At 41.9% G+C, this 144,179-nt stretch overlaps 2 protein-coding genes across 3 annotated transcripts; both read right to left on the bottom strand.

Moving 5' to 3' along the window:
• Window positions 1-36,887: 36,887 nt before the first annotated feature.
• On the bottom strand, window positions 36,888-110,588 carry LOC147602839 (small RNA degrading nuclease 1-like). 2 transcript variants are annotated; one of them, XM_086797469.1, is made up of 12 exons: window positions 110,376-110,588; window positions 110,107-110,283; window positions 109,636-109,725; window positions 109,327-109,395; window positions 83,485-83,625; window positions 83,269-83,385; window positions 81,274-81,343; window positions 81,055-81,155; window positions 38,021-38,155; window positions 37,823-37,930; window positions 37,625-37,729; window positions 36,888-37,406 (listed from the first exon to the last, which is right to left on the bottom strand). In XM_086797469.1, the coding sequence occupies exons 1-12, from the start codon at window positions 110,433-110,435 to the stop codon at window positions 37,041-37,043; spliced, it is 1,539 nt and encodes a 512-aa protein (XP_086653595.1). In that variant the 5' UTR covers window positions 110,436-110,588; the 3' UTR covers window positions 36,888-37,040. The 2 variants fall into 2 exon arrangements, with proteins under 2 accessions (XP_086653595.1, XP_086653596.1); XM_086797470.1 differs by lacking the exon at window positions 38,021-38,155 and having other exon boundaries at window positions 110,376-110,586.
• LOC147602840 (uncharacterized) lies at window positions 72,881-74,732 on the bottom strand. Its single transcript, XM_086797471.1, has 2 exons — window positions 73,719-74,732; window positions 72,881-73,007 (listed from the first exon to the last, which is right to left on the bottom strand). Exon 1 carries the CDS (start codon window positions 74,605-74,607, stop codon window positions 73,834-73,836), a length of 774 nt encoding a protein of 257 aa, XP_086653597.1. The 5' UTR covers window positions 74,608-74,732; the 3' UTR covers window positions 72,881-73,007; window positions 73,719-73,833.
• Window positions 110,589-144,179: the final 33,591 nt, after the last annotated feature.

Below are 144,179 nucleotides of genomic sequence, written 5' to 3'. Positions count from 1 at the left end.
GTCCATGTCTTTTTGTTTCCATCTAGGTGTACAGAGCTCTACTTTCATCCTACTGACAAGGTACATTTCGGTGTGACAATGGAGTGAGGACACGACAGACGAGCTCATGCACCCACACATAGGGCAGCTGCAGTTGCAGCTCTTAAGCAATGCCCAATGAACAAGGCTAATGTAAGATCTTGACTTAAATATATTGCTGCTATTGTCGGGGACTAGTCTAGGACTTAGCTTTGTCCATCCGTCCCCTCCAAGCTATTAGGATAACCTAATATTACTCGGTGTTGATTATGAGGTCATATTCTAAGAAAAAAGCTTTGGATTCTTAGATGTGTTAGTTTTGTTTCTTTTGACTTTGATTTAAAGTTTATTTGCATTAGAGTATTCTATTTTCATATCTTGGAAGGAGAAAACCTTGGTTTCTTAGTGATTTGCATGATTTTGGAGCCCACAAGGCTTAGATTTCATTACATTGAGCCAAGTAATAGCTTATCAATTGTTAGCAATTGTGATCAAGAGTAAAATCCACTCCAAAATTATAAGGATCAAGCTTCATTTAGGTGTAGATTAGAGCGATGTAAATTTTTTTGCATGCATTATTTGAATTAGCAGTTTAAAAACATGTAAATTCAACAAAACAACAATAAAAAACACTTAATTACTTACGTAATAATCATTAATTAAGAATAGGATCTCTAATCCATGTGTAACCAACTTGGCTTAGTATTTTTCAAGCGAGCCATGAGCCTTATACTTAGCTTTGCAAACCCATTCGGTACCAATTACCTTTCTATTTGGTGGTCGGTCAACCAGCTCCTAGGTGTTATTCTTTATGATGCTATCATACTCAAGCTACATCATGGCTTTCCACTTTGGATGTGCTAAGGCTTCATCCAAGGTGGCTAGCTCCTTCACTATTCCCATTATCTCAGACATCAAGTCCATGTTGATGATTAATGAGATCAGATGCTCTTCTATGCTCCTTTATTCTCCTTGATCTGCATGGTCCATTTGCTAAAGATTATGGCATCTCATGTGCTGGTTACACTAAGAGCTATTGTGCCCACTTTTTTGTACGTGACTTTCCGTGTGGTGCAGTAGGCTAGTGTGATGTGTGAGTCTTTGTCCTCTAAAAATTCCTCCTCCTTAACAGGAAATCTGGCTGGTGGGGTTGGGCTCATGATGGCGGATTTTTTCTTGGGCTGATGACAGAGTGGATGGACTTGTCTCCTCCACTAAGTGTGGCTGCTCCACAAACATCACATCTCGACTGGTGATTATCTTCTTCACCTCTGGATCATAGGGTGGATAAGCCTTTGACTCTTGATTGTATCCAATAAAGATACACTTCTTACTTTTGGTCTCAAGCTTCTTCTTGGATGCATCTGGTATATGCACATAACATTCAGCCAAATGTTCTAAAATGAGACATTGTTACCAGAATAGGCCTCTTGTGGTGTGATTGAGTGCCTTTGTGTAGCTCCGATTGAGGATGTAAAGTGTTATGCTTTACTACTTCAACCTAGAAAGTATCTTGTAACCCATTCCCTTTTAGCATGCATTGAGCCATCTCCAACGGTTCGATTACTGCATTCTACAACATTGTTTTGCTGAGGTGTGTGAGCAGTGGCGCTTGATGCCATTCTCATTGCAGTAACTATCAAATTCTGTTTAAAGGAATTCTCTAGCTTTTTCACCTTCTTTCGTGTCTCATTCTCCACAAGCTTATGCCACTGTTTAGACTTGCCAAAAGCTTCAGCCTTATCTTGAAGGAAATAAACCGACAAATTCTAGGATATTTAACCTGACAGTGCTAGCATCAACATGAGGCAACATTTGTGAGATTAAGGGAGCATTCTGCCCCCATGATACGTTGTAGACCGCACATGTTTTAGTAATTTTAAGTTCCCACATGACTAGTTTCAGATAAATGTGCAGGAAGTTATACTACCTGTTGGCTTACAGCCCTGACAACAGATATGAGAGGCTTGCTAAATCTACAAATAGCACTTCCACAACTTTTGGAGAGTAGACATGGATTCCCAATCAATCAAGACATCTTTAAATATATCGAGGAAGTACACAAACTCTCTTTTTATTATTTTACTTTAAATTCTTTTGAGATTAAATAAATAAATCGATAAGTGTGTATATGAGAGAATTAGAGTCAATGTATGGCACGCTTAACGACGAGTAATTTTAGAATTTATTAATTATACATGATCGCCTTAGTCTAAAGACTCATAGAATAAACACTTTTGGAGTTAAGAATTAAAAGATAGAATATTTTACTAGTTTATGACTAAATTTTAGGTATAACCTTCATTAGGGGCTATTTTACAAAGCGTTTATCTTTCCATGTGTTTAGAATCAGATGTTGAGGCAAACACAAAAGTTTTAGAGGACAAGAAACTCTACAAGAGTGTATGAGACTCTAGAAAGCCAAATCCCTTTTTATTTTTGAGTTATTTTTGAGTTATTCAAGTGCAAAGTGGGACACTTGGCTATTTTTTATGCTGAAAACACAACTTTGGCCATTTTGAATGCCATCAAAGATACCTTAGAACTCATTTTTAGAGAACCATCACCAAGATATGTTTTATACAGCATTAGAACTCCTACAACTTTGTAGTTTTCTTTTCTCTAATTCCAAATAGATTGGAAGATATTAGTCTCCTAAGAGACCAGTTGTCAGGCTTTGCCTTAGTAATTGCTTTCAAGTTTGACTATCTTATCTATATAGACTAGATCGACTAACACATAAGCATAGTTAAGATGTAGCTATAGTGACTACCATATCAAAGCTACTCATCCAAGGCATGAAGCCTAGTCATCTTCATGTGTTCGGCTTACCCTGACCACGCACCATAGCAATGGCACGACACCGACAAAATTTGGCTATTCTATGGTTCATAGCTAAATACAAACACATTTACAGTTTAATGACTATAGAGAAGCCAAAAAAAAAGACATCAGCATTCAAGTATGACATGTATAATAACATATCTATAGATGTTAGAAGGGTCCAACCATGGTGAAGTTTATCAATGCACAATAGAGGACTGTGAGGGTAATCTTATTTTTGCTATCAAGCTTGATGAGGCACAAACCCTAAAACATCATAAAATGGAAATAATCAGTATACGATTGATGAACATAGCTTAAATTACACTCAAGTTAAGGGAGACCAACCATTACATAGTGCACAGTCAGAGATAGAGCTATGGTACCTAGGGGTAGCTACAATGCCAAGATGAGAGTCATGATACTCTTAAGTGGTTGTTCTAGTGGCACATAGAAATTCCAAGCATCATTGTGCTGAGAATAAAAGTGAGAAGCTCATGGTGGATGGGGTAGGAAACTTTACAGTAGAGTGGCACATGAGTGCTGATTTAAAAGCACTAAAGTGCATGTATGGGGTGTGCGGTGGTCCTAGATCAGCAAACCCATGCCTTTATTGCATGGTAGGTATGAACAATTTAAAATAATACAACCCTATAATAGACTATACAAAGCCTCTATCCAGAGAAAAGATAAAGGAAGTAACTGGAGATGAAGACCAAACCAAGGCTAAAGGAAAATCAAAGACCAAGAGCAAGGGAAAGTTTTAAAAAAAAGCCAAAGTCAAGGGTAAACCATGTATTATGCCTAAGGATCCCAATTGGGAGATTTCGTACTTCCTATAAAGCTCTGCCCACCCGTATACCGGAGGATAAGGAGCTTTAATGGTAATCTAGACCGACTTTGGATGGAGGATATCTTGCTTACAAGAGTGCTTGAACACAATAAACACACACGCATGTTGAGATATCGAGCTCATCTAGTGAGGCGGTGGACATTGATGACCCGCCTGGGGGATGGGCCCCACACTTACACCACTGGCATGGTTGGTGAGATCATGGGTGATATGCGGCCAGTGGGATGACAGCCATTCTAGAGAGACTTGCATAGTTATAGCGCCAGCTCATTTAGTTGGGTTCACACTACTATAGAGAACCCTAGTATGTATTTGGTTGAGTACCTTTTCATATGTGTGTACTCTTATCTTTGTATATGGTGTGTTGAGTGTTGAGTGAAGAAGAAGAAGATTTTCAGCCTCTCACCTTGTGTCTTGTGAGTGTGTGTGTGCTTGCAAGAGCTCAAGCTCTCTTCTCCCCTACATCTTTTCATGGTATCAGAGCCTGGTTCATGCTAAGGGCTAAGCTGCAAGCAAGAGAAGCACAAGAAGCAGTACGAGGGTAAGAGCTTCAACTACTCTTCCCTATTTGTATTAGGGACTACACCCTTGTCAAGAGCTCTGCGAGAGGCACCGACAAACGTTACGATGGTAAGATCTTCAACTACTCTTCCCTATTTGTATTAGTGACTACACCCTTGTCAGGAGCTCTACGGGAGGCACCGACAAACGATCTCTGATTGAAGAGCTTTCTTCACGGGAGTAAAGCTATAGGGCAACTATATTGTCCTATCGGATACCTATCGAACAAAAATTTTTAGGCCGAAAACGCGTTTCGAGCACGTCAGGACCTCCATTTTTCAAAAAGCAAGCGATTTAGAGCACTGCGCAGGTAAGTCATCGAGTCTCTACAGAACTCTGTTTTAAGAACTGCACAAAGACAAATTGGCTGTGCAGACATTGTGTGTGCTGCAAGGAGGTCAACAATTGCCATTGGGTGTATGTATGCACATTGAGGTCACTGGTTGTGATATTTGAGTTTACTAAAGTACCGCTGTAGAAAATACAGCAGTTTTGTGTAGGACAAACCAGTGTTGTTTCTGGTAAATTTGTGTGTCTAGCAAGATGTCAAATGATGGCATAAACTAGATTGTTGTTGAGAAGCTTGATAAAATCAACTTCCATGCTTGGAGGTTCAGGTTGATGAATTTCCTGATGGGAAAGGGTTATTGGGACTATATAGAAGGTGATAGAAAGGGTTATTGGGAAGGTGAGCATGAAGAGGCACCGGAGATACCGGAGATCAATCCGACTGCTGTGCAGATGTGAAAGAGTCTGCAGATGTGAAAAAGTTTAAGCATTGGAACCAAGGAGCCAGAAAAGCTATGTATTGGCTCTCTATCAGTATATACGACACCATGATTGGGCACATATAGGATGCCAAGTCCCCCAAGGAGGCATGGGACATCTTGGTAAAACCCTATGAAACAAATACCAAGGCACGAAAGATACAGTTGAAGAATGAACTTCATACTGTGGAGAAAAAGAGTATGTATGTGAATGACTATGCATTGAAGATAAAGGGTATTGTGGAATCCCTTGCATCTATTGGTGTTTCAATAGATGATGATGATAAGGTGGAAGTCTGTCTACGTGGTCTCGGGCCACAATACAAGGCGTTCAAGATGTCTATTCAGACTCGGAAAAACATTCCCAATTTTACAGATTTGGTGTCTATGTTGATTATAGAAGAGAAGAGATTGGGTGAAGACCAACAGTCTTCACAAAACAAAAAAAGTTCAGAGCAACAGGCCTCCTACACAAGTTCAGGAAGAGGATGAGGTAGAGGAGGCCATGGATGCGGTCAAGGAGGTGGCCGAACAGGTAATCAAAATTATGGCCAGCAGAAAGCAGCAACAACAACAGTCCCAGAATTCACAACAACAACAATAACACGCAGGTGGAAGAGGCCAATTCAGAGGCAGGGGGAGTCAAAGAGGTCATGGAAATTGGCAAAGGCAGTATAATGATACACGTGGATGCTGCTTTTATTGTGGTAAGCCTAGACATGTGCAAGCAGATTGTTATCAGAAGCAAACTGACATGCAAAATGGGAAATTGCAGCAAAACAACTATGCATCCTCGAGCAGAAATAATGAGGATAATGAAAGGTTGTTTGTTATGCAACATGTCGTTAATGCCATGTCTGAAAATGTAGAAGCAGCACATAAAGATGATGTATGGTACATTGATTCAGGTGCTTCAAATCACATAAGAAGTCATGGGGAGTGGTTCAAGGAGATGAAAAACCTTGAAAGACTAGGTTTTGTGGAAACAGGGGATGACACTGCTCATCCAATTGCCCATGTTAGAGATGTGCCATTGTCTATGCAAGATGGAAAAGTGAAGTGCCTTGCAGATGTACTTCATATTCCGAACATATCAAAGAATCTGGTTTCAGTTGGTCAGATGATTGAGGAGGGTTTGCAAGTTTGATTTAACCTTGATGGTGGTTGTTATGTTGAAGACAAGTGCAGGTTGGTTTGGTTTAACCCTGATGGTTGTTATGTTGAAGACTTTAAAGATAAGTGCAGGTTTGTTGCAAAAGACAACAGAGCACGGGTAGAATGTTTACATTGAATGTAAACATGCCTGAAGTGAGTGCTGCGATGTTTGCAAATGGATCAGGAATTGTTGCAGACACAGACATTTGGCATAAAAGAATTGGACATGTGAATGTGCAGAGAATGAAGTCTATGCAGACTAAAGGAATTGTGACAAGGCTGCCAAAATTTAAAGTTGAAGGTATGCAGAGAATATGTGAAGCATGCCAGTTTGGAAAGCAAACAAAGCATGTATTTACACGTAACAGAAATGTGAGCAGAAATGCACTAGATGTTGTGCATTCAGATGTATGGGGTCCTACGAAGACCATGTCTATGGGAGGCTATAGGTATTATGTGACATTTATTGATGACCACATAAGGAAAGTGTGGGTATACTTCATGAAGGAGAAGGGTGAGGTGTTCACTCACTTTCAGAATTTTAGAGTTATGGTTGAAAAGCAAACAGGAAAATATGTAAAGTGCCTAAGGTTAGATGGAGGGGGAGAGTACTTCTCCAATGAGTTCTCTGAATTTTTGAAGAAAAATGGTATTCAAAGATAGTTTACATGCAGATACACTCCACAGCAAAATGGAGTTGCTGAGCGAAAAAATAGGCACATTACTGAGATTGCACGAGCATTGATGGAAGAGAAGAATATGCCGCATAGCTATTGGGCTAAGGTTGTTTCTACAGCAGTTTACATCATGAATAGGACTCCAACTGTAGCCATACATGATGTAACTCCAGAGGAGAGGTTTACTGGCAGAAAACCTGATTTATCTCATCTAAAAGTTTTTGGATGCATTGCATATGTGCATGTGCCATTTGAGCTGAGAACTAAGCTAGATCCAAAAGCTGAAAAATGTGTGTTTATTGGATATTCCCTTGAGCAAAAGGGATACAGGTGTTATAACCCTGCTACACGTGAGTTGAGGGTAAGCAGGGATGTTGTCTTTGATGAGATGAGCAGCTAGTATGCTGCTGAAAAAGAAGCTATTGGGGCTTATGTGAGTGGAAGTGTGGTTGCACAGATGCAAGTCAGCAATCACAATCTTTGAGTGGACCAGGAGAGTCCTCATCTAGTGGTTCAGTTGATAGACCATGGAGTGGCAAGCTGCATCATAATACCAGTCCTGCAAATGTGATTAGTACATCACATAAAGGCAAAGAGAAAGTGGTTGAGCCCCTTAGTATGCCTGACATTTCTGCAGGGCATTCTCATGTTGATGGAGGGTCTAGTGGCTAAGAGATGAGCCTTGATGAGGAGCTTGGGATCCCACCTATGAGAACACCTGGTGTAAAGAAGGCTATGGAAGCCATGAATGCAAAGCTGCGAAGATCTGGGAGAGTGAAGAATCCTGTGTAGAGGTTTACCTATGATGGTTATGTGGCACATCACTATGCATACATGGCAAAGGTTATGCAGGTTATAGAGCCCACATGCATTGATGAGGCTATTGGAAATGTGTGTTGGGAGGAGAAAGCTATGGATGAGGAGATGGATGCACTATATGGAAATGAGACTTGGGATTTAGTGCAATTGCCTAAAGGCAAGAAAGCCATTGGATGCAAGTGGGTGTGCAAAGTTACATGAAGAAATTAGAATACTGGATAAGCTATTAAAGCTTCATCTTGACTATGCTCATTCAATTTTGCCATCAGAGCTACTGGATGCATGTTTAGAGCAATGTGAGATATTACTCTCTAACATGGATTTTCATGGTGGGGACATGTGCAACTTAAAAAGGATGACAAGAAGTCAGGTGTGCCACTGGTGATGGTGTAGTAGATGTGTTAATGGGACGAGCCAAAGCTAGGATGTTCTTGTCAACCTATGACAACAAACAAGTTACAACAGTATGGGAATTTTGGAAAGCTCTATGCGAGCACACAACTAGCCAAGCTAGTGATCCAATGATAACAAAGTTTCCCATGAGAGTTTAGATAGAGTTTGATAATTTTATAAAACTCTTACGCAAGCAAAGGACCTTAGGTGATTATATAAGTTAGTTTGAAACAGTAATCAAGACACTCGTGAAAACAATTGTAGCTGCATGGGGAAACAAGGACATACCTTTCTACTTAGTAAGATATTTTGATCCATGTAATTCGTACATTGATTAATTAATTATCTATCAATTACTAATATGTTATTTTTTCTTCTTCTCTGTGAAGCATATTTTTTTGCATATGCCCATAATTTTTGAAAAACCAAGGGCCTCTTGCTACTCAAGGTATGAAAAAATCACACTATGCCGCTCATATCAACTATTTTTGTACAACTTGACACGGTGCTGGGAAAACAAAAACAAATGCATTACGAGAGCTCTTCAACACATTCTACTTGAGTAAAATGCAATGATACAACGTAATTCTTAAAATCCAGGTTAGTTATAATACCTCACAAAAATATAGTCACTATTATTAGCATCAATATATTATAAACATTCATTGTGCTCAATAAATCGTATCTTTATGTAGGATGAAGAAATAATCGTGGTGACGATGCAAATCTTATAAAATTTCGGAGAAATTCTTGGCTTTGAAATGAGTAGCCCACACTATGTACTGAGAACTACTTTGTATTAAGATACACTATGTAACATATTTTGTTTTTCAATACAAGTAGTGAAAGTTTCCTTCTTCTTTTACCCTTCTTCCTCTGTTTCTCTTCCCCTTAGAGAGTTTTTCTCCTTTTCAGGGTTCTCTTCTTGGGGCAGTTGTTTATCCTCCTTTTTAGGGTTGTCCTATTTAGATAATTGTTTTCCCTCATCTTTAGGATTATCTTCCTTGGGTAGCTTGCCTCTATATCTAATGTTTGGCATTGATAGCCTCCAAGAGCACGGTTTTCAAATCAAAAACTACCTTAGCATAAACTACATAACATAAAAAATACCCTACTCTTGATGCCCAAAACCCTGGACCATATCCAAACATACATATTGCGTCATTATTCTCTGCCAACATGGTATACATATTGCGTCATTATTCTCTATACATATTGCATCATTATTCTCTACCAACATGATCTTTTCTGCATTATGTTATATCAAGTTAGAATATCCTAAGTATGTTGATAAAACCTTTAAGAAAATTAATGGAATGTGTGGATTATCTGAATACTTCAAATGGTAAATGATCAACACATTTGGAGGTATCTTTGAAATATAGTGTTCGAGGGCTAAATCCTTACTAACAAAAATACGTTTACCTCCATCTCAGCCAAGGAATCCATCGTTATCTGCTAGCTCAAGCTGCAAAAAGAGGAAAGATAATTACTCAATAAAAATAAAAACTTAAAGTAAATAAAATATTTATTCTTATAAATACCTTTTTGTTTTCATCTTCAACAAGTCATATATATCCTCCCACAAGTCAATTGAACATTGAGGAGGGATCTCTCCTTCTGACCATGGGGTCTTTGGTGGATATCTTTCCATATTAGCAATTCTCATGCTTTCTTGAATAGCTTCAAATTCTTCTTCTGTGGGGAGAGTTTTTTCTTCCTCTTCAATCTTTTTTAGGAACATTTCTAAAGCCCTTGGTGAATCAATGAAATTGCTCCTTGCTTCTGTATCAAGCATTGAAAAGTCATCAATCTCATTTGGATCTATAAAGTTTGAAGAAACTTCATAAGCGTATGTTATCAATCCAAGACAATAGTATTCTCTTAAATTCATGAGATTTTGGATATCTATGAGGAGTACAAAATATTTATCATCCTTGAGTGGGAAGGATGGTAGGCATAGGAGAGTGGTCTCCTTCTTTGACACCTATCACTACAACAGAAAGAGGAGAATAGAAAGAGGAGATATCGACGTTTATAGTGTGGCTTTTATAAAGGAAACTAGAAAAATGTCGAGGTGTAAGCGTCACTATTTTTTGATGCTATAAGTATCGGTATAATAGACACTATAAGCACCGATATATACAACGCTATAATCGCCGCTCACATTAGCACCGCTAAGAACCAAAAAAAAACAAGAGAAATTGGTGTATTATCCCCAATCTACCCCATTTTAATTCAATATGTTGAACAAATGATGGATCCAATTTGTATATACAAACATATCAAAATACATTCAAAAAATAACTCAAACACATAATTAATTAAAACAAGTGAAACAAACATATCACAAACATATCAAATATATGTAAAAAAATAACTCAAACACATAAGTATTTAAAACAAGTGAAACATATATTCGAAATATATTAAAACCTGAAAACTTATTTATATCACATCCTCAAAATACCATGGAAGGAAAGTTACATCGAGTATGAAATGCAAAATGCCATAAAAGGTGGGTTACATCTTGTGTTAAAGCCAAAATTCCATAGGCAAGCTACATCGAGTCTTGAGTTACATAACAAGGAATACACAAAGATAAAGATAAAACACATAATAATAAAGTAGGTCGGTCTCTAAGTACTATTCCTCATCATCATCTTCGTCCTCCTCCTCACCTATTTCCTCTTCTTCATCTTTCTATATCACATAATATTAAGTAATATTAAAATACAAATAAGATAAATTTCTAAAGCTTCTAAAACCAATCAGCTTCACATCTCAGCCCAACAGCATCTCCTCTCCTTATATGATGTAGTCCCCTCTCCTCTCTCCTTCTTCTTTCCCACCTCCTCATGATAGCTATATAATGGCCATCTTCTCCACACTCTATCTCCTTATAGGATCCATAGAATCGAGCTGATTTCACATATAAATAGAATCTCGATAGATTATCAGTGGTTTCTAGATTTGCAACAAGGAGAATGGTTGCTGCCGATTTTCTTTGCCTTTGGGCCACTAAGGTTTTACCTTAGTTTTAAAAAGGTATGAAATTTCAAATATTCTAAGGGTTGTTCTTGCCCCCCAACACCACTCAATACCACATTATCTAGAGTTCATGTGCCCAAGACTCCTTTGCTTGATTGCCCATGAATCCACCATGTCCCAACCATCAGCTACACCTCCATATTAGCCACTTGTCCAGTTGGTAAGCCCATTATGATCTTGAGCTAGAGCGGGCCCACAACATCAACTGCATCTCCCAATCCTTTCCTAAGCATCACCATCTAGTTGAAAACTTGTTGTGCATAACATCATGGTGCCATCATTCATTGGACCAAAGGCAGTTCACAAGGAGGATACAATACCATAAATATATCATCATTTCCTTTCAGCCATTTTACTCACACCACAAACATATGCTATATTTTGTACAAGGATGAGATTATGCAACTCTTCAATACATCATGTAAGCACACTTGTCACTTGCGAAAGCAAGGGAACCTAGTACTACTCCAACAATCACACTTAGCAAGATACATTGAGTGGACTAAGGCCAGATACACATGCCTTGACCTCTCCCCTGTACATGATTTTAAGGTTTTCCAATTTCTCCTAATAGCATCATCTCTAATTTTAGAAGAAACAAGAATGAAGGCAAGTTCATCATCTCAAACTGCACCACATCTCTTGGGAGACCAAGCATTAATTGGCAGATCAAGATACAAAGAAGGCTCCAAGAATCTACCTATTATTGCATAAAAAGGGCATATGGCTAGAAGAAGAAGAAAGATGAAGAGAAAGGGAACTCCAACAACAAAGACAAAGACAAAGATAAGGACAAAGGCAAAGCCAAATCTGAGCAGGAGGAGGCTAACATGGTTGAATCTGATTGGGCTTTTTAGTCCCTTTGTGGTAAATTTTCTTTGTGATACTATGTGATTGTGTGACTCCTTGATCTACACACCTTGTGTGGTATATATATAGATCAAGAGAGGGTGTTGAAGAATACGTTGGTCTACATCCATCACTTAGTGTGTGACATTGGATTTAATACATTTATGCTAAGGGTATAGGCAAAGCTGTGAACCATGGGTTAGCTTGTAACCCATGGGTGGTTACTGACTAGCATTAAAGGCACCTCTTCTAGGTGGCAAGAGAGTGGAAAGTGGTCAAGTGGATGACAGCTAGGCACCTTCTTTCAATGAGCCTATAAAAGCAGGGTCCCAATACCTTCTCATGTGTGTGAGAGCTCCAGCATTCTTGTAAGTTCTTTGTGCTTAATCCAAGCTTTATGCTACTTTGTGAACCCTTGCTCTTATCATCATTTGGCTCTTCTTGGAGCTGCATAAGATTAAATCTTAAAAGCTTTATGTATGCATTAGCTTAAAGCTTTATGCATAAGCTTAGGCATGTATAAAGCTTTTACATGAAGCTTAGGTGTAAGCTTTATGCACTAAGAGTAGGCATAAGCTTAATGCATATAAAATTAAAACCTTGGTGCGCCCAAGAGTGCAATAAATATAAATGAAAGAAAATAAGAGCATTAGACTTTACCTCAAGATATAAAATAATGCTCGGGGTACATGAGTCACCGTATGTAGATAGGGCGTAGACCTTTTTCACCTAAATAACATAATAGCACTAAACATTAAAAAAAACATAAAGCTTAAATAACATAAGGCATGCTTAAAGATTTATGCATAAGGATTTATGCATAATCTCTATGCATTCTTTAAGCTTAATACATTAAGCTCTATGTGAATAAAGATTTATACATAAGCGTAGGCATGCATAAAGGTTTATGCATTATCCATTAGCTTAAAGCATACATTAAGCTATATGCATAAGGCTTTATGCATAAGCTCTATGCATATGCATGCATTAAGCTATATGGACTATGCTTTATGCATAAGCTCTATGTATGCTTTAAGCTTAATGTATTAAGCATGCATAAATCTCTATGAATAAATAAAGCATAATCTCTATGCATGCCTTAAGCTAAATGCATTAAGATGCATTAATCTCTATGCATAAAGCTTTAAGCTCTATTCATAAGGCATGCACTAAGTTCTATGCATAAAGCTTATTCTAGAAAATCAATACAATACTTAAGTTTAGTCTACTCAACCTAATTCTTTAGATAATCCTATGGTTCACATGCTAAGGTGTAGTTAATTGCTTTTTTTGGTTTTTAGGATATCATGCAAAACTTTAGCTTATTCCAAAAAATCAATAAAATACTCAGGATTAATCTACCTCAACCTAATATATGCCTCCTTGAGAATAAAGGTCAATATAGGCTATTAAAGGCTTACTACACCTGTAGCTTTAATAAAAAATTACCCTAAGGTGAAAATAGACCTTCCTAGAGTGCAATGTCTTAAATTAGGTAGAGAACTCTTAAATTATTTATTCAATTGAAATCAAGGTATCAAACTCAATTAAATTACAAGAATTAACAAGGAAAACATTAACTTTTATATATGAGAGTTGATTGTACCTTTTTGGTCTAGCATGGGAGTTAGAGTAGGGTCAATTTGTGAAGTAGAGAAGTTTCAAGTCTTGACTAGAATCATGAGAATGTATGATGGTGCTAGGCTAAGTCTATGGATATGGTCTAAGTAGAAAAAGGTTCAAACACAAGAAAGTGGACGGTAGGATGGGCTCCAGTTTACGAGTACTTTCTAAAATAAGATGAAATTATATTTTAGAATATGAAACTTGGTATGAGTAGTCGAGACGAGAAATCATGAACGAGGATAGAGGAATTGCCTTCCGAAACAAAAAGTCAAGGAATCTTGTTGAGCCTTAGGGACTTGATGTGACCTACTTGTGAGAATTTTGAAGGAAAAACACTAGAAATCATTCACTTTTTCTTATGTAAGGATCGTTGTACTTAGATTAAGAAGAGCTAGCAAAATAGCCAACCCTGTTAGGATATTGAGTCGCCCTTCCCTTATTAGTATGATTTTGATGCCAAAATATTTATAGATAGAGGGGTAGATCTCTCATAGTCATTGCCATCTAATCTTACACATTCTTTATTTGTGAAATGAGCTACTCTACTACTTCTTGTTCACGATTCCTTTCTATTGCAAGTTAATTCTCAAGATTTTGAATCCTTATCTAATTATTAGTTCTTAAGAATTTCCTTACTTCAGAAGCTGTGGTAGTATACTAAATAATCAAGGTCATCATTGAATTAGTGAGACGATGGTGTGATGATGGCACATATCATATCTATGTTCCTTTGCCTCCATGCTAAGGATATGATAGTATGGTCTATAATGGATCTTCTAGATCTAGAGTAGAACCCATCTTTGCATCAATTCTTATTGTGTGGTTTCTCATAACTCATATGGAGGGGATGGGAATATCCACAACTACATTATTTGTAGGTTAGGCCACTATCCAAATCTACCTTTAAATGGAAAACTACCAAAATAAGATTTGCAGAAAACACAATAGAAAAAGCAAGATCCTCAAAATACAAAGCACATGAATTGTAGAAAGATGTGGGGCTAAATAATATTACTACTTGGAAACTTTGATTTACAAACTGATGCTTGTCCACCCACCCATGTGCTCCCAATAAAAAGGTGATCCAAATAGACTATGAGGATGTCTCATTTATTAATGCTTGAACACAATGAACTTAATGATGAATAAAGGCTCCCAAACTAGTCTATGTATAGATAGACTCAGTGATCGAGACAGACTCTGCACAGAGGATGTCTCAAACATAATGAACTCGATGATGAACAAAGGCTGCCAAACTAGATAAACTTTACATGGAGGATCTAGACAGACTCTACATAGAGAATGTCTTGAACACAATGAACTTGATGATGAATAAAGGCTACCAAACTAGTCTATATATAGTACCAAGGGTCGACATAGATGTTAGCCTAACTTGGTCCAAAATCACAAATCAACCATGTCATCCAGCTAAGATCATTATTGACTACAACTCAGTCCTATGGGACTAAGCATAGCTCCCATGACTCCCATGGCAATCTAAGACCATCTAGATCCTCAAATGGACCACATAATCGAGTACGGTGTATTGTGAGTTTGTTGTCCACTCTCATGTATATAAGTGAATATCTCTCATAATACAACGTACTCTCCCATTGTGCAATTGAGTCTTGCTCTTTCTAATCCTCTACTAATCTCTCTCCCTAATGCATGCTAGGGAGTGTGTGAGAGTGAAATGAGGTGAGAGGAGGGATGAGTACTCGTAGTGCAACGCGGCAATGTGACAACGCTCGTGCGAGAGGCATAGTGGAATTGCTTCTTAAGGAGTTATAGAGCTTTGAGACCTTGAGGGTTACGAGCTCGGCCATTGGAAAGATCCTCACGACAGTTGTGGTTCATCGGGTAATCTCTTATTGGATGTGTTTCAAGGAGGGTTAGGGTGAGCCATAACATTTTTGGCACCGCTGTCGGGGAGCCATCCCTTGGCTTCTTCCATTGTTTTTCCTCTAATCTACACATTACCCATTGCCCATTATCTTGATTAATGGTTTCACATGAAAAAGATGTGGATTTATTAGTGATTTGGTGTAGAATAACTCTCTTTTTTTCGTAAGGAATGCTTTTTTGCTTAATTTTTAGCTTAATTTGTTGTTTTTATTATTGTTATGGTGGTTTTTCATGTTCGTAGGGCTTACACATAGTTTGTATCAGGCTTATTTTGCATGCATTGCATCAAACAATGCAATAGAATATAATTTTTAGTGAATGTTAGCTCTCTTTAGTGTTAAACATAGAACTAAGATCATTAATTTTAGTTTAATTGTGTGTTTTTTGTTGAAATTATTTGCATTAGAGTATTCGCAAGCATTAGGAAGTAGCTTAATCTTTTAAAAACTTTCTTCACACCATAAAAAAATCCTTGAATTCGACTAATTTCTCTTAATGGATTGGTTTTTGTCATTAAGGGTGATTAATCTTGTTCAAGAGGTAAAATTTTTAGAAAATATATTAATTGGGGTCTTAATTGATCATATGAGTAGTCGAAATTAGTGTTTTTGAGTGTTTTGAGAGTATCTAGATACATCAAGACACCTAATTACATCAATTTCTTCATTAATTGGAGAAATTTAACTCTCTTCGCTTAATTTTACCTTAAAAGAGAAGACCAAAATTAAGAGTCTAATTAATCTCCTATTTTAGATTAATTTACACATTTGTTGATGCACATAGATTAGCATTGCCTTGATCTATTCAATGATGTGCTCAATTGTGTGAATTAATTAGGGATTAGTAGTTAATTAGAGTCCTTGATTAGTGTAAAAGAGGGAAAGATTAATAAAAGGATTAATATTTAATTAGTTTTTAATCACTTTTTTACTTAAGGCTAATGAGCATTCAATGAGTAGATGCTCAGGAGTTCTCAAATTGTCCATTTTGGGAGTCATTTATGAAGGGTGTAAGGGGTGTCATAAAGAGGTTGACTTTTTTAATTCCCACTTACCTTTTTGGAAAAATGCCCATATCTCCTTAATTTTAAATTAAAAAAAATTCCCTCCAAAAAAGGAAATTCGTATTTCCTACTAGACTCCAAAAAAAAAATCAAATTTAAATGGTTCACGTCGTAACCATTTCTGCACTTTCACGGCCTAAGGTTTCACGCCCTAGGAGTTCGAGTCGAAAAAAAATATATTCAAAAAATGGTTCATGCCGTGAACCATTTTTGCACTTTCACGGCCTAAGGTTTCATGCCCTAGGAGTCTGCCCCCAGAAAAAAATCGAATTTAACTTTTTCGTGAAGCCTGCTTTTCACGGTTTGAAATGCTAGGGTTTCACGACATGAAACCCTTCGTTCTTCACGTGGCCAAAAAAATAAATCGATTTTGGTTTTTCCATGAAGTCCACTTCACAGTGTGAAACCGTAAGGTTTCATGGCATGAAACACTTCGTTCACGCCCCTGCCAAAAAAAAACAAATTTAACTTTTTTGTGAAGTCCACTATACACCGCATGAAACCTGAGGTTTCACAGCGTGAAACACTTTGTTCACATCCCTACCAAAAAAAAAAATCAAATTTGATAAAATTCGTGAAGTCTGCTTCACGCGGTGAACTGCACCCTGCTAGTTCATGATGTGAAAGGGGGGCCCGTCGGCCAAAAACAAAACACCCCTGCTTGGAGGCCCGTATCTCCTAAACTGTATATCCGCACTCTAGGGCTCATTGGAAAGCTGACATATCAAGCTCTTCAACTTTGGACTGCCGTTTGAGTCATTTTGGCCTCCAACCAGCAATCTCAAAATTTGACCCAAAAATCGAGACAAAAAACAGCTCGAAAAGCACGAAAAATCATTAAAAAAATAGCGTAAAAATGACGTCCGGGCTTCCTTTTGAGGGTCTTAACTACAAAATCACGAATGACTTAGGGAAACAAAGTTGTATTACTCCAAAAGTACTACAACTCTTTCATACAAAGTTTTTCAAAAACTCCTTTTGGAACACTCTTAAAAACGTGCTGCGAAACAGGGAAAAAATTCCCAATAAAATTTTCATCTTGACTACAACATACTCTCCCATTGTGCAATTGAGTCTTGCTCTTGCTAATCCTCTTGCTAATCTCTCTCTCTAATGCATGCTAGGGAGTGTGTCTGAGCGAAGTGAGGTGAGAGGAGGGACGAGTACCCATATGCAACACAACGGTGTGACAACGCTCGTGCAGAGGCATGGTGGAATTGCTTCTCAAGGAGTTATAGAGCTTGGAGACCTCAAGGGTTATAAGCTCGGCCATTGGAAAGATCCTCACGACAGTTATGGTTCACCAGGTAATCTCTTATTGGATATGTTTTAGGGAGGGTTAGGGTGAGCTATAATATTTTTGGTGCCCTAAACCTTCCACATCAACCCAAAAGAAAACTCCACCAAGACAACCAAAATCAAGGTATCTTAATAGTATCAATATGTGGGTGGAGAAGCAGCTACTTGTAGCTCAAGGCTACTATGAAGATGCCAATCAAATTTGGGTGCCTCGAAAGTCAAACCTCTTTCTCAATGCAGCACTCAAAGGCCAAGGAAAAAGAAAAGTACTCCAACACCGTCCACAAAAGCCTATGCGAGTTCCTCAAAGAACTCCACCAAGTCAACAAGTGTGGGTATCAAAAATATTACTGCAAGCGCAAGGGTACTACTACCAAAGTAATACCAAAACTAGGATTACCAAAAGCATCAGAAAGTTCCCTAATCTTGCACAAAGAAAGAAACCTTAGCACCAAGCACATCAGCCACCACCAAATTTATAATGTTCATCAAAGATGGGTACCTATGTATGTGTTTCAACAACAAGGATACTATGATGGTAATCCCATCATATGGTTGCCAAAATGGAACAACATGAAAAAAACCTCACCCCACCAACTTCAATCCCAACAGCTTCACCTAAAGTTTGACAAGAATGGAGTCCCAAACAACACCACAAGCAAGGCACTCAACCACTCTCATGCACCTACACAAGAGCTTGCGTTTAAGCAAGCCCAATGATATCCAACCACGAGTCTTACCACCTCGACAACATTTGAGACACAAATTCAAGAATCAATACCCCACATTTACAACAGACTTATGAGCGCATCAGATAAAAACTCACAATGCTCTTGTCACCCCTCTGGATGTGAAGCATAAGTGCACAAGAACCTCTATTGCTTACACTTCATTCCCTAGATGACCCATAGGATCATTTCAAATAAAAAACCATCGAGGTCAAAACCTATAATTTCACAGCCTGGCCTTAAACTATTTCACGGAATTACATTTCATGGAATTCCCTTTCACGAAATTACCCTTCACGGAATTACTCTTCACGAAATTACCCTTCACGGAATTACTCTTCAACAGAATTCCATTTCATGGAATTACCCTTCACACAATTCCATTTCACGGAATTAACCCATTTCCAAAACTAACTTTCATGGGTTTACCCCATTTCACGAAATTCCATTTCACGGAATTACCCTTGCACAGCGTGCACTTTCATGGAAACACCATTTCACGGAATTACCCTTTCACAGCGTGCACTTTCATGGAAACCCCAGTTCATGGGATTAACTTTCATCATGGGTTTAGGCCATTTCACGGAATTACCCTTTCACGGCCTACACTTTCACGGAAACACCATTTCATGGGATCAACTTTCACGGGTTTAGGCCATTTCATGGAATATCCCTTCATGGCCTGCAATCTCACGAGTTCATGGAATATCCCAATACCAACAAGTGGCTACTTCAACACAGAGAAATTCAATAAGAGTTTATATATGACTCAATTCTTGTACTTCACAAATCAATGATCTTCAATCCTTAGTGAAGATATCTATATTAGCCTTGCAAGTCATCCATAATTCTTTCAATCCTCACCAACAAGTGGCTACTTCAACCAATTCTTGTACTTCATGTATATTTGCTTCATCAGAGCACTTAAATACACATAAAAACATAAAAAGCACATGGGTAGAAGAAATCAGGAATAGATCCTACTCAACAGCATTTGACAAAAATCCTGCCACATCATCGAAGGCCAATTTCTTCAAATGATGAATGTCTCTTCAATGAATCAAATAAGGAATTGAGAATCACCATCTCATTCTGATGATTAAGTCTACATTCCTCCGGATCCTTCCCTCTCTTCTCTCCCATTAGTAACATCTCTTAGCATCCCCACTAACACAAATCACATGTAACATTGCGTATGATTGCCAAAAACAAAGTGAGCAAAAAGCCAAAAAAAAACATGCTCACACAAATATAAAAATGCAATCATTTGAAAAAAAAACCCACCCCTCCACCCCATTAGGAATTTCCAATAAACCACTAACCTTTTCATTCACTAACTAATCTTCCTCATTCCTTACGGAGGGACAAAGAACATTGAACGTCACTCAACATCAAAGCCATCGCCAAAGCTTGTCCATTCTCCCCGCACAGAGGTCTTCAACATGATCACGAGGACAAGATCACCATTTGGAAGGGGGGGATGTTAACCCAATTCTAGGGTTAAAAAGATCTACCACCATTATCTTACATCAAGGAGTCACAATAGATACACCAAAGGGTCATAAATTCAAGATATCAAGCAATAGTGTCTACATATCTCTCATAATACAACATACTCTCCCATTGTGCAATTAAGTCTTGCTCTTTCTAATCCTCTTGTTAATCTCTCTCCCTAATGCATGGTAGGGAGTGTGTGTGAGTGAAGTAAGGTGAGAGGAGGGACGAGTACCCATAGTGCAACGTAGCGGTGTGACAACGCTCGCCGGGAGGCACAGTGGAATTTCTCCTCATGGAGTAATAGAGCTTGGAGACCTCAAGGATTACGAGCTTGGCCATTGGAAAGATTCTCACACGATAGTTGCGGTTCACCAGGTAATCTCTTATTGGATGTGTTTCAAGGAGGATTAGGATGAGCCACAATAGAAAGTATGGCTTACTTCTGGTGGTGAAAAGTGGACATTAAAAGATGTTCGTGCAACATTGGAATGCATTCTAAGAAATGAATCAACAGAATTTCTTTTTCGTATAAACGAACAGAAAATTGGCAAAAGATTAGAGAAGACATCTTATTGCGCTAATATTCCTATATCAGTAGATGTATTTTTCTCTCACAGAAAGAAAAAAAAATTATATGATGTTTTAATGAACCATAACCTTGTAAACTATGATGCATGCTCATTTTTGAAGGCATGGGATGAAACTTTTATTTGATGGGTTAATTCTATTATGCCCTTTTTCCCTATATGTAATAAGGGGATTTTTAAAAATTCACCCTTTAATTTTTCGATGGCCTTATATGAAGGGTAAAATGGCATATAAATGCGTGAGATCTTATAATGCCACTTATGATCAGGACACACCACACCTGTACCACCACGTGGGTCTAAAACAACCCAAATATCCTTGGGGACATCGAGCTTTCTACCCTTCCTAAACCCTTGGCGTCAAGATCTCTTCCCTTCATGTCATCCCTCTGCATCGCCATCGTCTAACCTTTGCCTTGCCATTCCTTGTAGTGCCTTATAGCTTGTTCTTACTCACCCCCTTTTCTTTCACTTTGTTATCTAGGTCACTGTGAAGCGGTAAGGGGCTCACGGATATCGCGTTAGCCCCCTACTACTTGGTATTGACCCCATGATCCATATGGCCTTGTATTTACCCCCAGTCTCTCCTTTTATACATAAGGGATCAGTACCAAGCGGTACTGATCTCCTTTTATACATAAGGGATCAGTACCAAGCGGTACTGATCCATATGGCCTTGTATTTACCCCCAGTCTCTCCTTTTATACATAAGGGATCAGTACCAAGCGGTAGGGAACTTACAAGCATCATGCGTAAGCCCCTAATCACTTGATACTAACCCCATTTTGTTTTTTTTTGTTTTGTGGTCAGTGTACCAAGCGACAAGTTACTCGCATGCATCACCTAAGACCCTTATCGCTTGGTACTGACCCCTTGTATATTAAGTGTACTTATCTTAGTCAACTGAAATGTTTCTTTAGGCATGTCGGCAAATGAGTTGGACATTCTCTTGGAATCGGATGACGAGGCTTATGCAAAAAAGCTATATATGTTCCTATACAATGCACATGCCCACTACCGTGCTTCTAAATTGTCTTTAATGTTCAATGCAAAATTTTCTTTTGAGAACATTATCAGAATTTCTAGGATTGTTCTCGGTGACCCGAGAGCAGTAATATGAACAAATTATTTTGGCAACATCGTGACATCTGCTGATGGTGAATGATATATTCATCCACCTCATTTTGCGATAGACAAAGTCATGAAAAGAAGGCTCAACCGTTGTCTTGAAAAGATCCCCAATTGCGGTAGTAGAGTAGAGGAGAATTGCCCATTATAGTCAAAGAAGCGTTGCCTTCAGATCCAATATAGTTCTAGATTTCTTTGTTTTCTGTATCTCCTTACTGAAGACTCTGAACCCCAAACAATGGATTTACCAAGCAGTCAAGTGCCAATCGAGGATGATGGAGTTGAGGAAGAGGTGGCTATCGATCCAGCATAGGAGATAGTGGAGGCTGAAAAGGAAACGTTTCCCACCAGTACATCCCTTGTCCAGTGTCAATGTAGCACCACCTATGAGTATAATGCCATTAGAAACCAGTTCACCTAATGTGAATGAACAAGGGACTCGTCACTTCCTTCTTTGCTGCCCAGCTTTACTATGGCAGACCAATTTGATTATGTATTATTAACAGACATTATGCATCATTTTAATATTTGTGAAGACTTGCTTGGCTGCTTTAGCAAATTATAGTGAAGCAGACATGGGGTGGGTAGAGCAAGGAGTTGACAAAGACCTCCTAGTTGATTCTGTAGTCTAGGACTTTGAGTATCTGCCTAGGAGATATTAAAGGACATGTTCAATGAAGCTAGGACATATGAAACCCAATTGCCTTCCAAGGAGGAGGATGCAGTAATTGCAGACCGTTTTGGTTTGGCAAATATGGGAAAATATATAGCAGTGTACATGAAGATAGTAAGTCTACAATCCTTGTCTGGATAAGAAAAATGCTTGAGGATGATGAAAATCAATAGGTAACAGTACTAAAAATTTTCTTAAGCTATTAATCTTTGTTTTACGTGTATTGCTTCCAGGTTTTTTGTATATGATGATGATTTTCTAAAGAGAGCAAGTGTGCCTTTGATGGGATCAAAATGAAGTTATTACTTGTTATAGTTACCTAGAAAAACTTATGGTGATTATGATGACCCATGGAAGTCCAAATTTCACCTCCTAGTGAGTCCTCCTTCATTGCATCTAGCAATGTGGAATCTAGTTAGATTGGTTCTAGAGGAGTAAAGGCTCCAAAGATTGCTCTTTTTATAGCTTCCTAAGAATGGTCACGTGTTTAGCTATGGCCTTTGGCACGTTTTAAAGTTCCCTTATTATTACTTCTATAATTTGACTTTGGAATAGGTTTTGGTGTTGAGGTATCGAGCTCAACTAGTGACGTGTGGACATTGATGATGACCCATCTTCCTGATAGCTTCCCCACTTATGCCATTGGCATAGTTGGTGCAATTATGGTTGATATGCCACTAGATCGCTAGATAGCTTCCGCACTTATACCCATTGGCATGATTTTTGTGATTATGGTTTATATACCGCTAATGGTGGGATGACAACCATATTTGGATTACTAAAGTATCACATAGTTATAGCGCCAGCTCATATAGTTGGGTTCACAGTATGGATAGACCATTGTATGTTATAGTAGGAGAGTAGTTTCCCTTATAATATGTACTTTTATCTCCTTAGCGTATATTTTGTAGAGAAGAAAAGAAGATATAAGAAAATTGATTCATCCATCTCTCTTATGTTGTGTTTGCTTACAAGGAACTCAAGCTCTCCCTCTCCCCCATATTCTCTTTATGGTATTAAAGTTGTGATTCATGTGAGAGATAATGAGGCAAGTAAGAAGTAAGAATTAGACAAGGAAGGAAGCGGTACACACGTAGGGGTATTTCCACCTCTTTCCCTCTTCAATTTTGGAGAAACATCTTTGGTAGTTGTGAGAGCTACAAGTAAAGAGGGAAGGGAAGTCACTATGTCTCAGATTCAGGCATCCTCCTCGGTGAAACAAGAAGACCTTATTGTGTGCACTTAACTCTGTTAGCTATAATTTTACGTGTTTTGACGTGATTTGGATGTGAATCAAGTCCCCATTTTGGCTCTATAAGCTTTAATTGCATATATGCCTAGTTTCTGGTTTGGTGTGCAAAGAGTAAGGGGCAGAAATCTAATTGTAAGATAATCTATGTAGAGAAGAATTAGTGATTTGCAGTAGGAAAATTTTCACTTTAGTAATTGATCATAAGAGCTTAAAGTGGATTTCCACTCAAAATGATCTTAACATGAGGCAATGCAAATGGATGCCAATTCTTTAAAAGTTTTATTTTGAGATCAAGTATAGGTGAAAAAAGAGAATGTGAAACTCTAATTTTAAATCTTTCTGAGATTAAGGAGAAGATTGGATTAGATAAATCATTTGCCCATGTCATTGCCTTGATTAAGTAGAAAACCAAAATGACTCATGAAATAAAGAAAGTTCTTGAGGATTCAAGTTAGAGGATGGGACTACCTATGCTTCAACAAGTTGTGTGTTCTTGAAGAGGGAGATATTAAGAGAAGAATTCTAAATAAAGCTCATGATAGCCCTATAGCAAGATAGCCTAAATATGTGAAGATGTTCATGGGTTGTAAAGAAGATTGTCTTTTCGCTTAAACTTAAGAAGGATGTAGTACAACATATTTGTCAATGCTTAGTCTGCCAAAAGATCAAGGCCAAAATAAAATGTTAGGAAAGTTGCATCGTTAGACATCCTGCATATGAAATAGGAGTGCATAAACATGGACCCACTAGATTACCTTTAGTTAATGGATGTGATTCTATCATGGTCATGGTAGATCATTTTGACAAAAGTTACTCATTTGATCCTAGTTTTAAAAAAAATGTATACTGCACTTGATGTTGCTAAGATCTTTTTGGAGAAAATATTCAGACTCCATGGATTGCCTAGAAGAATAGTCAGTGCTCGAGATGCTAAATTTACATCCTTATTCTAGATTGCTTTCTTTTAAAGGCTATGGGAACCTCTATTGATCTTAGCATGACCTCTCATCTAGAAACTGATGGGGCCACATAGAGAGTGTTCTATGGACAAAAACCAAGGAGATTAATGAACTATCTACATTTTGTAGTATTTTCTTACAATGCATCTCATCGTCAAAGCATTAGGATAAGACCATTTAAAGCACTTTATGAACAAGATTTTATAACGCCATTAAATTGGTCTGATACATGAGGAGAGTGGAAGTGTTAAAGCAGATGTTAGATGAAATGGATTGTTAAATGCAGACTATAAAGAAGGACATCAAGGCTGCCTAGGATAGACAAAAGTAGTATGTCAATCGAAAGAAAATTATCATGCAGTTTGATGAAGGTGATATGGTTATCTTCGTGTACAACCTAAGAGAAGTTAACTCTCATTGGGAAAGTACAAGACACTATCACCCAAATATTGTGGACCATATGTGATTACATGGAGAATCAAAGATCAACCTTATGAACTTTTACTTCCTCCATACTTGAAAGTCCACAATGTTTTTCATGTTAGTCTACTAAAGAAATTTATCCCAAATCTGAGTCAAATATTGGATGATGTGAGCAACTTGCATTTCTCACCCGAGGTGAAGTGGAATTAAAACCAAAGGTAGTCTTACAGATTAGAGAAAAGCCCCTTAGAAACAAGATCTTAAAAGAAAATCTAATCAAATAGAAGTTAATTCCAATTGAGGATGCTACTAAAGAGAAAAGGGAAAGAATTAAGGAAATATTATCTCAGTTTTTGAGATAAGGATATCTCAAATCTTCAAGTGGGAGAATGTAAGATCGCTCTTCCCTTATCTTAATGTAATTGAATTATTATTTTCTAAGGTGCACTTTCTAGTGAGAGAGTGTGAACATTTAATAAGATGTGCATTTTAATCAAAGAGACTTGAAGGTTCAAGTAATTTCAAAATTAGAAAAATAATATTTAAGAGTAATGGCCAAGTTGACATGCATATAAAACTAATTGAGGTTTTTCCATGTCTCAGGGAATTCACTTTAAGAATATGTGAAATAGCACGAGAGTTCAACAGAAGGAATTTTTTTATTTCTTTTTTAAAAATAAATTTACAAAAATATATCTACATAAAGGTATTATTTAAATAAATTTTTTTAAAGTGTAAGTTTATAAAGAAAAAGGGTATGTTTTATTTTACCAAATTCACATATAAGAGATTTCATATATGGGCCTTGAACGCACACAATAAATATGGTTTTTATATAGTGACCTCCCTGCATTAGGACATTTCGGAGGTCATTTGGAGGGCCTTTTAGAGAGGAGAGAGAAAATAGAGTGCAACCAATGAGGAAGAAGCCAACGTAACATTGAAAAATAGCTCAATTCATTGAAAACTTTTAAAAAATTATCACGTTCACATTTAATGAGGGTATCTTTTTTAAAAACGGTCTAGTACACATTCAATGCAGGTATCTGTTTCAAATGATGTAGAGTTACTTTATTAAATATGGCTTACGTCTCATCATTAGATAATAAAAAGCACTTCTAAGCTAAACTTTATAGACACCTGAATCTATACATTTCTTCTTATGGTATTTTGTTGTAGAATTTGGTACTTTTGACATAACCATTGCATCCGGAGCAGCCCAAAACCCCCAAAACAACTTTTGAATCAATTAAATTGGACACTCGGAGTAGTAGAAACGACCAAAACAAGGGGAGAACTGACTCATAGCCAATTGGCCAAGCCTCTATGCACGTCAATTGGCTATGAGTCAGTTCTCCCCTTGTTTTGGTCGTTTCTACCTCTCCGTGTGTCCGATTTAAGTGATTCAAAAGTCATTTAGGGAGTTTGCGGCCGCTCGGGACGCAATCGTGATATCAAAAGCACCAAATTCTACACCAAACTGCCACTAAGTGTAGATTGTTAGAAGAGTAGCATGGAATTTTTTAAAAAGGTGCCTTATGATGACGTGCCTTTTGCAAACCCTAAAAGGTGAGCGATGTGTAGCTAGTGCACATATTTCAATACCATGTCAGATCCACTTTTTTGTAACTTGCATTGTCAAGTACATATTTAATGACGGTATCTTTTGAACATTCTTTCTAGAGAGAGAAAATAAGAGTTTGTAAATTTCTTACAAGGCCCTACAAATGACCTCCAAAATTTCCTAATGAGTCCCATGTGCACATCGCTAAGTCGACATGTCCATAAAAATAATTGAGGTTTTCCCACGTACATAAAAAATAATTGAGGTTTTTCTATGTGCATAAAAATAATTGAGGTTTTCCCACGTGCACATGTGCACCCCTAAAAATTCTAAGGTTAGAAGACCTATGGAGTACTAAACTTAGGAGTAATTTTTGGGTAGAAAATTAAATATTTATGTGGAGATAAGGATAGATACTCATAGATAACTCTAGTCGTGCAGAAATGTAAGAGTTAACTTGATGTATGAGTGGATGCATGAATTTTAAGGTTGAGTTACATGAGATATTGTGGGCTACCAATCTCGAGTTAACCAAATGAGAATATAGAGTGGATAGCTATTATATTTTACTATATAAAGAGACCCTTCCTCTCATAAAAAATCATGAAATTTTCTCTTAAAGGAGGAGAGTACTTTATGCATAGTTTTCAGTGTTGCCCTTATCCCTTGGCTATATGTTTGCATTGCCTAGGCTTTAAGTACTCATTTGGGCTTAAAGGAGTCATAATTGGAGATTGTACAATTGCCTAGGCTGTAAGTACTCATTTGGGCTTAAGGAGACATAATTGGGGATTGTACAAGAATATTAGGATCCTTAGAAAAACTCATAGACTTCTGTGGAGGAGGAAGCTTCATTTGTTTACACACAAGGTATAGCACCTCCCTTACAAGCTAATCTACAAGGTAAAGCACCTCCCTTACAAGCTAATCTACAAGGTACAAAAGAGTGCTATAAAAGGATTTTTTTTATGTAGAAGACTCCTATAGAATAAAGTGGTGGAAACATGAGGTTGGTTAATGAAAGAACCTTTAATAGCACTAAAATGAAGAACCAACTAAGATGTGGTGGATTTTCTACCACATGTACTGCACTGCACACCAATAAATCAAATGATCAATCCAATGTACATTCCATTGTGTAAGCATATGCAGTGGAAAGAGTATGAAGCAAAAAAAGAAGATTGATCTACTCTACTCTCCTAAACTTTATAGAGTTTGAATCACCATCATTTGGAATGATCCCAATAGAGCATTGGATCACTTCCTATTAAAAGCTCCCTGACATCGCCATCCAAGCATCCACCATTTAGTTCTCTTGGACACCATTTGCCTCCAAGACTTCAAAGAGGAGAGGTCCTGCACATGTGCACAAAGATGATGAATCCTATGTGCAAGGCCTTGCCTTTGATATTAACATTGGGCCCACTCTTTTGAGTTGTTTGCACGTGTTCAATTCTTGGAAGCCTTCAGGATGTGAGGTTTTGAAGTTATGTACTTCTTTGAGTTCATCCTCTAGATACACCTTTTTGTTCACCTCCAACAATAATGAAAAGCCACTTCAAGAAGGTGGGGCAATACTTTCACATGCAGAGTTTGTTCACGAGACGAAGATGAAAGTTGAAGGTGCCACCACCAACAAAAAATCATCCTTCATAGCTTCTTCCGAAGGATGGAACTAAGACTAGGTAGGGGGCTTGTTGTTCACACTTTCATACATTAGGAAATATCTGCCTCTACTAGCCTAAGAGTATTTCACATTATGCATCCATTAATGTAACAATCTGCCTAGCCCCATAAGGTTTGTATGCATGAATAGAGAGATAGGCTATGGGAACCCACTTAAGTTTGGTGACCAGGCAAAGCCCTTATGTATATATATAACATTTGATAGTGTGAATGGGGAGAATCAATCATTTCTTTGTACAAAGCTTTCTTCTTATCTTGTGCTCTTACATTCTTACTTGTTTGTGGTATGTATGCTTGTGTGATTTCTTGTAGTATGAATGAGTATGCATGCTTGATAGCCTAAGTGAGGGAGTGATTGAGCTTGAGCGGAGAGAACATTGGTTTACTCAACATTGCCATTGGAAGGGTTACCTTAGAGGTTTGAGAGCCGATGAAGAGCTCAAGGGATCAACACTCCTATTGGGCTCTTTCACCTCTCCTAATGGGACATCCACCACCCAAGATAAGTGGTTTTGCCACTATCCTAATATTTCCTTGTAAGAAGTCAAGAAGGTTCTTTGACATGGAAAATTTCCCATAGTGTTAGGATAATGTAGATTGAACATGGATAAGGATTTTTATGAAATTAAACTTTTATGTGAGAATTGTTTTTCAAAGCCATGAAAGGAAAATCAATGTTCTATAATATTACCAAACTAGTATTAAAGCTCAATTTAATATGAAAGATCTTAGCATAGTTCACATATACAATATAGTGTGGGAGTGCTAGCTCAGTTTTTATGTCAAAGGATGCCGAATAAAGGAATTTGGTCCCATGGTGAGAGTTTAATAAAGTTAAATGGATTTTCAAACTCTGGTTATATGTGATCTTAACGATAGGATGAGTACCCATGGAGTTGCATTATTCTAGTGGATTTTTTTTTGCTTTCTAATAAATAATCCACTATTTCTTTATCGTATAAAGAGGCTAGAAGATGTGTTGGATATCGATGCTCTGCCCCCACATTATATTATCAAGGCACCAAAACTATGTAAGAGACTAATAGTCACAAAATAGGCATCAACTCTCTAGTACGATGCTTGTGAGGCATGTTTCAATTTATAGAGTGCCTTTCAAAACTTGCAAACTTTGCTTTTAGAATTTGAAACCCTTAACCTTGGTGGTGGTTCCAAATATACCTCCTCCTCGAGGTTCCCATTGATAGGAAAGCTAATTCAACATCCATTTGGAGAATAAGCCCACGCCACTTATGTCTTGGAGAGAGATCCAAAAAATGTTTTTTTAGGATGCTATAGGCTTCTAAATCTTGAGTACCTCTAACATTAGAACCTAGTTCACACCTTGTTTTTCTCCTCTACTAACTTTCTATGTTTGTAAACATCTTGATGCACATCCTCGATGGTGTTTGGAGGTTTACATGGAAATACCCTTTTGTAGCATAGCATGCCCTAGTTATTCATCTTCAAAACCTATATCCATAGGAAATGGTTTGGATTTTTCTCCATTAATAGAAAAGGAAGTCTATGCTATATAGGGTGGCATAGCATGCTGTAGTTCTTCTTCCATCTCCATATGAAATGGAGATGGGTTTTGAAGAAGTATAGCATGCTTTAATTATTCTTCTTGCAAATCCATCTCCATAGGAAATGGTACGGGTTGCTACATGCTTTAGTTCTTCCTCTTCAATATCCATCTCCATAGGAAATGGTATGGGCTTCCCTCCATTGGAATGCAAGGAAGTTCGTGCTATTTCCTACTAAGCATACTCTTTTTCATCTCCACAATAGTGTAATTCTTACACTAACACCATCTTATTGTAGAGTAGTAGTGAGCTACTACTTTTATGCGTCCTTCCTTGTACAAACCGTATTCAGTACCTCCTCGATTTATTCTAATCGTCTTCAATTTGGTTCATTTCTCAAGTTCAACCAGAGCAAGCCATTTCTTAAACCTTCCCAAATATTCCTAGCAATCAATGTGAAAAATAGGAAGAACTTCCAAGAACAATAGTGTTGCTTACCCATCATCATATGCAAGCTTGACATACATCTAGACTATTAGAAATTGGTGGCAAATACTCAAATAGCTTACCTTTCTATAGCTCTCAAAGAGTCTACATACATCATCATATGCAAGCTTGACATACATTTGGATTATTAGAAATTAGTTTCTAGTGTTGCTTACACATCATCATCATCATATGGCAAGCTTGTTGACATACATATGAACTCGTTGGCAAATACTCCAATAGCTTACCTTTCTATCTCTCTCAAAGATTCTACATATTGAGATTCCCATCTCGCTCATGCAAAAGTTTTTTTCTACCTAAATTAGTTTCTAACTATAAACGTCAAAAAACTCATACAAGTTGTTTCTTTGAATATGCCCTTTACAATGACTTTGTAATTCGCAACAATAATGACTACACCATTCTTGCCAAAGTGAACCAAGTGATGAGCTGTGATGGTAACCCAAGACACAAAGGAGATTCCTCTTCATATATGGAACCCAAAGAACACCTCTCCAAATCACCAGCTATCTCCCTACACCAACAAGGCATGACTTCTTACACCATAAGCATTTTTCATGTTCCTCCAAACAAAGCAAATCAGAAAATGAAACACTAAGAAATGGGTAAACAACACACATGTTCACTATACATGACCTTCAAGATCATATATGTTGCCTTGTCCTCTTTGTCTTCAAAGAGGTCAAGGTAACATGTACACAAAGAAATGACACATGCACAGTGTACATGACCTTCAGGTTCATATATGTTGCCTTGTTCTCTTTGTCTTCAAAAGAAACACTAAAAAATCAGTAAATAACACACATGTACATTGTGCATGACCTTCAAAATTTTTTTATTAATTTTGATGGTCCAAATAATTTTAAGCTATCAATTATTGAACAATGCATAAACAACAATTCACGATCCCACTCTAATTCAACCTAGTAGAGATCAATGCTCATGTTTTCAAAGTGAATTCCACTCTTAATCACAAGTGCTAAGCGAATCCTTGGATAAAGCGATGAAATCTAAGCCTCTTACATTTCAAATTCATGCAAATTACCAAGGAAACAAGGTTTTTTTCTACCAATAGATGAAAATATAATGTCCTAATTCAAACAAACTCCAAATAAGAATCAAAAGCAACAAACAAGCATATCAAGTGGCTCCAAAACCATATGTTTTTCGGATTGTGGTCCTCAACAATGCACAATATTGGAAGGAAAAGCAGAGCTAATTACTAGACTAATCCTCAACAACGACAAGAAATATGTTCAAGTCAGTAGATTACCTTAGCCTTGTCGAAGCATGTGTCGTTGGGTTTTTCCTTAAATCCAAAGTCTACAACTTCCCTATGGTTGAACTAGCTCCTCACTCAGTTGTCGCACCACAAAAGGAGTGAAGAGAGAGCTCTCTATTCTTAGATGGAGGCAAAAAGAGGTGGTCCTTCGCAATGGTTCTCTCACAAAAGGTGAGGAATGAGAGGAAGCTAATAAAACCTCTCTAGCATGCATCCATCAAGCAAGCAAGATTCAATGGCATACAAGAAAGCATGAAGAGGCAAGAAGAGAGCTCAGAAGTAAATTATTACAAGGAAATGATTATGTAATGTTTACTGTCAAAAATGACATATACAAATGACTAGTTTTCACACTAGGTTTACGCCCGTAGAATTTTCCTATTTGACATTAAGCGCATTGTAAGGTTGCTTTATATGTTCCAATGCTATCTTACAAAAGTTGAGTACCCGTTCGAGCGCGTAAGATGGCAAAGTACTTTACGATAGGTCAATCGGTCGAAACCATGTTATTGCAATGATTAACAAATGTCATCATCTTTTAGAAGCTGCACATAATCGATCAAAACCATGTGACATAAAGAGGGTACTTATACATTCCCAAAACACAAAAAATATAAAAAATGATGATCTTCACATGAACAACTTTATGGATATAATGGTGAACTTTAAATGTGTGATCATTTCTACTTTTGGAAAAAATTAATTGATCATTTTCATTTCAAGCATTGCATTTCAACCATGTGGAATTCTTAAAATATCTTAACAAGCTTAATATACAAAAAACCTTTATACACCAAGTTAAGAGTGACATTACATAAATTTATCAAATATATTACTATTTATCAATAAATAATTATCATTGTTAATATCAAATTAGAATATTATGTCATAAAGATGGCATCTACACATTCCCAAAACATAAAAAATGTTTAAAATGATGATCTTGATATCAACAATTTTATGGATATGAGGGTAAACTTAAGATGTGCACGCATTTCTACTTTTTTCAAAAAACAAATGATCATTTCCATTTCAGTTAACATTTCAACCATGTGAAGTAAGTCCTTTAAATATATCAACACAAATAATGTACAAAAACCTTATAGACCGTGTTGAGAGTGACAAAACATAAATTTATAAAATATATTACCATTTAAAAATGGATAAATGTCACTATAGCTGTCATAAGTTGGTACGCACACATTTCCAAAACATGAAAAATATTAAAAACGATGATCTTGACATCAATAATTTTGTAGATAAAAGCATGAACTTTACAGATAAAAGCGTGAATTTAAGAAAATTATAAAACCTCCCACCATGCCTGGGAGACCTTGAACCAACCCTGCACACAAACCTTGGCCAACGCGACACGTGACCTGGGACATTGCGACAACTTCTACCATAATCTAAAACTAATAATTCAATTTGCTAGTCATTCCTATTGTAGTCATTACTTCTTTCTTGTTATTATCACGGGAGGACGTCCATGAGAAACGGATAAAGATCTTTGGATGCTAATAATTCGATTCTTCATATAGTCAATAGACTATATTAAGAGAAGGTCTACAACCTGTTAAATACCTTCGGATACTAGTCTTCTCAAAAGCACAGGTGGCATCTAGGACTAGTCTTCATTGTTCAACATAACTAGTTTGAAAATTTAATAAACATAAAAAAACAACCCCCCTTCATCTTGGAATAAAACCACCCCTTTAGTAGAAAATCTCCAAACTTCCCCTCCTCCAATTGATGCATCCACTAGCACATCCCTTGTGGTCCCTGATTTCTTATCATCCTTCCTAAGCTCTACGTGTCCTCCATGTAAACCCATTCTAGAGAGAACTTTCAAAGTGTTCAATGTATGCATCTCATAGTAGCTGTAATAGAGTAAGCATAATCAAGATGATACCACAATAGCCTCTAAGTATCCTTATCTTCGCATGCATTGTTGTGCAATATGCATCTCTAGGCATACAAGTAACATTGGATCTACAGTAGGATCCTCGAGGACAAGTTGCGACTGCAATTGAGAAAGTTGCTCCATCTTTCTGGACTTCCCTTTGCTCTTAGTCTTCCTTCTTACGACTCCATTTGCTTTATCTTCTCTAGTTGGAGGTCTACCACCAATTGGTTGTGTTCATGTTTGCCATTCAATACATATAGCATGGATTTGTTGTGTACACATATCCACTTATTCCATATACACATTTAATCTACGCTTATATGCCACTATACTGTGAAGTTCTCAACATATTCCACACAAACAAGCTCCCCATTTTTTTGAGCATCAATAGTCCAGAGGGTTGTGTGCAAAAATTACCATTTGACAGTTTCATGACTCTCATTTGGAACCTGATCTGACCCTATCCACCAAAGTTCCAATTTTGATTGCACACGATACTAGAGCATCTCTTTCCTTGAGAGTAATCCAAAGCTTTATTCATCAATATAATACTAATCCATTTCATTTTTAGTGCATGGTTTTGAGTTTCATCAAGCTTAAAGACAAAAGACAATATAATACTAATCCGTTTCATTTTTGGTGTGTTGGATTTTGAGCCTCATACAAACAAGATAAGCACCATCCTCAACAAGCGTTGTTACTTGAACCTATACTCGCCTCACATCATATTATTATCAAATATGCTCCTCTTATTCTATGCCTTCTCTAATGGAATAGATCATTCAATGCGTTTATACTCACCTATTATTAGGTCTAGAATAGCCAAGTTTTCTTAAACTCACCTTAACCACTATGGCCGTGGTAGACCAAATACCTTTAGGTGACGAGGTTTAAGCCCTTTGAGCTATAGAGATAGCACGATATACCTTCCTACTATTCCAAAAGCCTCCACCATCTCCTCTGGCTTCACCAAATCATAAAAGAAAGATCGTGTGTGTGTGTGTGTGTGTGTGAGAGATATAATATATATATATATATATATATATATATATATATATATTAACGTCTACAAGAGGCCAAAGTGGCGTATGAGACAAAAGTATCAATACATCCAAAACTCAAGGAAACTAAATGTCCCAAGTAGAAAATGAAAAGCATTAACTAAAAAACAACTAGCTATAACATGTGGCCAAAGAGGAACTAGTGGCTTGATACAACTATCAAAAAAAAAAAAGCATATCTGATAAAATTGTGGAACTGGAAAAATGGTAGGCTATGGGATGCAGCTGAGATAGACTCATCCCATAATGTTTCACATTGGTGGATCCAACATACACAGGTTGAAGCGTCGAGGTCGTGCCGCATGCTGTCATGCCAATATCGCCTATATCCTTTGACAATGTCTCGGCTGGGACCGCAGCCTAACGGGTTGTGGACGCCATGCTCTCCATAGCTCTCCAACTTTGTCGAGGGTGACTCCTCGAGGTGGCTGTGTAGGCCCAGTCAACTCGTGGCGAGGTCTTTTTGCGGCTCCGAATAAGTCAATAAGGGTGGCATGTGTCTCAAACACGTCCCCTCTCTCTAGAGCGTATAATGTGGTCTCGGTGTTTGCACATCTCAAGGAGAAAAAGCCCAAGGCAACGCTAACCTGAGTAGTCCATCACTCTAGACAATGGCCCAAATCCATCTCGAAAGAGGCAATGAAAGCACCCCTGGATCTCGTAGTACACTGGGCACCGACATATAATGCTCCTCAGTGTGTGTGTGTGTGAGAGAGAGAGAGAAAGAGAAAGAAAGAAAGAAAGATATATTAAGCATCTACTAAAGACCCAATGGGCCTATGAGACCAAAGTGATACAATAATGTCCATGGCATATCTCATCATGGAATGGAAAATAAAACCGAAAGAAAACATAAACATAGCTATCTCACTTGGGTGATACAAAACTGTCCATGAAAACTCATCATGGAGAGAGAGAGAGAGAGAGAGAGAGAGAGAGAGAGAGAGAGAGAGCTACACTGGTCTACAGCATGGTTGAGTTTTGGAGAGAGACACCTATAAAGAAAAGAGAGAGAGAGAGAGAGAGAAATGAAATGAAATGAAATGATATATTAACGTCTTCAAAAGGCCAAAATGACCTATGAGACCAAAAAGGTTACAACAATTGGTGGATCTGATACAATGTCTGTGTAAGGAAAGCTAAAAACAACTAAACAACTAACTGAAACTGAAACAACTATGAGGAAAAGTACGGTACCAGGAACGCCTAATGGATAACATCTAGGAGGAAAACTCCAGCAACAAAGGTAAGCATCATACACATCACTATCCAAAGATGTCTCTCATCGGTCGATGGCGGATATCCTCAATGTCCTCCATGGTGAGTACTCTGACTGGACGTCTCCCATGCCGTGCTAGTATGATCCTGATCCTCTGTTGTAGTCTCCGCCGGTGTCGAGATGGGCCTCTCATCTTGGGGCGCCTGGACCGCCCCAGCTCTATAGCCCGATCAATCAGTGTACCTCTGGTGCGGCTGTACTCTGGGGCTAGCTGCAATGCCTGCTGACCTGACTGCTCAATCTCTGGTCGAAAGAAGTCTGTAATCTGCCTCTGTAGGTGTCTCTCCCTCTCTGATCCCCTCCCTCTCAGGAGACCCTCTCTATGTCTACGCAGCTCCAGCAAGTACAATCCGAGGCATCTCTGATCCTGGTATCTCATGACTCTAGAAAGTGGTCCAAAGCCCTCTCTGAACAGGCAGTGAAAACGGCCTCGTATCTCATAATATACTGGACAGTGACATATGTAATGTAACTCTGTCTCTGGCTCCATCTGGCATAGCTGACAAATCCTGGCCTCAGCTGGTACTCCTCTGAATCTGCCAGTCTCAATCTCTAGCTGGTGTGAGGATGTGCGCATCTGACCAATAGCACACCGTACCCCATGAGAAAGATGAGTAAAGGAGAGAGAGACGAGGAAAGGAGAGGAAAGATCCAAATTTCCCCCCAAAAAAGGACGTTTTTGAAAAAGGCCCGTTCTAAAAAAGTTAAAAAGGTCAAAAATCAAAGGGGACCGCCTTTTTATGCATTACCCTCCAAGTATAGTAAGGGGAACCAACTTTTAATGCACTAGCCTCCAATATAGGGGTGAAAGTGACTTTTTAGACTAATTACCTCTTTTCACCCTTGATTAATTAACTTAACTACTTCCTAATCGTTTCCTTACATGACCCATTTTTCCTCCTTTTTGGCCCTAACATTTGCTATTTATTTTACTCTGATCTTTGAAAGTACCATACAATCAACAGGCCAAAAAACATAAATACTGCATATGATGAAATAGCTTGAAAATGGCATAGGTTTTGACTTGACTTTTTACCTGGATGTAAATTTCATAATTGGAAACTTGATCAGCTAAGCTAATTCGAGCAAATAATGGGAAACTTGGGACGGCTGACTTGAAGCAACATCACAGCCGCTCCTTAGTTAGATCCACTATTATTTTCTGCAAAATCTGCAGTTCTTCAACCTTCTCCCTTAGTTGCTTCCTTAGAGACTCCACTTCTTGGAGACAGTCACAACAATGATCAGTCACTCTTTCAGCATCTATTCGAGAGTCTCCATCTACTAATTTTCTCCTCTTTGCAGTTACCACCCCATTTCCTTTGGGTGATTCTAATGAGACCTCAGTATTAATTTCAGCTTCCAAACTACCATCCCAACGTTCACTATCTCCACTCAACATTTTCCTCACCTTCACTGGTACTTTCTCCGCTTTCCCATGTTTAGATGGAACAGTGATTAGAACTGTCTTTTGTGGTCTACCATAAGAGTCCTACATAAGGAGGAAAAGACATTGGTTAACCCTTCACATACGTGCATGCATACGTAAATACATCCATGTGTGCGCGCATGTGTGATGTGAAACTACAAATTAGCTTTTCAAGAAGTCCAGGGAAAAGACATTGGTGAACCCTTCCCATACATGCATGCATACATACATACATACATACATCCATGTGTGTGCGCATGTGATGTTAAACTAAACATTACCTTTCCAAGAAGTCCCTTCAGTTCCTCAAATGTTCTGCTTGCATCATCGCTAGATCTAAAGACACCATATGTAGTCCCAGATCTATTCTTGACCCGAGATATGGCCTGTGAGCAGGATAACACGAATCATTTGTTGCGGCCATTTACAAACACACTTACACTGAAGTAAACTCTTAGGTAAATGGTGCATAATTTTACCTCAATCTCACAGGAATATTTATTCGGGATGGCTTTTTGCAACTCATTCGCAGATACTGAATGTGGAATGCTATGGAAATAAAGTTTGCAAAGCTGCCCTTCATCCAACTATTCCAAAGGAAGATTTATTATTATATGAAACCAAACATCAATTACAACAGCACAACCTGAAATTGCAATAGAAGTAATAACCCGTACCATTTTCTCTTGTATGTCAATGGGGCTTTTGATTCCATGTTCCAATGTATGAAGGACGATTCGCATTGGGATTGTAGCATCAATCAAACAGTCATGAGGCTTGCCATCTTCTCTGAACTCGTACCCAAGTACTCCCTGCATGATATCATGCAGATCAGCATGGAACCCATCCAAAGTAACAGCACCTTTTTTTTCGCGAGAGGATCCTTCTAAAGGCACCCTTATAAGCCAAGGGAGTTGTAGCCCAGCAGCCAGGTGCCCTTACTCAAGACTGAAAGGTCCTGGGTTCAGGTCCCAGCTGGTGCTCCCCCCCATGGCACCCCAGGTGGCTTGAGCACCCACGGAAAATCACCTTCTGGCGGGCACACATGATGCCGCTATGGGCGGAGGAAAAAAATTAATTACTGGAAGGATCTACCACCTGGAAAGAAAAAGGCACCTTTATAAGCACCTAACGAGCAGAATATAGAAAATACAGGCCAAGACACCATAAAATAAGGCATGCCACTACTGATCTCAAGTCAGCAAAACGAGATCCAGTAACAGATTACAATAATTTTTTTCGTCATCATACGTATATATCTTCCACGACATATGCATGGGTGTCCTAATCACTGTGAGCCCGTGCATGGTCTGGTCAGAACCCTCTAGGAGAATTCCTTGAATTCTGTAACCTTGATCCTCATATCAATTTAAAGGGTCTCTACTTAGTTTCAGATTTGGTGGGTGATTTGAGTGTATTTACTTGAACACCAAGTTCCGAAGAAGAGAACATAACCATGGACCTTAGCTTAGTTCATCCTAGGAGTTTAGCAAGAAATTTTTCACTTGGGCCTATCAAAACATTTACTGCCTGCTCAAAGTTCATCGCTTTGATGAATGCCTCTCTGGCAGTACACAGTTTTGCAAACTCCTAAGAGTTTTGGAGGAGAGAGAAAAGAATGAAAAGAGCTCATATTAACACCCACGAAAGTCCCGGAGGGTCTATGACACCGAAAAGTGTTACAGCAGTTCCATGAAGTAACCATATCATGGAAAAATGAAAATGAAACAATAGCTATAAACTATCATGTGAAAAAACAAATAATCATCTGAGTACAAAATTAGCCACCTGGCTAACATCATCAATATCAGGTAACACCTATGGTGTGATCACTGTGAGGAAGAAACATCTATGACCTCATCTAGGCTCTCTATGTCCACCTCCTGTGTGGGAGCCTCCCTGTGCCTCCCAAGGATCTCACAGGATCTAGACTGCCGCATGGACAATCCTCTGGGCCTTGTGGAACAAGGACATATGGTGCACTGCAGCTAATGTGCTCTATCCAGGGTAATCCTGCACGAGTGGTGCCTCTGATGCCACCTGTACATGCTGTCTTGTGCTCCAAGGAGCTTCTCAATGTCCGATGGGTAGTAATGGGGGCCTGTGAGGTATCCTGAGTCTGAGCTCTGCCATCTCCCTGTGTCTACGTAACTCAACCAAGAAGAGGCCCAGGTAGCGCTGGTCTGGAGAGTTGATAAACCTCAAAAGTAGGCCAAAACCCTCCCATAGTGCAAGGCAATGACGATGTAAGTGTCAAGGCTGACACATGTGTAGCCAAATTGGCCTGATCTGCACCTCTGGAAGAAGATGCCAGCTGCTTCTTTTTTTCACTCTCAATACGCTTCCTGCATTGCTCTATGGTGTGCCCTGTTTTCCTACAATAGTTACAGCGCTTTTTCTTTTCAAGCTTGTCCTCTATCTTGGGAGGATCTGATGGGCTAGGTTTAGGTCCAGATCTATTCCCACGAAAGGGAGCAGCCATTGCTGACTCAACAGACATCGTGTTGTTCTTGTTGGAATGAGATTGCTCTTCACTGAGCAAGAGAGTCACAAGGTTGTCAAAAGTGACCACATTAGGTGCATTGCCAGCCAACAACCGCAGAGTGGTGCCAAATGTCTGATAAGAGTCAGGCAAGTTGCGCAAAACTGTCTGAACAAAATAGCTATCTGTCAAGACCTCATCAATGTTAATGAGCTGCTCTCGTAGGTCCTTCACATGCGTAAGGTACTGATCGATAGAGTCACCTTCAAGCATGTAGCCAGTCTCAATCTTGCCCCGAAGGTAAGCTACATGAGCCTCATTGCGACCTAAATACAACGCCGCCAAGGTATCCCAAGCACCCTTTGCAGTGGTGCAAGAACGAATGTGCGGAATGATATGTCTGCGGCACGAGAGAGCAATCAATGCATGGACCTGAGCATCCCTAGCATCCCAAGTACGTTGCTGCTAAGGAGGAGGAAGGCGAGGAGGTGGACCTGCAGGAGGATCAGCGAGAATCACTTCACCTTCCACTGGAGCAGGTGCAAGAGGACACTCCTCACTGCCATCCACATACAGCCATACATTTTTGGCGACCAAAACATGACGCATTATATAAGCCCACATAGGGTAGTTGTCCCCATTGAGCTTGTCCTCTTGAGATAGCATTCCAAAGAGGTCATTATTACTGTTGGCCATGATAGCACAGCAAATCTGTCACAAGTCACCACGAGTATGCAATGCCCAGCAAAACCGTAAGAATGCAGGAGATAACTGGCAGGATAACCAATGGACTGAAAGGGAACTCCTTTACCACGAGAAATATATATGCATGTCCCAAATCTGCAAGTGTACTGCACGAGACGCAAATCTGTCTCAAAGTATCCACAATGGCATACATATACTGCAGCAAACCACAAATGTATACATGTGCCGTGAAAAACACAATCAACTAACACTTGTAAGAGCTGCAAGTGCACAAATCCTGTAAATCTGCTAACGCGATTGTCAACTATACCAAATGCTGTAATGCCCAAAAATTGGGAAAAATACACCAATGCCAACCAAATGTGTCGGTAATACCCAAAAATTTGAGAAAAATTCCCCAATGCCAACCAAATGTGCCTGTAATACCCAAAAAATTGAGAGAAATGCCCCAATGCCAACCAAATGTGCCTATAATACCCAAAAAATTGGGAAAAATGCCCCAATGCCAACCAAATGTGCCTGTAATACCCAAAATTGCCTGCAAATAGTGCCAATTTCTGCAAAATCAAGTCAATTTTTGCAAAATCCCAAAATTTCTAGTGCAATTATGCACCAAATATGTTGAAATCAATGCCAATGTGTGCCAATGTTGCAATTGCAAGCTCAATGGTGAAAAGCCCCAATTTTTAACAAGCAAAAGGTGCAATTTTAGATCAGAAATTTACAAATCTCTCAAACCTTGCCAATTTTGGGTAGATCTGAAGGAGAATCTGAAGTTGCTTTGGGCAACGCAGAGCAGGTACACCGGTACAGTTATACAGTACATGTGCGCGTACGATCGTACGGCGGTACAGGGCAGCTGTACGGGGCACGGTACAAGGCGGCGATGGCAGGGCATCATATGGCGGCGCAGGCGGAAGCTGCCCGTGAGGGCGACGGCACAAGCGGCGGTGCACAGGGTGGAAGGCACAGGCGGCGGCAATGGCGTCGAAGCAGGCGCAGATCTGATGACGGGCGGCGCAAATCTGGCAATGCACGGCACAGATATGATCGCTACAGTCAACGGCAGCGCACGCAGGGGCGACGGCGCATAGGGGCGGCGACGCAACTGAGGACACGACTGCAATACAGTACGATAGCGACGGCGGCAACGCCGGTACAGAACGTCATACGGACAGAGTGGCGGCGACGTGCAGAGGCGGCTGAGGGCGGCGGCAAGGTGACTGAGGGCAAAACCCTAACCCTAAACAGCAAAAATCTTAATGCTGCAAACCCTAATGCAATAGGCTGAAGCTCAAGCTCTGAGGGCAACAAGGGGCAAACCCTAATACTAACCCTACCCTAACCAGGCTCTGATACCAATGTTGGGTGTAGGAGGAAAGCTAGCTTGCACACACACACACACTCAAACACAGAGAAACGTGAGAGTGCTGGAAAAGATGTACTCAATAATGATATGAAATGAAAGTACAAGAGTGAGTACTAAAACGCCCAGGACAAAGTGCCCAACACACGTAAGTGTGTTCACACGGGAAAAAAACCTATGTCCAATCATAGGGAAAAAGTGCCCGTGAGTAAGCTGGGTTCACACCTGAACTAGCCAGGAGTGAACATGACCAACATCCACCCAGGGGGGTGAGACGAGACTCTTGATCTGTCCAATCGCGATCTACACATGTACCTAGGTCTCTGAATAAAGACATCCTCTGATCCGCAGATCATAGTAGAGCTGCATATATGAGGGCAGCTCTGAAGGTGCGAGCCATGTGGTGTGGGTGTGTAGGTAGAGGAGGTCATAGCAGATAATACGGTTCACCTCCCAATGGGTGAGATGAAGGAAAAACGCATCCAGGCTGTACTAGAAGGGTGGAAGGAGATCCACATGAACTCCCTTGTGTAAAGTCCTTCCCTTAATCTCCCTAAACACAGCCGAAAACCAAGGTTAGTCCTTAACCAAATCAAGGGGTAGCATGCTATCTCACCTCTCCCAACCATGACCTGCATCCACTGATCTCCCTCGAGCCAAGGCTAGGGCTTCTTGGCCCATGTCTAACTCCGGCATCTCACACCACCGAAGCTTGCATGTAGGCCTTAAACACGCCAACCTACGTACTCTCCATGTGTGTGGCACAAGTATGTCTACTCTCTTGGTCCAAGCCAAACCATTAATGGTGCATCCGCACAACTATATCTCATGATAACCCAAGTTCTCACTTATGTAGTGATAACTACGCCATAAATAAAAGGCCATTAAGCTTGTTATATAAATCAAGGAACCGTGACTAGGGTTTGAGAGAATCCTTATTAGTTAGACTACAAAGAATGGTGTCCAACCGCCCACTTACTTAGGGCTGGCAGAATGGGCTTTACCATCCCAACAACCTGCCACTTATAAAGGCCAATGTGCCTTTAAGTAATGGGGTGCCTATATATATATATATATATATATATATATATATATATATATATATATATATATATATATATATATATATATATATATATATATATATATATATATATATATATATATATATATATATATACATACATACATACATACATACATATTCATACAAAAATGGTAGAAATGATTATCTACCGAATGTCCATCAAAGTCCGACGACAATGTGCGAACCGCTCTGAAGGAAGCCCTTTTGTAAGAAGATCTGCAGGGTTTTCACCAGTGTGAACCTTGGCAAGTTGCATCTGCTTATCCTCCAACACCTCACGAATGAAGTGATACTTCACAACCACATGCTTTGTCTTCGCATCATGAAGCACTGGATATCCCTAATCCGCGCCAGGGGGGGGGGGGGGGGGGGGGAGGGGGAGGGGGGATCAGTTTCCTAATATGTAGATTAGTGTCCAGGTACATAACATTCTTTCCCTCTTCAAACATTTACTCCTAAATGAAATTAGGAAAGCGCTTACTCAAACTAGTTGCCGATTCCCAAGTCGAGTCCGAGTCCTCCTTCACCCTCTCTTTCCACTAAATCTTATATTCAGGGATCAATTGTTCCTAAGTTGTCTTTCCTCAAATCTATAATCCTTTCGGGTTCATGTGGAACATAGGACAAGTCATCAACTTCAACATGTTCCTGAGGGGTAACAAGGTATCGCTCACTCTTGGTCCTAGCATTGAAGGACCCAAGTAAGAAAACCTCACCTAGTGTCATGGCCCTGTGAAAATGGAACAGCACAAGTGTGGGCATGGTGGTTGCAGAGTCAGAATACTGAATGATTCACATGGGGGGTGCCCGCACAGAGTTAAAGATGTGTGGACATCCCTAGGTGTGAAGGGGGGAACTAGAACATTAAACTTTTAATGTTTATTAAAGTTGCCCCTAGGCCTTAGTTGCCCCTAGGGACTTTTAAAGTTTGGGGGCCCTAGGATTATTTTGGGGAGGGAGCCACTCCACTTTTGGAGTGCGTGCTTCTCTCTCCTCCCCCTCTCTCTAGCTTTTGGGAAAAAGAGTCGTGGAGCACTCTTGTGGGCTCTCATGCGTGGAAAAGCTGAGAAGAAGGAGTCGACTGCAGAATTTACTGGTTGCTGCTGATTTCTGTGTGCAAACCAACCGTACAGCACTGTACGGCCAGATCTGCTGCAACAGGCGGCGCACAGGAACTGTTGCGTGTACATCTGCTGCCTGCAGGTGACTGTACGGACAGGTTGCTGGTTCAGGTACAAGTCGTACAGTACTGTACGACTGCCGTACAGTGTACGGACAGGACTGACACAGGCTGCGCTGGACAGATCTGCTGCTGGCGGCGCTGGACAGGTTCTGGACAGACTGATTGCGCAGGTTCAGGCGAGTACAAGTGTAGACAGCAGGCGGCGTTTGCAAGTACAACTCCTGGCACGTATCCCGAGGTAGTACAGACGGGTACGGGACTGTTTTTCAGATCTGTATATTCAAAGACAGCATAGAAGTGAACACAAGGAGGAGGGTACAGACAAGTACGTGCATGCGTGTGAAGCAGGGTTGTGGAAACAAGTGCCTGCAGGTACAGATTGGTACCGTTGCTTCCTCCAAAGCAGATTCACGGGCTGAATTTGGTAAGCTCCGCTTCTGTTCATCTATCTCTCTTTCTATTGCTTGATGTCTCTTGCAGATTTGAGCTATCTGGCCCTTTGTGAGAGGAGGGGTATGGCAGATTGACAAGGGTTGAGACAGAGTTTGGACAGTACATGTATGTATGAGCTGAGATGTTGAATCATGCACTTGAGTTATGCCAGATGTATGCTCATGGCTGCCCTGCTTAGTGGCCTTGGCTGATCAGAGGGAGGCACAGTGTGTTATTGTGAAACACAGATCTGTGTGCATAGATCCTCTGTGCTAAGAAGTATTGTGGGCCGTCAGATTGGACATACAGGTGTAATCTCTTGGCTGATTTTTGTTGTACTCGGCCATTCATATTTTTGGAATTGAATGAAGAAATACCGCAAGGAGCGCCAAGCTTTGGGGCCAACAGGTGTCGCCTTGTTTTCAGATTTGGGCACTCTAGCCCCAATCTTTTCTGTTTTCATATCTAGACTACAAGTGGACGGGTGACTGCTAGTCTACTGCACTCTGGTTTCTATCAGAGGCCGGTTTCAAGGTTCCGTTGCCGGGACCAATCATCAACTTTCTGAAGGGGGTGAGCTCGTGGTTGCTTTGAAGAAAGCCATCACTGAAAATTCAGCAAACATGTCTGATACAGAGGATGAGTACTTCTATCATGAAGAGGAAGAGCAAGAGACTTCTCCTGAGAGAGATGTATCTGAGGATATTTTTGCAGGAGAACACGCTGCAGATGTTGAGCCTTATGAGGATGTAACACAGCCAAAAGATGTAAATGGTAAAGAGGATGATGATGCTCGGTTCAAAGATCGTTTGGTTAGTGTTATGGATACTTTTATGCAGCTCACACAGAGTGAGAGATTTGCTGAATTTATGAGATCCCGCACAGAACCCGAGAAAAAGGAGGAGGAGGTTCGTTCAAAGAATCTTCCACAGGGTCATAGTGGTGCCATCCCACAGGAACCATCTTTTGGCCAGTTTCCGAACATGCAGCATGCTTATGGTGCAAACTCTCAGAGTTCCTTCTCTGGACAGCCACCTATTCCTCAGCAGAATATGCATCCAGGTTATTTTGGTGGTGGCTCGGTGTTCCAATCTATGACTTGGGATTATCCTCAGGGAGGCATGGGTATGCACGGGCCTGGTATGCAGGGGAATATGTAAGGTGGTATGCAGTCCGGTATGCAAGGAAATATGTTTGGAGGCATGCAACCTGGGATGCAAGACAATATGTTTGGTGGTATGCAGCCAGGTATGCATAATGGAATGTTTGGAAACATGGCTGGTATGTATGGTATGCCTGGTATGGGAATGGGAAATGTTGACCCAATGATGGGTATGAATGTTGGGGGCAGCACTCTTGCGAAGCCACTTCCATATGATAATCTAACGCCTATGGGAAAGGCGAAGGATTACAAGGAAGGGGGAGCTGCAGTGAAGTTTGATACATTCAGTGGGGCTAAAGATAAACTTAAAGCACTCACCTTTTTACACCAGTTTGATGCTGCTTTTTCTGGTGGGAATTACACAGAGTTCTCTAAGGTGAGGAAAGCTGCCACTTTTCTCAAGGGCAATGCTTTGCAGTGGTGGTCTACTCTTCTTTTGCAGGGCATAGCACCCACTACATGGGTCCAATTTAAACAGGTTTTCTCTTCCGTATGGCTCACATCTACATTTGAGGTGGATGTTATGACCGCATGGCACAAATTGGATGCTTCAAAGTGTGATAGTTTGGAGGATTATAACAAGAAGTTTTGGGAAGCATTACTCCCAGTGACTTCCTATCATGCGGTGCCATTATCTGAGCAGGTAGAGAAGTATTGTTGTGGGCTGCCCAAAGAGGTAAGAGATTATTGTATAAAGACAAGAGTAACGAACATGTCACAAATGATTGAAAATGCTATGACAGCTAATGCATTACTCACTGGTGGATCATCTGGGTTTAAAGGCAGTAAGAAATTGGGCAAGAAAGCTGAAAAATTTGGGCATGCTTCTCGTGATGCTAAAGGATCTTCAGAGACGAAGTATAAGAAGTTGCCAATGCCCAAGAGGACTTCTGAGGAAACTTGAAAGACAGGCTTTGAGAGATGCTCATAAGTGTTTTTACTGTACTGAAGAGGGGCATATGTCATTCAATTGTCCCAAAAGAAAGTCCCAAAAGGACACTGACAATAAAAGAGAGCCCAAGCCAAAGAAACCAAAACCTTCTGCAGGGTTAGTTCCTGATCTTGTGGGGGAACAGCCAGGTGGTGAAGCTACAGAGTTGTGCAGGGCATGGGGCAAAGTGAGAGATCAGAATGCTTTGATCTTCTTTGACACAGGTGCTAGAGCCAATTTCATTTCACCAGATTTGGCTGGCCGATTGGGGATTCGCGCAGAGGAGATGGGGCCGTTACATGAGGCTAATATGGCTTGTCCAGGGTATGCAGAATGTTGGGGTAAAGGCATTATGCCCACCCTTATAGTGTGTACAAGCCCATAAGTTATAGTACATAGTACACTTAGTACTTTTAATGTACTAAGTGCACTATGTGTACTAGTGCAATATACATGTGTGATAGGGGAGTCACACACTCATTCCAATGAGTTGACTTATCCCCACATATGTCTCTCTCTCTCTCCCCCTTGTTTCTCTCTGTGTATGTCTCCCACATGAACTCTGATCCTAATTCTCTCTCCCATTCAACTGGTATCAGAGCCACGGTTGTGTCCGTGTGTGTGCGGGTGTGCGGAGTCGTCTTCATCGCGAAGAAGAAGAAGCTCGGCTATGGAGCCTTGAGCTTGGCACGAGCAGAAGAGATTGCTTGGAGCTTTCGGTGCTCAGCAAGGAGCACGTGCGCTGCAAGACAGTGAGAACTGTCGTACAGCTGTGGGTGAAGCGAAGGCTTTTATGACTTGACACGAGCCGGCAGAGACGGTGCGGTGAGCGTGTAGCGTTGGTGGCCACAAGGCGTCAGCAGACGTGCGACGGGCGCCGTGCTGCAGGTTCGCGTGAAGCTGGAGGAGTCTACGCCGTGCGTCGCCGACTCGTTAGCATTCGAAGTCTTTTTCCACGTAAGCTTCGTACGCTTCGCTTCACGTCACCTTCTCCTTTACAGCAAATTCGAGCGCGTTGAGGCATCCGGGTGGTGGTCCGCGTGACTAGGCGAGGTGGAGACGTGGGCTGCCCAGCAGCTGGGCGTAGGCAGTCAGAAGACTTGGGTTGCCCAGCAGCAGCCACGCTGCCCAACCAGGCAGCGCAGAGGGCTGCCAAGCCAACCAGGCGCAGCCAGCTCAACAGCAGTCAGCAGCACGTCGTCCTCGCATCAGCAGTACCTTCAACCTCCACACAGTCAGTGTGTGCAGCACCTCATCAAGAGCAAAAATCGACGCCCCCTTTTCTGCAACAGCATCAACATCATACATTCAGCCTGCGAATTGTAGAAAATCAAAAATTACCTGAGGTATTTGCTTCAATTTTTTGGAATTTCATGTCCAATTTGCAATTGAGCAGGTACAATCATCAATTGAGCAGGTCAGGTGCCGAATTGCTCAATTTTTGAGCAAAATTGGCAAAATTGGGTGACATTGGTCACAATCAAGATCAATTTGCAAGAAATCGGATGTCAAAATTTGGGGCTTTTGATGTAATTGTGCAATTAAGCACTCATACATGCTGTATGATGTGAGAAATCGCACATTCGGGCAAAATTGCAGCAAATTGCAGTGCAGATCAAAGGGCTTTTGTGCCGATTGGATTGATTTGCATGCAGGCAATCGCACTTGATGCTTTGGGCAACGTGTTGATGCCTGTCAAGCACTCAATGTGCCTGTAAATCAAGGGGCTTTCGTGTATTGGATGTATATGTGGCTAGGGGGAAGCACCGTGAAGACTTTGGATGCCTTCATGTGCGTCAATGTACCATGTATGATCAGCAATTGATCTTAAATCAAGGGGCTTTTCAAAGCAGCAGGCAAGACTTTTATGCCTTGAATCCTAATAAATCAGCTTGCAGTCAAGGGGCTTTTGCCCAATTTCTGTTCGGGACTGTTGTATGCAGTGTTCGGGACTGTAAAAGTCTAATTTTCACTTAATTGGACAGCCAGGAGAGCATTTTTTGCTACTGTACCTGCTGGTACAGATTGTACAACTTTGTACAAGTTTTGGCATGGCTGTACACTGATTTGAGTGAGAAAAAGGTTCAATTTCAGCTGCTGTACTTGCCGGTACAGGTTTGGTACATCATTGGTGAGCACTTGGTACTGTTGTACAGTACTTTGGAAGGGCAACAGAGCACATTTAAGGTGCTGTCCTAAATCTGCAGCAACCAGATTTTGGTGATTTCATCACATACAGTGAGAGTAGAGTTGCATTTGTGCTTCCGCAGTGGGAGATAAAGCTTGGGAGAACAACTGTGAGCACTTTGTGTGCTTTTGGTGCAGTGTTTGCACATTTTGCAGGGAGTCAGGCATTGAGAGGTTGCATATTGCTATGGCAACCACAGGTGAGAGCTCTTCATTGCTTCACATCAAGAAGCTTGAAGGCTCACATAACTATTATATTTGGCAAACCCAGTGCTATAATGTGTTGCTCCAGAAGAAGCAGCACAAGCCTATCAAAGAAAGGGGTGTAATGCCCGCTTCTCTTACTGCTGAAGAGTGGGAAGATATGGATGAGCTGGCAAGATCTACTATCATGTTGTCTGTGTCAGACTCTTTACTTTTCAGCATTCGTGAAGAGAAGACAGCTTGGGGAATGTGGCAAAGATTGCAGGACTCATATGCCCAGCAAAGTGCCTCAAGCAAAGTGTATTGGTTGAAGAAACTCATAGGTCTTCAGATGCAGGAAGGGGCGTCTATGGCAGCCCATCTAAATGAGTTTAATGGTATTGCCAGCCAAGTTATCAATCAAAAGTTGGCAATGGACGATGAGTTCAAAGCCACTTTTCTCTTATGCACTTTGCCAGAGAGTTGGGACACATTCAGGACAGCCACTAGCAATTCGAATGCTATGCTGTCATATGCAGATGTTAAGGGTGCTCTTCTTCAAGAGGAGATGAACAGGAAAAACAATTCTGTTGGAAAGTCCAATGCAATGAATGCACGTGGGAGATCCCAGCAAAGGGGTAAAAGCCAAGAACGGGGAAGGAGCAAGTCCCGCTCCAAAAAGAACTTGGAATGCCATTATTGTGGCAAGAAGGGACACATCAAAAAGCAATGCTACAAATGGAAAAATGATCAAAAGGAAAAGGGAAAAGGCAAAGACAAAGACAAAGATGAAGCCAAAGATGTAAAGCCAAAGGGCAAAAGTGGAGTCAAGATTGAAGAAATCAATGTGTCACATGCAGGTGACAGTGAGGATGAGGTCCTATTCACGTCTTCACTTGATGCCCGTTCACTTCTTACAGGAGATGGTCATAGTATGCACTCATGGATCATTGATTCAGGTGCCTCCTTTCATGTCACAGGTTGCAGAGACTTGTTTGTCAGGTATACTGCTGGCAATGAAGGAGTAGTTTATTTGGGTGATAACCATGCATGCAAGATTCTTGGCAGAGGTGATGTGAGGCTTGTGTTTTCAGATGGCTCACAGCTTATGCTCCATGATGTCAGGCATGTGCCTGAGATCAAGAAGAACCTGCTTTCTACTGGACAGCTTGATGATGCTGATTATGTTACCACATTTGGTCGTGGAAAGTGGAAGATTAATAAGGGCTCACTGGTTGTTGCCAGAGGCTCTAAGGTGGACACTCTTTACTTCATGCATGCACGTGTTTGTCACCATGCTAATGTAAATGCAACTGAGCTGCCGGAAATCTCTATGTGGCATAGCCGGTTGGGACACATGAGTGTCAAAGGAATGGAGCAATTGTCTCGTTTTGGTTACTTGCCTTCTCTAAAGTTTTCAAGTTTTCAGTTTTGTGAGCATTGTATATATGGTAGGCAACTACAGTGCCCCCACAAGAAAGCTCTTGGACAGAAAGATGCTCAGTTAGAGCTTGTGCATACAGATGTATGTGAGATGCCTCAGCTTTCTTTGGGAGGGGCAAAATATTTTGTGTCTTTTATTGATGATGCCACACGCAAGGTGTGGGTTTATCCTCTTCGTTTGAAGAGTGATACATTCTCAATGTTTCAGAAGTTTGTTGCTCATGTTGAGAATCAAACATGCAAAACACTGAAGGCTTTGCATTCCGACAATGGTGGAGAGTATATGTCCAAACAGTTTCAAGACTTTTGTGATGCTAAAGGCATCAAGAGGGAGCTCTCTACTCCTTATGATCCTCCACAAAACGGGACAGCAGAGAGGATTAACAGGACCATTCAGGAGAAGGTCCGTTCTATGTTGTCACATGCTACGTTACCTCATGGTTTTTGGGCTGAAGCTGTTATGACAGTCGTTCATCTTATAAACAGGTCACCTAACACGAGGCTTGGTGGGAAAGTGCCAGAGGAAGTATGGACAGGGAAGCCTCCGTCATACAAGCACTTGAGAGTGTTTGGTTGCGTTGCGTACGTGCACATACGCAGGGAAATGCGCACCAAACTTGATCCTAAGTCTCACAAATGCATATTCCTAGGATATGGTGACAGAGGTGAAATGGGGTATAGACTTTGGGATCCCGTGAATAGAAAGATTATACGCAGCAATGATGTCATTTTTGATGAAACAAGCATGTATAAGGAGCCTGCAAGGCAACAAGAGCCTAGCAGAGTCATCTTTGATGATGATGGACATCATGGACAACAACCAAGGGCTGTAAATCAGCCATTACAGCAGCAAAACCAGCCCTTAAATGGTGCTGAAAATGGTCCAAATGGACAACCAAAGATGGCCGAAGATATCCCTATGGATATCCCACAGTTAGAGATACCGGGCATGATTTTTCAACCTTATGGCATGGAACAGGAGCCACCAATAGGTGATATGCAGGCTGGACAGCCACCTGCAAATGATGGTCATTGGGTACGGAGGTCCACAAGACCCTCCAGAGCCCCTGACAGGTTTGTTCCAGGGTTGACTACTTGATGCTCACTGACTGTGGGGGGCCCTCATGTTATAAGGAGGCTTTACAGAGAGCAGACAAGGCTCTTTGGGTGCGTGCTATGAAGTCAGAGATGGATTCTCTGCACAAAAATGGAACATGGAAGTTGGTGCATTTGCCTACAGGCAAGAAGGTTTTGCCATGCAAGTGGGTTTACAGGCTCAAAGTTGCACCAGATGCAAAGCCAAGATACAAAGCCAGGTTAGTGGCTAAGGGCTTCAAGCAGGAATATGGTGTGGACTTTGATGAGATCTTCTCTCTAGTGGTCAAAATGACCACACTTAGAGCTGTATTAGCTTTGGTTGCTCATGATGATCTGGACTGCACAAGCAACAATGGGAAAAATATCTTCCTTTGGTGGAGTTTGCATATAACAACACTGTACATACCTCGACAGGCAAGGCGCCTTTTGAGATTGTGGAAGGAGGGAAGAACGTACCACCCATTTTGCATACAAAGGATAAGATCTTTGAGGCTGATCAGTATGTGGAGAGTTTAGATGAAGCTTATCGGAGGGTTAAGTTGGCACTCCAGAAAACTCAGCAGAAGCAAAAGAAAGCCGCAGACCGTCACAAACGTGATTTACAGTTTGCATTGGGTGATGGGGTTCTTTTGCGCTTTGAAAAGGCTAGACTCAAGAGGATGAAGGGTAAAGACCGCTTATTCCCTAAGTTGAGCATGCGATATTATGGGCCTTTTCAGGTTTTGGAAAAGATTGGTGAGGTAACCTATCACTTGAAGTTACCAGATCACTGGAGGATTCACAATGCTTTCACGTGAGTCTTCTTAGACCTTTCCGTGGGGATGTGCCTGAGGATGTATCAGATGAGGCTCAACCGGAAGTTGAGGAACTTGATGAGGTTCTGATTCCAGAGCAGATACTGGCACATAAAGAAAGGAAGGTACGAGGTAAAGTTTCCCGTCGCTATCTTGTGAAGTTCACGAACTATTCACCGATGGATGCGAAGTGGATGGAGGAAGGTGACTTAACAGATTCACCTCAGGTTTTGCAGCTTTATCTCGATGCCTTTGAGTTAGAGCCGACTCTTGTTGTGGCTCATTCAGGTTCAGCAGAGCATGGGTCTAGAGCATTACCTGATGCTCAAGAGGGGGGTAGCACCTCCACTCCCTTGATATAGACAGGCTCAGATGACATCTAGAGGTCGCTTGGTGCAGTTTTTATCTCACCCGAAGGTACTCAGGCTAACAATACATTTGTTTATGGGACTTCTATGATATATGTGTACTAGTCACATGGAATTTTGTGGATATGTATGGTTCACAGTGGTATACAACTTGGACTATTACTATGCCATTGGTTTGCAGTGAATGTCGATACATGTGTATGGCTTAGAGAGATTGGGACGCTGATCTTGCCATATTGTATATTTCACTGTTGGGTGTTGGACTCACACACTCACACACACAAACCTGCACATTAGGGTTAGGTGCAGGGTAGAGAAGCTCAAACACACAAATGAGAGAGAGAGAGAGAGAGAGAGAGAGAGCCAAAAGTGTGGTATCCACAAAATGCAAGTCAACCCTTGCATGTGTGCCACATCCATATAATATAGAACTACAAAATATATTATGTGTCCTTTCACACTTGATGTCCAAGGGGAAAAACCACATGGGAAAAAATGCCCTTTGTTGGGTGTTGGACTCACACACTCACACACACAAACCTGCACATTAGGGTTAGGTGCAGGGTAGAGAAGCTCACACACAGAAATGAGAGAGAGAGAGAGAGAGAGAGAGCCAAAAGTGTGGTATCCACAAAATGCAAGTCAACCCTTGCATGTGTGCCACATCCATATAATATAGAACTACAAAATATTATATGTGTCCTTTCACACTTGATGTCCAAGGGGAAAAACCACATGGGAAAAAATGCCCTTGGTTAAGCCCTGTTCACACATAGCACTACCATAAGTGAGCATATGCCTACAAATCATAGCACTACCATAAGTGAGCATATGCCTACAAATCCCCCCTGTAGTGGAAGTGTGAACCTGTACAAGGTAGCAGATCACTCTCTGTATGAGAGTAAGCCCAAAGCTTTGCGGAAAGCTTCAAACTTTTCTCGAGGTAAAGCCTTTGTGAATAGATCTGCAACATTATCCTGTGTAGGGCAATAAGATAAACTGATCTCCCCTGCATGTAGCCTCTCTCTGACATAGTGATAATGAATCTCTATGTGCTTGGTACGTGCATGAAATACTGGATTTCGTGCCACGGCCATAGCACTCTGGCTATCAGTGAGAATGGTGGTGGGTGTCTGCTGACACGCACGAAGATCAGCCAATAGTCTCCTCAACCATACACAATCTACTGTAGCAATAAAGACTGCCCTGTACTCAGCCTCACAAGTAGATGTAGCAACAGTGGGTTGCTTTTTACTCAACCAAGATATGCATGAGCTGCCAAGAAAAAAACAATTCCCACTGGTGGATTGCCTGGTATCGTAATCACCAGCCCAATCTGAATCACTGTATGCATAAAGCTGCAAGCTGCCCCCCCTGGGATAGAACAAACCAAGATCCAGGGTACCCTTAAGATATCGAAAAATGCGTTTGACTGCTTGCCAATGCTTTGTGCCTGGGCTGTACATGAATTTGCTCAACAAAGACACCCCAAAAGATATGTCTGGCCTCGTGTTACACAAGTAAATGAGGCATCCCACTGCCTGGCTATAAAGGCCGGCCTCAAAAGGCTCTCCAATATCATGCATAGTAAGCCGTACACCTGATTCTACCGGAGTAGAAATGGGCTTACATTCATCCATGTGAAACCTTTTTAGCAAACTTTTTATGTACTTAGTTTGCTGCATAACAATGCCATCATCTGTATGCATAAACTGTATGCCGAGATAGTAGTGTAAAGGCCCCAAATCTGACATATCAAATTCAGCTTTCAAATCAGCTTTGAAATCTGAAATTTGTGCTTTGCTTGTACCTGTAATGAGCATGTCATCTACATACAAGATGACTATGAGAATATCGGCATCGGTTTTCTTCACATACAATGTGCTTTCAGCTGAACTATTCTCAAAACCTTGGCTGGTTAGATGAGCATGTATCTTATCATACCAAGCTCTTGGAGCTTGTTTTAACCCATACAATGCTTTGTGCAACCTGCATACTTTATGTTCCTCACCAGGAACTACAAAACCAATGGGTTGATTTACATATACTTCCTCCTGTAAATCCCCATTTAAGAATGCAGTTTTGATATCCAATTGATGCACTTTCCATCCTTTATGGGCAGCCAATGCAATCACAGATCTTATTGTGGTCATTCTCGAAGTAGGAGCAAAAGTCTCTTCATAATCTATTCCCTTTTTCTGGGAGTAGCCTTTAGCCACAAGTCTTGCTTTGTACCTGTCAATAGTACCATCAGACTTTCTTTTGACTTTGTACACCCACTTTGTGCCAATTACATGCTTGCCTTTAGGCAATTCCACAAGATCCCATGTATTATTCTTCATGATAGAAGAAATTTCAGCTTGCATAGCTTGCAACCAATGCTCATTCTCATGTGCTTCTTCATAAGAAGAAGGCTCTTCTGAATCAAAGGGACCACCCATTGCGAATGCAGACTCCTCACGATGTACATTCAAGGCATGGCTGGAACTAGCCCTTGTTCTACCTGTGAGTGGAGCTGCAAGTTTGCTTTCTTGCAAAGTTTTCAGCAACCATCTTGGCACTGACTTGGCTGTGTCTATGGCTGTTTGCTCTTCCCTGACAAGATCTTCCACTTCTTCCACAGAAGGGGGCTGAATGGCTGGCTGGTCCACATGTTCTACATGTGGATTTTCTTGTGTAGGGGCTGGCTGATCTGAATCCCCCCTAATTGCAATGGGTAAAAGTCCATCAAACATGTCCTGTATGCCTGTATCATTGCTTTTATACAAGCTGACCATGGGCTGTTCTGAATTTTCAGCAAATACCACATCTCTACTCACAAAAATCCTTCGTGTAGTTGGATTATAAAGACGGTATCCTTTGCTTTCATTGCTGTAGCCCACAAAAATGCATTTAATTGCTTTGTCATCAAGCTTTGTTCGGAGTTGTTCTGGCACATGTGCATATGCCAAACACCCAAATGTACGCATATAATCCACTGTTGGCTTTCGGCTATACCAAGCCTCAAATGGTGTTATGGTTTTCAAAGCTTTTGTTGGACACCTGTTCAACACATGAGTTGCACACATTATAGCTTCCATCCAAAATTTGTGAGGCAACTTTTGTGCTTTCACCATGCATCTTGCCATCTCCATGAGAGATCTATTTTTCCTCTCAGCTACACCATTCTGCTGTGGTGTATAAGGCACAGTACATTGGTGTTTGATGCCCTTTTGAAGCATATAATCCTTGAATGCATTTGACATGTATTCTCCACCTCTATCTGAGCTAAGTGTTTGGACTTTACATGCACACATATTTTCAGCCATTGCGACAAAGTGTCGAAAGCATGTAAACACATCTTCTTTTGCTTTCAAAGGGTAAGCCCAAGCAAACCTGGAGTAGTCATCAATGAATGTGACAAAGTAAAGATGCCCCCCTATGGATGGTGTCCGCATTGGACCACATACATCACTATGTATGAGCTGTAATTTATTTTCAGCTCTAACAGCTCCATCTTTGGGGAATGGTTTTCGTTGCATCTTTCCCAAAATACACCCCTCACATACATGTCTTGGCGGAGACTCAAGAGGCGGCATATTATCAACCATATGATGCTTCTGCAAAAGCATCAAACTCTGAAAATTTACATGCCCAAAACGAGCATGCCATAGCTCTGCATCATGCATAGCAGGAGTGTGGGCAGCCACTGTATTTGCATCATAAGTGCGCTTGTCATAGCTGTCCAGCTTATACAAGCCTTTGTATCGTGTTCCAGAAGTGACTATTTCATAACCCTTTGATGGGTCTTTTACCAAACACTTCCCATCTTCAAATTCAACCTTTAAACCTTGGTCGTTTATGGCTGAGATGGAGAGCAGATTTTTCTTTATTCCTGGAACATACAATACATTTTTCATACATATATTGGCACCATTGGCTGCAATAAGTATGACATTTCCAATTCCCTTTACTGGATATGTGGTATGATCTGCACATGATACAGTGCGGCCATTTGAAGCATAAACCAAGTGCTGAAATACATCTTTGCATGAAGTGATGTGGCTCGAAGCACCACTATCAAAATACCATGATGCATTCTGTCTGTCAGATGCAATGCAAGACATATCAGTGTCTGAAGCACCTGGTGTGTCACTAGTGCATGTGACCAAAAAAGTGTACTCTTCCTGGATTACATTAGCTGATTGCTTTGCTTTGTCATCCGAAGAGTCTGCTACTGCATTGCCTGCTTCTTTCTTTTTCTCTTTTGCAATCCTTTTCCTACATTCACTGATGTAGTGTCCAGGCTTATGGCAATAGTGACATTTGCCCTTCTTTTTGGGCTTGTTTGCATCCCCTTTGTCAGACTTTTCACCACTAGAAGAGGGCTGTCCATGACCAGCCTTGCTAGACTGTTGTCCCCCATGCTTAAAGCTCTTTGCTTTACCCTTATCCTTGGCTGTAAATGCCTTTTCTCCACCACGGTTGCTCGATATGTTTGCTCTTGTTTGCTCTTCCTGCAAGAGTAAACCCACGAGCTCTTCAAAAGTGACGGGATCACCACCTCCTCTCATTGAGAGGTTGAGAGAGGTGTGAAAGCCCAAGTAGGAAGGCGGTAAAGAATGAAGAGTGTTGGTGACCATCTGTCTGTCTGGGATAACCTCATCAATGTTGAGCAATTGTTCCTGCAAATCTTTCACTTTGGTGAGATGATCTGCCATAGAGTCACCCTCATCCATAGAAAGAAGATCCAATTGCCTCTTCAAGTAGGCAACTCTTGCCTCGTTGCGTACCTGATACATTGCTTCCAATGTGTCCCATGCAAGCTTCGATGTCTTGCACGAACGAATGTGCGGAATAATAGTCCTTTTCACTGAAAGGGCTATCAATGACATGGCCTGTGCATCTCTAGAGTCCCATCTCTTCTGCTCTTGTGTGGGAGCAGGATCTACATCAGGAGCTCTTTGAGCACCTCCCCTTTGAGGCGTGGCTGGCTGAATGGTATGTGGGCGTGTGTCATCACCACACACGATGCCCCAAAGCCCTTTGGCTACCAGCAAATTACGGATCATAAAACTCCAGAGGGAGTAGTTAGATCCATCCAGCTTGTCCTCCTGGGTGAGCACACCAAATACATCCGTAGCATTTTGTGCCATGTCAACAAAATATATCTGCAAGCAAACCAAGCACCAATGTGCACTGCCAGGCAACCAAATGTCCTGTGCAAATGTATGCCTGCAAACCAAAGCAAGTGTAAACCTGCACCAAATTGTCCAATTACACTCAATGTGTATACATACGCGACAAATCGCAGCTGTAATGCCAAATTACATGCTTCAATCAGAAAATCCCCAATTTTTATGCACTCCAATCGCTTCAATGTGCATCTAATTGGCCAATTTTCAGAAAAGCCCCAAATTTCTGCAAATGTAAGAGCTTCAATTTGCCAATTTGACCTCAATTTTGAAAACCCCCAAATTTTTGCAAATAAGAGAGGTTCAATTTGCTGATTTTGACCTCAATTTCAAAAACCCCCAAATTGCAGGCAAAGCAAAATGCCCAATTTTTTCAATTTGTCCTGAAATTGATAAATTCCCCAATTTGCCTGAATCCACCACCTGCAATCTGTCAAATCTTCCTTGGTTTTCTTTGTTTATTTTTTTATTTTTTTTCTGTTTGCTGAAACAAAGTTACCTGGGCAGCAATGATGTACAGCCAGGGAAGTCGAAGCACGGAAGTACAGTCGAGAAGAGACCTGGGAGTCGGTGCAGGTGGAGACCTAACGAGCTGCAGGCGGGTATCTGTAGCCGGATGGAGACTGTGGAGGGAGTTGTTGGCAGGTAGACTATTCTGTCGACGGGCAGCAGATAGGTGGAAGCGAGGCGAATGGCAGGTGAAGGCGTTGGAGTCGGACAAGAGGAGGCCAGCGCTGGAGTCAGGCGGGCGTTGAAGACGGAGTCACTTGCGATGAGCTAGGCGAAGGCGGCGAACAAAGACCACGAGGTAGCGCGCACGGAGGCCGGAGCAAACGGCGAGTACTGGGTGCGTGGAGCGAAGAGGCGACGCCCGACGGGTCGACGGCCGGAACTATGCTGTGCAGCTGACGCGTAGACGGACAGACGCGACGCCGGAGCAGGACCGTGACGGAGCAGAACGGACGGCGTCAGGGAGTGTGAACGTGCTGGCTCGAACGGAGCAGGATGACGTGGGTAACGGAACACACGGTCCCCTTGGACGGAACAGTACGCCGGAGTAGCGCCGGCGGAACAGGACAGCAGCGCCGGAACGGAACGGAGGTAAGTGTCGGGCGTTCTGGGCAGCCGGCCGGGGCGTTGACGGAAGAACGACGGGCGTCGACGGAGGAATCGTGGCTGTAGCGCTGACTGAGCCGGCTGCAGAGGAAGCGCCGCCTGGGAGGAGGTGGTGGGCTCCCCACTAGTGCCGCCCGTCTCTGGCGGCCGGATGGTGGAGCTACTGGACGGAACCGGCGGACGGACGTCCGTCGACGGAAAACACAGCGTCGACAGAAATTTGCAGTCGACGGAATTTCGCAGAAATTTTTCCAGCAGCAGTTCTCCAAGGCCAGCTCCTAGCTCCCAGCTCTGATACCAAATGTTGGGTGTTGGACTCACACACTCACACACACAAACCTGCACATTAGGGTTAGGTGCAGGGTAGAGAAGCTCACACACAGAAATGAGAGAGAGAGAGAGAGAGCCAAAAGTGTGGTATCCACAAAATGCAAGTCAACCCTTGCATGTGTGCCACATCCATATAATATAGAACTACAAAATATTATATGTGTCCTTTCACACTTGATGTCCAAGGGGAAAAACCACATGGGAAAAAATGCCCTTGGTTAAGCCATGTTCACACATAGCACTACCATAAGTGAGCATATGCCTACAAATCATAGCACTACCATAAGTGAGCATATGCCTACATTCACTTTGGATATTTTGCTCTATCACCAGAATGCAATCGAGGACGCTTGCCATTTTTCAAGAGGGGGTTATGTCATGGCCCTGTGAAAATGGAACAGCACAAGTGTGGGCATGGTGGTTGCAGAGTCAGAATACTGAATGATTCACATGGGGGGTGCCCGGACAGAGTTAAAGATGTGTGGACATCCCTAGGTGTGAAGGGGGAAACTAGAACATTAAACTTTTAATGTTTATTAAAGTTGCCCCTAGGCCTTAGTGGCCCCTAGGGACTTTTAAAGTTTGGGGGCCCTAGGATTATTTTGGGGAGGGAGCCACTCCACTTTTGGAGTGTGTGCTTCTCTCTCCTCCCCCTCTCTCTAGCTTTTGGGAAAAAGAGTCGTGGAGCACTCTTGTGGGCTCTCATGCGTGGAAAAGCTGAGGAGGAGGAGTCGACTGCAGAATTTACTGGTTGCTGCTGATTTCTGTGTGCAAACCAGCCGTACAGCACTGTACGGCCAGATCTGCTGCTGCAGGTACATGCTCTGGTACAAGCGGCGCACAGGAACTGCTACGTGTACATCTGCTGCTGCAGGCGACTGTACGGACAGGCTGCTGGTTCAGGTACAGGTCGTACAGTACTGTACGACTGCCGTACAGTGTACGGACAGGACTGACACAGGCTGCGCTGGACAGATCTGCTGCTGCTTGCGGCGCTGGACAGGTTCTGGACAGACTGATTGCGCAGGTTCAGGCGAGTACAAGTGTAGACAGCAGGCGGCGTTTGCAAGTACAACTCTTGGCACGCATCCCGAGGTAGTACAGACGGGTACGGGACTGTTTTTCAGATCTGTATATTCAAAGACAGCATAGAAGTGAACACAAGGAGGAGGGTACAGACAAGTACGTGCATGCGTGTGAAGCAGGGTTGTGGAAACAAGTGTCTGCAAGTACAGATTGGTACCGTTGCTTCCTCCAGTGCAGATTCACGAGCTGAATTTGGTAAGCTCCACTTCTGTTCATCTATCTCTCTTTCTACTGCTTGATGTCTGTTGCAGATTTGAGCTATCTGGCCCTTTGTGAGTGGAGGGGTATGGCAGATTGACAAGGGTTGAGACAGAGTTTGGACAGTACATGTATGTATGAGCTGAGATGTTGAATCATGCACTTGAGTTATGCCAGATGTATGCTCATGGCTGCCCTGCTTAGTGGCCTTGGCTGATCAGAGGGAGGCACAGTGTGTTATTGTGAAACACAGATCTGTGTGCATAGATCCTCTGTGCTAAGAGGTATTGTGGGCCGTCAGATTGGACATACAGGTGTAATCTCTTGGCTGATTTTTGTTGTACTCGGCCATTCATATTTTTGGAATTGAATGAAGAAATACCGCAAGGGGCGCCAAGCTTTGGGGCCAACAGGTGTCGCCTTGTTTTCAGATTTGGGCACTCTAGCCCCAATCTTTTCTGTTTTCATATCTAGACTACAAGTGGACGGGTGACTGCTAGTCTACCGCACTCTGGTTTCTATCAGAGGCCGGTTTCACCTAGTCCCAAGAAGGCAGTGATATCCTCGGAGATAGCTGTGTATGGAGACTCCCTCAAATCTATAATCCTTTCAGTACTAGCAATGAAGGACCCAAGTAAGAAAACCTCGCTAGTCCCAAGAAGGCAGTGATGTCCTTGGAGAAGAAGAAGAAGAAGAAGAATGTATTATCGTCCTCTGGGAGCCGATAAACGGCCCATGGGACCTCCACGAAATTATTACAAAGCTGTAAGAAACAAAAAACAAAGCCTCCTCCCTTCATTGGAGGAAAATACAAAGCTTTCTCCCTTCATGGGAGTGATATGGAGCTTGTCGTATGGTCGCATTGTGCTATAAGGTAGCCATGATGTTTAAGAATCTTGGAGATATAAATGCCTACAGCAGCAAGCTTGGCATGTGTGAGCAGATCCACCAAGTCATGATATCCTTCTAGAATGGTACTAAAGTCCTTTCTTATGTGGTCATATTGTGGGCATGTTAAAAGGACATGTTCCTCCGTCTCCACTGCTCCCAAAGTGCATACTTTGCATAGTCTTTTCTCTTTTGGGATATTGCTCCATGCTCCTTTTTCAATCTCGAGTGTGTGTGACCTAGTCCGGATAAGTGCAAGACCTCTCCTTGCATTGGCGGGAATAGGCATGCTTATGTATTTCTGAGCATTGTCTCCTTCACTTGAGTATGTGACCCAATAGTTTGGGTTGATGTGTGAGCCATAATATTCAAATTTAGCCCTTTTTTCTGATGATTGCCACATAGATGCTTCTCAAGACTCTAATTTGTAACCGAACCCACATGTAGTCGGCCTTCATCCCTCCTCACTATGCTAACCATGGGTTGTTAGTGTGTTCTCAATAAAACCACTACTCTTGATCCCCTCACCCCTCGTGCTATTCAGGACCACGTGAAGGGAGAGAGTTAGGGTTTCATGTGGGAGACATACACAGAGAGAAGAAGGGGGGGAGAGAGAGAGTTGTGGGGATAAGTCAACTCATCAAGTGTGAGTGTGTGACTCCCCTATCACACATGTATATTTGCACTGGTACACAGTGTGCACTTAGTACATTAAAAGTACTAAGTGTACTATGTACTATAACTTATGGGCTTGTACACACTATAAGGGTGGGCATAATGCCTTTACCCCAACAACCTCCCACTTAAAGGCAAAGTGCCCTTAAATGAAGGAAAAGAAAAAATCAGCATGTACATGATAATATACAAGGCCATATCAAGGCTGAAACTGGCCTCATCCAATGCCCATCAAGTGTCTGCAGTGAGCAAATCGCTCTGGAGGCAAACTCTTTGTCAACAGATCAGCTCAGTTGCATTTACATTAGCATAAACATTAGCATGCATAAAGTAAAGAGTGTCCACCTTCGAGCCTCTAGCAACAACCAGTGAGCCTCTGGCAACAACCAGTGAGCCCTTACAAATCTTCCACTTTCCACTACCAAATGTGGTAACATAACCACCATCATCAAGCTGTCCAGTAGAAAGCAGGTTCTTCTTGATCTCAGGCACATGCCTGACATCATGGAGCATAAGCTGTGAGCCATCTGAAAACACAAGCCTCACATCACCTCTGCCAAGAATCTTGCATGCATGGTTGTCACCCAAATAAACTACTCCTTCATTGCCAGCAGTATACCTGACAAACAAGTCTCTGCAACTTGTGACATGAAAGGAGGCACCTGAATCAATGATCCATGAGTGCATACCATGACCATCACCTATAAGAAGTGAATGGGCATCAAGTGAAGACGTGAATAGGACTTCATCCTCACTGTCACCTGCATGTGACACATTGACTTCTTCAATCTTGACTCCACTTTTGCCCTTTGGCTTTGCATCTTTGGCTTCATCTTTGTCTTTGTCTTTTCCTTTGCCCTTTTCCTTTTGATCATTCTTCCATTTGTAGCATTGCTTTTTGATATGTCCCTTCTTGCCACAATAATGGCGTTCCAAGTCCTTTTTGGAGCGGGACTTGCTCCTTCCCCGTTCTTGGCTTTTACCCCTTTGCTGGGATCTCCCACGTGCATTCATTGCATTGGACTTTCCAACAGAGTTGTTCTTCCTGTTCATCTCCTCTTGAAGGAGAGCACCCTCCACATCTGCATATGACAGCATAGCATTTGAATTGCTAGTGGCTGTCCTGAATGTGTCCCAACTCTGTGGCAAAGTGCATAAGAGAAAGGTGGCTTTGAACTCATCGTCCATTGCCAACTTTTGATTGATGACCTGGCTGACAACACCATTAAACTCATTTAGATGGGCTGTCATAGACGCCCCTTCCTTCATTTGAAGACCTATGAGTTTCTTCAACCAATACACTTTGCTTGAGGCACTTTGCTGGGCATACAAGTCCTGCAATCTTTGCCACATTCTCCAAGCTGTCTTCTCTTCACGTATGCTGAAAAGTAAAGTGTCTGACACAGACAACATGATAGTGGATCTTGCTAGCTCATCCATATCTTCCCATTCTTCAGCAGTAAGAGAAGCGGGCATTACACCCCTTTCTTTGATGGGCTTGTGCTGCTTCTTCTGGAGCAACACATTATAGCACTGGGTTTGCCAAATGTCATAATTATGTGAGCCTTCAAGCTTCTTGATGTGAAGCAATGAAGAGCTCTCACCTGTGGTTGCCATAGCAATATGCAACCTTTGTCAATGCCTGACTCCCTGCAAGATGTGCAAACACTGCACCAAAGCACACAAAGTGCTCACAGCTGTTCTCCCAAAGTTTATCTCCCACTGCGGAAGCACAAATGCAACTCTACTCCCACTATATGTGATAAAATCACCAAAATCTGATTGCTGCAGATTTAGGACAGCACCTTAGATGTGCTCTGTTCCCCTTCCAAAAAGTATTGTACAACAGTACTAAGTGCTCACCAATGATGTACCAAATCTGTACCAACAAGTACAGCAGCTTCTTTTCCTCACTCAAATCAATGTGCAGCCATGCCAAAACTTGTACAAAGTTGTACCAAATCTGTACCAACAAGTACAGCAGCAATAAATGCTCTCCTGGCTGTCCAAATGAGTGAAAATCAGACTTTTACAGTCCCCACCACTGCATACAACAGTCCCGGACAGAAATTGAGCAAAAGCCCCTTGACTGCAAGTGGATTTCTGAGGGTTCAAGGCATAAAAGTCTTCCCTACTGCTTCGCCAAGCTCAACAAGCACAAAATCTTGAAAAGCCCCTTGATTCAAGATCAATTTCTGATCATGAATGGTACATTAATGCACATGAAGGCATCCAGAGTCATCATAATGCTTCCCCCTGGCCACATATACATCCAATACATAAAAGCCCCTTGATTTACAGGCACATTGAGTGCTTGACAGGCATTAACACATTGCCCAAAGCATCAAATGCCAGTGCCTGCATGCAAATCAACCCAATCGGCACAAAAGCCCTTTGATCTGCACTCCAATTTCCTGCAATTTTGGCCCGAATGTGAGATTTCTCACGTCATACAGCATGTATGAATGCCCAATGGCACAAATACATCAAAAGCCCCAAATTTTTGTTGGGGTAAAGGCATTATGCCTACCCTTATAGTGTGTACAAGCCCATAAGTTATAGTACATAGTACACTTAGTACTTTTAATGTACTGAGTGCACTATGTGTACTAGTGCAATATACATGTGTGATAGGGAAGTCACACACTCATCTTGGTGAGTTGACTTATCCCCACAACTCTCTCTCTCTCTCTCCCTTCTCTCTCTGTATGTATCCCACATGAACTCTAACCCTAATTAAATCTCCCATTCAACTGCTATCAGAGCTGAGGCAAACAAAACTGCAGAGACCTGCTGAGCACAGCCTTCGAATCTCTCTGCTGCAGTAGATTTCGTTTCACACAGTCTTCGAATCTCTGTGCAGTAGCTTTCGTTTCAAATGGTGCGGTGAACGTGGATCGAACACGTGACCTTAGCCACTAACCTGGCTTTGTACCTTGGCTTTGCATCAGGTGCAACTTTGAGCCTGTAAACCCACTTGCATGGCAAAACCTTCTTGCCTGCAGGCAAATGCACCGACATCCATGTTCCATTTTTGTGCAGAGAATCCATCTCTGACTTCATGGCACGCTCCCAAAGAGCCTTGTCTGCCCTCTGTAAAGCCTCCTTATAACATGAGGGTCCCCCACAGTCAGTGAGCATCAAGTAGTCAACCCCTGGAACAAACCTGTCAGAGGCTCTGGAGAGTCTTGTGGACCTCCGTACCCAATGACCATCATTTGCAGGTTGCTGTCCAGCCTGCATATCACCTATTGGTGGCTCCTGTTCCATGCCATAAGGCTGAAAAATCATGCCCAGTATCTCTAACTGTGGAATATCCATAGGGATATCTTCTGCCATCTCTGGCTGTCCATTTGGACCATTTTCAGCACCATTTAAGGGCTGGTTTTGCTGCTGTAATGGCTGATTTACAGCCATTGGTTGTTGTCCATGATGTCCATCATCATCAAAGATGACTCTGCTAGGCTCTTGTTGCCTTGCAGGCTCCTTATACATGCATGTTTCATCAAAAATGACATCATTGCTGCGTATAATCTTTCTATTCACGGGATCCCAAAGTCTATACCCCATTTCACCTCTGTCACCATATCCTAGGAATATGCATTTGTGAGACTTAGGATCAAGTTTGGTGCGCATTTCCCTCCGTATGTGCACGTACGCAACGCAACCAAACACTCTCAAGTGCTTGTATGACGGAAGCTTCCGTGTCCATACTTCCTCTGGCACTTTCCCACCAAGCCTCGTGTTAGGTGACCTGTTTATAAGATGAACGACTGTCATAACAGCTTCAGCCCAAAAACCATGAGGTAACGCAGCATGTGACAACATAGAACGGACCTTCTCCTGAATGGTCCTGTTAATCCTCTCTGCTGTCCCGTTTTGTGGAGGATCACAAGGAGTAGAGAGCTCCCTCTTGATGCCTTTAGCATCACAAAAGTCCTGAAACTGTTTGGACATATACTCTCCACCATTGTCGGAATGCAAAGCCTTCAGTGTTTTGCATGTTTGATTCTCAACATGAGCAACAAACTTCTGAAACATTGAGAATGTATCACTCTTCAAACGAAGAGGATAAACCCACACCTTGCGTGTGGCATCATCAATAAAAGAGACAAAATATTTTGCCCCTCCCAAAGAAAGCTGAGGCATCTCACATACAACTGTATGCACAAGCTCTAACTGAGCATCTTTCTGTCCAAGAGCTTTCTTGTGAGGGCACTCCAGTTGCCTGCCGTATATACAATGCTCACGAAACTGAAAACTTGAAAACTTTAGAGAAGGCAAGTAACCAAAACGAGACAATTGCTCCATTCCTTTGACACACATGTCTCCCAACCGGCTATGCCACATAAAGATTTCCGGCAGCTCAGTTGCATTTACATTAGCATGGTGACAAACACCTGCATGCATGAAGTAAAGAGTGTCCACCTTAGAGCCTCTGGCAACAACCAATGAGCCCTTACTAATCTTCCACTTTCCACGACCAAATGTGGTAACATAATCAGCATCATCAAGCTATCCAGTAGAAAGCAGGTTCTTCTTGATCTCAGGCACATGCCTGACATCATGGAGCATAAGCTGTGAGCCATCTGAAAACACAAGCCTCACATCACCTCTACCAAGAATCTTGCATGCATGGTTATCACCCAAATAAACTACTCCTTCATTGCCAGCAGTATACCTGACAAACAAGTCTCTGCAACCTGTGACATGAAAGGAGGCACCTGAATCAATGATCCATGAGTGCATACCATGACCATCTCCTGTAAGAAGTGAACGGGCATCAAGTGAAGACGTGAATAAGACCTCATCCTCACTGTCACCTGCATGTGACACATTGATTTCTTCAATCTTGACTCCACTTTTGCCCTTTGGCTTTACATCTTTGGCTTCATCTTTGTCTTTGTCTTTGCCTTTTCCCTTTTCCTTTTGATCATTTTTCCATTTGTAGCATTGCTTTTTGATGTGTCCCTTCTTGCCACAATAATGGCATTCCAAGTCCTTTTTGGAGCGGGACTTGCTCCTTCCCCGTTCTTGGCTTTTACCCCTTTGCTGGGATCTCCCACGTGCATTCATTGCATTGGACTTTCCAACAGAATTGTTTTTCCTGTTCATCTCCTCTTGAAGAAGAGCACCCTCAACATCTGCATATGACAGCATAGCATTCGAATTGCTAGTGGCTGTCCTGAATGTGTCCCAACTCTCTGGCAAAGTGCATAAGAGAAAAGTGGCTTTGAACTCATCGTCCATTGCCAACTTTTGATTGATAACTTGGCTGGCAATACCATTAAACTCATTTAGATGGGCTGCCATAGACGCCCCTTCCTGCATCTGAAGACCTATGAGTTTCTTCAACCAATACACTTTGCTTGAGGCACTTTGCTGGGCATATGAGTCCTGCAATCTTTGCCACATTCCCCAAGCTGTCTTCTCTTCACGAATGCTGAAAAGTAAAGAGTCTGACACAGACAACATGATAGTAGATCTTGCCAGCTCATCCATATCTTCCCACTCTTCAGCAATAAGAGAAGCGGGCATTACACCCCTTTCTTTGATAGGCTTGTGCTGCTTCTTCTGGAGCAACACATTATAGCACTGGGTTTGCCAAATATAATAGTTATGTGAGCCTTCAAGCTTCTTGATGTGAAGCAATGAAGAGCTCTCACCTGTGGTTGCCATAGCAATATCTCCCAAGCTTTATCTCCCACTGCAGAAGAACAAATGCAACTCTACTCCCACTCTATGTGATGAAAACACCAAAATCTGATTGCTGCAGATTTAGGACAGCACCTTAAATGTGCTCTGTTCCCCTTCCAAAGTACTGTACAGCAGTACTAAGTGCTCACCAATGATGTACCAAACCTGTACCGGCAAGTACAGCAGCTGAAATTGAACCTGATGCAAAGCCAGGTTAGTGGCTAAGGGCTTCAAGCAGGAATATGGTGTGGACTTTGATGAGATCTTCTCTCCAGTGGTCAAAATGACCACACTTAGAGCTGTATTAGCTTTGGTTGCTCATGATGATCTAGACTTGATTCAGATGGATGTGAAGACTGCTTTTCTTCACGGTGATCTCCATGAGGAGATATATATGCAACAGCCAGAGGGTTATGCAGTAAGTGGAAAGGAGAAGCTTGTATGCAAGCTGAAAAAGAGTCTTTATGGGCTCAAACAGGCACCAAGGGAATGGTATCATAAATTTGATACATTCATGAAATCTCAAGATTTCAGGAGAAGTGACATAGATCACTGCTTATACACCAAAAAAGCTTTGGATGGCAGTCTATTGATCCTCATCTTGTATGTTGATGATATGTTGATTGCCGGGAAATCTCGTAAGGAGATGGATACCTTGAAGAAGAGGCTGCATCAAACCTTTGATATGAAGGATTTGGGTGATGCAAATCACATTTTGGGTATGCGGATACTTCGGGACAGAAATCAGCATGTGTTGTATTTGTCTCGGAAGGAATACATTGGCAAAGTTTTGCAGAGGTTCAATATGGATGGGGGGAAGAAGACTAGTACTCCTTTGCCTCCATATGTGAAACTCAGCGCTATGAACAGCCCACAGTCAGATAGTGGCAGGACTGATATGGCCAAGATTCCGTATGCTTCAGCTTGTGGCAGTCTCATGTATGCCATGGTTGCTACTAGGCCGGACATTGCATTTGCAGTGGGAGTGGTTTCTAGATACATGGCCAACCCTGGCAAGAAGCATTGGGAAGCAGTGAAAGGTGTCATGAGATACCTGAAGGGCACACAGGATAAGTGCATTTGTTTTGGCAAACAGGATGCATTAGTGCATGGTTACACGGATTCAGATTATGCCGATCATCCAGATAACCGGAAGTCTACTTGTTTACATTCACAGGAGGTGCTGTGTCATGGATATCCAGGATGCAAAAGTGTAACGGGAGGCGGACGCGTGTATTGGAATCGTATAAATGTGAACAAGATTCTGAGCACTTAACACTTGAGCATTACAACCACAAAGCTGAAAATGACAGTACACCACATAAAGGGGCCGATGATAGGCTGACCCCCCCCCTTTAGGTTATATTACCAAAAGAGTCTGCAAAGTACAAGATTACGGGTGCCTAGGGATTCACCACCAGCCTGCACCTGATTCTTCCAAATACATCATGAATGAATACATTTCAAACAAGAGAATCTGTAGGTACATCCGCCCTACACACAGGTACATCCGCCCTGCACAAGCCTCTTCACAGGTACATCCGCCCTGCACAAGAGTATCACAATCCTCACAGGTACTCCGCCCTGCACAGGATGTAAATGGATCTTTAGGCCCTGTTTCCACGCGAGAAACTGATCCAGAAAACTGTGTTCTCCGCGAGCAAGTGTCCCCAATGCTTGCCCTAAGCACCTGCTATACCAGGAATCCTTGAGACACATCCATGCTCACATATTCCATTGCTGTCCGGCCTGTTTTATGCAATAACCAGTCCAAAACAGCAACTTTCTGTCGCGAGAAATCCACCTGTAAAGGGTCCTACAGCCCTGTGGGGGTCCCTAGAGCTGTCCTGTACTGTCCAAGTTGACTTTGGACACCTGTAACCAGCCCAAAACTCGCAATAACCAGAAAATACAGGTCTGAAATTTACCAACCAGCCCTTTAGAAGAGTGTGGGGATCGATATCCAAGCTTGTGTGAGTTCGGAAGCAAGCAACCAGCCCTGTAGCAACTCCAAAAGCTTCAACCAGCTCTCCAATGTGTTGAGTTATGAATAAAACAGCCCAAATGGCCTCTTGAAGGAGGCGCCTTTCTCCGGTGCCACCTATGGGGCTTGGTGGGTACACATAATGGCTGACAAGTGTCCCCATAAGGTGTCCAGGTACGTGTCCAGCCCATAGTGCTCCATTTGTCCTGTTTGTATAAGTTTAGGTCCAACCAAATGGGAAATGGCCATAAGTTGTCCGGACTTCATTAATTTTGGTCCAACCAAATGCGAACGCATTATAAGTTGTCCGGCCACTTATTAATGAGTGTGGACCTACAAACCAATAAACTTTAGTAATAAATGAAATAAGCTGTAAATTGAGTGTGGACGCACTTACCACCTGCAAAACCCATAAGCCCACATTTTTAGGCCCAAACAGGAGTGCACACACGCGTCCACAAGGTGCTCGGGCGTCCCCGGTCCCTCGGACTTCACAAGCCAAAATAACAAGCATTGTCCAGGCAGCAAGACAATGTCACACAAAGTAAAATAAAGTTATGGCATGCATCATTTATGCATTGTGCACATGTAAACTTGGAGAACCACCTATCATCATTCTTGTACTTGAAAATATTCCGCCTGCCATCATAACACACCATGTGTGCATGGCCGGAATCCACACGGGCACCGCCCGAAAGTCCACAAATGTCCTGCCATGTCCTTGGACTCATATGCATCCACTCATATGATCCATACACATGCCCAGGTATAATACATACATGCATCCGCATGTTTCTAGGCCTGACACGCATCCGCATGTCCCTAGAATATAGGGATTTGTGACATCCCCCCGGCTTCTAATCAGTTGACCGCAACTGAAAAGCCTCCAGATAGGCCTTCAAAAGATCTGGGTAATCCTCGAAGTAGGCCTCATCCATCCATTTCGCATCCAAAGCTGAATAATTCTTGAACTTCACAAGGTACCTACGAACAAGTTTGCCTCCCGCAAGCTTTCGTTCCTTGTGAAAAACAATCTGTTCAGGTTGAAGAATCTCTTCCAGCTCATCCACCTCGGGTGGGTCTTCCAAAACCGGCTCAAACGGTGTCGGTCCCACATAAGGCCTCAATAGGCTCACATGAAAAGCATTATGCATGTTCCAATGATCTGGGAGTACAAGCCGAAATGCAACATCGTTGATCTTCTCTAAGATCTGAAAAGGTCCATAATACCTGTTGGAAAGTTTAGGGTACTTTCCCTCTTTCCCTGGCCTCTTCCGAAGGCGTGCCTTTTCAAATTTCAGCAAGACCCAATCACCTTGTTTGAATTGTACATCCCTTCTATGCTTATCAGCTGCCTTTTTATTCTTGGTTTGAGACCTCTCTATGGCTGTCCGTACCTGTGCAAATGCAGTATCCAAGTCTCTGACATACTCATCTGCTGCAAAAATCTCATCCTTTGTACGAAGGATGGGTGGTAGTACCACCTTGCCATAGATAATCTCAAAGGACGCCTTGCCCATAGAAGTATGTACCGTATTGTTGTAGGCAAACTCCACAAGTGGCAAATACTTCTCCCAATCCGATTTGCGGTCGGATACATAAGATTTCAGCAAGTCAAGGACGGCTGAATTTGCTATTTCACTTTGCCCATCTGTCTGTGGATGGTAAGCTGATGAGAAGTTTAGCTTTGTACCCATATTGTCAAACAATGCGCACCAAAATAAGCTTGTGGTTCTAGGATCTCTATCCCCCACAATAGATTTAGGCATGCCATGGTGTTTGAATATCTGTGCCAAAAACATCCTAGCCATATGATCTGGCTTTATTGTGTTGCGCACGGGAATGAAATGTGCCTGCTTGCTAAACCTGTCAATAATGGTCCAAATAGCATCATTTCCCTGTGGCGTCCTTGGCAAATCCATAATGAAATCCATAGCAATGCTTTCCCATGGTTCATTTGGTATAGGCAAAGGCTGAAGCAATCCAGGTGCTTTATGTCGGTCAAACTTGACCTTTTGACATACCATACATTCACGTACATATGCTTCAATATCCTTGCGAATATGTGGCCAAAAGAAATACCTCTCCAAAGCTTGTGCTGTGGCCAAAATGCCTCTATGACCTGCATATGGAGGAGCATGGCACTCATCCATAACCTTATGGCGAAGGTTCTTTACCACACACATACGATTTTGCATCATGAGATATCCATCTCTTATGACATAATATGGGACAGCAATACCCTCTTGCAAATCAGCCCATATATGTGCAAAATCCTCATCCAGATGATAAGTATTACGCATATCCGATAAGTCCTCATGGTATGCAACTGTAATAGCATGAACCTGTGGTCGTCTAGATAAGGCATCTGCCACCACATTCTTTTTCCCTGGAGTGTGTAAAATCTAAAAATGAAACATTGAGAGGAAATTTGCCCATCTCATATGCTTCTCTGAGAGCTTACTTTGAGTCAAAAAGTATCTCAAACTTTGATGATCAGTTTTGACCATAAAATCAGCCCCTAAAAGATAGTGTTTCCAAATAGTAAGGGCATGAATTACAGCCAACAACTCCTTCTCATAAACCTGTAAGTGAAGCTCTGCATGTTGCAAGCGTCTGCTCTCATAGGCAATGGCATGTCCTTCTTGGTTCAAAACAGCCCCTATGCAGTCCCCACTTGCATCACATTCCACAACAAAAGGTTTGTGCAAATCCGGAATAATGAGTACCGGTCCCGAGATGATTGCACTCTTCAACTTTTGAAAGGCATCTCTCTCTTCTTGTGTCCATTTAAAGATTGCTTTCTTCTTCGTTAAGTCATGTAACGGAGCGGCAATAAAAGCAAAATGCTTGACGAACCTCCTGTAGTAAGCACATAAACCAAGGAAGCTCCTCACTTCATGGACTGATTTCAGCTCTGGCCATTCTTGCATGGTTTGTATCTTTGCGGGATCCATGCGCACACCATCCTTTGATACAATGTGACCAAGATAGTGAATTTCTGGGAGGAAGAATTCGCTCTTTTTTTGCATTTATGTAGAGCTGATTTTCCTTAAGCTCTTTAAACACAATAGCCAGGTGCTCACGATGTTGGCCTTCATTCTTTGAGAATACAATAATGTCATCAAAAAATATACCTGTGAACTTTCTATGCTTTCTGAACACCCTGTCCATCATCCTGTTGAAGGTAGCGGGTGCATTTGTAAGGCCAAAAGGCACCACCAAAAACTCATAAAGACCAAAGGCTGTCCTGAATGCAGACTTGTGTACATCTTGAGGTGCCACTCTCACTTGATGATACCCACTCTTGAGGTCTATTCGGCTGAAACATGCCGAACCTTCAAGCTTGTCCAAGATGTCATCAATGCGCGGGATCGGAAACCGATTCTTGATGGTTATCTTATTGAGGGCACGGTAATCCACACACATCCTGTAAGTACCATCCTTCTTTTGAACAAGAAGTACCGGCGAGCAATATGGCGAGAAACTAGGCCGAATCAAACCCTTTTCCAAAAGTTCATTCACCTGTGCCATAATCTCTTCTTGTTGACTAGCACTCACCCTGTATGGTGGCCTATTAGGTGGAGAGCTACCGGGAATTAGATCTATGCAATGATCTTCCGGCCTCTCTGGTGGCAACCTTGCTGGCAAAGCATTTGCAAAACAATCTTTGAATTCATTCAAAAAGTTAAGCTTGTCTTGATCTAATGCACTAACATCAACACTAGAATGTTCAATGGTATCACGTACAAAAACCAAGTAAGAACAAGCTGATTTCTTTATTGCCTTATTAATTTGTACATGGCTTACAAGAGGTATGGTACTTCCAGTAGTACCAGCATCTATAGAGTGCTCACGGCCTCTATGTACAAAGCTGATTTTCTTCTCTTTGTAAGCCTTAACAGGCTCTAAACGGTGATGCTAGGGCATCCCCAACAAAACATCACAACCTGTAAGAGGAGCCACTAGAAAGCTCTCATAGTCGAGGTAGTCCTGTATATGTACACGGAGCTTACCAATGACCGGAGTTACATCAACCTGTTTGCCCTCAAAGGCGGCATCTGCATTCATTTGCATTCCCATGTCTTCCACATTGAGACCTATGGCGGCAGCCATCTGTACGGATATAAAGTTATCTGTGGAAGCATCATCAAAAAGAAACAAAGCGGGCTGATCCTTCAGTTTGCCCCAAGCCTTGCATATGACTCTACTCTTGGGCTCATGCCCTGTATTACCCTGCACATCGGGTACAACATTCACAAGAGGCTTTTGCACATTAGGCTCAACATTCTTAGGATTCTGTGGGCATTTAGGATATATATGATCTTTACTGCCACACTTAAAGCATTTTCCAGCCTTCCTGTACTCTTCCAATTGCTGTTTTGAGAGCCCAAAATTGTGGCGTTTACCCCCCGGCTTCTTTTCGGAGTCATCCTTTGCATCTCGGCCATCTTTGGGAGCATTCTTAGGTGGCTGTCCACCCTTTTTCTGGTCATAAGCAGCCCTGAATTTGCTCTTGTTTTGACCTGCAAATGGCTTATTTGTGGGTGCTTTTATGTGCAAGTTCTCCGCAATCATGGCTGAGTGTATAAGCTCTTGTATGGTCTTATTTGGGTACACTCCCAAGCTTTGTTGGATGATGTGATGGAGCCCCGATTCAAACTTTCTCTTCTTCTCATCCTCTCCAATCTTCATGAAGGGAGTAACCTTGAGAAGGACTTTCCAAAACTTTGCTATGTAAGAAGCAACGGACTCTCCCTCATCTTGGGACAGCCAATCCCACTCCTTGCGTACATCCTTTGCAAAGTTTGGTGGTAAGAATTGATCATAAAACTAAATTTTGAAAGAAGACCAAGTTGGGGCAGCACTTCCATCAAGTATTTTTGCAAGCCACCAATCACTTGCCGTATCCTTAAGATGCATTCCCACATGCCTGAGCATAGACTTTTCCGAAAAGTCTTCATTGCAAAAAGCTATCTCAAACTGTCTGATGAAAGCAAGTGCTTTGGTAGAGTCCATCCGTCCCTGAAAGTTTTCAAACTTTACATCCTTGTCACCGGACTTGAACTCTCGAGGCTTCTTCCTTCTATATGCATCCCTATGTACATCCTGTTCATCTGCATGATGATGATGCCGCGATGAAGATTCACGATCCCTCTTCGTTCTCTCTTGAGTCACACTCTCCAAATGAGTGGAAAGCTCAACACGAGAACGGACATGTCTTCTTGGAGCAAAGCGGGAATGAGTAGAGGATCCCTCATCCTTACTCTTCTCTTGACCTGCATCAAGCCTAGCACCAGGGACTCGTCCTTTCAGCATTTGGCACTTGCTGTGCTCTTTCTGCTTGTTGTGCATCATATGCATCACCACGGGCAGCCATGAGGGGTGGCTTCTTGAAAGCCAAACTACCATCTGCTTCAGTGTATACATCACCCTTAACCATTAGGTATGCAAGTGCAAGCTCTCGGGGTTTCTCAACATCCATTTCCTTTGCAATTGCTTCAAAAGTGACTTCATGGACCGAAGCCTTTGCCTTCGCAGCCAACACCCTTTGTATATCCGGGTCATTTTTCAATGACCTAAGCTCTTCGGTTTCAGCCCTATAGCGTCGCACTTGACGCCTCAAAGATTCCAAATCAGAATGCATAGTGTCATGAGTACCTGCATCTCCATAGACATCATTGCCTGCAGCATCTCTTGCATCCTTTGTACCATGAAATTCACGGTCCTATGTGTTCTCCACACTGTCAGAAATGTGGCTGTCCATGACACTCAAATCAGGTCACCACTTATGATTCCAAGCCTCAGACCGTTTTCCAATGAAGGGAAAAACTGAGCTCTGATACCAATGTAACGGGAGGCGGACGCGTGTATTGGAATCGTATAAATGTGAACAAGATTCTGAGCACTTAACACTTGAGCATTACAACCACAAAGCTGAAAATGACAGTACACCACATAAAGGGGCCGATGATAGGCTGACCCCCCCCCCTTTAGGTTATATTACCAAAAGAGTCTGCAAAGTACAAGATTACGGGTGCCTGGGGATTCACCACCAGCCTGCACCTGATTCTTCCAAATACATCATGAATGAATACATTTCAAACAAGAGAATCTGTAGGTACATCCGCCCTACACACAGGTACATCCGCCCTGCACAAGCCTCTTCACAGGTACATCCGCCCTGCACAAGAGTATCACAATCCTCACAGGTACTCCGCCCTGCACAGGATGTAAATGGATCTTTAGGCCCTGTTTCCACGCGAGAAACTGATCCAGAAAACTGTGTTCTCCGCGAGCAAGTGTCCCCAATGCTTGTCCTAAGCACCTGCTATACCAGGAAACCTTGAGACACATCCATGCTCACATATTCCATTGCTGTCCGGCCTGTTTTATGCAATAACCAGTCCAAAACAGCAACTTTCTGTCGCGAGAAATCCACCTGTAAAGGGTCCTACAGCCCTGTGGGGGTCCCTAGAGCTGTCCTGTACTGTCCAAGTTGACTTTGGACACCTGTAACCAGCCCAAAACTCGCAATAACCAGAAAATACAGGTCTGAAATTTACCAACCAGCCCTTTAGAAGAGTGTGGGGATCGATATCCAAGCTTGTGTGAGTCCGGGAAGCAAGCAACCAGCCCTGTAGCAACTCCAAAAGCTTCAACCAGCTCTCCAATGTGTTGAGTTATGGCCCAAATGGCCTCTTGAAGGAGGCGCCTTTCTCCAGTGCCACCTATGGGGCTTGGTGGGTACACATAATGGCTGACAAGTGTCCCCATAAGGTGTCCAAGTAGGTGTCCAGCCCATAGTGCTCCATTTGTCATGTTTGTATAAGTTTAGGTCCAACCAAATGGGAAATGGCCATAAGTTGTCCGGACTTCATTAATTTTGGTCCAACCAAATGCGAACGCATTATAAGTTGTCCGGCCACTTATTAATGAGTGTGGACCTACAAACCAATAAACTTTAGTAATAAATGAAATAAGCTGTAAATTGAGTGTGGACGCACTTACCACCTGCAAAACCCATAAGCCCACATTTTTAGGCCCAAACAGGAGTGCACACACGCGTCCACAAGGTGCTCGGGCGTCCCCGGTCCCTCGGACTTCACAAGCCAAAATAACAAGCATTGTCTAGGCAGCAAGACAATGTCACACAAAGTAAAATAAAGTTATGGCATGCATCATTTATGCATTGTGCACATGTAAACTTGGAGAACCACCTATCATCATTCTTGTACTTGAAAATATTCCGCCTGCTATCATAACACACCATGTGTGCATGGCCGGAATCCACACGGGCACCGCCCGAAAGTCCACAAATGTCCTGCCATGTCCTTGGACTCATATGCATCCACTCATATGATCCATACACATGCCCAAGTATAATACATACATGCATCCGCATGTTTCTAGGCCTGACACGCATCCGCATGTCCCTAGAATATAGGGATTTGTGACAAAAAGTGCACTGCCTTATCTACTACAGAGGCCGAGTATATTGCAGCCACAGAGGCTTGCAAGGAGGCATTATGGCTATCTCGGTTAGTGGTTGATTTGGGCTATACAGGTGATATTCCATTGTTGCATTGTGACAGTCAGAGTGCCATCCAGTTGGCAAAGAACCCTGTCTTTCATGCAAAGACGAAGCATGTGGATGTGAAGTATCACTTCATCAGAGAGGTGATAGAGAACAAGCAAATTCAGCTTGTTAAGATTCATACGGATGACAACCCGGCTGATCTGTTGACAAAGAGTTTGCCTCCGGAGCGGTTTGCTCATTGCAAACACTTGATGGGCATTGGATGAGGCCAGTTTCAGCCTTGATATGGCCTTGTATATTATCATGTACATGCTGATTTTTTATTTTCCTTCATGTACATGCTGATTTTTTCTTTTCCTTCATTTAAGGGCACTTTGCCTTTAAGTGGGAGGTTGTTGGGGTAAAGGCATTATGCCCACCCTTATAGTGTGTACAAGCCCATAAGTTATAGTACATAGTACACTTAGTACTTTTAATGTACTAAGTGCACTATGTGTACTAGTGCGATATGCATGTGTGATAGGGGAGTCACACACTCATCTTGGTGAGTTGACTTATCCCCACAACTCTCTCTCTCTCTCTCTCCCTTCTCTCTGTGTATGTCTCCCACATGAACTCTAACCCTAATTAAATCTCCCATTCAATTTTGACATCCAATTTCTTGCAAATTGACGCAGAATGTGACCAATGTCACCCAATTTTGCCAATTTTGCTCAAAATTTGAGCAATTTGGCACCTGTACCTGCTCAATTGATGATTGTACCTGCTCAATTGCAAATCCCAAAAAAAAATTGAAGCAAATACCTATGAAATTTCTGATTTCTGTTGCAATTGCAGGTACAGTATCTGGATCGTGCAGGTGGGCGTCGAATTTCTTGACTGGCTGTTGCAGGCTGATGGTCGGCGGCAGCGTGGTGGAACTGTTAGGCTGTACGGTAGCAACACACAGTACAGGCAGCAATTACTAGGCAGTTCTGGCGGCGAAGGGCAGCTGCAGCAGCACTAAACAGTAGTGAAGCGGCAGATTCCAGGTGGCGGCAACGTGACAGAAATCAGTTCTGGACGTAGGCAACCAGCACAGCGGCGACCAGTTCTGCACACAGGTTCGCTGTAGCTGCCTTTGCGCACAAAAGAAGACGACTTCGAGTTTATGCCGGCATAAAACTCTTCGACGACTGTACAGCCAGGCTGATGGTGATAATCGAGTTGCCGTCGCCCGCCTCAGCTGCAACCTGCGTAGCAACTGCTGCACTCTGATTTTACGCCTTGTGGCCATGCGTCTAACGCCCAACGCCTTGCTGCAACTCGTTCGTGGCAATGATGCCCAACGCCTTGCTGCAACTCGTTCGTGGCGATGATGACGTGCTGCTACGCTTCCTTGCACACTGTCTCCAACGAATCAATTGCAGATGCTGCTACTCTGCCATGAGGGTAGCAAGCCTTCGCCTACCTGCTTAAGGCCAATCTCCGTCTCCTTCTGCAACAACAGCCGACTATCCAACGAATTGATTGCTCACCCACGTGCACCTGGTTACAGCCCGTAGATGCCTCTGACGACCGAAAGACTGTGCTTCAAAGCTTAGCCTTCGCACTCTCTTTCGCCACCTCAAGCTCTGATACCAATTGAAGGGAGAGAGTTAGGGTTTCATGTGGGAGACATACACAGAGAGAAGAAGGGAGAGAGAGAGAGAGAGAGAGAGAGAGAGAGAGAGAGAGAGTTGTGGGGATAAGTCAACTCATCAAGTGTGAGTGTGTGACTCCCCTATCACACATGTATATTTGCACTAGTACACATAGTGCACTTAGTACATTAAAAGTACTAAGTATACTATGTACTATAACTTATGGGCTTGTACACAGTATAAGGGTGGGCATAATGCCTTTACCCCAACACCACGCACCCCCCCCCCCCCCGCGCGCGCGCGGGTAAGCTAACTCCCATTGGTATCCCAATACATGTGGTAGTCTCCTCTCCTGGCTCTGGTGTGTCTCTGTGTAAAAGATGATGTCCCATCCTTGAAAGCCTCCCTACACCCCCAATGCGTGACCACAAAGTCCCATTACAGTTCCATCAGATGTGTGGTCCCATAGACCCAGTGCCCCTATTTGGGATGTTTATCTGTAATGATGACCTTGCCATCTCTATAAATCGCCTTACGGGCTCCAAGCACCTATAGCATGCTCTCTTTCCTATGGTCCACATGTGTGGGAGTGAGGTCTTCAGCAAGATGAATTCTCTCACCTTTGAGGGTTGCTCTATGATCCAAGAATGCTTGCCGGCTGGTGGTGTCCTTGAAGTTGAGGAGTAGTGGGTGGGCACATGTGGTGTCCTTGCATGCGTCCATATATGGTGTGCCTTCTGTGCCAATTTTCCGACATAGTATGTACTATGGTGGCATCTGACTTGGCAGACTCCCCTTCTTACAACCCAACCACAAGCACATGTAATGCTCAAATCTCCCTTCTTTTATTCTCGTCAATCATGTTACGAATAATGGTGGGCGTGTGTGGTGTCCTGTGAAAGATATATATATATATATATATATATATATATATATATATATATATATATATATATATATATATATAATATATATATATATATAATATATATATATATATATATATATATATATATATATATATATATAATATATATATATATAATATATATATATATATAATATATATATATATATAATATATATATATATATATATTATATGTATGTATGTATGTATGGTGTGGTCGCTTTGGTCCATCTGGACCAGTCGTCGTCCTACAATACAACCAACTATGGATATAGACTACTTAGGTAGCCTCCTGAGTGTTATTGAGATCACTAAGTTTAGATCTATCTTCTCTGCGTTGTGTGCGCTTGTATGTGCATGACATCCTCTGTCCAGAGTCTTCCTAGATTGCCATCAAAGCTCCTTGCTGGAGCGCACGAATGGGCAGATGCAATCAGTTTGTAACTTTGGTTTGAAACAATAATTTAGTATTATTCTCCATCTCTCTTGCATCAAGTTTTTTTGTCTTAACCATTGTCTAAGCCCCAATGGCCTAGAGCAGAGGAAGCCACATGCACTAAGCAAAATGGTAGTAGTGTCATTTACTCCTCCCAAAAGCAGCATATTGTGGGTCCATGGTTTCTCTCTTGGCCCACTTATGCCAAAGTCATAGCACGTACCATTCCAGGTTAAGGAGGCACCATGACTAAGCATGCTAGATTATGACCAGGAAAAGAAAATCAAGGCTTATGATGGATTGCAAGAGGGCACTTGAGTATACAAATATGATTGAGGAAAGCTTGCCTTCCTCTAAGAAAGCTCTATGTATAGCAGATTTTCATAAAGCAGAGGCATATAGGTTAGTTTCTAAGTCTCTTTAAACAAGAAACAGCTCATAAAGGCACATCACCGACTGGCACTATATTAGGACGTACAGTTTTTGTGTATACATATATACATATACATATACATATACATATGTATGTATATGTATATGTATATGTATATACATACATCTATATACATACATACATACATACATACACACGACGCTATAAACTATTACTGATTAATTTGCAGTAAAAGTTCTACCTTGCAAAGATTGTTAAGCCCAGCATTGTAACACTCAGGTTTGTTACGATACTGAAATATGAATGATGTATCTATGACTCTTAGATGATCAATCTTCAATGCTGTACTTCATCAACACAAACGAAGAATCAGAAAAAAACGTTGGAGTCCGGGATGTTATAAGTACAAATAAAAGAAAACAGCTAAAAGGAGAAGCGAGTGCATACCAAAAATCCATACCTTTCAAGTCATTATGCAGACTGTGACCCACCAAGATGGTATTGAAAGTTAGCAGATTCAGTACGGCTGTCTAAACATCCAAGAAAAAGAAATTCCAATCAAATTTTTTGTCATGCACTCTTTTATTAGTGCTCAAAATTACCATACATGACTCCATTCAATCAATCAATCAAAAGCGGCACACTGCCTTTCTCCCCACCCCCCACCACCCCTTGTGAGGTTGAAGAGACAATGTTTCAATTCACATTTTTTGGATCACATACAGAGTTTGTTGTTGAACTCCATGGTCTGCACAGCACCTAGAAAGCCTCACCCCTTGAGCGTAAGGTAATCTTCTAAACAAAACAATATCTCATGTATTGCACCGCCTTGAAGTAGGAATTGGATTGATTCACCCATGCAAACAGTTCTGACGGTTTGCTAGAGAATCTGGAAAAAGCAGAATGAGCTGGTCTATCGACAGGAGCATAGTTGTCACGGTACGAAAATACGATACGGTACGGTACGATACCGTACGGGAATATTCGGTACGATATGAAATTTTGGGATACGGTACGATAAAATACGGTTTTTATTTTTTACACTTACAAGCTATGGAGCTTCAAGCTTGAATGTGAGGGAAGGTTGGGAGGGGAGGAGTCTACAGTGCTTAAGAAACCAGTACATGGATATGTGTCTCTCCCGGTTGGATCTCCCGATTGTCTCCAAAAAAGAACCTGGATGGGTAATGCAATACCAAAGGTCTCCCAGTGTAGCGTTTATGACTAAGGGACCGTCCTTGCACAAATACGAGGAGTGCATCTAGGGTGATAAGTTTAGGGACTCCTCTCTAGATCAAAATGGCCATGTCCAAATGTTCTCCCTTGTGCATAACTTGAGAATCTAATTGTCTAGCCTACCTATACCAGGGATCCCCAAGTGATGTAGCAAGATTCTCTCATCCTACCAATCAAGTGTACACTACCAGTCTACCTCGCCAGATTTTTTAGGTCTCTCCACAACCCCATATGGAATACTGAGTGGACACGAAAGTTGCGAAGTATTGCGAGCATTTGGGATCTTCGTAAAGCAGGGTTTCTATTTTTTTTAAGCATTTGGAAATTTTTTTTCAAGGGAAAAAAATTTTTTGGGGGGAAAAAAAAAAAAAAACCTAACTCGTACCGTACGATATCGTACGAATTCGTACGGTATCGTACCGTACGACTCGTACGTACGAATAGGTTCGTACGCGTACGAGAAACAACTATGGACAGGAGTGGGTCCTTTTGCTATGGTTAGCCTATACAAACTAGCCTGAATCTCCTAACCTGCCTATAGTGTTCATCCTGTCCATCTAAACCGTCTGATTCAGCTTCATCCCTCTGCAAGTGTCATCTTTGAGACAACATCGTGGTGTCTTCTCCTGCCTCCATAGCACCAAAACACACAGACATATGCATGGAATATACAGGAAAGTAGTAGGCAGACTCACCAATCCAACCATAGACCCGACTACATTGGATCACCCCCGCACATGTAGAGATATGCTGGTGATGCTCCTATGCACGAGGTATCCCAAATGCATTAGACCACCTTGCTCATGGATGACTGATGGATGCGTCCCATACCACACCCGGCATCCACCTGAAAGTTCTGCAATCCACAAGCCACCCTTGGCAGACAGGATCTTGACCCAAATAATGCAACACTCAGTTATGAGCACCCCATTCACTTAGGCACCAAGGCTCTATTAAAAACGCAACTCTCAATAGCTTTGTCCGATTATTAATCCACTCTCCCAATAGTCAACTGATAACTGTTACACCCTATGTGACCATCAGGTTCAGACCTATCCTTTGGTCAATCCTGCTATGGTTATAAGAATCTTCATGTTGCTGAAAATTCCCATCTGTGCCATCCCTCTAAAGCCTGTCCTCATTTTGATTCTCACAGTTTATTAACATCATTGTTGACAATGGAAAGAACGACATTTAGAAAAGCCATGAGAAGGCACACCTGCGCATCGGAGAAATCACATGCAACATGCTTCAAATCTGCCTCAGACAGTCCAGTAATGGGGGTCAAATAGTCTATCACTGGTTTTGTTGGCTTCACAAGCATGTCTAGCATCATCTGCCAACCACCAACGAGCAGCCTCAATCACAATGTCATCTGTTTTTTATCGTTTTGATTGCCTGAAATTGTATTCAGATAAACCTTAAGAGCATTTACCTTGCACTCACTATTTACAATGCATACACGCACTAATTCCCTGTCTCCATCTTCGCATACCACCATTTCGCAATCCATGGAGAGCATAAGTTCTTGTTTGCTTAAGCCATCTGCTTTCTCTAGTTCGGTCACTACCCATCCCTTCATTACAGAAAAACAAATAACCAAAACACTGTAAGTAAAAATATTCATATAATGCAAAAGCACGTCCTACTTTAAAGGCCATTCCAAAAGCATCATAAATGGACAATTAATTTTAGTAACATAAGAAACACAACCCCATTGTGAGTCTTGAGAAAAATAAATAAAGCAACTAAGGGCATAGCTTGAAACTCATGGAATATCCCTTGAAAGTCCTAGAACAAGAGTTGAGCAAGCTGCAGTATCTAGATTCTAGTAAACCTTAGGCATCCTCATGGAAGAGAGGTAGTGTTGAAGTTCCATGAAAATTCAGGAATGCCTAGAAAAACATTAGTGGCGCTAGTAAGAGCACACTAGTAAGAGCAACCACCACTCACCATGGAATTCAAACTGTTGTTTCCTAAGAATATGCCTATGAACGTTCGAAAATAAGAGAATTCTCTGTATTTGAATAAATGTACAGCTCATAGAAATTACTAAAGATATGCAAAGGTTAGGAAATCTCAGAGGTGAATAAAAAGGCAGAGGAGACAAGAGAAGAGAGCGGGTGAGAAGATAGAGGAGAGCAGAGAAAGAAAGCAAGAAAGAAAGGAAGATATATTATCGTCTACAAAAAAGACCCAAAGGACCTATGAGACCATGAATAGTACAATGATACCATGGGTATACAGTCTTTTCATGTGGGTTTAGAGACCTAAACCACTGGCTTGCTATGCCTTCAAGGAAAAGTCCAAATGAACAGATCTTGGTGGAATCATCAATCCTTCCCATAGCCTTCAAAATTTGATCGCACTTCTCTAGATACTAAATGGGATCTCCACTTCCATCAAATTTGGTCATCATCCTTGAGATATGGATTGGCTTTGTTTTGCCCAATTCACTGCTTATTGGTCGTGGTTAGCTTGGGATAATCCTAGCTCAAGATACACACCAAATGTTTGAAACATTGTGGCATCCGACATCGTTTTACCACTTCCTAAGGGAGTGAACTTTGAGGTTTCTGGCCCTACTCCCGCTTCTTCACTGGAGTTTCGTCCAAAAAGAGAGTGGTTTAATGCCCTTTTCATGAAGTTTATAGAAATGTTTATAGAGCCAGTTGGTGAATCTGGGACAAACCATCAAACCAGCCCAAATGGTAGCAAAATCAGTATCCGTATGATACAAATCACGCATGGCAAACAAGTCCCCATGAGAAAGAAAGAAGAAAAAAAGTTGTATTAACGTCTACAAAAGGCCAAAATGACCAAAAGGTTACATCACGTCCATGAAACACATCATCATGGATACTAAAAATAAAAAGCAAAGAAAGTAATAAGAGCTGAAATGTTAGATCTAATCCCAAAACAAAAAAGTGTCCAACTCTCATATCACCCTAAAATATCCGGCATAGGGCGCTGCAACATGGCACCAAGTGTATTAAAGATGGGCCGGCAGGAGAAAGTCCTGTGGTGGTGGGAGATGATGGCTCTGATCCTCCCATAGTGACGCGGGCGTGGGTGGGGACCACGAGATCGACGGCATCGGGCTCTGCATAGCTCAATGGCTCTATCTAGTGTCACTCCTCTTGACCGAGAGGCAACCAAGATAGCTGCTACATACAACTTTCGTGACAATGCATCTGCCACTACATTCTTCTTTACTAGGGTGTGCAAGGTCTGAAAATGAAACATAGGGAGGAAATTGGCCACCCTTGTCACCCACACACCCAGAAGATGTACATGTGACATGGCATATCATAGCATTCGTAAGCATTTGGCAAATAGCATTCATGAGCATCAAGTATTATTCACGGCATTTACAGCATGTGTAGCATGAGTTTGGGACTATTTCAGCTCCCACATCAGTACAAAGTATTTAATAATATTCATCACATCAAGTTGGGTCCTATTATAACCAGCCGACAACAGTATAACTGCCTGACCAGCATCAGCACCCCATATATATAGAATCGCATCATTTCAGCATATATATACCTTCATAAGATCAGCAAAATCTGAACTTACGAATCGAGAGATTTGAGAAAGAAATAAAAGTAAAGAAGGACAACGACAAAAACAAAGCATTTGAAAGATCAAAAATAAATAAACTAACAAACCTAGCTACTAAGGAGAGGAAATCAAAAGATAATATCAAACGAAGACTTTTAATTAAACATTAACAAAAAAAACAAAAAACAAACAAGCAAAACAAAACAAAACAAACCAAAAAAAAAAAGAAACAAGAAACAATCAAACAAGAAAACAAAACAAAACAATTACATGAATGAAAGAAACTTCTCTGGAGCTAGTCTAGAAGGGGCAGCCAAGGAAAAGATGATTAGAACCAGGACTTGGAGCATAAAGTGCAGAAGTCGCAGTGTTGGACTTGGTGCAGGGCATGGAAGACAAGGAAAGGGTACTGTCGGCTGCATGACAGGGGCTGTCGGCTGCACACAGTGGGCTGTCGGCTGAACCAGATAGGAGGCGACTGCAAGCGCATCAATGTTTATGGAGAATAATGCCAGTCGGCTGGCCGACCGGCAGTCGGCCGGCACTCCAATGATTTAAGAGGCCTATAAAAGGCACATGTGCTCATTGAGTTAGTCATTCACTCCCTTATGGAGTGGGTCCTTAGTGTAGGACTGTTTTGGGTGATTACACCTTTTCATGGAAGGCAGCCTATGGCTGTAGAACCTAGGTACCTTTTTGTACTATATGAATATACTGAAATTCCAGCCATATACTGTTGTACTCACTGTCACTTTTGTACTCCCCCATATTCATGTATTCATGTATCCATGTACTCATGTACCCCATTTTGACTAGTAGCATTAGCTTCCCACTCTCCCTAGTTGCTGCTTCCGGATGCCCCCCCTACTGATGTATTGTGGGGCTAGATACTTAGTTCTTTCTTTTCTTTTCCAGACAGTGTATCAGATGTCACATGGTTGTAACTTTGGTCTCATAGGTCACTTTGGCCTTTTGAAGACGTTAATATAACATTTCATTTCATTTCATTTCTCTCTACTCTCCCTTCTGTCTGCGTTTTTGCATCAACATGTTCTAAGTGGTATTTAGGGCTGAAAGAAGACTCTCAGAGCTTCCGCATGTTACATTGGTATCAGAGCATCAGGCTCAGCAAGGCTAAACACTATTTCAGTCCCATATGATGGTGTACAGGTCCAAGGTACAAGAAAAGTGCATGGATACGAAGCCCAAGGCAAGGAACACAAGATTGGGAAGAGCTCCCAGAAGGTTTGTTGGTGGTGTTCCACAAAGCCAGAGGGGATGGCAGTCATGTGAACCAGATAGGTTCTCGGGCAACGGTCCCAAGGGAGGATTATCCTCCAAGGGGTGGATGCCAAACTCATTTCTCAGGAATGAAGACCAAGACAGTGTTCAAAGTTAGGGCAGGAACGGATTGGGGACTGAATGGAACAGATGCATAGATTTTATTCAGAGTTAGAGTGGTTTTGGAGACCAGGTCGGGTTTTAAGTGAAAAGGGTTGCCAGAGATGGATGGATGACAGAGGGACTTCAGGAATAGAATGGGATGATAGCAGTCATCCAAGAACAGGTTGGAATCCCGACATCAAGTTTAGCAGGGGGAGATGTCATGTGCAAGTTTTTCCCATGGACATATAGTCCAGAAGGGGCAACCGAGGAAAAGATGATTAGAACCAGGACCTGGGGCATAAAGTGCAGAAGTGGCAGTGTTGGACTTGGAGCACGGCATGGAAGACAAGGAAGAGGTACTGTCGGCTGCATGATAGGGGCTGTCGGCTGCACACAGGGGGCTGTCGGCTGAACCAGATAGGAGGCGGCTGCAGGCACATCAATGTTTATGGAGAATAATGCCAGTCGGCTGGCCGACCACCAGTCGGCCGGCACTCCAATGATTTAAGAGGCCTATAAAAGGCACATGTGCTCATTGAGTTAGTCATTCACTCCCTTATGGAGTGAGTCCTTAGTGTAGGACTGCTTTGGGTGATTACACCTTTTCATGGAAGGCAGCCTATGGCAGTAGAACCTAGGTACCTTTTTGTACCATATGAATATACTGAATTTCCAGCTATCTCTCTCTCTCTCCAACTTAAACCTTTTGAGTTGAGATACTAAACAACACAAAATAGCAAAACAGAGAACTGTAAACTCTAGACCTAATTTCAGCATAGATCATCCGAGCATCTTCCTCTCTTCTCAGCGTTTCCTTCCTAGGGAGCACACGGAGACAGCAGATCAGCAGTATATTCAGCATTCTGACAGTAGTAAGCATTCAGATCAGTCATCTTCCTACCTCCTACATAGAAGATAGCATTGGCCACCCTTGTCACGTGCACACCCAGAAGGTGTACAGGTGACACGGCATAGCATTCATAAGCATTTAGCAGATAGCATTTGCCATTCATGAGCATCAAGTATTATTCAAGGCATTTACAGCATGTGTAGCATGAGTTTGGGACTGTTTCAGCTCCCACAGCAGCACAAAGCATTTAATAGCATTCATTACATCAGGTCAGGGCCTGTTATGACCAGCCGACAGCAGTATAACTGCCCGACCAGCATCAGCACCCCATATATATACAATCGCATCATTTCAGCATAGATCATCAGAGCATCTTCCTCTTCTCAGCATTTCCTTCCTAGGGAGCAAGGGAGACAGCAGATCAGCATTATATTCAGCATTTTGACAGTAGTAAGCATTCAATCAGTCATCTTCCTACCTCCTACATAGAGGAAAGTCGGCATCCAAGGGTGAACCTCAGCAGTGGAGAAAGGAGCAGCCATTCACCATCAGCATTCAGCATATCTCTCTCATTCTGAGAAGGATATTCAGCATAGATATATTCATAGATCTCAATTGTAACTTATAACCATTGCATTTAATATAGCTGCATTGCATTGACACCATTGTCTATCTTCTAAGTATCATTAAGTGAAGTATTAGTATTAGCCTAAGGTTGTTTTACGACGATCAATCCCCCGCATGTCACATTGGTATCAGAGCTTTACAGGGTAAGTAGCCTTAGATCATGTTCATTCCAAAAGTCATTCAGTAAGCCAACATGTTTATAGCTTCCGCTCGGTTGAATCTAGTTCTCAAGATCTTGCAAGCCATCCTTGGGGTTTTCCCCTTAGGCATGCATGAGTAACCCATCCATCTGCATTCTTGCACAGCATATAGGGTTGCACAGGGCTTGCATCAGCATAGTAGTCATCCTAGCAGTCAGTCTAGCATCTTGCATCTGCAAGGCATACATGTTTTATCCATGTGTTTTTTGGGGCAGAATGGCATCCATCATCAAAGGAGTAAATGGAGTTTTGGCCTTCAATTGGCAGCAGGGGATTCTCTTCCACATAAGAAGGCGGAAGTTTGCTCCAACATCAAATCAGCAAGTTCAGGAACGACGGAGATCAAACAGGTCAGTGGTGACTAAGGTATTTCCCAGCAGATGTAGAAGCCTTTTCCATTCAGTTCTCATAGTGAAGAAGTCACCTTTTAGGAACGTGCATGTTATATACTCATGGTAGTCAACCCACAAGACTATATAACTATCAACTCCATTATGCATAGTATGGACTAAATACTACGACATCCCCACTAATGTCATCAGTGCCCAATAGTGGGTGTAGAACTCTGTATCAAGATATGCTCACACACACACACACACACACACACATAAGAGCATATATTCACACAAAGGCCTTCATACTGAGTTTCTGTCAAACCTCCGGAGATGCAGGGTAGACTCGACCATAATGAAGCCTAGCACTAAGGGATGTAGCAAATAGAAAGAATTAGTATAGCAAATAAGTAGTCGATAATGCACCGCTAGAGATAGAAAGAATTAGCACAAGATCAACTGGCCGCAACTCAGACGAAAACTTCACAATGTGAAATCTACATGTCCGCTAATACACCTGAATTATATACCTAAATGAATCCATGAGCATGCCCAAATTCACCTTTTAGGAACGTGCATGTTATATACTCATGGTAGTCAACCCACAAGACTATATAACTATCAACTCCGTTATGCATAGCATGGACTAGATACTACGACATCCCCACTAACGTCATCAGTGTCCAATAGTCATCTGGGTCATCTAGTTGCAATGACCACCTGACTATGAAGTCCAAGATATATAGCATCGTTGCCGTCCAATGGGTCATCTGGCATCATTGCCTCCCATATACAAATCTCATTCTGGCATCGTTGTCGTCCAATGAGTCATCTCGTATCGTTGCCTCCCATATACAAATCTTTCTCCTTGGGCTATCGCACATCGCCGCCACCCAAGCTAGAGCATGTCCAACTAATCATTATATAAGCATAATAATGATCAATTCCAGTCCAATATATATACAATGAAGAGAGCTAGAGACACAATTCCCTCCCTCTTGAATATGCCTTGATCGCAAGACGTCCATATCTGTACTTCAAATACATCTGGACCAGTATATATACAATGAAGAGGGCTAGAGCCACAATTCTCTTCCTCTTGAATGTGTCTGTACTTCAAATGCATCTGGACCAATATATATACAATGAAGAGAGCTAAAGGCACAATTCCCTCCCTCTTGAATCTGTCTTGATCGCAAGACATCCGTATCTGTACTTCTAATACATCTAGACCAACCACTTCCTCATAAGCTCGAAGTATACCTAGAGAGTGTTTGAAGTACTTTTTTGAGATCCATTTCGCATCCAATAGCAAATAATTCTCGAATTCCAAGAGAAACTTTTTGACCATTGTCTTTCCTCTTTTTCTCACATTGTTCTGGCTCTTTCCCCTTGTGGATCCTTCAAAACAGGCTCCTCTTCAAGTAAACCTGTACATGGTTTCCATAAACTGTCATGAAAGACATTATATATCCTCCAATGATCTGAAAGGTCCAACCGTTGACATACATGGTAGATCTTCTTGGTTTCCTAAAGAGGTCTAAATACCATCATTCTCTGACTTTAGCAATCCAAAGATAAAATCCATAACAATACTCTCCCATGGAACATTCAACGGGTACAATATTCTTGCTGGCTTTTGTCGGTCAAACTTGACCTCCAAACATTCTTGAACATAAAACTTAATGCTCTTTTTGCTAGAGCCAATAGTTGTAGCTTCTCCCAAGCTTGAGTTGTAGTCACTTTTGGCTTCAAGTCCTTTGTCTCACATAAACATGTTTGCATCATAAGAGAACCCTTTTCGATGACATAAGAAGTCACCAAAATCTTCATTCTACAATCTGTTCCAAAACATCTTTGAAATCTTCTTAGCATAAAGACCCTTACCATATGATAACCCATAAAAACTGCATGGCTCATGGGTCTCTGAGAGAATGAATCTGCTAGCTTGTTGTCTTTGACGTTCATAGGCCACAGTATGGCCTTCTTGGTTCAAGACCACTCCAATGTAATCTTCATCATGTTCAACCACAAAAAGGTCTAGAATAACCAACACTAGTCCTTTGCTAGCATAAAGTTTCAATGCTTCAAAGAATTATGTTTCAACTTTGGTCCACAAAGATCCCGAGGCTTTGTCAAAACTTGCAATGACAAGCATTCACTACAAACCACTTGATAAACTTCGTGGCATGATGTCAATCTGATGATCTTCCGGTCTCTCTGTCTTATCGCTTAACTGACCAGGCTGCATCTAAGTTAGCAGGCCTAGGAATGGCCCCCCTGTTTCCTCCACAGTAAGAAGACCTGGTAGCTCTAGATCCTTCTGCAATGGTGACTCCTTTGGCTCAAAGATAGGCTTTGTCAGCTTCATCTCCTTCGACTTCGGTGGCTTGATCCTTGATGAAATCTTCAAACATTCGAGCCGTTCTTTGGTCATGTTCCTTCTTGGCTCTCCAAGCTAGGAAATTCTGCTGATTTCATGGCCGTGGCAGTTTCATGAGAAATAGATCGACAGCCTTGGTTTCCATCTTGAAGTCTTGTATTGGCCTCATAGTTGTTCCCTTCATGAGGCCCTTGGTCTCCCTATGGTCTCGACATGGCTTTATTACCCCAAGAAAGTTTCTTCAAGAGAAATCCTACTCTGATACCACTGTAAGCCCAACAGGGTGTGCCGTGTGACAGATTCAACCACGTGTCCAAGAGGTAAAGATAGAGAGTGAGAGAGGAGAGAGAGAAGAGTACAGGGATCTTGCACAATACACCAAACTGAGCGAGGAACAGACCCTGGCACCTTTCAGGAATTTATTGAGGAACAATCCACAAGCACGCTGGCAAGGATCAATCCAATCAATGAATACAAAACAAACAAGGATATCCAAGTCAAGTTCGATGGCGAGGCATGAGATCTCTGATGCCAAGCACACCATGCAGATGACCCACAAGAAACTCTCGCTAAGGTAGTACCAGATCCAATATCCAAATCCAATGAATCCAGGTCCAAGTCTAGGTCCTAGTCCAAGTTCAAATCCAAGTCCAAGTTCCAAGTCCAAATCCAAGTTCAAGTCCAAGGATCACTTGCTCATCCCATGAGTAATGTCCACAACTCCTACAACCTTGTCGATGAAGGAAACCATGTAAAAGCTCTTTCTAGAAAGAAAACTGATATAAATCATGTTTTAATGGTTTTCTAGTGATAAAAACCTCCAGAAAGCGGTTTTTGGAGCAGTTTTAGGATTTTTGAAATTTTTAGGGTTTTTGAAATTTTCAATCCGTATAGCTCCGCACATGTCCATACAGCTCCACACATGCGTCCATATCGCCCATGCATATGCCCATACAAGTCTAGGGCTAACCATACATCTGAAAAGCGAGTTGGAGAAGGCGTTGATGGCAAAGTAGAAGCTCTCCATAATCATAATGATGCCCACACACACACTCCACGATCTCCTTCATGATACTACACGAGAGATTCAAGCCTTTTTATACTTGAAGTGGGCTCTGCTTTTTGCCAAGAGCTTAACACCAAGCTTTTGCTTTTGCCTTTTTCCCTTTTCTTCCACTTTATAATAAAATATTACTCACTTTTGTCAAAGTTCTTTAACTTTGCTTTTCCAACTTCAAGGCCTTGCTTTTTGACCCTAGAGCTACTTTTTGGAAAAGCAGCCTTTAGCTCTTTGGTTCGGCTCAACCTCCTCTATCCAATGGTGTGCCCTTGGCTCAAGGTCAACTCAATTTGACTTTTCTGCTTTTCCTTGTTTTTGACCAAAACTGGTGCTTTTTCTTGTGCCAACTTCATGAAGCCTGTTTCCATGCTTTCATCAATCTGTCCATGTGTCCAAGCATGAGTTCCAATATGTGATTAAGAGCCAGGAGGGCCAAATAGTTACACATAATATCCATGATAGCTTTACGTTTGTGGCATGAAGTTCAAGTCGATAATGGAACAAAGATGGATTGCAAATTGGTATGCAAAGATGTGAGTTTGATACTCACAAGTGAGCTTCCACAAATGAACGAGGAGGACATGATTGAGTATGTGCCGAAAGCAATATTGGGTACAAGAGAAAGAGTTCATCGCAGCCGTACATTAGTGGAGTACTTGGTCAAATGGCGAGGGCTACCTAAGGAAGAAGCTTCTTGGTAAGCCACCTCTACATTGGAAGGGTTGTTGGATGCATTTGGGAAGTCCAACGAGAGCATTATTAATCATAGTGAGAAAAGGGGTGTCGTGTATATATACCAACATAGACCATAATTGGAGAAAGGTGCACAAGTCCAAGGTACAAGAAAAGTGTCCAGGAATAAGGCCCAATATAAGTAACACCAACATGAAAGAAAGCCATGAGGTTGGTGAGGTTGCACAGCATAACCCACAAGAATGGCAGACCTGGCCTTCGGATGCCACTTGGGACATACCAAGAAAGGCTTTCACCGTAACGGTTCCAAGGGATGATGATCATCCATGGGAAGGGATGCAAGGAAACCAAGGATCAATCTCAAGAAAGAAGATCATGGAAGTGTTAAGGGATAGGGCATCAAGGACAAGGGGACAAAGTGGAATAAATGCACAGTCTACATCATGCTGTGGAGTGAAATCAAAGGATTGCAAGGTTTTTAGTAGAAGATTGCAAGAAGGATGAGAGTGGGATTTCATGAGGAGACAAAGTGATGATGACAATCATCCAAGGTCACAAGTTAGAAGCCCGTCATCAAGTTTAGTAGAGGAGATGTCATGTGCATTGCTCATGGACATGCCTAATCTCAGATTTACAACCAAATTAAGACTAGATTTAAGCTTCGTATAGGCTTAAAGGAAGCCCATGAAGCATTCGGCAAGAGTGAGGACCAATCGGCAACATTGAGACGGTCCACATGTGAAAGCGATGCATTTAATGCTAAATATCATAGGACAGATCTGGCTGATAGCTCTTTACCTGGCTGATTGAAGCATTTGGGGCCTATATATGCAAAGTAATAATCATCTAGTTCCCACTTTAGAAATAGGTCATAGACTAGGTCAAGAATTGGACTTTTCATAGTCAAGACTCCTTTTAGGTGGGCTTCAGGCCACCGAATTTGTATAAACACTTAATACTCTTTTGATAATATGAAGATATAATAGATTGGGTGAAAGCATTGCATTTTTCTCTCTCTTCTCTCCATCTATCTTCCACATGATAGCATCAATGTTCCTGTGAAAAGCATTTAGAGATGAAAGATCAAACCCATCAAATCAATGCACCCTTACCTCGCCAAGCTCCATTTTCACCCCCTAAAGACGGGTTTTCTTTTTTTCTCGCCCTTGACGATTCTTACTTGCCTGTGCCTTTCGCCGCCTACTCGTACCCTGGTTTCCCTTGCCCCCCAGCGTCGACTATAGTAGCAGTCAGTCATCACTTCTTGCTCATCTAAAGAAAAAGGGGTCATTTTATTAAGTCAAAATTCACAGAAAAGGGTATTTTTTAATACAATTTGAACGCACGTTGTATGTAGGTCTTCCTAAAAGTACACCCCCTAAGAGCAAAGGATACCTTTGTTAAATTGTCAAATTGGACGAAGGAACAAAGTGAAATAGAAGCAAATTCAAAGGCAAGGCAATGAAGTGCACCTATTGCAAAAAGTCGGTCCATACTGAAGACAAGTGCTTCAAGAAAATGGCCAAGGAACAAGCAAAGAACCATGCAAACTTGGTGACAGGAGAAGAAGATGCAAATTCAGAGGAGGAAGAACCAGAGAAGCTAGAGACTTCTTCAGCATTACCTGATAAAGTCTTTACTACTTAATTCTTGAAGAGATAGATATCGACTGGGCTTTTTAGCCCACTTCACTTTTCATGTGTATTAAGTTGGGTCCTCTACCCGGGATGTCCCCAAAATGAGATGGACTAAATGTATGTTGTATTTTTATCCATTTGTGTTTGTACCACCTTGTGCTATAAAAGGCTCTATAATTTTCTCATGAACCTGTTTTAAGTCAGGGAGGCTAGTTCAGGAGACTGAAGAATCAAAGGTGTGGTCAAGCTCCTTTTGCAAGCTTGTCTGCGATTTGTTGTATCACATAAGGTATGAACACTGTGATCTTTTGCATCACGTGGTGCCAATGGGCCCAAATCACCAAGTGTATGAAGGCTTATCCTCATAACACCTCCTTGACTCCGAAGGGGGGTTTGTTGGGTATTTTAGACTCTCGTGTGTGTCTCCACCTTCTATATGTGTATCCGAGTTTGTGTAAGTGTGTGAACCCACCCTTAAATGGGAGTAAGATAAGTACTTGTCTTATTAGTGTATGTGATTTATGTGGGTCAAAAGATAAGGTTTGCAATCTATAAAAGCATGTACTTGCTGTACTTCAAATCAGTCAATTCAATACTCATTGAGTCGTGCAAATCATCTCTCTCCCTCTCTCTCTCTCTCTCTCTCTTCTTGGTAGCCATGGAGACGTTTAATGCCCCTTATCTAGGCTCTGTTGTCCTTCTCTGATCCTTCAGTTTTGCATTGTGTAAAAGAAGAAAGTGTTACAATTGAATCTCCAATACAAAAGATGACTAAGAAATGAAAAAGCAAAGCCCAAGCACTGTTGAAGATCTCCTAGCCAGCCCATATGTAGAAAAATGCTCTGAAGCAGGCTTGTGCTGAGAAGAATTTGACTAAGTGCATATATATACACACCATAGTGCTGGTCAGCCACTTTTAATCATGTCGGCAGCCTGTTATAATAACCCACAACAAGCAATCAAACTTACGTTTTCACATGTATGCTGCCCATGGCCCTGTCCGCCCAGATGTGCATCTATCCGACCTGCCGACTGCTGCTCGAATGTCCTCTAGGCCTGGATGCCTTCTGCCCTACTGCCCAACTACCAACTTCGCTGCCGTGTGGCTGCCAAGGTGAGGTATGTCACAGAAACACTGCTGTTTGGCTTTAAAATGCCTGTTTTAAAGCAATATTTTTCTTTTACAAAGTCTAGAGAAAATTCATATTGTCATTTCATTGAAAACGACCTGCAGACACCTGGTTTTCTAAAGTGACTACTGAACGATCAGATTTACTGCTTTCACTTATATGATTCTATTGGATATTCTCACTCTTACTGGTCATTAGTCGGATGCTATGATACAACAACAATATATATACCATCAAAGGGTTTATGATCCTCTATCAAAAAGACAGAACAACATCAAAGGGTTATGATCCTCTATCGGAAGGACAGAACAAGAGATGATTGTTCCATAAATATCTAAACTCCTATATGTGCGGGACTTTGGCTTGGCGAGCCCTTGTATTTTAAGAAAATGACTTCTGTTCCTTTGGGATAAATGATACCCTAAGGGAGGAAACAGCCCACTTCTTCCCGTCCCTTGCATGTTTGCACTTTATTTTTGCATCCCATAACTGCATTGTTGTGTGTTTTAAATTACTTTTTTGTTAGAAATTTTTGAAGTAAATAGTGGTATCTCTAGTAGGCACAAGCCTGTTACACATTCCTTGCAGCACCTACAGGTTCTTATTCGCTATTGTGGTCTCATCTCAAGACAAGGACTTTATCTATTTCTGGGATTTCGCAGGTCAACATTGCTTGTTGAGATTTAAATGCTCATAGAGCCTGACCTAGTCGAGTTGGATCTAACGCTGCTTAATTATAATCTTGTCACATGCATCCCGCACTTGGATGCCACGTAGACATATATGTACAGAAGGTGCAAGACCTGGGATGGTAAATTGGTCCCATATGAGCCTAGTACGGGACGAGTCAGCCAGGAATCCATCCTGGTCGTCCGAGGTCAGGTGTGCGTTGTCCTGCACATGAGTCCAAGGTCACGTGTACATTGTCTTGCACATGAAACAGTGCCAATCCGCGCTGTGAGTCTCCCTATGGAATGATGTCACTGACTTTGTGTATCTGGTATGATACCGGATGCCAGAACACTGTGTAGACAGTTAGGGTTTGCATTTAGGAAAAGAGGCCAGCCCATAGGGTTACCCCAAGAACTCTTGTGGGCATGGGGAAAAGTACAAGACAGTCCCCATAAGGGCCAGGAAGGCCTTGGTTGTACCCACCAGCCATGGGTAGGCCATGGGAGGGCTGTAAGACAGCCCTAGGGGCATGCCAAGGGTAGCCGACAGGTTATCCAGCCTTGAAATGGCTATGGGGCGAGTGTGGGGCAGCCCACACAGACTGCCCAGCCTCCATATAAGGCAGGCGTCAGAGCATGTTTCTCTTTGTGTTGTGATGAAGGCACCAAAGGAGGAGCAATCATCTTTGGTTTATGGAGAGGATTTATGGTTGTGTTGTATTCCTATTGCAGCAAATACATGGGTTATCCTATTCAGCAGACGACTGTCACCAATTGGCCGACCATTTGGTCCATCTCCAGTTTTTGCGTCTCGTTCACTTGAGGCCAGGCCAGTGTCTCGTGTGAAGAGGCCAGTATTTTGCTGACATGGACGGGAGCCAGACTGGTGCCACCCGTGTGTTAGCAGGATGGTGTCGTATGGACGGGAGCCAGATCAGTGCCACCCGTGTATGACCTGGACTGTATTCGATCCATGGGACTGTCACGCCATGGAAGAGCCAGTATTCGTGCCGTGTTTTACCTATGGGACTGTCACACCATAGGGAGACTCGTGCCTGGAATTGTGTCTTACCTATGGGACTGTCACTCCATAGGAAGACCAGGTTTTTATGTTTTTATGTCGTGCCAGTTTTGTGCCCACAAATATTTTGTACTTGTTCCATGAACGGGAGATATGTCCATGTTACTATTTGCACATGCACACATATTTTGCATGTTTGAAACTGTTTTCGCATGACATGTATTTGTGTGTTTGCCTGCTTGACGTGTTACTTACTGAGCGGGGACGCCTGCCAGTGAGTCGTGAAGTCTGCTCTGTATTCTGACGAGTTTAAGTGCATGTGAACAGGTGGTAAGTATGTTACACATGTTGTTTTAATGTTTTTTAATTCTAACCCTTTATTTTATAAGGTTAGGTGTTCACACTTATTTAAAAGTGGGCACCCCCTTTGGGCACCCACTTTGGGGCCAAGGTGGGGAGCCCCACTTTTAAGTGAGTGTGGGGGTGGGCATGGTCACCAACCCCCACTAGTCCCCCTTCATGCATGCGTGGGAAATCTCTAGTTGTATCTCCACATTAATTTTATTAAAAAAGGCATCAATCGTTTTCTCTCTTTCAAGCGTTAACATCCATCGCTTCTCTCTGGCGTTGATTTCACCAACCGGCGACTCTTCCCATCTCTTTCTGCTGGCGACTAGCTTGCTGCAGGCGGCTCCCTATATTACTACACGTACCTGTCCCCAGGCGGCTGGCTGCAATCTGCACTGCAGGTGGCCGCCATCTATCTCCGTACTGCTGCGCATAGGTGGCTGCGCAGGCTGCTGTTTACCCACAGGCTGTACTTTCTGCTCCTACAGGCGGCTGCAAACTTGAAGGCTGCGCTGTTTTCTTCTTCTACACACAGTCGTGGGCCACCTTCAACAGACTCTGCAGCCAGGTGGTTGAGCACATCAGCTAGGCGGCCCCTATGCTTTAGGCTGCTGTCTACCCACAGGCTGTGCTGCCTAGTTCCTCTGCAGGCAGACGTAGGCCATCTTCAGCAACATATTACAGCAACCAGCTGTGTGACCATCACCAGCCGATCGTGAACATACTTTTCCAACACGCTGCCCTCTGTAGCCGGGCTGTTGTTCCATCACCAGCAGGCCACGCTCCAGCTACTCAGGTTGTACTTCTTTTCCATTGGCGGCTACAAGAAGTCTTCACATCTCTTGGGTGTTATCAAAGTCTACACAAACACCACAAGTTTTGGTCTTCTATCAACCATCTTCAAGTAAGTGATTTTCAGATTTGAGTAAAGCATTTTATGTTTAAATCTGATAAGGGATTCATCCCTCTACGGCCACACCCGTTCGGTGCCGGGTTGTCCAAGCGATATTGGCGAACCTCGGTCCAAAGGTGCTGAGATCGGGAGAGCCAGGCGTTAGTACGAGAGCGCCTGTTTGTGCGTGGTCTCGGAACACCAGTGAGGCGCTCTCCGCGGAGTCCAGTGAAAGCACAGGACCGTAGCGATTGGACCACACTAGTGGTCGTTCTGCTTCGAGCTTCTACATCGAAATTCGAGCCTATTTGTTTGGTACTGTTTTCATATGTACATGGACATTATCTGGTTCTCAGAACCCATGGAGCATTGTATTCATTAAATACTCCCAATAAATATATCATATATTGAGGGGGGGGTCGGCCCGTTCCGGCCCCAGTGCTGGTGTCCATCTTTCTGTCATGTGCATCACAGATGCCATGGACATGCTCAGGGCTAGATCCAGAAGAGGCAGCCAGATAAAGAAACATGAACCAGTAGAAGATGATGGAGCAGGACTTGGAGCAAACCTTGATCAAGAGGAAGAAGTCGGCTGGCTGTAGGAGGTGTCGGCTGAACCAGGGGACAAAGGCAGCAGGCTGCGCATCATGAACAAGACCAGGCGGCTGCGTTAAAAGGAAAAGCATTAAATGTTTTTAGAACTGGCCGACCAGCAGTCGGCCAGCTTACACAATGTCCAAGAACACTATAAAAGCCACCAAGTGCTCCTTGTTTTGGTCATTCACTCCCACTAGGGGTGTGGGTCACTTAGAGGTCCCATAGGGACAGAATTTAGGGTTAGGAACCTTTTAATGAGGGCAGCCCATGGCTGCAAAGATCTGTACCTTTTTTGTACATAGTATATACTGAAATTCCAGCACTTCTCACTCTCTCTCTCTACTCTCTCTCTACCTGCGTTTTTGCATCATGGTGCGTTTTTGCATCAGAAGGTCTTCAAGAGTGTTTAGGGCTGAAAGAAGACTACCCAGAGCTTCCGCGCGTTACATTGGTATCAGAGCAACAGGCTCAGCAAAGCTAAACACTGATTCAGTCCCATATGATGGTGTACAGGTCCAAGGTACAGGAAAGTACACGGATTCGAAGCCCAAGGCGGGAACACAGATCGGGAAGAACTCCCAGGAGGTTTGTTGGTGGTGTTCCACAGTGCCAGATGGGGATGGCAGTTCCGTGAGCCAGATGGGTTCTAAGGGAACGGTCCCAAGGGAGGTTGATCCTCCAAGGGTGATGTGAGAGTGCCAGACTCAGTTCCAGGAACGAAGACCAAGACGGTGTTCAGAGTCAGGGCAGGAATGGATTGTGGACTAGAGGAAGACCAGATGCATAGATCTTCATCAGAGACAGAGTGGTTTGGAGAACAGACCGGATTTTCAGAGAAAAAGGTTTGCCAGGGATGGATGATGACAGAGGGACTTCGGAACAGGATTGGGATGATGACAGTCATCCAAGAGCAGGTTGGATTCCCGTCATCAAGTTTAGCAGAGGGGGATGTCATGTGCATCACAGATGCCATGGACATGCTCAGGGCTAGATCCAGAAGAGGCAGCCAGATAAAGAAACATGAACCAGTAGAAGATGATGGAGCAGGACTTGGAGCAAACCTTGATCAAGAGGAAGAAGTCGGCTGGCTGTAGGAGGTGTCGGCTGAACCAGGGGACAAAGGCAGCAGGCTGCGCATCATGAACAAGACCAGGCGGCTGCGTTAAAAGGAAAAGCATTAAATGTTTTTAGAACTGGCCGACCAGCAGTCGGCCAGCTTACACAATGTCCAAGAACACTATAAAAGCCACCAAGTGCTCCTTGTTTTGGTCATTCACTCCCACTAGGGGTGTGGGTCACTTAGAGGTCCCATAGGGACAGAATTTAGGGTTAGGAACCTTTTAATGAGGGCAGCCCATGGCTGCAAAGATCTGTACCTTTTTTGTACATAGTATATACTGAAATTCCAGCACTTCTCACTCTCTCTCTCTCTACTCTCTCTCTACCTGCGTTTTTGCATCATGGTGCGTTTTTGCATCAGAAGGTCTTCAAGAGTGTTTAGGGCTGAAAGAAGACTACCCAGAGCTTCCGCGCGTTACACTTTCCATTTCTGTTCATTTATTTTTCAAGTTGTTTTAAGTTGTCCATTTCAAATTTGTGGTTTTAAAGTTGTGCTATTAAGCGTGTGGGTGTCCAACGGAGTCTTTCCCACTTGACGGGATCGGTGTCATTGGTATCAAAGCCAGGTTGTTTCCCTCTTCCTAGTGGGGAAACGAACCTGTGTACTGGACATCCCGCTTTTAGCAAACTTTGAACACAATGGACAGCCAAGGCAACCCTTTGGAAGTGCCAAATTCGAGGGGTCCATCTAGTGCTTCTCGTGGGTCTGATGCCCTGCGAGGTAGACACAAGCCCCTTGAAAGGGTTATGGATAGTGAATCCAAGGGTAAACTGTCTCCAGGAAAGACAGTTATGTTTGAACAAGAGCCTGATGCTATGAGGGCTGAAATGGAACATATGAGAAAACTTTTGCAGGCTCAAGAGCAAGAATTAAAGTTTTTGCATGAAGATCCCCATCTACAAAGTGCTATTGAAGCCAGGAAGGCTGATGCTATGGTTGATGTAACTTTTGAATCAATGGCTCGTGAAGTGGGCAAGAAACCAAGGGAGTTGGCACTTGCCTATCTCCTTCGCAAAGGTGATATCAAAGAGGGGGATGACGGAGAGCTGAAATTCAGAAATCCACCTCGTTTGAAGCATGGAGATCCCGCATCCCAAAGGCTGAAATCTTTTATGCAAAAGGAAGAGGTGACCGTCACCTCTCGTCATGCATCCTCTCCACAAGGCACAAAGCCTGATAGATATATGTATGCCAGTGCTCATGGAGGGCATGAAAGTCACATGCATGCAAGATATGTATCTCATGGTGACAGGTCTACTTCCAGAAAAATTTTGCCTTCTGAGTTGTCTCATGGAGAGACCATGCCATATGCAGGTAAGTCACATGCATCTGAGCTTCGAGTTCGTGGAGCACATGCCACCGTGCCCCATGAAGCTTCTATGACGGCCCATGGAGCCCATGCAGACAGGGCTACCCCGTTGGATAAGGGGAAAAGAAAAAGAGAAGACCATGAGCCTCATGCCAGGAAGCTCAAGGAGTTCAAAGCAGGTGATAAATCTGTCAAATTTGATGTCTTTCATGGTGGACATGATGCTTCTAAGGTGTTAGCGTTTGTGGCACAGTTCGACATTGCTTTTAGCGATGAGGATTTCACAGAAAAATCAAAGGTGCGCCATGCTAGCATGTTTCTAAAAGGGACTGCTGCCCACTGGTGGATCACTGAAAAGATCACCAAGGATCCCATCTCTACTTGGAAGGAATTCAAAGATAGATTTTATGCTCAGTTCTTGCCACCCAATGCAGAGCAAACTCTCACTCAAAAGTGGGACAGGCTGGAACAAAAAGATAATGAGAGTGTGCAACAGTATGTTAACAAATTTTGGAAAGTGTTGCTGGAAGTGACACCCTTCATGCAAATCACAGAGGATGAAAGAAAGAGGAAGTTTCGTTCTGGATTGCAACCTGCATATAGATCGGGTATTGAATTGCACCCAAAACATACGTTGCAACAACTTACAGCTTCTGCTCTTGCTACGGAACAATTGGTGCTCAAGATCAAGCAGGATCAAGGAGGTTCCAAGGGGAAGGACAAGGCTGTCCCAAATCAGCAAAAGGGTGGACAGCCACCTAAAAAGAACTTCCGGGAGTCCTACAAGGGTGGTAAAGCTGAAAATAACACATCTAAAGAACAGGGCCCAAGGAAGAACAAATTCGGTTTAACTCCGGAGCAAAGAGAGCAATATGCTAAGGATGGAAAATGCTTTTCTTGTGGTAGCAAAGACCACATGTTTCGACAATGCCCAGATCGCAAATCAAAGCACGAGGACAAGCACACCAAAGCTAATGTTCATGCAGTTCCTGATGTGCAAGGTAATACAGGTCATGATGCAAAAGAGCGTATGGTTTGCAAGGCTTGGGGGCAAATCAAGGATCAGCCCGCACTCTTCATGTTTGATGACTGTGCAACTGACAATTTCATCTCTATGCAAATGGCAGCTGTATTGGGTATTGAGGTTGAAAACATGGGACCTCAGATTGAAGCCGAAGTTGCATTTATTGGTAAAGAGGTGCACGTTACCCCTTTGATTGGGAAGTTGCGTATCCATATACAGGGCTATCTTGATAATGAGCATTTCCTAGTTGCTCCTCTGAATGGATGTGATGTATTGTTGGGCAAGCCATGGCACCATAGGCTTGAGCCCCGCAAAGACTACAAGTCTAATATGATTTCTTTTATGCATAAAGGCCGCATGCACTTTATTGATGCTGGCAAAGAAGGGGATTCCATCCCAGTTGTATCACACATCCAAATTAATAAAGCAATGAAAAAGAGTCTTTCAGCGTACTTGGTTTTTGTGCGTGATAGTCTTGTGCCAAATCATCAAAATGTGGATGCTATGTCTAATGATAGGCTGAATTTTCTTAATGCATTCAACGATTGTTTTGCTGACTCATTGCCAGGTGAATTACCTCCCCAAAGGCCCGAAGATCACCGTATAGATCTTGTGCCAGGTAGTTCTCCACCTAACAAACCCGCATACCGAGTGAGTGCTGCACAACAAGAAGAAATTATGAAGCAGGTAAACGAGCTTTTAGAGAAAGGTTTGGTTCAGCCCAGTTCCTCACCTTACTGCTCTCCTGTGCTTCTTGTTCAAAAGAAGGACGGATCATTCCGTATGTGTGTGGACTATAGAGCTTTGAACAAGCTTACCATCAAGAACAGATTCCCAATTCCACGTATTGATGATATCTTGGATAAGCTTGATGGCTCAGCTTGCTTTAGCAGACTTGATTTGAAGAGTGGTTATCACCAGATACGTGTGGTGCCACAAGATGTCCATAAGACTGCATTCAGGACAGCCTTCGGATTATATGAATTCTTGGTAATGCCTTTTGGTCTCACCAATGCTCCTGCTGCTTTTAATCGTATGATGGATAGGATATTCCGACCCCATCGCAAGTTTACAGGAGTCTTCTTTGATGATATCTTGGTTTTCTCCAAGAATGAGCAAGAACACAGAACTCATTTGGTCACAGTGTTCGAAGAGTTGCGGAAGCATAAACTTTTCGTCAATGCCAAGAAAAGTGAGTTTTTCCTTTCAGAGATTCATTATCTGGGACATATTGTATCCAAGGATGGAGTTACAATGGATCCTGCAAAGATAGAGACTATTCGGAATTGGCCCGAATTGGAAAACGTACATCAAGTACGTAGTTTTTTGGGATTATGTTCGTACTACAGGCGTTTGATTGCCACTCCTCTACATGATCTCACGAAGAAGAAAACTGCTTTCAAATGGACTTCAAAGGAACAGGATCTTTCTTGCAGCTTAAGCATGCTATTATATGTGGTCCAGTATTGATTGTTCCTGACTTGCACAAGTCATTCGTGGTTGAATGTGATGCTTGTGGTGATTGCATAGAAGCTGTCCTAAATTAAGAAGGGCATGCAGTTGCATACGAGAGCCATCGTTTGCATGATGCTGAGCTTCATATGGATATCTATGAGAAAGAGCTCTTGGCTGTAATTCACGTCTTAAAGATTTGGAAACACTATCTTCTTGGGGCTGAATTTGTAGTCAAGACAGATCATCAAAGCTTGAGATACTTTCTATCTCAAACCAAGCTTTCAGAGAAGCAGATGAGAATGGCAAACTTTCTGTCCATGTTTCATTTTCAGATTGTGCATACTCCAGGAAAGAAAAATGTAGTGGCCGATGCACTATCTAGGAGGCCTTATGTTGCTGCAGTCTCAGTGGCCTCTCATGGAGATCTATCTGCTATGAGAGATTTGTATCATTTGGATGCTGATTTTTGCCATATATGGACTGATTTGATGGCTGGTCATTCACATGCCTCTTATGTTATCAACGAGGGTTATCTCATGAAGGATAATTGCCTATGTGTGGTGAAGGATTTGCGTCCAAAGGTTATGGACGAATGTCACGCTCCACCTTATGCTGGTCATAGAGGTATTATGCCTACTACTCGCATGATTCAGAGGTATTTCTTTTAGCCAAGCATGCGTAAAGACATTGAGGCTTACGTGCGTGCATGTATTACTTGCCAAAAGGTGAAATTTGACAGGCAAAAGCCTCCAGGTTTGCTTCAGCCATTGCCTATTCCCTCGCAACCTTGGGAAAGTATCACGATGGATTTTATTATGGATTTGCCTAGATCCCAGCATGGGAATGATGCTATTTGGACTATTGTGGACAGGTTTAGCAAGCAAGCTCATTTCTTGCCCGTCAAGAAAACCATTAAAGCTGATCATATGGTAAAGCTTTTTCTTGCTAATATTTTTAAGCATCATGGTATGCCTAAATCCATTGTTGGGGATAGAAATCCCAGGACTACAAGCCTATTTTGGAGGGCTTTATTTGATAATATGGATACTAAAAGCTTGAGTTTTCATCAGCTTATCATCCCCAAACGGATGGCCAAAGTGAAGCTGTAAATTCGGCCGTGTTGGATTTATTGAAGCGTTATGTGGCAGATCAAAAGAGTGCATGGGAGAAGTATCTTCCACTTGTTGAGTTTGCCTACAACAATACAATCCATGCTTCCACAGGAAAGGCTCCGTTTGAGATTATTTATGGCAGAGTGGTCTTGCCACCCATCCCTCGTACAAAGGATGAGATTTTTGCAGCTGATGAATATGTTCGTGACTTGGATGTTGCCTTTGGTCAGGTGCGGACAACCATTGCAAGATCTCAAGATAAGCATAAAATGGCTGCTGACAAGCATAGAAGGGACATGGAAGTCAAAGAAGGTGATTGGGTATTGCTGAAATTTGAGAAGGCTAGGCTTCGGAAGAGGCCAGGACGAGAAGGATCATATCCTAAGCTTTCTCCTCGCTATTATGGACCCTTCAAGGTGATTCACAAGATCAATGAAGTGTCCTACAGACTTGCTTTACCTAGTCATTGGAAGATTCACAATGCTTTTCATGTGAGTCTATTTCGGAAATATGTGGGGCCAGATCCTGATGAGCCTGTCACAGAAGATCCGCCAGAGATTGAAGAGCTTCAGGAGATCCTCCAGCCACAACAGATTGTTTTTCACAAGGAGAGAAAGCTACCTGCAGGAAAGCTTTCCAGGAGATACCTTGTGAAGTTTAAGAATTATTTGCCTATTGATGCCAAATGGGTAAATGAGGATTATTTTGCAGATTATCCGCAATTATTGCAGGCATATCTTGAGGCTTTTCAGTTGAGGTCAACTCTTTAGAAGCCCGGGGGGATGTCACCAATTGGCCGACCATTTGGTCCATCTCCAGTTTTTGCGTCTCGTTCACTTGAGGCCAGGCCAGTGTCTCGTGTGAAGAGGCCAGTATTTTGCTGACATGGACGGGAGCCAGACTGGTGCCACCTGTGTGTTAGCAGGATGGTGTCGTATGGACGGGAGCCAGATCAGTGCCACCCGTGTATGACCTAGACTATGTTCGATCCATGGGACTGTCACGCCATGGAAGAGCCAGTATTCGTGCCGTGTTTTACCTATGGGACTGTCACACCATAGGGAGACTCGTGCCTGGAACTGTGTCTTACCTATGGGACTGTCACTCCATAGGAAGACCAGGTTTTTATGTTTTTATGTCGTGCCAGTTTTGTGCCGACAGATATTTTGTACTTGTTCCATGAACGGGAGATATGTCCATGTTACTATTTGCACATGCACACATATTTTGCATGTTTGAAACTGTTTTCGCATGACATGTATTTGTGTGTTTGCCTGCTTGACGTGTTACTTACTGAGCGGGGACGCCTGCCAGTGAGTCGTGAAGTCTGCTCTGTATTCTGACGAGTTTTAGTGCATGTGAACAGGTGGTAAGTATGTTACACATGTTGTTTTAATGTTTTTTAATTCTAACCCTTCATTTTATAAGGTTAGGTGTTCACACTTATTTAAAATTGGGCACCCCCTTTGGGCACCCACTTTGGGGCCAAGGTGGGGAGCCCCACTTTTAAGTGAGTGTGGGGGTGGGCATGGTCACCAACCCCCACTAGTCCCCCTTCATGCATGCGTGGGAAATCTCTAGTTGTATCTCCACATTAATTTTATTAAAAAAGGCATCAATCGTTTTCTCTCTTTCAAGCGTTAACATCCATCGCTTCTCTCTGGCGTTGATTTCACCAACCGGCGACTCTTCCCATCTCTTTCTGCTGGCGACTAGCTTGCTGCAGGCGGCTCCCTATATTACTGCACGTACCTGTCCCCAGGCGGCTGGCTGCAATCTGCACTGCAGGTGGCCGCCATCTATCTCCGTACTGCTGCGCATAGGTGGCTGCGCAGGCTGCTGTTTACCCACAGGCTGTACTTTCTGCTCCTACAGGCGGCTGCAAACTTGAAGGCTGCGCTGTTTTCTTCTTCTACACACAGTCGTGGGCCACCTTCAACAGACTCTGCAGCCAGGTGGTTGAGCACATCAGCTAGGCGGCCCCTATGCTTTAGGCTGCTGTCTACCCACAGGCTGTGCTGCCTAGTTCCTCTGCAGGCAGACGTAGGCCATCTTCAGCAGCATATTACAGCAACCAGCTGTGTGACCATCACCAGCCGATCGTGAACATACTTTTCCAACACGCTGCCCTCTGTAGCCGGGCTGTTGTTCCATCACCAGCAGGCCACGCTCCAGCTACTCAGGTTGTACTTCTTTTCCATTGGCGGCTACAAGAAGTCTTCACATCTCTTGGGTGTTATCAAAGTCTACACAAACACCACAAGTTTTGGTCTTCTATCAACCATCTTCAAGTAAGTGATTTTCAGATTTGAGTAAAGCATTTTATGTTTAAATCTGATAAGGGATTCATCCCTCTACGGCCACACCCGTTCGGTGCCGGGTTGTCCAAGCTATATTGGCGAACCTCGGTCCAAAGGTGCTGAGATCGGGAGAGCCAGGCGTTAGTACGAGAGCGCCTGTTTGTGCGTGGTCTCGGAACACCAGTGAGGCGCTCTCCGCGGAGTCCAGTGAAAGCACAGGACCGTAGCGATTGGACCACACTAGTGGTCGTTCTGCTTCGAGCTTCTGCATCGAAATTCGAGCCTATTTGTTTGGTACTGTTTTCATATGTACATGGACATTATCTGGTTCTCAGAACCCATGGAGCATTGTATTCATTAAATACTCCCAATAAATATATCATATATTGAGGGGGGGTCGGCCCGTTCCGGCCCCAGTGCTGGTGTCCATCTTTCCATTTCTGTTCATTTATTTTTCAAGTTGTTTTAAGTTGTCCATTTCAAATTTGTGGTTTTAAAGTTGTGCTATTAAGCGTGTGGGTGTCCAACGGAGTCTTTCCCACTTGACGGGATCGGTTTCAATGACAATTCCCCTGTTTTCTTATGCTGATGCAGAAGATGATGTGACAATGTAACCCATATATGCAAGCTCATTTAGATTTGTAACATGCGGAAGCTTCGGGGGAGATCGGTAACTTCAATGCTCAGAAATCAGCACACTTTTCGCGACGGAATTAATGCACAAAACTAAATGAAGATGTGCAGAAAATAGAGAGAGAGAGGGAGAGAGGAGAGGACACAGTATTGGGTCCCGAATACCCTTTGTAGGCCCCCCACCACGAATGGTGTATTTGCTTTATTAGAATGATGTAAATCTAAAAGAAAATACAGGAAAACTTGACCTTTCTTGGCTGAGATTACTCTGCCCTTGACCTGCAGTCCTTCACCCCTTTGCGTTAGCACTCGTTGGCTGTCCTGGCCCCCTTGATTGCCTTAGCACTTGGTGAATTATGAGATAACACAAGTGAATTGTGGCCTAACACAACTGAATTGTGGCCTTGGTATTTATTACCCCTAGGATGACCAGTCGGCTGCCTTAAATGCAGTCGGCTGTCCCAAAATAGCTCCATGACTGAATATTACAGCATTAAATGCTGATTAAATCTGCGCATGGCTAAATCCAAGGGCTGGGCATTGAAACACATGGATCTAAGGGCTGGGCACTGAACACAAAACAAAACCTTTGAAATGACAAAACTATAATGATAAGATATGTTGTTTGGCTCGCCCTCTTAATGCATCACTCCTCCCCCATACAGGGATAGGACGTCCGGCTTTGCTTCCAAGAGGCAAGGTCCGGCATTGCCCATGTTTGTTTTTGTCCAAGAGATTAACAAAGTTTAAACTTTAAAAGCAAGAAAAGCTTACACCATAGCAATTTAAGCAGCCTTGCCTTACCAACAAGGTGCAAGTACGTGTTTTGCCATTGGCACAGGGGTCTACGTGATCCATGTTTGAATTTACACTAAGAAATTGTGCTTCTACAATTCATGAGAGTATAAATGGTAGAAAGCATCAGTACAAGACCTCAGTGGATGATGGAAATGTATAATACTCTTTGTATCGTCGATGCTGACGAGTTAACTGAACCAACTCCTGCACTGGCAAAGACAATATGGTAAACAATGAGGACTTTCATGATGTTGAGGTCATAATCCTCACAAATTAAAATAGAGTAGCAATTAAAGCACGGTGACCATAGAGCAATTAAAGCACAGTGACCATAGAGCCATAAATTGCAGGTCAATGCAGTCATTCTCTCTCTTGCTCAAAGCTCTCTTTTGTTTGATATAATTATTCCCAGACATTTTTTCCTCCGAACAAAAGTGGCTTCACCTGTTCTGGGGAGTTTCCCCAAATCCCTTCTGATTCAAATTCTTCAAACTTCTTGCAACGTTTCTCCCAAGCTCTCATCTGCCTGACCATCTGCACTTCACCATTATCATTCAGTTATCCTACAAGACAGACGCCTATTTATGACTGAAAGGGCTATTCTTCTGATCAAAACCCTGCTTAGAGCGTCCGACCAAAACCTTGATTACAACTCCGTATCAAAACCCTGATTATGACCCCTAATCAAAACCCTACTTAGGACTCTTGACCTCTTAAGAGCTTCGCTTAAAAGCCTTTGCTAGGGTTTCTGATCAAAACCCTGAATAGAGATTCTGAATGAAACTCCGAACTGATTGCAACCATAATAAGCAGAAAATGCCCGTGAGGTCAAAAGATTGTTTTCTCTTAGAACCCTGTCAAAAGATTGTTTTCTCTTGAAACCCTAACTGTTGTGAAAAAGAGAAGGAAGAGAACCTGGATGTCAGCATCGTCGGTCAATGTATGCACGAAGGCGGCGAGGGTAGTCCAGGGGCGTTTGGCTGGGTCACAGGCGCCCAGCTTCTTGTCTGTGCTCTTGAGGAAATCCTTCCACTCACCTCTGGTACCCTTCACCTTGCGACCTTGCGCTGCTTTCACGATCTTCACCAGAACCTTAATCCAGGGTTTAGCAGGCTAAGTCAGCAACTTCGCATCGATCTGTAGGCAGATTGGCATCAAGAGAGAAAAAGGTGGGGAGAGCTAACCTCGCTGTCTTCCTCTGTAAACCCTTCCTCTGTGAACCCAGAGACTTTTCGCCCGCCCATGAGTGCGAGCGTAGCCAGAATTTTGGCTGCGACGTACTGCTTCCTCGAGCTATTTTGAGGGGTATCATGTTCAAAAAAAAAACCGGGTATAGTAGGGTAGTTTGCACCCAAATTTTACTTCCTGATTCTAAGGTTGAAAAAAAAAATGAATGGGAAAGGTTTGCTGCCTTTTCCTTAGTAAAAGGAACTAGAAGTCAACTCACGCATTGTTGCCGTATGTAAAAGGGTCAATCGAAGAGAAACGTAGGAATGGAAGCTGGAATACAAAGGGTCAATCGAAAGGATTTTTTCCCTCTTATTTTTTAAAAATCCAAGATTTCTTTTTCTCTCCTCTCCTTGTGCCTTGGTTGTCCATGGTTAATATATAATAGATAATCAAAATATCTTTGAATGATTAAATGTGCAAGGTACTTTACCTTTAATTGATAAAATAAAAGGTTTTCTATAATATCACATTATATATATTATATATATTATATTATATTATACATTAAATAATCGTTTACTAAACTAAACGTTATAAAATATAAATGTTTATGAATAACACTATAAATTAATAACATCCCCCAGTGACCACACAATTTCCATCTTATCTTATCCACCATGTCCAGTTGTTTGCTTCTCGGTGCTCGCATGCTAATCTCAATGCATGTGATGGTGGTGAACCATGATACCAACAGCTAGGTGAGCTCACTGAGCTACTAAGAGAAGCCACCACCGTTTGCAATACTCGCTACTCTCCCCAACTTCCAGACTCCCCCCAGGTAATCACCTCAAGCGTTATTCACAAAATCGGGATCTTGTTAAATATGAGACCCCTACCCTCTTTGTGCATCGATCTCCAGGGTGCTAGCGGCGGAAGTAACAACCTCTTGCGCACGACAGAGCTTCCCATTCGAGACCTCGCCCACGAATGTCCGGGCAAGGGACTAGTCCGGCGGTTCTTCCGAAACCGGGACCGGAAAAACTTCCCTCATCCAGAAAGCACGGGAAATTCCTCGAGGAAAATCTTCTAAAACGAAAATTTATCTAACCGGGTCAAGAGCCTTAAATGTCCTTTTTATTTCGACCAAACTTGCAGGTCACATGGCCGAATCAAGGAGAGACTTGCACTTGGTTCATAGAGATCATCGCTTTTTTCCCCTGAAGTGAGGAACCCCAACCGGCCCATGAGTTAATAGCCAACCGCCTAACCACTGTATTAGTGGGATCCCTCTTTATAAAAATTTGGTTGTGTTTTATCTCGGGTACCAGGGAAAAGAGTTCCCAGGCCCCCTAGCCGGCACTCATGCAAAAATATTAAATAAACATACCACTTTCGCACCCAATATGAAATCGCCTTTTTTCATATTCAACTATTTTCACGACAAAACTGTAATAAAACCAGAGTGTTTCCATCATAATCCTCAATATTCCAGTTCCATTGTTTTACAATCAAGTGTCATCTGGACTCTCCGTTTGAAGACCAGCTAGTCAACCAACGAGATCCAATCTCATAGTTCCAGTTCACTTAGATAATTTCTTGCTAATCCATAAGATATCCCTCGACATGCGCATAGGTGTCCTAGCAGCCCATGAGCCCAAGCATCGCCTGGTCAGAACCTAGGATCCTCCTTAGGTGTCCTAGCACTTCACTCAAGGAGGACTGCTTCGTCGGCCCTTGCCTATCGTACCAAAAGCATACCATTTTTTACCATACCAAGGCTGGTCAAGACCTTGGCAGGCTTTGCCCCACGAGAGACGTCCTTTAATGACTCCCCGCCAGCTGTTGCAACGTAAACTCTCCTTAGATTAACAATAAACCAAATGCTTCCTCCAGCATTCTGGCATAAGACAGTCCTTTACAAAAACAGAGTTTCTATGCAAGTAAGATTTTCCCATTGAGTTTAATTTCCTCTCACAAAAAAGCCATTTCACAAGAAAAACATCTCTAGTGTGGATTTCATAAGACCCTTTTTTCAAAACCCAGACTTCCTCAATGAAAATCGCGAATCTCGTATCTCGGGTGATCCATCCATCAATTACAATTTAAAACAAATTTCTAACTTATTTCTAGACGGGCTTAGGAAAAATTCTCTAAATCAGACAGTTATCCCTTCTTCGTACTGATGAAGAAATGGGAATGGTCACAAGTCTTGGCTTAATTTACGATTCAAGGGATGGGCAGGCATCTTACTGACCCACCTTTCTCACGTGGTTATGGTCTAGCACAAAATTATTTGAATTTATTCCTAGATTTATTTCCTAAAGTTATCTCTCCATTTATCTCATAAAATAACTGTGATTTCTAATCGTAAGGGTAAACATCCAATAATATGAAAATTCATTCTTCCTTGGTTATAATAGAACTATAAATAATTCTACTTGTGAATAATGGAATTTAAGAAGGATATTTCTTTTTCTAAATGATCCTTTAATAAATATGCATACATCATTTTATTAAAATATTCATATAGAATATTCTTAAATATTCTTTTCTATCTTTGAACCTAGGCATCATGCCATAATTATCTACATGTAAATATGATGAAACATTCTCTTTTTGATACCAAAAATTAATTATGTATATTCCTATTTAAAGATATGATGGAAATTCCTCTTTTGATAAACAAAAATATTCATGTATATACATACCATGAATATACATATTTAAAATATAACAAAATTCCTCTTTTTACATTTAGACATTTATGCATACACATGCAAGAATACATTTTCAAAATTGTAATAAAAATCCCACTTTTATCATTTTAAATGTTTATGCATAGAATATCGTGAAAATTCCACTTTTAGCATTATTAAATTTATGCATAGAATTAAATTCATAAAAATTTTGCCATAGCTTCCCCGCATTTTCTATGAATTGAGAATGCTCAAAATTCCACTTTTAATCTATAAAAATTTAACATAATTACATAAAAATATCGAGGTAATGATTGTTGGAGCATAAAAACGTAGTTCATATGTCAAGTTCTATGACTCGGTATAATCTCTCCTCGAGTTCTTTCAAAGTGAGAATCTCATAGTCTTTAGCAAATTGCCTTCTCTATAATTCATTTATGGACTACATTTCTTAGCATATCTATAACAACATTTGACAAAGTTAAGTAAAATATTTCAGAAGTCATTTGTTGATGTTACTAGTATTCCTGGCATTGTGAATGCATAGATTTGTGCATTGAAACTAGAGTTTATGACAAAACCAGATATTGACATGAATGTAAGAAAGGAAGATACAAGGGGTTTCTCTATTCTTCTTGATTATGGACCGGATAAGGGCTTTCTCCATGGTTTGCGATCTTCAATAAAAGGTGACCGTTTTCATGGCAAAAAGATAATTCGCTCTTTTGATGGCTCTAATATTGAATTAGTTATTAGCTTTTAAAAATCATTCACATTAAGTGTTATTGAAGATTTAAAAGAGAGATTTATGGATAACTCTACCTTGGCTTGTTTTAAAATACTATCTCCATCTTGTTATCCTCATAGAAAGCTGCTTAAGAATTTTGGAGCTATTGAATTAGACAAGGTGATATCAATTTACGGAGAAAGAAAACTTGCAAATGGTGAGTTAATGGAGAAATTTGTAGATCTGGTACCTCTTCGAAGGGAATACCTTACTTTCAAGATTCAAGCCACCAATGATTATAAAGGGTGGAATTTGTGGGACACTTGGTCTTACATAAGTAATAATACCACTCTTCAAGAAAAGTATAAAGGGTTGCTAAAGTTAGCACAAGTTGCATTAGTCCAATGCTCTAGTACTGCAATTTGTGAGTGTGGCTTTAGTATACAAAATATTATCAAATTAAAGTTGAGAAATAGATTGACCACAAAGACTACAACTTCCTTAATGCAAGTATCCATCGAAGGTCCTCCAATGTCGAAGTTGCAATAGAGCTTTGGAGGGTTGATGCCATAACGATAAGACATGCTTTACAAATGAAGACTGAAAGGTATTTCTAAAAACCTTAGAGTTTAAACACATTATTAATGCCTTCATAACAAAGTACTAACTTATAATAAAATCTTCTTTTCATTAAGAGGTGGAACATGAAGAATTTTGGAACTTGCAAGTAAAGGAAATTCAACTAGTCTTAGCCCCTTTTAGGACCCAATGCAATATTTGTAGTGCATTTATGCACAAGCATGGATGATATTTTTGTGGAAGCCAAATTCTATATTCTTTAATGATAAATATAATTTTCCTTATGAATTTCTTAATCAACAAACAAATGTGCTTTTAGTAGATTCTCTTGATGTCACCAATCATTTTGTTGTCAGTTTTTTAAAGTTGCTTTTTAGTAGATTCTCTTAATACCAATAATTATTTTGTTGTGAGAGTTTTTTAAAGTGTCAAATTCTAAATCGAACTTATAAAACTTTCAAGAATTTTAGGGAAAAAATACTTAGCAATGTAAGTACTTACTTTTGATTTTTAAGATTAAAGGTATAAAAAGATATAGGATTTTAGTTTTTTTCGCACACACTAGTACTACTATCATTGTTAAGCTTTAGCTCATTTGTTGGTTTATTTTGGGGGAAGGGGCTGCCTCTGGCCAGGTGTAAACATGAGTGCTGAACTTATGAACAAGGCCATGTGGTCTTGTGGGGCACGATGGCGTAAACAAGGGCGACGAAAGTGATCTGGTTCATCGTTAAATTCAATTTCAATGGGGATAGGAAGTTGTAAACATATGTAGAAAGAGCTCGTGTGAAAGGGTTGCTTGTAATTAAGGTGTGTTTGAGAGTTGCTTGCAGTGGTTGAGTTTTCCAATTCACCTTCAAGCAAGAAAAGGACAATGACTCTCACTCAAGATCTCCAAGTGCCTACAAGGGGTATGAGGTCAACATCAAGGGGAACATGTCTCCTCTAGGCATGGCCATCATGTACCAATTGTACAGGGTCATCGTGTCCTCCTCCATCAAAGTAGAGGAGGACCAACAAGGTGTTTAGGCTAGACTACCATTTAGTGGAGTCTTATAATGCATTACAACCACTTGATGTTGCATCTTGCTTGGATCAAATCGACCTCTAAGGTCTTCAGTAGCAAGGACAATGGGTTTAAGATTTTCCACAAACACCAATTCCCATAACAATGTGGAACATATTTAGCTCCCTAACAGCACCACTAAATCAACAAATAACAAGAAATAGATAAAGAATTAAAACTCAACAACTCCTTTTATATACAAAACTTACACCCAAATTCACCTCAGTCAACTCAAGAATTTCCCACGTGAAACTGTGGGAAAATCGTTCATGATGTGAAACGTTTTCTGCAACTTCATGCCGTGAAACGCTTCCGGCATCAATGATGTGATTAGTGTCTCGATTCACGGGATTACCTTGCCAAAAATAGGCAACCTTATCCTGACACCTCTGACACCATGGGATCTGACAAAATTAAGAATCATGAAAGTACAAAAAATCATTCACGACGTGAACTGTTTCATAGCATTTCACAGCGTTAAACATTTTCATTTCATGGCGTGAACCATTTTAGAACCTTGTATGGCGTGAACCATTTTCAGTTCACGACACGAAACCTTTTCCCTTCACAGCGTGAACTGTTTCTACAATTTCACGCCTTAATCAAATCCAACTCTCACGAACCTGGTATTGTCGGATTAAGGCTAAGGAAGTTCTTGAGACCATTGAAAATCATAACACGGTAACGTGGAATTTTGAGTCCAAAGCAAAAATATTAAACACGTGAAAGTGCATGCATGGAGAACAAACAATGTAACTTCCCATTTAGTCATGTAACAATATAATAATAATGATTGGCTATGGTTTTCTGTGTGTAATATCTTCATGTTGACTTTCTACAGTTATATGGCATTACATGTACCGCATGGGATTTCATTTTTGGCATGCTTTGGCATATGTGGGTTTGCACTTTAGATTGGCATTTGACCCACTGGATGTGCTAGGTATTAGTGGATGCATATATATGCATTAACTTAGGACACTGATATGGACATTATTCATATTTATATAGTCAGTGAACCTTAGGCAAGGACACCCATTCATATTTATCACTTCATATCCCACCTTTCATCTTTTATGTACATAGTGAACAAACAATGCAACTTCCTAGTTAGTTAGACAGTAATATAATAATAATGATTGGCTATGGTTTTCAGTGTAGAATATCTTCAACTTTCTACAATTAATAGAAGGGTAGCACCAATGCCCTTTCTTTTGATGAGTTGGTTGTAGTGTTCTCACAAGAAAAGTAATCTCAGCAAAAACCAAACTAGTATGCATGTGGGAGATCAAGCATTTCCTACTAATAAAAAAGGTAAAGGCTATGCCTATAAGCCAAAGACAGAATCAGCCTAGTCTTCTAGAAGGAACGCTAAGAGGGGTGGTGATAAGCCTAAGAAAAAGACAAATGAAAGACATGCCATTATATCAATGAATGTAGAAAAAGGCTAGAGAAGGAGAAGAAAAAAGAGTGAGGCATGGCTGTGGTGGTTGATGCATCAGACCAAGTGCTGAAAAGAAGGAGTCAACAAACTTTGCAAGGATGATTGGTTTATTATGCACTTTAGTTATGATCCTTATGGTCATGATGTATGCATATCAGTGAGATAGATCATCATGTTTGGTACTTTGATAATGGTGCTAGTAAGCACATTACTTCTCCGGCATAATTTATTTTCCTCACTTGAGTCTGCTCCTCAAGGGGAACAATCACATGATGTGTAGATCACTCCTTGTATCTAGTAAAAACAGTTGGTAAGGTTGTTCTCACTAATGAAAATGATGGGACAATCACTCTCTCATAAGTCTTGTTTGTCCTAAGCATTAAAGAGAACTTTTTATGAGTCTCTATGATTGCTCATAGAGACTCTCTCACTCTCTCATAAGTTTTGTTTGTCCTAAGCATTAAAGAGAACTTGTTATGAGTCTCTATGATTGCTACTAGGGCAAGCTTAGTGGCCAGATTTATGGATGGCAGGTGTATAGTTCATGACTAGAGTGATGGAGATATCACTATGGTATCCGATACTCTAATCCATGGGATTCATAGGTTAGACATATATGAGAGATTGGCACATAATACTTTTTCAATTATTGCAACACATGTGTCAGGCGTTTTTCTGAGACGTCTTTTTGGTCAGTGTACATATGGATGCGTGGCATGTGTAAAGGTTTTGCCTGTGAATGCCTTGCCAGGTGTACAGGGTGGACGGATTTGTTTTGGGCTTGTTGCAGGCCTGTATGGTGAAAGGTTCGCTGGGATTGATTTCAACCATTTGGCAGCTCTCCGTGTGTACGCGTCTCCAAAGAAAAGAGCGGGCACTAAGTGGCATTTGAAGAGGTATGGCATGAAGGGCAATTAAAAGGATTGATGAGAGAGGTGGCCTTTAAATTGGTATGAAATGGGAAGAAAGGGCGGCCATCTTATAGGACTAAAAATAATAATAATAATAAATGAGGATATAAAAAACGTGGCCATAAAAAAGAAAGCCACATGGAACTTTAGGTGGCCGCCAACACAACGTTCTGGAAGGTTGGCGAAGGAGTGCGAGTGGGCGTGCTGTAAACAAAAAAGAACAAGGTCGCCGCGTTACTGAGGGGGGCTCTAGGGCGAAGCTGCACAAGCCGGTGATACACAGAAAAGAGGTAGCTGCAGGTGAGCTGTGGAGTGCAGCTGTGGAGCGCAGCTGGTTAAAGAACTGACGGGCTGCAGAGATCATGGGGCCTTCCCTTGTGGAGAGCAGAGAGCCGCTGGTAGTCGGGCTGATAGCGCAAGGAGAGTCGAAGGGCTAACGGGCAATTCCTGAGGTAATGGCCGCCTTGTAAAAGGGAACCCGTGTGAAGGCGAGTGGGCAGCCGACGGGCTGGTGTAAAGAGCAGCTGAGTGTTAGAGCGCTGGTAGCAGAGGAGCCGCCAGCGAATGGTTGGCAGATAGGGGAGCGCAGCTGTATGAAGGAGAGCTAGCTAAGTCAGGCCGTCGTGGGAAGAGCTGCAGCTGAGGCAGACAGGCTGACAGTGTTTGAGAGAAGCGAAGGGTGAAGAGCTGAGTGGCAGCCACAGGCGCAAGGGATGAAGGCGCAGGGCTGCTGGTGAAAAGCTGACAGCGTCAGAGTAGCTAAAGCCGTTTGGGCTGCAAGCGTGGAGGACATGAGTAAGGCTTCTGTGTCGGGAGAAGCTTGTATGAAGTGTTTTCTGGGAATATAATTTCTGGGTGTTTATCTTGGTCTATGGTGCCCCTGTTTTTGCTGTCTGTCTGGCGTGGGTTGGGTGGTGAAGTGTGCGAGAATTGTTCCAGCCGATGGGCTGGTGGTGCCCCCGTTCGTGTGTGTTATTCCAAGTTTGCGAGGTGGAAGAGCTGTAGAGGCAGGGTTTTCTTTCTTTTTTTCACCTCACAACATGCAATAAGTGATTGCAGAGCTATGGCATGCCCACTTTGGTCATTTGAATTTTGGCCCTTTGTTGCGTCTTAAAAGGTAAGAGATGGTGTCATAATTGCCAAAGCTTGAGGTCCCTATCAAACATGTATGCAAGGGGTGCATTTTGGGCAAGATGCAATGGGCATCATTCCCAAAAGATGGATTAATAAGGGCTACATCTTATACATAGTGAGACACACCCCATCGAGACGGGGGATATCTCTACTTTGTGACATTTTATATATGACTGCTCTAGACACACCTGGGTGTATCTGTTAAAGGAAAAGCTAGAGGTTTTACATGCTTTAGACACTTTGTTTCTATGGCTAAAAATGTGTCTCCATGTAAAGTTGGCACCCTTCATACAGATTGAGGGAGGGAGTACATGTCAAAGGAGTTTCATGCATATATGGTTGAAAAAGAAATAAAACATCAATGCACATTGCCTTACACACCTCAACAAAATGGCATGGCTAAGAGGGAAAACATATCTCTCATGGAGATAGTAGGATTTGCCTCATGTTTTTTTGTTAGAGGTAGTTATGTGTGCCACTTATGTGCTAAACAAATGTCCCACCAAAGTCTTCTAGACAATTACTCTTATGAAGCTTGGAATGGCAAGAATCTCTCTATGTCTCATTTGCGTGTTTTTGGTTCTCGCTCATAGGACCTAATGCAATATGATGATAGTATTGTAATGTAGTCAAAGTACATACAAAGGTTGCTTACATGGTTTGGTCTTAAAGACTATTACATGAGTAGAGATAGGTGCTAGACTTAGTCTCCACGATGCAAGTGAACCATTTAATGCATTACTTTATCAGTAGGCTATTGTGTACCTCATCTATTTATGTAATACATATTCAATTTGGGGTCTCCCAATTGCGTTAGTTTATACACAGTCCCAAAAGCTATTTGATACAGATACTAGTGCTCGTACGTCTCAGTTTGAGACAACAGATTCACAATGTGAAGCGAAAAGGAAGGAGTATTCATGATTATGTACAAGAGATTAAGAAGTATGCAGATGCATTGGCAACTATTAATGCCTGTAAGGTTCCCCCCTTCCAAAATAGGGGAAACACTTAAGATAGTCCACTAAGTCTTATCTTGGAGAAAATTTCCTACTCATCGACACCTTGACCATGTAGAGATTCAAGGATACGATTCATAGGTAAGACCTAGTTCTATCCCGCAGGGGGAGCGTGGTCTTTTAAAAATCAAATCACCCATCATAATTTGGACAACTACTAGTCTTGATTCCTAGAGACAATGCTTTTTTCCTCATCCATGCAAGGCACAGCCGCCGCTGGCCTAGTCTTCTAGAATAGAATTGCCCGAGAACCTATTTATCTAACGTAGGGCTTTCACTTAATATGTTGGAAAGCTACCTAACTAATCGGGTCCACCCGTCCGTAAGGATGGTGCCGTCGGGGCATTCCATCCTCCCACTTTCCACCCTACTCACGCGTCAATTTGTTTTCTAATTAATCCTACCACCCTACTCACGCGTCAATTTGTTTCCACCCTACTCACACGTCAATTTGTTTTCTAATTAATCCTACCACACTGTTTGACATAAATAAACATGTTCCTTAATTAAGGCCCTTTTCACAAGGTTTGTTAAAATAACTTTTTTTCACAATATAATAATGCCAAAGATAAGATTTATAAAAAAAGTTTACACATGAATCAATTCCATACAAGCCAAATCGGCTCTCTTATTCTTTTCCTTTATACTGCCGATGATCTAGAATTCGGCCTTCCAGCCTCTACATACTGGGCAAAACCCTATGGGACCATACACCTTATCGTCGGCCACCGCTGGCAAGGACTCAAGCCGGCCTATTGCCCCCTCAGGCTCCATCGCTCGATCCTCTTGCCCCTCAGAGGGATATCTACGCACTAGGGTGGGCTAATTCACCGCACTAGCCTGGGCCCTCAGAACTAGGCAGCATCACAATCACTCGCCTCAATCCACGAACCTCATTCTCCCAATGGTATGAGGGATACCATGGGTCAACTCTCTGGGCCTTACTAACGTCTCCGCCATCTGGCTACATAAGCACAAGAACGGGACAGCGTCAAGGCAGGGAGAAGTTGTACCTGTACCTTAATTTAACCAAGATAACAATCCATTTACTCAACAAAACCATAGGACTAGAATCCATGTTACCTTTTTAAGAAAATAATCCTTTTCACAAAGATTTTAGCATTTCAACTTGAGATTGCGATAAGACATTCTTTATTAAGGCATATGTTGTTGATTAAAAGAATACGAACTTTAACTAGTAAATCAATCAAATAGATCACTATTAACAATTAATAGAGAAGCCAGGGCTATACCTCAACCCCTAAGAATGATATATAATTGAAAAATAAAAAAAATACCTTATAGAAATTTGTCGTTTATTGTTATCTTTGCTCGTTAAGAGTTTCAGAACTTGATATATGAGAATAGAGAGACTTCCAATACCTTCTCTTACAAATTGAAATCATCCAATCATGCCCAAGATTTATCTCCTCTTACTCGTACTCTGACTTTTCTTTCTTTCGAAGGTCTATGGCAAAATAGCCTTCTCTTGCAGGACTACGGCATACTATTCTTTCTTTAAAAGAAAAGCTATGGAGTTTTTTGGTCTCTTCCTCCGAAATACCATAGCAATCTAACCTTCTCTTCTAAGAGATTAGATAAGAATGAATGGATATATACATCTCAAGCTCTAGGATTACCTTGATGCTACTTGCTGCCTTCTTATAGTTTTCCAAGTGTAGAGACCCTGACAGAATCAACAAATTATTTTAGCCATAAATCTCTGATAAGAACTCAAAATATAGTTGTATAACCAGTCAAAAGAACCGGAAGCCATCTAGTCTACAAGCTTACGTGGATAGAATAGGCAAAAACGTCTATATATAGCTGCAAATGCACCATCTTTAGAAACGCATTGCTTTTCCACATTTTTAGTTTGCATGGACTCTAAATATGTAAAAGTACTCTAAATATGATCTCTTATCACTTAAATTCGAATTTCTATTTTTGGAGATACTTATCTCTTAATAGAACTATTCTTGTCTTCTTATTTCTTTTAGGATTTTTGGAGCTAATATTTTTATTATAACACTTTCCTAATGTTTCTAGCCTTATTGTCTCACTCTTCTTCTGTAAGTACACTCTCTTTCCTTATTGAAATCTATATTAAAAGAGACACATACATGGCTTGGGAGGGACCTTACAATCTCCCCCACTTAAAAGATTCGAGATGTCCTCGTCTCGTGAGCTGGGGTAGAATCTAAGTAATGTCTCTTTCAAAGTGGTGTCCCCACTAGGGAGAAATCTTCTTTTATCTAAACATTGTTCCGAGTCCCTTATTTCATGTGTTTGGCTTGTTTTGTTGTGCCTCCAAAAGGTCTATTATTCTAAAGTTAATTGGCCTTATTATCCTAAGTTCATGCATCCATATACCTCTCATATGCTATGAACCTTCGAATTCCTTATTCTATACCCCCATGTAATATGGTACTTAACAAATTGTCATGGAAAAACATAAGGAAATCAATCCTTTACACAATCTAACCTATGATAGCAATTTCATAATCTTAGTATCGTCTTGTAGAATAGCTCTATTCATCATGCACATTACTTCACATGAATCTTGCACCAATCCTCTTCTATTTACTCATAGAAATACTTGTTGAATTTGATTATCTTTAACCCTGCTATCCCTATTTCTTGACCTAATTTTGCTCTAGCTCATGATTCCTTGTAGCCAAGGGTGGGCTTGATGTTCCTCTTGGATTAGGGGACCTCTTTTTGATTAACATGGAAGGACTCATGTCCTTCTCTCGACACTTTCTATATAAAAAAACTTTATCGTTGTCTCTGGCTATAATTATGGCTTCTGAAATACTCCTGAAATAGAGGATGGTTTTACATTCTTGACGAGGTTATTCAATGGTAGATTAAGCTTCCAAATGAATCGATGGAAGAGTTACCTCATCCATCTCTAGAGCAAATTGGAGAAGTTTAACAAAAGTTTGGTGGTATTCTTTTAGGGTCTTCCTTTCTTGGGCTAGCTCCAAAAATTCATTCATTTTATCCTCTCCAAATCCTGGAGGACAAAACCTTTCACGAAGGTGTACTTTCATAGCATCCCATATCTGGTTCTGGTTCTAGTGGTTAGATTGACAACAGTGCTTCCAACTAATTTGGCATTTCTTACAATTTTTAGACACGAGCAATGGTGAACTTACTTCTTTCATTGTATCCATAAAAGTTCAAAACTATCAAATACTTATCATAGCACCACATTTGAAGGCAATCAGGATTAACATATCTGAGATCTTCATTTTTTTGAGAATTACACATCTGGTGCCTTGGGATTGACACATCCAAAGATTAACAGGATTAACACGTTTGAGATGATTAGTTTTTTAAAAATTACACATTTAGTATCTTGGGAGGATTAACACATCTAATAGCATGATCCTCTGGGAATTACACATCCGAAGTTAGACCCATGTTTGTCTGAGATGGGTTCAAGATCTTGGATGATTGTCCTAGCGTAAAGCATCCAATGGATGGTATTCACACGTCAACTATTCAAACCTTAATGGAGTTATAATCTTAATAATTTATAATATGGAAGTTAATGAGATATATCCTAAAAATTTCTCTAAACAAAGTTTTGGTCTATCCTTCTAGTCATTTAGTCTCTCACTAGTTTCTTAATTTGATCGCCCTATGTTTTTCCTCAAAAGGTTTCCTCTCCCAAATTTTATTTTCTCAAATTTATTGTACAAATATCTTGCGTGTGCAACCCCAAGATACAAGCACAATTTCATAGGATGATTGTCTCAACATGTGAGGATATTCAAACCACTTCTACGGCCAGTAGAGATGATTGATTCGTCCTCATATGATAAACAATCACTTGTTTTAATCCCTTGATAGTTAACCTTTGAAAAACAAATCCTAGGAACTAAGATCGATTCTGATACCACTTGTAAGGTTCCCCCCTTCCAAAATAGGGAAAACACTTAAGATAGTCCACTAAGTCTTATCTTGGAGAAAATTTCCTACTCATCGACACCTTGACCATGTAGAGATTCAAGGATACGATTCATAGGTAAGACCTAGTTCTATCTCGCAGGGGGAGTGTGGTCTTTTAAAATCAAATCACCCAAGGGGTAATTGATCATAATTTGGACAACTACTAGTCTTGATTCCTAGAGACAATGCTTTTTTCCTCATCCATGCAAGGCACAGCCCGCTGGCCTAGTCTTCTAGAATAGAATTGCCCGAGAACCTATTTATCTAGCATAGGGCTTTCACTTAATATGTTGGAAAGCTACCCAACTAATTGGGTCCACCCGTCCGTAAGGATGGTGTCGTCGGGTTATTCCATCCTTCCACTTTCCACCCTACTCACGCGTCAATTTGTTTTCTAATTAATCCCACCACACTGTTTGACATAAATAAACATGTTCCTTAATTAAGGCCCTTTTCACAAGGTTTGTTAAAACAACCTTTTTCCACAGTACAATAATGCCAAAGATAAGATTTTTTTAAAAAGTTTATACATGAATCAATTCTATACAAGCCAAATCGGCTCTCTTATTCTTTTCCTTTATAATGCCGATGATCTAGAATTTGGCCTTCTAGCCTCTACATGCTAGGAAAAACCCTACGGGAAAATACACCTCATCTTCGGCCACCACTGGCGAGGACTCAAGCTGGCGTGTTGCCCCCTCAGGCTCCATCGCTTGATCCTCCCGCCCCTCAGAGGGATGTCTACACACTAGGGTAGGCTAATTCACCGCACTAGCATGGGCCCTCAGAACTAGGTAGTATCACAATCACTCGCCTCAATCGGTAAACCTCATTCTCCCAATGGTATGAGGGATACCATGGGTCAACTCTCCGGGCCTTACTAACGTCTCCGCCATCCGGCTATATAAGCACAAGAATGGGGCAGCGTCAAGGTAGGGAGAAGTTGTACCTGTACCTTAATTTAACCAAGATAACAATCCATTTATTCAACTAAACCATAGGACTAGAATCCATGTTACCTTCTTAAGAAAACAATCCTTTTCACAAAGATTTTAGCATTTCAACTTGAGATTGTGACGATAAGACATTCTTTATTAAGGGATATGCTATTGTTTAAAAGAATACAAACTTTAACTAGTTTATCAATCAAATAGATCACTATTAACAATTAATAGAGAAGCCGGGGCCATACCTCAACCCCTAACAATGATATATAATTGAAAAACAAAAAAATATACATACCTTATAGAAATTTATCATTTATCGTTGTCTTTGCTCGTTTTAATAAGAGTTTCAGAACTTGATATATGAGAATAGAGAGACTTCTAATACCTTCCCTTATGAATTGAAATCATCCAATCATCCCCCAAGATTTATCTCCTCTTACTCGTACTCTGACTTTTCTTTCTTTTGAAGGTCTATGGCAAAATAGCCTTCTCTTGTTGTTGCAGGTCTACGACATACTATTCTTTCTTTAAAAGAAAAGCTATGGAGTTTTTTGGTCTCTTCCTCCGAAAGACCATAGCAATCTAACCTTCTCTTCTAAGAGATTAGATAAGAATGAACGGATATATACATCTCAAGCTCTAGGACTACCTTGATGCTACTTTCTGCCTTCTTACAATTTTCCCTGTGTGTAGAGACCCTGACAGAATCAGCAAATTGTTTCAGTTCTCATAACTCTCTGATAAGAACTCAGAATATGGTCGTATAACTAGTCAAAAGAATCGGAAGTCATCTAGTCTACAAGCTGGCGTGGGTAAAATAGGCAAAACCGTCTATATATAGCTGCAAATGAGCCATATTTAGAACGCGTTTCTTTTCCACAGTTTATAGAAGGATACACCAGTCAATAAAGTAGAGGTGATGAATGCTACATTGGAAGAGGAAGCCAAGAGACGGGCACATGCCTTACATGTACGTGTAGTTGGGTGGGAAGATAAGGGAAATTCCCAAGAGCATGCAAAAGCTCTTGCAACAAAAATTGGAGCCACTGATGTACCCATTACTAGAGCATGGCGAGTAGGCAAAGATGAAACCAGGGCAAAGATATTGATCATCAGGTTTGGTGACTTGGAGAAGAAGAAGGCCTTCCTCTCCAAAAGGATGGCCCTTAAGGGGGAAAAGATTTATTTGGATGAGGACCTTACACCCGCACAGATAGCACACTGGAAGGAACACATGCCACGTGTGCTTGAGGCAAGGAGAGAGGGGAAATGGGCGGTATACAGAGATGGCCGAGTCATCATTTACGAAGAGGAGGCCCGCTTGACGGTGCACGGCCTATGAGACCTTGCAATTCAGTGTATGGAATTGCAACAGAGCCCTTAGAATAGATGCAGGATACTTTCGGACACAATGATATTGCTATGTATACAGAGACCCATCAGTGCACAAACAAGAGGCTTCCTGATGTACAGGGTTATAGATGGAAATCAGTTTTTCGCCCTCAACCACGCATAGTGGAAGGTACCAGAGGATCTGGAGGAGTGGCAATACTTTACAGGGTGGAGCTTCGTGACAAAATACATGTGGTACATAGAGATGCAGATGCGAGGTACATGTGGGTCTGAATATGCAGAGAGGGGCTCCGCGAGCTATATGTGGCAGTATGCTACTTTCCCCCAACCCACTCCAGGTTCGCACCATCAGGAGAGTCACCCTATATACCCCTATATGATGATATCATGAGGTTTGCCAGCATGGGAGACATATTACTATTGGGAGACTTTAATGCATGTACAGGCACAAAGCAGACAGAGCTATATGATACTCAAGAGGCTATGTACCGGGAGATTACGAGAGAGGATGTAGGGTTGCAGAGATCAGCACAAGATGAGGGGGAGATTACAGATTGGCAAGCATTTTTCCACTCTCGGGAGTGCATATGGGTTGGTCATATACAATGGCTTATCGAGATGGCAAGGATCAGATTCTCTCACACACTTGAACTCTAAAGGGGCAGCGAGCACAGTGGACTACTTGATGGGATCTCCTTCATTGATACAACCTGACGTGCGGGGTTTCACGATTTCTAGTAGGCCCATTGGCATAGCAGCCGATCATGCATACCTGAGTTTCACACTAGTAGGTAGATCCCCGAGAGATGGGCCAGTCACTCATCTACCTAGGTACCCAAGATATCAATTTACACGTGAGACAGTTGGGGTTTACCGAGATGCAATATCTGATGTCTTGTTTGCTTTAGACCCGCATAGCCCTCTGGACAAGATCACGAGAGGATTAGCAGGTGTACTACATGCATCCGCCTCATATGTGTTTCCCTGCACTATGATCCCTTCCACCCACCACCGCAACACTACCCCACAGAATAGTTGGTATGATGATGAGTGTCGTGAGACACGAGAACAGCTACAGTGTGAGACTGCCGTTGGGTCTCACACGCATAGAGAGGCCAGGATGACCTTTCGGCACCTTGTGCAGAGGAAGAAACGAGCCTATCTGGCTAAGCTAGAGGAGGAGATCTACCAACTCTTTCTAGGGAAGGACAGCAAGAGGGCATGGAAGATGTTTCAGTAGGGAGAGACAGCCTAGTACTCTGATTACTGCACCTGAGGCATGGCATACTTATGCTAGAGAGCTATATGATGCACCAGGACAACCCCCCACCCCCCTCCACTGGGAGCTAGACCGGCTATAGCATCCACATGTTTTACTATGTGGATGGTGCTAGATGCGATAGACAAGTTACAGAATGGAAAGGCACAAGATCATGATGGGCTAGTTGGAGAGCACTTCTCATATGCACGAGACACTTTGGCTGCGCTCATTGTACATGTGTTTAATCATGCTTGTGAGGGTTTCTTGACAAGCTAGACAGAGCATATCATTGTACCACTCTTTAAGAGTGGGGACCCCATGGTACCAGGCAACTACAAGATGATTATGATTGGTCATTGCTTGGCCAAACTATATGGCTCTATATTGGAGTCGGGGAGCTGAGCCGATGGGCAAAGAGGCATGGTCATCGAGCACATGGGCAGGTTGGCTTCATGAGAGGATTTACTACCTTGGATCACATACTGACACTTCGTGCACTTATTGAAGAGGGCAGGGCACAGAAGAGAAGGATATATTGCTGCTTTGTGGACTTCTGCAAAGCCTTTGATACCGTACAATGTGCCAAGCTTATGCATAGATTGCATGACATTGAGGTACCCGAGGATATGCAATGGGGGATATATGCTTTGTATGAGTCTGTGATAGGCAGAGTTCGAGCTCGAGCTCTAGGTGGACTATCTGATAGGGTGACCAGCACGATAGGGGTGAAGCAGGGATGCCCGCTATGAAAAGATGCAGGGGAGAAGAGAGCTTAAGCTCTTGCAAGCACACACACACTCACAAAACCCTAAAAGAGAACACACAAGGTGAGAGGCTGAAAATCTTTTTCTTCTTCACTCAACACTCAACACACCATATACAAAGATTAGAGTACACACAATATGAAAGGTACTCAACCAAATACATACTAGGGTTCTCTATAGTATGAACCCAACTAAATGAGCTAGTGCTATAACTATGCCAGAGTCTCTAGAATGGCTGTCACACAGCCTGTCATCCCACTAGCCACATATCACCCATGATCTCACCAACCATGCTAGTGGTGTAAGTGTGGGGCCTATCCCCCAGGCGGGTCATCAATGTCTACTACCTCAATAGATGAGATCGATATCTAAACACGCCCCCTCGAGCTCAACTCCATCTCATGTACACCAAGCGAAAATTTGAATCTGCGAAGCTTCTCTGTACCCAATGCGTTGGTGAAGATGTTAGCGAACTGATCCTTGTGCCGACATAAACAAGGTCAACGTCTCCTGCCAAAACCTTCTCTCTGACAAAATGGTAGTGGACCTCTATATGCTTACTCACATCCTCATAACCAGGTGACTGCAACATATACACCTCTTCCTGCAAATCCCCATGCAAGAATGCATTCTTTACATCCATCTGATGTAAAGACCATTGTTTTGACGCAGCCACTGCTATCACAACTCTCACTGTTTCCATCTTGGCAACTGGGCTGAAAGTTTCCTCATAATCAATGCCATATGTCTGTGCATATCCTTTGGCTACACCAATCTGGCCTTGTACCTGCTTATGCTTCCATCACTGTTATGTTTTACTTTGTACACCCACTTGCATCCAATGGCTTTCTTGCCTTCAGGCAATTGCACTAAATCCCAAGTCTCATTTCCATATAGTGTGCATCCATCTCCTCATCCTCCATAGCTTTCTCCCAACACACATTTCCAATAGCCTCATCAATGCATGTGGGCTCTACAACCTGTACAACTTTTGCCATGTATGCATAGTGATGTGCCACATAACCATCATAGGTAAACCACTGCACAAGATTCTTCACTCTCCCATATCTTTGCAGCTTTGCATTCATGGCTTCCATAGCCTTCTTTACACCAGATATTCTCATAGCTGGTATCTTAAGATCCTCATCAAGGCTCATCTATGAGCCACTAGACTCTCCATCAACATGAGAATGCCCTGCAAAAATGTCAGGCATACTAAGGGGCTCAACCACACTCTCTTTGCCTTTATATGATGTACTAATCACATTTACAGGACTGGTATTATGATGCAGCCTGCCACTCCATGGTCTATCAATTGAACCACTAGATGAGGACTCTCCTAGTCCACTCAAAGACTGTGATTGCTGACTTGCATTTTGTGCAACCACATTTCCACTCACATCAGCCCCAACAACTTCTTTTTCAGCAGCATACCAGTTACTCATCTCATCAAAAACAACATCCCTGCTTACCCTCAACTCACGTGTAGCAGGGTTATAACACCTGTATCCCTTTTGCTCAAGGGAATATCCAATAAACACACATTTTTTAGCTTTTGGATCCAGCTTAGTTCTCAGCTCATCTAGCACGTGCACATATGCAATGCATCCAAAGACTTTCAGATGAGACAAATCAGGTTTTCTACTAGTAAACCTCTCCTCTAGAGTTACATCATATATGGCTGCAATTGGAGTTCTGTTCATGATGTAAATTGCTATAAAAACAGCCTTAGCCCAATAGCTATGCAGCATATTCTTCTCTCCCATCAATGCTCACACAATCTCAGCAATGTGCCTGTTTTTTTGCTCAGCAACTCCATTTTGTTGTGGAGTGTATCTGCGTGTAAACCATCGGATTGATCTCCGGTATCTCCGGTGCCTCTTCATGCTCACCTTCTATATAGTCCCAGTAACCTTTCCCATCAGGAAATTTGTCAGCCCGCTGATGAACCTCCAAAGTATGGAAGTTGTTCTTATCAAGTTTCTCAGCAACAAGCTGGTTTATGCCATCATTTGACATCTTGCGAGACACACAAATTTACCAGAAACAACACTCTGGTTTGTCCTGCACTGCTGTATTTTTTGCAGCGGTACTGTACTACACTCAAATGTCACAACCAGTGACCTCAATGTGCATACATATACCCAATGGCAAGTGTTGACCTCCTTGCAGCACACACAATGTCTGCACAACCAATCTGTCTTCCTGCAATTCTTAAAACAAAGTTCTATAGAGAATTGATGACTTACTCGCAGTGCTCGAAATCGCCTGCTTTCTGAAAAACGGAGGTCGTAACGCGCCCGAAACACGTTTTCGGCCCAAAAAATATTTTCCAATAGGACTAGGACAGTATAGTTGCCCTATAGATTTACTCCCGCATGAAGAAATCTCCTCAATTAGAGATCGTTTGCTACTGCCGGTGTCTCCCATAGAGCTCCCGATGACAAGGGTGTAGTTGCTAACACAAATAGGGAAGAGTAGATGAAGCTCTTACCCTCGTACCACTTCTTGTGCTTCTCTTGCTTGCAGCTCAGCCCTTAGCATGAACCAGGCTCTGATACCATGAAAAGATGTAGGGGAGAAGAGAGCTTGAGCTCTTGCACACACACACTCACAAAACCCTAAAAGAGAACACACAAGGTGAGAGGCTGAAAATCTTCTTCTTCTTCACTCAACACTCAACACTCAACACACCATATACAAAGATAAGAGTAGACACAATATGAAAGGTACTCAACCAAATACATACCAGGGTTCTCTATAGTGTGAACCCAACTAAATGAGCTGGCGCTATAACTATGCCAGTCTCTAGAATGGATGTCACACAGCCTGTCATCCCACTGGCCACATATCAGCCATGATCTCACCAACCATGCCAGTGGTGTAAGTGTGGGGCCTATCCCCCAGGCGGGTCATCAATGTCCACCGCCTCACTAGATGAGCTCAATATCTCAACACGCTATCGCCCACCCTTTTTGGACTGTACATTGATGCGGTCTCTGATTATGTAGACAGATTGGGAGGCCCAAGGGCATGCCTGGCAGGGGTGTTGATACCCATCTTGTTATATGCTGACGATATTGTTCTAATCTCAGACTCTCTGGAGGGATTACAGAGACACCTGGATGCATTACAGGATTTCTGTGTGGATAGAGATCTGACAGTGAACCTTCGAAAAACCAAGGTTATGGTGTTTAACACCACACAGGCTCGGGTGATGAGATCAGAGCCTCAGTTCACTTTCCGAGGGGAGCCGGTAGAGTATGCCCACGCTCCCAGGGAGTCACCACTAATAGAGCAGTTATCTTATATTGTGCATGTCTTCTTCTAATCATTTGAAAGATGTGATGCTAAACCAATGAATTTCAAAATGTGTAGGCTACACTTTAGCACCGTCTTTTAGTAGGCAAGGAGGGGAAAAAGTAAGACATGAACATGATCTAAGTGAAGTTGTGGAGCATAGGCTTCATTTTTTGGATGCAAAGGAAACCCCAGAGCAAATATCTCATGTGGGAAGTGTTGAGATATCAAGCTCATCTCTAGTAGGCGGTGGACATTGATGACCTACCTGGGGGATAGGCCTCACACTTACACAACTGGCATGGTTGGTGAGATAATGGGTGATATGCTGCCAGTAGGATGACAGGCTGTTTACAGCCATTCTAGAGACTGGCATAGTCATAGCGCCAGCTCATTTAGTTGGGTTCACACTATAGAGAATGCTAGTATGTATTTGGTTGAGTACCTTTTCATATAGTGTGTACTCTTATCTTTGTATATGGTGTATTGAGTGTTGTGTGAAGAAGAAGAAGATTTTCAGCCTCTCACCTTGTGTATTCTCTTTTAAGGTTTTGTGAGTGTGTGTGTGCTTGCAAGAGCTCAAGCTCTCTTCTCCCCTTGCATCTTTTCATGGTATTAGAGCCTAGTTCATGCTAAGGGCTGAGCTGCAAGTAAGAGAAGCACAGGAAGCAGTACGATGGTAAGAGCTTCATCTACTCTTCCCTATTTGTGTTTGCAACTACACCCTTGTCGGGAGCTCTATGGGAGGCACCAGCAAACGATCTTTGATTGAGGAGCTTTCTTCGTGAGAGTAAAGCTATAGGGAAACTATATTGTCCTAATGAACAAAATTTTTTCGGCTGAAAATGCGTTTCGGGTGCATTAGGACCTCCGTTTTTCAAATAGCAGGCGATTTCGAGCACTACAGGTAAGTCATTGATTCTATGCAGAACTCTGTTTTAAGAACTGCAGGAAGATAGATTGGTTGTGCAGGCATTGTGTGTACTGCAAGGAGGTCAACAACTGCCATTGGGTGTATGTATGCACATTTGAGTGTAGTACAGTACCGCTACAAAAAATACAGCTGTGCAGGACAAACCAGAGTGTTGTTTCTGGTAAATTTGTGTGTCTGGCAAGATGTCAAATGATGGCATAAACCAGATTGTTGTTGAGAAGCTTGACAAGAACAACTTCCATGCTTGGAGGTTCAGATTGACAAATTTCCTGATGGGAAAGGGTTACTACTACAGGGACTACATAGAAGGTGAGCATGAAGAGGCATCGGAGATATCGGAGATCAATCCGACTGCAGACGTGAAAGAGTTCAAGGATTGGAACCAAGGAGCCAGAAAAGTTATGTATTGGCTCTCTATCAGTATACACAGGAGGACACCATGATTGGGCACATAAAGGATGCCAAGTCCCCCAAGGAGGCGTGGGACACCTTGTTAAAACTCTATGAAACGAATACCAAGGCACAAAAGATACAATTGAAGAATGAACTTCATACTATGGAGAAAAAGAGTATGTCTGTGAATGACTATGCATTGAAGATCAAGGGTATTGTGGAATCCCTTGCATCTATTGGCGTTTCAATAGTAGATGATGATGATAAGGTGGAAGTCTGTCTACGTGGTCTCGGGAGCAACATGCCTTCTACACAAGTTCAGGAAGAGGACGAGGTAGAGGAGGCCGTGGATGCGGTCAAGGAGGTAGCCAAACGGGTAATCAGAATTATGGCCAGCAGCAGCAGCAACAACAATAGTCCCAAAATTCATAACAACAACACGTAGGTGGAAGAGGCCAATTCAGAGGCAGGGGGAGTCAAAGAGGTTGTGGAAATTTGCAAAGGCAGTATAATGATACACGTGGATGCTTTTATTGTGTGGTAAGCTTGGACATGTGCAGGCAGATTGTTATAAGAAGCAGGCTGACATGCAAAATGGAAAATTGCAGCAAAACAACTATGCATCCTCGAGCAGAAACAATGAGGATAATGAAAGGTTGTTTGTTATGCAGCATGTCGTTAATGCCATGTTGAAAAATGTTGAAGCAGCACATAAAGATGATGTATGGTACGTTGATTCAGGTGCTTCGAACCCCATGACAAGTCATGGGGAGTGGTTCAAGGAGATGAAAAACCTTGAAAGACCAGGTTTTATGGAAACAGGGGATGACACTACTCATCCAATTGCCCATGTTGGAGATGTGCCATTGTCTATGCAGGATGGCAAAGTGAAGTACCTTGCAGATGTACTTCATGTTCCAAACATAACAAAGAATCTGGTTTCAGTTGGCCAGACGATTGAGCAGGGTTTGCAGGTTTGGTTTAACCCTGATGGTTGTTATGTTGAAGACTTTAAAGACAAGTGTAGGTTGGTTGTAAAAGGCAACAGAGTGGGCATAATGTTTACATTGAATGTAAACATGCCTAAAGTGAGTGCTGCGATGTTTGCAAATGATTCAAGAATTGTTGCAGACACAAACATTTGGCATAAAATAATTGGACATGTGAATGTGCAAAGAATGAAGTCTATGCAGACTAAAGGAATTGTGACAGGGCTGCCAAAGTTCAAAGTTGAAGGTATGCAGAAAATATGTGAAGCATGCCAATTTGGAAAGCAAACAAAGCATGTATTTCCATGTGACAAAAATGTGAGCAGAAATGCACTAGATGTTGTGCATTCAAAGTTGAAGGTATGCAGAAAATATGTGAAGCATGCCAATTTGGAAAGCAAACAAAGCATGTATTTCCACGTGACAGAAATGTGAGCAGAAATGCAGTAGATGTTGTGCATTCAAAGTTGAAGGTATGCAGAAAATATGTGAAGCATGCCAATTTGGAAAGCAAACAAAGCATGTATTTCCACATGACAGAAATGTGAGCAGAAATGCACTAGATGTTGTGCATTTAGATGTATGGGGTCCTACGAAGACCATGTCTATGGGAGGCTATGGAGTGGCAGGCTATGTCATAATACCAGTCCTGCAAATATGATTAGTACATCACATAAAGGCAAAGAGAAAGTGGTTGAGCCCCTTAGTATGCCTGACATTTTTGTAGGGCATTCTCGTGTTGATGGAGAGTCTAGTGGCTAAGAGATGAGCCTTGATGAGGATTTTGGGATACCAGCTATGAGAACACCTGGTGTAAAGAAGGCTATGGAAGCCATGAATGCAAAGCTATGAAGATCTGGGAGAGTGAAGAATCCTGTGTAGAGGTTTACCTATGATGGTTATGTGGCACATCACTATGCATACATGGAAAAAGTTGTACAGGTTGTAGAGTCCACATGCATTGATGAGGCTGTTGGAAACGTGTGTTGGGAGAAAACTATGGATGAGGAGATGGATGCACTATATGGAAATGAGACTTGGGATTTAGTGCAATTGCCTGAAGGCAATTGCACTAAATCCTAAGTCTGAAGGCAAGAAAGCCATTGGATGCAAGTGGGTATACAAAGTAAAACATTACAGTGATGGAAGCATAAGTAGGTACAAGGCTAGATTGGTAGCCAAAGGATTTGCGTAGACATATGGCATTGATTATGAGGAAACTTTCAGCCCAGTTGCCAAGATGGCAACAGTGAGAGTTGTGATAGCAGTGGTTGCGTCAAAGCAATGGTCTTTACATCGGATGGATGTAAAGAATGCATTCTTGCATGGGGATTTGTAGGAAGAGGTGTATATGTTGCAGCCACGTGGTTATGAGGATGTGAGTCACCCCGAGCATGTTTGTAGGTTGAAGAAAGTCTTGTATGGCTTAAAACAAGCACCAAGAGCATGGTCTGACAAGATTTCTGAATATCTTGTCACTATTGGCTTTCATGTAGTAGCCAATGTAGATTTCTCGCTGTATGTGAGACACAATGATTGAGGGGTTATGCTTGTTGTCATCTATGTAGATGACCTGATCATTTACGGGGGACCATGATGCAGAGATCTTTGATATATAAAGATCTTGCTTTAGACAAAAGTTTGAGATGAAGGATCTAGGTGAGCTCAGATATTTCTTGGGTATTGAGGTGATTAGGTCACCACCACATGGTATATTTCATCTCTCCTCTCTCCTAATTCAAGTCTAGCTCCAAAAAGTTACCTCAACTGACCTAAAAATGGTCAAAAATTGACCAAATTGATTTGGAAAATTCTAGAATCTGTTTGTTTGGTTAGGAGCTCAATTTTTCCTATAAATAGAAGCCTCCCCCTTTGTTGAAAAATAATAGTGTTTATGCACTGTTACTCTACACCTCCCAAGCCAAGAACTATGAATTTATTAATAATTCACTAGTTTTTGACATTTCCCTCTTCCAAAGATTGGTGGCCACTCTTGTTACAAACAAGAGTAGAATCCTCAAACCATCAAGCCAAAGAAAAGCTCCAAGAAATTATGTAAGTAGAGATCTTGTAATTTTCTTATTGATTTTTATGCTTTCCTAATTTTTATGATTGTTTGAAGTGATAAATGGACACTATGCCTTGATCGAAAGGCTTTCCCCCTCTCTCTTCTTAGAATCAACATTTCTTTATCCTAGTTAAGTGATAATTGTTGGAATTAAACTTTTTATAATGTTTTCTCTTTTATAAGTGAATTTTGATTAGTCTAGATTACTTTAAATCAATTAGAGTTAATTTTTAAGACAAATTAAGTAGGAAAATTTAAAAAATGGTCAGCCATACAAAGGAGGTTATGGCTAAATTTTTTGGAAATAAGTATTATCTTTTATTATGCTAAAAGAGTATTCCCTATCATTTCTATACTCTAAAAGTATCATTTTCATGCATAGAAGATGCATATTGATTATTATCAATTAGAGTTAATTTTTAAGACAAAATTAAGTAAGAAAAATTAAAAAATGGTCAGCCATACAAAGGAGGTTATGGCGAAATTTTTGAAAATAAGAATTATCTTTTATTATGCTAAAAGAGTAATTCCTATCAATTTTATACTCTAAAAGTGTCATTTTCATGCATAGAAGATGCATATTGATCATTATTATTATTTTTATGCATAAAAGAATAATCTTTTTATTATGAAAGTGTTACTTTTATCAAAATAGATTTTTATGCATAAAGGAATAATTTTCTTTTTATTATGAAAGTGTTACTTTCATCAAAATAGATTTTTATGCATAAAGGAATAATTTTCTTTTATTATGAAAGTGTTACTTTCATCAAAATAGATTTTTATGCACAAAGGAATAATTTTCTTTTATTATGAAAGTGTTACTTTCATCAAAATGGATTTTTATGCATAAAAGAATATTTTTTAATTATAAAAGTGTTACTTTTATCATTATTGAATTCTATGCATAAAAGTATGCATAAAAGAATATTTTTTATAAAAGTGTTACTTTTATCATTATTGAATTCTATGCATAAAAGTATGCATAAAAGATTATTAATTTTTATTATAAAAGTGTTACTTTTATCATAATTGATTTTTATGTATAAAAGTATGCATAAAAGAATAAATTTTTATTATTAAAAGTGTGATTTTCATCATAAATGATTTTTATGCATAAACATATGCATAAAAGATATTTTCTTTATATCAAAAGTGTGAATTTCATTATAAATGATTTTTATGCATAAACATATGCATAAAAGAAATTCTTTTATAATAAAAGAGTGATTTTCATCATAAATGATTTATATGCATAAACATATGCATAAAAGAACCTCTTTCATGATAAAAGAGCGATTTTCAACATAAATGATTTTTATGATGATAAAAGTGTGACTTTCATGAGAAATAGATTTTATGCATAAATAGATGCATATAGAATCTTTATAATAAAATAAGGGTTCTCCTTAATCCTCTATTTAATTTCCACAAAAATTAGAAAAATGAATAAGTAGATAAGAAATGCTACCGTTCATATTCACTAAGATGGTAATGAGAAAGTTCAATTAATCTATCGAAGTCGAAGATCGAGATAAATGATTATTTTATTCCTCATAAGAAATTCGTGTTTTAGAAATCTGTAAGCAAATATTCATCGAACAAAATTTAGAAAAAGAGAAATTGAAATAGTACCTTTCGAGAAAGATAGCTGGAGGAACCTTTCCAGACCCAAACTCTGATTCAGACTATTGACCAAGACCTAATTCCTTCGTCAAATTCAATCAATGGCGATGTGCCCAGTTCAGGAAAAATGTACTCAAATCCCCCCCCACCGAATCTGAAACTAAGTTAAGACTTTTGATTTTGATCTGAGGATCAATTTAACAGAGTTCGAGGAATTCTATTTGGAATTCAGACTTGGATCTAGAAGTATTGGGATACGGATTTAAGATTATTCATGGTTTTCAAAACAAAATCTAAACTGAAAACTTGCATAGAAACCTTGTTTTCTTAAAAGACTGTCTTACGCCAGAATGCTGGAGGGAGCATTTGATATATATGTTTATCTAAGGGAAGTTCGGTTGCAACAGCTGGCGGAGAGTGTTCGAGGGACAGCTCTCATGCGGCAAAAACCTGCCTAGGTCTTGACCAGCCTGGGTATGGTGAAAAATGGTGCACGAGGCCCCGAGTGAGAAACCCTGCCCTGCGCATGAGGGGGCTGCTTCCGCTGTGCCAGCTACCGAGAGTTTGGTGCGCGGAGGGGACAGACGGATCTCACAGTTGGTATCAGAGCGTTGTTGTAAAATTTACGTAACAATAGCATAAATTGCTTAAAATTTTGAGAAATAATGTTTTTCGCTTGCTAATATTATGTTGAGTAAACTTCAAAAAAATTGAAAACTATAAATTGAATTGGAAATTATAGATGGAAGTTCCATACTTATCCGGTATTCCAGACCTCAACCAGTCTCAAGATATGACTGCGTTTGCCTTCGAGCATCTCATCTCTTCCGCTTCAACTCGAACAAGCCGAGCAAGACTCGCAAGCCATTTCGAGGAATTATATTTTCTTGACCCAGCAGAGAGACGACAACATAAGTGGTTTGCAGGGCAGTATGTCCACGCCTCTTGTGACCGGCGTGCAATGTTAAGGTAGAACCTCTCATTACCAATGATTCTGTTAAAGCTGAAAATGGTGCGTGGTGTCATTCTATATCATTCAACGCCTTGAAATTTCAGACTTTCATGCCAAGTCTACAAACTCCTTAGTTGCTTTATTCCTAAATGGAAGATAATAGCTCCCTTGTCAGTAAGTGGACGTTTGTATTGTTGGAATTAGGGTTGCAGGAAAGCACACAAAGCTTGGAGAAGAAGAAGCAAGAATGCACACAACACAAAGTGTATTAGATTGTGTCAATGTACAAAAGATAAGCTAGCCCTAGAATGATGGGCGTATATACAAGCCGGGGGAAAAAACCTCCTAAAGAGGGAAAAAGTGCCCCGACGGTCCTAAGTGTGTTCACACACATCACTGCCTATATATATGGCAACAAATCCCCCCTGGGAGTGATGGTGTGAACGAGAGCTGGCACTCATGTATAGGGGAGTGCCATGCCCGAAGTAGATCAATCCACAAAGGGGAGCAAGCCCAAAGCTTTGCGAAAAGCTTCGAACTTCTCACGAGGAAGTGCCTTTGTGAAAAGATCGGCGAGCTTGTCCTGTGTTGGCACATAGGCCAAGCTGATCTCTCCTGCTGCTGCTGAGAGTCTCTCCATGACATAGTGATAATGCACCTCAATGTGCTTTATGCAAGCATGAAAAACTGGGTTTCTCGCAACTGCCAATGCGCTCTCACTGTCAGTGAAGATGCGTTTAACTGCCTTCCAATGCTGAGACCCTGGGCTATGCATAAACCAGCTCACCTGTGAGACTGCAAACTGAATGTCCGGCCTCGTAATGCATACATAAATGAGGCAACCAACAGCTGTCTGATAGAGTGTGACATCAAAGTGATCTCCAGCATCATGAAGACTTAACTTCAAACCTGTCTCCATTGGAGTAGCAATAGGCTTGCAGTCTTCAAGGCCAAATCTCCGCAACAATGTCTCAATATACTTTGTCTGACACAAAGCAATACCTCTATCACACTGCTTAAACTGTATCCCTAAATAATGATGCAAATGCCCCAAATCTGACATCTCAAAAGAGGCATTCAAATCAGCCTTAAAATCAGCAATATGACTCTCATTTGGTCCTGTGAGTATCATGTCATCGACATAGAGAGCAATGATTAGATGTACATCATCCACACGTTTAGCATACAAAGTGCTTTCTGTTGGACTATTCTGAAAAACATGTGCAGTCAAATATGCATGTATCTTTTCATACCAAGCTCGTGGAGCTTGCTTTAAACCATATAAAGTCTTTTTCAACCTGCACACTTTGTTTTCCTGCCCTTTTTGAATAAAACCACGAGGCTGCGATACATACACGTCCTCATGCAAATCTCCATTCAAGAATGCAGTCTTTATGTCCAACTGATGTACATTCCAACCATTATGAGCTGCCAATGCACAAATGCTACGAATGGTCGTTATATGACAAGTGGGAGCAAAGGTCTCATCAAAATCAATGCCCTTTTCTTGAGCATAACCCTTTGCAACAAGTCTAGCTTTATGGGGATCAACACTGCCATCTGGCTTTCGTTTCAACTTAAAAACCCACTTACATCCAATGGCCTTTTTACCAATAGGCAAATCACACAAAGACCATGTACCATTCTTCATTATAGCATCATATTCACTTTGCATTGCAGCCAACCAATTTTCTGATTTTTGTGCCTCATCAAATGAAAAAGGTTCTTCCTCTTCACACATACTAGACATAGCCAAAGCATAACAATCTGATGCATAAGAGGCATGCTGAAAACCTGAACGAGTATGACTAGACATAGGTGCATCAATTTTACTATCACGCAAGGTTTGCACCAGCCATTTAGGCATACCTCTAGCCTGCTCATTTTCAGCCCTATCCTCATAGATTACATCCTGTAAATCTGCATCAGAAATAGGCTGATCTATGATGTCGTTTGAAATCTACATAGGCCGAGTATTTGCCTCATTAGGACTTACATTTGAATTCCCACCTGTAAAGAGAGGCAACAACGTATCAAATACATCCCGTGAGCTCACACCTGTCTCTTTGGTACATGATAACAAAGGCTGCACAGCATCTTCCACAAAAACAACATCTCGACTAATCAAGATACGCTTTGACTGCGGATGATACAATCTGTAACCCTTGCTCTCAGCACTGTAACCAACAAAAATGCATTTGATAGCCTTATCATCCAATTTTTTGCGTTGTTGCACAGGCACTAAAGCATAGGCCAAGCAACCAAAGACACGCAAGTGACCAATAGAAGGCTTCCTGCCATGCCAAGCTTCGTATGGAGTAATAGACTGCAAGGCCTTAGTGGGACACCTATTGAGTACATATGCAGCACACATGACAGCCTCAAGCCAAAATGCATGTGGCAAAGCTTGGCTCTTGACCTTACATCGTGCCATCTCCATAAGTGATCTATTTTTTCTCTCAGCAACACCATTTTGCTGAGGGGTATACGGCACTGTACATTGGTGTTTTATCCCACGACTAGCCAGAAATGCATCAAACTCTTTAGACATGTACATTGGTGTTTTATCCCACGACTAGCCAGAAATGCATCAAACACTTTAGACATGTACTCCCCCCCTCGATTAGAACGGAGGGTGCCCACATTACAATTGGATACATTTTCAACCATAAGCAAAAACTGTTTGAAGCACAAAAACACTTCGGACTTTGCCTTCAGTGGATATACCCATGCATGCCTTGAGTAATCATCAATGAAAATCACGAAGTACAAGTGTTTACCAAATGACGGAGTTTGCATAGGCCCACATACATCACTATGTACAAGTTGCAATTTGCGAGTGGCCCGCACAGAACCATCCTTTGGAAATGCAGAATGCTGCATTTTGCCCAAAATACAGCCTTCACAAACATGTTTCAATGGTGCCTCAAGAGGGGGCAATGAAGCAACCATATCAAATTTCTGCAAACGCAGCAAACTAGCAAAGTTCAGATGACCAAAACAAGCATGCCATAGTTTTGCATCTGAAACTGCCTTTTCATCAGAAACTGCATTTGCTGAATCTTCCACACACTTGTCATAAGAATTGAGCCTATACAGCCCACGAAACAAGGTGCCAGATATAATAATCGTATCACCAGAAGTCAAATCATGAACAGTACATCTGTCATCCACAAATTTGACTACAAGTCCAAGTCTAGCAAGTGTAGAGACAGACAATAGATTCTTCTTTATCCCTAGCACATACAAAGCATCTGAAAGTGTGAAAGCACTGCCATTTGCAGCAGTAAGCATAATTTTACCAATGCCCTTCACTGGGTAAGAAGCATTATTGGCACATGTGATAGTATTCCCATTAGGGACAACCTCAAGAGAAGTGAACATATCACGATGCGAGGTAATGTGCTTTGTAGCACCACTGTCAAAATACCATACATGAGAGTCAACAGAAACTGCCAAACATGCATCATGTACAGATGGGTCATACTGACAATACACGACGCTAAACGCCCATTCTGTATCCTGCACAACATTTGCAGAATCTGCATTTGTAGAAGCATCCGCCGCTATTGTGGCTGCATTTGACTCTTTCTTCTTTGCCTCTTTAGCCTTTAGCTTAGGGCAATTCTTAATGACATGATCATTTGCCTTACAATAGTTGCACCTAATCTTTTTCTTGCCTTTATCAAGAGCCTTCTTAGACTTATTGTTGCTACCTGTGGAAGGAGAAGAAGTTGCAGACCTATTAATAGGAGAAGAAACAGTGGAAGGGGCAGCCTTACCACTTCTTCTCTGCTGGGCAGCAATAAATGCCTGATCAACTGCACGTTGCCTAGCCCTGTTTTGTCTGGACTACGCTTCTTGTAAGATCTTGTTGACTAAAGTATCATACTGGACAACATTCGGTCTATCCTCAGTGACAAGTCTCCACGTGGAAGCAAAAGTCTGATATGACTCAGGTAAAGCATCAAGAACAGTCTACACAAGAGAATGATCAGGAATAATCTCACCTGCAAAAATCAACTATTCCTCGAGATCTTTAATCTCAGCAAGAAAAACATTCATGTCATCATCTTCCTGCATAATCTTCGATTCCAGCTCTTTACGCAGGTAAGAGATTTTTGCCTCGTTACGACCTGCATACAAACCAGCTAGAATATCCCAAGCCTGTTTTACTATTTTAGCTGAACGAATATGTGGGGTGATGTTACGTTTGACAGAAAGTGCAATCAAGGCATGAGCTTGCGCATCTTTACCATCCCAAGGAGCTTGTTCAGTAGTGGGTAAAACAGTAGCAACAGTAGAGCTGCTAGAACCTACAACATCCTCAGCAGATCCTACATCCACAGAACCTGGACGTACATCCATACCCTGCACAATGTTCCACACTCCTTTTGCAACCAAAACATGCTGCATCATGTATGCCCAAAGTGGGTAGTTGCTGTCTCCATCCAGTTTGTCTTTAGCAGACAACATGCGAAATACATCATTGCTGTTATCAGCCATGGCCACTGACTGAAACTGATGCAAAAGCTACCTATAATGAAGCAAAGACTGAACAGAAAACAACTCGTGCTATGTAGCACGGTCCATAATAGAACACGTATGCCTGTTTTGCAAAAAACTGCACTGTCAAAATTTCTACAAAAAATGACGAAAACACCTGTGCAGAAATGCAAAAACGGAGCCCGAAACGACCTCAGATGCAATTTCTGAGAACGCAAAGCCCTACGGACTTATTTGCAGAGTTTAGGGACCTGCAAGCGCTCGTGAAAGCTCACCTCAATCGGAGAACATGAGTTGGAGGGTGCCAGCGGCGTAGCCCTGGGAGCCGATGCCTGCTCTGATACCAATTGTTGGAATTAGGATTGCAGGAAAGCACACAAAGCTTGGAGAAGAAGAAGAAGCAAGAATGCACACAACACAAAGTGTATTAGATTGTGTCAAGGTACAAAAGATAAGTTAGCCCTAGAATGATGGACGTTGTGTGATGTTTTGTGGAAACCTCAAAATCAACTTGTACATGTGTACATGAGTGTTGTACGTGTTGTGGTGAAGTCATGGGGGCACCCATTGACTTGGTGTGGGCATCGAGGATGCGGCAGACAGACATAGGGTTTTGATGGAAGTGTGTGCAGGGACAATGTAGGGATTCTGGAAGCACAAGCTCGTCCGGAACGTAGCTGGAGATGGTCTCAACTGTTCGGCCACTTGAGTTGTATGCGTGTCCAAGAGAAGCGAGCACTCAAGGTTGCAATTGAAGTGTGTGGAGCATGAGGGCAATAATGGAAAAGGGAGCCATGAGCCTTAGTATTGGTATGAAAGCAATATAGTAATATAGTGGCCATTTTTATAATGAAAATAAAAAGAATATTAGGATGGCCTTATTTTTGGAAAGTGGCGTGGAAGATCAACCTGCTGCCAGCTAAGTGCTTCTGGAGAGGACTGAGGGTGTGTGTGAAGACGGCGGGTGTGTTGTGTGGAAAGAAGGGCAGTCGGCGTAACTGCAGAGAGGAGGAAGACGGCTGGAAGCCGTGTTGCAGGAGGGCTCTGGGAGCGAAGAGAAGTCGCCGGGGTGTGAAGAGCAGAGGAGGGAGGACCTTCCGGGGGGTTGTTGCTGCGCAGGGGAGACGAGTAGAGAGGGGGGACTCTCTGGGATCTCTGGGACGCAGACAAGCAGAGGAGGGGGCCTCTC

Source organism: Cibotium barometz, chromosome 65 (assembly GCF_041138505.1).
Source record: "Cibotium barometz isolate CiBa-2024 chromosome 65, ASM4113850v1, whole genome shotgun sequence".
Taxonomy (NCBI): Eukaryota; Viridiplantae; Streptophyta; class Polypodiopsida; order Cyatheales; family Cibotiaceae; genus Cibotium; species Cibotium barometz.
Note: the sequence above shows the minus strand (reverse complement) of the source record. Positions and strands in the feature narration are given on the sequence as shown.

Coding starts and splice junctions, on each gene's coding strand:
- LOC147602840 (XM_086797471.1), bottom strand. CDS start 74,607: ATGAAGATTGGAGAGGATGAGAAGAAGAGAAAGTTTGAATCGGGGCTC.
- LOC147602839 (XM_086797469.1), bottom strand. CDS start 110,435: ATGGGCGGGCGAAAAGTCTCTGGGTTCACAGAGGAAGGGTTTACAGAG. Junction 81,344..83,268: donor GTGATTTCTCCGATGCGCAG/GTGTGCCTTCTC, acceptor TTGGATGTTTAG/ACAGCCGTACTGAATCTGCT. Junction 37,730..37,822: donor AATATTCCTGTGAGATTGAG/GTAAAATTATGC, acceptor TCCTGCTCACAG/GCCATATCTCGGGTCAAGAA.